Raw genomic sequence first — 144,179 nt, forward strand, 5'->3', positions numbered from 1 at the left:
AGCTGCGTACAGACCAGGACTGGATTCACTGTCTTCTGTTCTTTTCAGCAGTTTCTGCAGAGCTTTTACATAAATCTTTCCTCCCCTTTTCTCATCCCCAAATAATTCTGAATTTTTCCACTCCACAAATACTCCTTTCCACCTCCACTTTCCTCCCCTCCCCAACTCCCACTGCTGTGGATGGAGCTGAAATTATCTTTGCTATTTTTATTTGATAACTGGAGTCTGCAGTACATAGCACCTTATTTGACAAAACATCGCATTTGTGCACAAGCATCCAGAGTGATAACATCAGAGATCTGTAAATAGTGCGTGCTTGCTAACATTTCTATTAATTGTTAAAATCTCTTCCCATTACTCTCTCCCACCACCCATAGTATTTATTAAGAAAAAATCCTCTGAAGTCTGAAACTCAGAAGTAATCCCTTAATAATTTCACTGCTGGCTTCTTGTGCCAGTTTTAAATGGAGGGCAAAGAAAAAATAGAAAAGAACACTCTATTGCAGGTCAAGGTAGCAGCCTCTCTAACTTTGGACCTCAGTCTCTTACTTAATTTTCCTCTCACTAGTTAGATGTAGAAAGCTCTGAGTTCTGGCTCATGCAGTTTGATGGTTCCTTTTTAATTGTGCAGCCTTGCAATTCAGAAGGTCTTGTAACCCCTCCTCCTTGCAGCTTTAGCTTTGGTACTGCTGAATTAAACCAGCAGCCCAGGAAGAGGTTGCATGGATGCCATCACTGTTCTGTCCCTGGCTTAGGGGAGGAGGAGTAAGAGAGGGAAGTTTTGGAAAGTTGTTCCAAATCTCCAATCTCAAGGCCAGCCCTGGCTCCCAGAGGAGTCAGAGCTGCTTCTAGGCTGTATTAACTCATGCTCTAGGGACATAGTTCCACTTGATCTTGGTGCTGCCGCAGATGTGGGGAATTCCTCTGCACCCTTAAGCCTGACACAGGCTCCAGTGGGAAGAGGAGAGGGAAGCTCTGACATGGCTTCCCTGTATTCTAGAGTTTTCCTCTTCAGCTGTTTCTATAACGCTTGCAGACCTCTTCCAAAACTGTATCCTACCTCAGCTTCATGCTTTGAATCCAGGATGAAAACTGGAAAATATTTTGCAGTTTGATTGAAGGATAAGGAATCGAGAACTAGGGTCCAACTGGCCCTGTTTTATTTAGGGGCTTGTTTACAGATGCTGGGTCATTTGCAATGGCTTTAATGGTAACACTCTTCACTTTCCAGACTACTCTGTAGCCAGTCCATCAATTCATGGGGAAAGAAATTTAAGTGAAAACACAATAAGCCTAATTTTTTTTAAAGTATCCAAATGAGAAAGCCACAGCATCCAAAGTCGTGTGCTAGGCATTCCAGCAATACATTTCCTGATTCACAGTGACAAAACTCAACCCTAATAAAGTACTGCCACGCAATTAGAGCCATCTCATGAAGATTAAACTGTTCTGTCCTCTGAGAAACACTGCATTTATCTCATTAAGGATTCTTGCCACTTTACAATTAATAAAAGGCAAAAGCTTCACCTCTGTTGTGGATGGAAAATAACTTGAGAGGAACATACGCAGTCACATTGCCAGACAATGGCTCACCTGCATCCAGAGGGATGTTCATAGCCTGGAGCTGCCAGCACCTGCACTGGATGCAAGGAATTATGTGACTGTGGCTTTCACCAGAGAATTTTAAATGTTTTGGCAGGACTGAAATGATAGCAACTATAAAAAAAAGACATTGTTTTTCCCTATCAGGAGTTTTAAATCAGAAATGTGTTTTGTGACTATTTTATCTAGAGTATTCCCTGCCTCCTTTTTACAACACTTTTACTTCTTCTTTGAAGAAGGCATTTAAAAAAAAGTGCAATATGCTAACTAAAACGCTCTGATAGCGTGAAGTGGTGAGCATGGACTTTGATACTAGGTCCCTCCACTGAGCAAACTGCTAATACTCCTCTATTTCTTCCTTTGCCATTGTAACCAAAGCAGTGGCTTGGGTAATTTCACCACAGTTTTACACCACTCGGCTACTACATTGCAGCAGAGGACTGGACTTGATCTCTGCTACTGACTCTACTGATGCTTGGAGCAAGTCACTACATCTTGTCTTCAGCCTGTTTGTTTATGAAAGGAAGTAAATCAACACAAGTATAGTTCAGAGTGGCAAAGAACTCGCTTTTCACTTGGTAACACCTATTGCAAAGCATGAATTGTTCGTGCTAGATGCAAGAAGATGCTGCCTCTGCTTATAACATGCTGCGGTGCAGTATGTGATGTGCAGTAACCACTGGGAAGTAAGGTGGAAAATAAGGTCTAGGTTTGAAAATCCATGTAGTCTACATAGACTGCTCTGATCTATAACTGGTTAATGGCAATGGACATCTTTCCAGTGATTTGTATGAGATCTAGATGAGAATTCAGCTATCTACCATGAGGCTTTTAAATCACTTAAATGGAAAAGGTAACCTTAAAATTAACGTTAGTGTACCTGTGTCTCATAGTACTGGATTTTTATGAACTTCTTATCCTATTGTTCAAATAATCTTAAAAATTTGGTAAAAAGTACATGCATAAGACAGCATATAGTATAGTACTACGATTCTTGATAATGGTGATAATTTGATTCTTTGAACCTACACATTGAACAATGGTCAGTCAAGTGTTTGAATATTTGTCCATCTTCCTTACTGGGAGAAAGGATTAAGAGCATATAGATGGATAAAATTTCTTCATTTTGATGATTTCAAGAAAGTATATACCATTTCCTCTTTGTTCCATTTGATCCAGCATGATGGTGCTTTGTTTGTTTGTTGCTAAAACATGAATTAGACCATAGAGACAATTACTTGAAGTTTTCAAAATGCAAATGGATAGTGCAAACAGAGCAATGCTGTCCTTAAACATCCTGGTAGATATGCTGCCTCTTTCTGGAGGTGAGATGTGAAATGTTGCATGAAACCTTGTGTGTGTGTGAGCTGCAGGGGGGGAATTATCATCCATCTTCCATGAGGAAATTGGAAGTGTTTTAACAGGCTTTTGTTACAATGATTGCAACAAGAAAAACAAAAAAAAATCCCCACTAAATTGGTGATTTGCTGTGGTTCTTAATCTTGATCTTTTTCTTTTCATAAATCCAAGGAATTTTGCAGAAAGAGGCTGGAATATCCCCTGCGGAAGACATTAATTAGGATAATGAATGACGTGCAAATACTTGACAAGCAAAATACTTATGTCTACTGCCATTCATTCACTGTCTGCCAATTCAAATCACATCCTGTCTTTACATCATTTCATTTCTTGCTGGTACTCAATGTATACAAACAATTAGCACGTTGCAATGCCTTTTAGGCCTTTTTGTTACATACTGAGTTAATTGCTAGTTTGTTTTGATGGCCACCATGCTGCTATCTTTAGATGAAGAAACATGGTTATTTTTAAGTCAGAAGTGGGACCCTTCAAGGAAACTTGTCCAATATTTTTTTTTACCATATGTATAGTCAGAACATGCTGCAGCCTTTGATTTTGAAGCTATAGCAATGCTTATTCTCAAGTACCGGTATAGTAGAAGAGCCATAGCTGATACTCAAGTTGGTCTTTGCATAGTGCCTAGGGAGTACAAGACCAGCTTTCTGGAAACTTTCAAAGGCACATATTACCTTGGGTATTTCTCCGGGCTGAGCTACTCTGAAATGTCTTTCCCGCAATTCCATTCCAGGTGTGAGAAAGAGGTGGTTCTTTCTCTTACATCTCATCCTCTCTGGCCTTTCTGCATGTTTGGATCCTTCCCGCAGGACACTGCTGCTCCAGAAACCTTCATGAGAAAAATCTTAATGTAGCTGTGGTGAAAGCATAAGCCTTTTACTGTTGTTATACTTCTCTGTGAAGATGGATATCAGTAAAAATCTGGCCCTTTAATTGCTCCTATGCTCCCCTTAACTTATGGGAGTAATACAGATAATGAGTAAAGGATTTGGACAGTTTTGCTTCCAATTGCCTCTCCATAGAAGCAGAAATTTTTTAGAAGTCCCTATTCATGGGTTCATCATTTCAGTGCATTCTTACAGCACCTTTAAGGAGACTTTCCAGCTCATAGAAACAGAGTTTTATCATTTCAAAGTTACTTTGCACCTCTTCCCCCCCCCCCCCCCCCCCAGCTACTTTTGCTAATTGCTGGAAATACTTATTTAAAAGGAAACTTATGCTTCTCTATTTCACTGTCTTGTGCTTCATCCCTTAACAATGTTGTAATAATGTTGTAGCATAATTGTGGATAGCAACAACCATTTAGAAAGAACAGCTTTTATGTCTTGCCTGTGTACTTGGTGCTTTTTCACTGTTCTGCTGGTATTATCCTCATTCTGTATCTAAAGAAGCATAAGTCTAGGTTAGTTGAAGTAGCACAGTACCAGATGCTCAGGTTTTGAGAACTTGCCAATGGGCCCATCTTAAATGAACACTGTTTTAAAGTGTCCACAGCAAGCTTTTCAAAAGAACAAAGCTTTTATTTAGGTCTGAAAATAAGGGCCGTATTTTGAGATTAATTCGGTATCTACCATGATGAGCTCTTGTGAAATGCTTGCCATCTTTTCTGGCAATTAAATGAATGCTAAACCCTTGAAGAAATTCATCTCCAGTTATATCTGCTAAAATCTTTCAGATTTAGATGTTCAATTTAGCAAAGTATTATAAATAGTTAATCAAATATACATGTGTTTCACTTCAATATTGAAGTGAAAACAGGAAATCTCGAACTGAGAGAAGATGCATGGCTGTCTTTTATTCACAAACAGCATCTCCAAAAGATGTCAACAAATCAGTGTGGGAGTTAGCCAAAAAAGTTAACAGGAAGTTGCCATCAATAGCTGTCTATTAGTATAATCTCACACTTCTCTTTAACAGTTTCTATGACAGGTGTACTTATTCAGTTTTCTCTACCATTTTTTCATTATATGGGATGCTGCTGAATAGCTGAGAAATACATGGAAAGCCCAGATTTCAAATGCCTTAAGCACTGTGTAAAAAAGGTGGTTGTAGTTGTTGTTGGTATTTTAAGTGTAGGAAGAGATTTCATGATTAAAGGATATTATATATAATTCATGTGGCTAGGATCTCAAGGTATTGTTTAGGCTCACCTTATACTATATGCTATATAAATAGTTAGAAGTATCTTTCCCCCCAAAGTTTAGGATAGAAATGCAAGATAGATGAAGACAAGTTTGAAGAAATGCTTGGATGATAATGAATTACCACATCTGTGGTCGATATTCATGTTTAGTTGTGAATATATAGGAGACAGGAGAGGAATGGGCACTAATTTGTGCCTTTTTGTAACCATTGAAGTGAGAGTTTTAGGGAAGCCAGTGGAGGTGGATAAGAATGTAATACTGCAGTTATTTATAGGTTGCTCTTTCCAACCTTCAGATGTAGAATAGGGGAAAGCACACAGCAAGATTATTTTCTTATTTACCAGGGGAGCAGTTAAAAACCAGCAACCCAGGCTGAGAAGTTAAATCCCTCCTTGCTTTGTATGAAATTGGAGATGAAAGGTTGGGCAGGCATAAGTTGGGAAGGAGCTGACTGAAAACAAGAGGAGTAAGTTTTCCAGTTGTTACAAGACTAAACCATAAAATGTGGAGTATCACAAAGATAGGGAAGGTGACATGCTAAAATAAATAGGCTAGAAAAAATGTCTTTCTTTTGATATTCTCACTAGGAACACATTAAGACTGTGCTTCTCTGGGCAATGGATATGGACATTTGAATTGCAGACTTAACTGATTGTGAATTTGGGGCTTTATTCTGGCAGCAGGACTTTCATATCCTAACAGTCTGTTACTCCAGGTATGCTTAATTAGAAGTAGAATAAAAGTGTAGTTGTACCCTGTAATAAAACTTTGGTTTCAATTTAATTTGTTAGTTTCTAAAAACGGAGTGTGTTGCTTGCATACAAAATTTTCAGTTCAGCCTGCTTATAAAAATGGCATGGAAATTAGGTAGCTGGTAGGTCATCTTGATAATAAGTCTCTCATATCTCAGTAGACTTGAAACTCCAGCAAATTTTCATTAGCATGCAAAATGTCATTCATGTTCCATATTTCCACAGAAAGCATAATGACTTCCAGTATACAGATACACATTCAGAGCTCATTCGCTGTAGTTTCTCCAGTGCATATAATGTGTTAACATGCAAGAACAAACTGCAGTTTTGAAAAGTGGCACTTACTGTGAGCAGTAAGAGTTTGAAAGGCAATTAAAGTAGTTACATGAAGCACTATGTGTGACCCTAGGGATCAAGAGTATCTCAGGACCAGGTTTGGGAATGTATCAGCTACATTAGGATAATTACCTCAAAAAATGATGATTTAGAGTGTTCTCATTGACTGCTATGGCTTGTTCTAGATTGATGGATGACCCTGAAATATATTTGTTTTTCTATTATTGTACACCATTATTTAAGTAACCTCTGCAGTCTGACTTGTGTTTCACTGTGACAGCTTAAGTATCTGATGCATAATAGATATTTAAATCTATAGACATGTTTAAATATTAAAATCCAGATACATTTTTTCCCTTTTTCTTTAGTTTCTCACCAACACTCCCCCTCCCCCCTGTTTGTTTTTGGTTTGTTTTTTAATTATTTGAGCCAGTTTCTCTGGCATGACCCAAATCCCCCCTGTCAACAAATATGAAAGCAACAGGAATTGCTGACAGCTCTATGATTTTCTACTTGGCTGGAGACTGACCTTGCCACAGAATAGGCCAACTTCAAGACTTCCCTAAAACTGTTTGTCCAAAATTTGCATTAAAAACATTTGACAGGGGCAGGTCCAGTCTTCCCACCACACCCATCTGTTCATGTTCAACATATTCCAAGTCCAGACATACAGTAAATCAATCCTAAAGGACCTATACAGTCCAGCCCTGGGAGTACCAGGATGACTATTCTGATAATGCCTTGTTCAGTCACTGCTCTAGGAATATTTTACTTTTTTTTTTTTTTTAACATTTCTGGCCACATTTCTTTTTTTCAGCCTCAAACTCTAAGGTACATTTTAAATGACTAGCCACAATTGCTGTGTTTGGGTCATGTATTGGTTTAGTCATTAAGAGAAATTACATTTCTTAATAATTTATTCAATAATGTTAATTAAAGTATATCTTCTTGCAAGTGCTAGAGTCCATGGCCTTAACCCTCTTCCATTAAATATGTCAGTTTCTGCTAGCTTTCTAAGTCACTTTTTCATTGAGATATCACAACCTGATGACAAGCATTGCATGCTGTTCTTTCCTGTATTAAGGCCATCAGAAGAGGCAGTCCCATGGCTGAAGGCATAGTCTAGAAATCAGACACAAACTCTACTTCCCAGAAACTTTCTTTGAGATTTTGGACAAGTCATCTGATGTCTTCTCACCTTTTTCTCACCCACAGGTTAAAAAAAAAAAAAAAAAAAAAAAAAAAAAACCAGTGAGGGATTTAATTCCCTGCTTCTTTCATTTATCTGAAGTGCAATTTTAATGCATGGGTATTTATAAAGAGCGAGATTTCTGATGACTTGGGTGCCCAGCTGGAAACCGTTGAGGGGAGTTGGTTTTGGAAAAGCTGAATGTCAAGCTTTTCATAAAGTGTTGCAGATTAAGTGTGTAAAACGGCTCATTTCTGATTTTTTTTCCAAGATATACTGAGGTAGTTCTGTGGAGGCTGTTAAAGAGTAATTGCAAAGTATTGTTGTTTACATACTTAGGCTGGCTTTGTACAGACTATTTGTATTATATCCATACTCATGTCTGGCTTATATTACCTTTAATAAAAGGACACAGGTCCTCAGGATGTAGAAATTGAAACCCATATATTATGCTTAATATACATATTTTAGAGTCATTGTGTTATATAATGAAATTGCATAGCATGTAAGACCACATGCAGGGAAATGATTTCTCAAGAGTATTGTTGCAAAACAGCATTGGTTTAATGTGGGCTATAGAGGAGATATGATGCTACACACTAGAAACTCTGTGTTCAGTGTTTTACAGTCCCCTAGCAATTCTAGCTTTGGGATGCTGCCCCGTAAATGTCCTGTCTTAATTAGGTTGTACTTCTGGTAATTAGTTTTCCTAATGCAATATAGTCAGTCCTCTCTGAAATTTTCTTTTGATGCCTAGGGACACATCATGTCAAAACCTGATGAGTGCTATAAGCTTATGTATGCAAAAGATGATTTATAGTCAAGCTCACTCCTCTGTATCAACATAGCAAAGAAAGGAAGGAGTAGAAAAACAATCTTTTTTACATCCCCAGCAGGAAATCCAACTTGTTCTTCTTCCATTATAAGTTTAATGTCTTGCAATACTATGAACCATAGACATTTACCCACAGCCACTGACACTGGCAAGTGTTTTCTATTTCCATCTTTCATTTATTCTGGTGGAATATCAACATCCATGCTCAGAAGCGGATGTATCAGACATGTGCACTGATCACCAATTAGCAGCTGGAGTAGAAAAGGGCAATGATTTTTTTAGATACTTTTTTTTTACACCTAAAAATTGTAGCTTTGACTTGATCAAATTTATTTTTCAAATTTGTTTATTTTGCTGAACCTCTTAGAAACCAAAAGGGGATTAGAATATTTTGTTTGATGCTTCTTTCAGTGACATTTTCCAAACTAATAACACCTTATACATCTAAGTATATTTTGCGTGAATAGCATGTTGAAAACCATCAACTTTCTTTGACGAAACCTGGGGTTTGGAGTTTTTCTAAATTTCTTTGCACACTAGGGAACTTCCCGTACCCCATAAAATGTTGGAAAAGTCTAATTACCCAAAACAGAGCTGAAGTGCTAAGTCTGCCCCTTGAATATGTTAAATTGCTTTGTTAAATTATTTCAGTTACAACTTATTTTATTATAATCCTTGAGTATTTATCTAACTTGAAAGCATTACACAAAGGTTAATAAGATATTTCTATACATGATTTCTAATGACACTGAAATAAAAACCCAAAAGATTTCTATCTCATAGAATACTGTAGGATATTTTGTCAGTTGGTGAAAGTGGAGAAAATGGAATAGCTGTGAGGTAAAAATTCTCAAAAGTCATCCAATTTAGAAATGTTTCAGCAGTTCCAATGAAAATTCTCGAAGATTGATTCCTTTGAAATTATGCAATACTTTGAGGTAACTTATTACCATACATTTTCTCATGAGCATGAATTTTAAAAAAAGGAAAAAAGTTTAGAAACACAGGTCCTTCTGGATCTCAATCCAGACAGAGCATCCATCCCATGGGATGCATCTCCCATAATAGTGCCATCCCTTGGGTATAGTGAATCAATAGAGTTAGATGGATGGCTGCAGGGAGCATTACACAGGGACAGTCTGAGGTTATGCTGCACTTGGGGCTAAAGCCAGACAGAACTGCTCTCGTCCCCAGCTGCTCTTTCCACTCCCCTGTGCTGATGCAGTTTTTTAGGGCCGCAATTTGACTTCCAGTATGGTTCTTGTCGTAGTCTGGATCAGCCCAGTGACCCAGGTTAGAGCACAATCTCCTGGCAGATAGCACAGGAGGCGGAGGACAGGAACAGGCAGATGCTGGAATGTCTTATATCATTTTTGCTCTAGAAGGAAGAGTACTGGATAACCTTACCTTGAAAGAATTGCACTTCTAGGGATGGCAGCATGTGGGGAAAAAATCAGACCCTGAACTTATTTTTCTCAAGTCTATGCTGTGATATTAGGGACATTTCAGTATAATATTTTATCAAACTGATATGTGGTTAATGCTTTTGAATGAACTGGATAAACTGAAATATTCTAGGTTGAAAAGGCACAATCCACAATACTTCCTTTTATTCATGTAAAATCAGTTTTTTCTTATTTAAAAACTTTTTATCCTCCCCCCCCCCCCGCCCCGCCAAATCTATACTTTCTGTCAAGAAGTTGTTCCAACACAAAATTCCCCTCTGGTTCTAATTAAGTAATCTAAATATAAAATATAATGGACACATTAAACTAAGTTTTTAATGTTTGTGGAGCCTTTGCCAGATCCAGAAAGTGTGCTCCATTTTAAGTGCAGAGATAGTGCTACAACTCATAATACCCCTAAAATGGGAATGAACTAAAATGAACTCATTACAACATTGTTTATGGCAGGCAGAAAATAACAAACCACAAGTATGTCAGTCAAAATGTTGTTTTGTTAATTTTTTTCTGTCATGTTAAGGAAAATGAGAAGAAGAAAAGACTAGTCGTTTTCTCACTTGTGGACACAATCTAATATTGTGCCTCAAAGAACAAAAAGCAAAGCAGCACTTTTCCTGAAACTGAGAGAATGAGACCTCAATATTTAAAAGAGCCCATGAAAAGGGAATATTAAAGCAATTTCTCATTTCATTCGCATACCACATTTCTGCACCTGTAGCTCAGCTATGTGAAGGCAGCCATTTGTGGTGAATGTGATACAGAAAAGGAAGGGTTAGTGGTTAGGCTGTGGTGTGGATATTTGACTAGTGAGGGGCTGGTGCTCTGCAGCCTGGCTGTGACCCACATGCCCAGCTCCCCTTTCCACTGAAAGCACACCAAAGGGATGGCAGACAGAAAATGGTCATCTTCTAACCTAGAGTTAAAATGCCACCAGGCTGAGCTCTCAGCTCTGGGAAGTGACTCCCACAGTTTATCTGCAAGTTTCTAGCATCTATTTGTCTCTTACGCAAAACCAGGACAAACACTTCCCTTGGCATCCTTTCCATGCTGTATGTGGATGTATGCTGAAGATTTCAAGGTAGTCTTCCTCATCTTCATAACATGCAACACAGTTGCTCAAGGCAGTAAACACCATGTGGGTATTTTAAGGCATTTTTATCATGGGTGATGTTCTTCCATGTATATTTCATTCAGTGACTTTCCTGTTTAGGGACATTTTCTCTTACAGATTTCAAAGGCAAGGAAGCCTGGGAATGGGACTTTTAGTCTGTGAAGCTGATGAGAGGATTAGTCTAACTTACTGCATTCAACTAGCAAATACCATTATTGAGCACCATTTTACTGTGTTTAAAGATTGTTACACAACATGCAAGAAACCCCCTGCTATACTTTTCACCTTCATTCTGTAGGAAAAAATAGGGGGTTGGCACAGCTCCATTGCAATGTGGGTCTAGCTGATCCTTTTTGCCCTTTGTACTGTTAAAGAAGGGATGACCATTTTGCACTGCAATAATCTGTCTTTAACCAAGACCAAACTTCAGTTTAGAAGCTCTCTACCTGAGCACAAAAATGGGGAGATTTCCTTAGGCAACCTTTCAATCCCTTAAGCAACAAATAAGTTTCCAAATTTTGGACAGTGCTAAAAGAACCAAAATTGAGCTCCATACCAAAGATAAAGCACACAAAGGGATGGGGACTAGTTTCACTCAAACCCTTGACTGGAAATATTGATGGTTAACAGAACTAATACTGATTGTTAACAGAACTAATCAAATCTTTGGCATTTACACCATTTTAGGCATAGGGGGAAGAAAGAGCCTTTATCTTATTTCCTAGCACTTTCAGATTTGCTCAGAAACTTGGAAAAAATTATGATTGGCTTAGCCTCTTAAATGAAGAGAGGCTCTGAGAGGAACACTTTAATGTAAATCCATTCAGCTTGCTCTCTACAAAAACTGTGATCTCTTTAATTACAGCCACAGTATGTTTTATAAATATTTGTTTACAGCTTCCTGCAAGAAAGCACAGGGAAAATATGGAAAGAAATGTATATAACTACAGTTTAATGATCTGCATTCTGATTGAGATTTTCTTAAATAATTTTGTAGGAAGTCAGGAATGCTTCAATAACGGTTGGGGTTGATGTATGGTTAGGCACTTGGGATTTGAATTCTCCTACTTTGTTATATTGGCACCTACAAGGGCATGAAGACAGGGGCATTAAAATATTTTAAATGTAGGATTTTTTTTTTCCTCACTCCTATTTGTGGTATTCTAGAAAAAGGTGTTTTTCATTACATCTGGCTGCTCCTGATCAAAGTGCATTACACAGTGTTTTGAAGAAATACTTTAATTAAAGTCAATAGTGCAGTCTGATACATACTTGCAAAACACTTAGCTGTGCTGCTGTTACTCTCTGAGATGCCCTCTCCCTAATTCTTCTTCTCTCAAGACAAACCCGTGTTTTCTTTGTTTTGCATTTGCCTGGTCCTCCAGTTTCTGCCCTGTTTTCCCAACTAATGCTTACTTGACATACACTGTCACTTACAGAATAGAGTTAAGAATGAGATAGTAGAGGATGCTGCCAGAACTGCTCCTAAGACATCTTTTTGCATAATTTATGATAGTGTGACAGTTACCATGTTGGCTAAGTGAGGAGGAATTGAACCAAGGTCTTTAATGGCCTGCGATACTACTATTTCATCCTTATTTGGAGCTGGAACAGACTCGTCTCCCCTATCACTTTGGTCCAGAGGACAAACATAACCTCAGTAATGCTAAAGTTAATGCTTCCCCCATTAAATGGTGACAGAGACCAATTTTCCAGAACATTTTGCTGCATTTTGTATGACAACAAAGTGTTGATGATCACAAAGTCTGGCTACCAATCTCTTCTCTTTCACTTATCCCTGGTAGCTTTGATACCATTAGCAAATCTTAACCAAACTTGCCAGAAGCATGGAACTTCTTTTTGTGACAACAAGCTGGGTGGGAGAGGGAGACCCAAGCTTGTGTCACTCTGGGAGAGGTGGTGATTTTGCTCTGTTAGCTGCATCTATGCAGGTTCCCACACTTCAGATCCAGATCTGCTGGAAATCGGGACTTGTTAGGTGAGGTATTGACAAAGTAATTACCAGTCCACATTTTGCTGATTTTATTATAACTCTTTTTTGTGTGCATGTCCATATTTCAGATCAAACACTAAGAAAAATACCACGTGAATGCAGCTCACTGTTTTCAAAGTGGTCCTCTGTAGTAATTCTTGTTTCCCTACTGCTATATTCATGGTGCCAGTGTTGTCAACTTAAACGTACTTCTTTTCTTTGTGATTTTATTTTGCTGCCAACTGCTAAGGCCCACTTAACAATTGTTAAAAACACATGTTTTGTGATTTCTCAATTACTACAGGTGGTGGGTTTTTTAATTTTTTTTTTTTTATTATAATAGCAACAAATCAGAATGTTCTTGGCAAGTGCACTGAATAAAAACACAGCTCTTCCCACCTTCAAGGATAAAACTATTTGAATATATCTCTCTGGATATGGTCTTTTTCCAGATGTGCAGAAGGATTGTTACCCTTTTGGATTTAAAAGATCACACTGGGCACAAGACCCACCAGAAATGAATTGAAAATTGTGTTTGAATTTGGTCCTTGTAGAGATAAGGTTGTACCATTGTAACTTTTTATGTGCCACTTTTAGTTTTCCCAGAAACCTTTTCCTCTTCAGCATCTCAAGTCCCCTGTCCAGCCTTGCCTTTTCTCTTGTGAGCTCTCATGCATTTAAAATAGTAATTGTAGTCTATGGAGCCATAAACAGGAAATTAGAGTATCGTCCCTTCTTGGCATCAAGATTGACAATGGGTGATTATTCACTGAGCTCTACCATACCTCTCCCAAGTCGTAGAAGACTCTTTATTTGAGTGCAGATTTGAGTTGCTAGCATGTATTATTCCCATTAAATATTAGACTTGGAAGAACCACCTGTGTCACATGAAGTACATGATGATTAGAAAGCTTATGCTCATTTCTCTGTAGGTACTTTTCTAGCTGTGTGCATGTGTAAAAATAGGTTATGTACTTAATTTATGCACAGAAGTCATCTATAAATAACCTTCTCTTATTTGGTTAAGAAAGATCCTTCATGCAATACACATATCTCTCTCTTTTACATACAGCTTTTGTAACCCATGACTTGGATAATATTGTATACCTGATTTTACTGAGTATCATTCAGGTTAAATATCTTTTTTGCTTCATTATCTTTATCTGTGCTTTACCTTTTTTTGTAAGACAAGTTTTCTCTCCTAGGCACAATGGATAGCTATCTCTAGGTAGATTGTAGCTGGGAGTCTCTGACTTTCATTTCTTGTGATCACCTTTTTTTCCTGTCATCAGATAATGTATTCTGTACTTTGTCATATGCTGAGCAGCCAGCCTGATGAAAAACATACAATCACCAAACAAACTGGTACTTAAAAACAGGAAAATCAATGTTGCACCTAATTATCTGTACTCTCATTTAACCCTATCTGATATTCTATTAGGTTTTGATCCAAGCTTCCAGCAAGTGTGTATGCACCCCAGGAAGCAATTAGTAGAGAGTAATACTGCATTCTTTTCCACAATAAAAATATAAGCTCATCACTGCAAAATAGTATTGCTTACTATTGGTATTTCATCTCGGCTGATAAAAAGAATGCTCAGCTGCATTACACGAAATTTAATAGGTCATGAAGGGTCTAAGGTTCAGTACCTTAGAAAGATATTTTGCAAAGGACAGGCTAGTCCATAATATATAATTTTTGCCTTTCTTTATGTCAACCTACTGATCAGTGGTGGAAGAAAGGTAATGGAGTAGAGGGAATATTGCTGTCGTATCCTAAAGATAATTCATATGAGATCAAATTTAGATGTAACAAGTTGAACTGTTCTTCCTGTACTGAAAGCAGCAGCAGCAGCAAAGTTTCCGATGGGATCAGGGGCAAAGCAGCTGAGTCATTTACTGCAAGCTGTAATTCTTAGGGAAAAAAAGAGAGCTCAGACTATGACATTGTCCCATGACTAAATATAGGGCAAAACTAAGCCCTTCTGTCTTGTTTGTACCATTGCAGAGTTGTGAAATCCTCAGAGGATGAAAGGACAAATCTGAGTGTGAAAGCGCATGATATTTTCTGAGCGAAGGATGTTAGTTTTATGAATCTAAATATAGAGGGTGGATAGACTGCATAAGTCACAAACTCCTAAACTCAGTGTGAGAGAATTATAATTACCAGGAGTGTAAAATTACTGTTTGTGTAATGTTAAAAGAGTCCTGACCCATGCAAGAAAGAAAGGAATCAGCATTTTCAGGAAATCTTGTTATTCATTGATGGGAGCTCCTAACATGGGCAGAAGGATGTGTCCTGTCTTGTGAGAATGGATTTCCTACATAGAAGGTAGATATGTATAGAAAAGGAGATGGTGAGAATGTGTAACTTCTTTGAGGACTCAGGATTCAAAGGCTTATCTGCAGAAACTGAATGTAAACAGACACCACTGCACTCCAAAACTGTCTTTATACAGAAAAACAGGTTGTATTCCAGAGCTTTTTAAGACTTTTTCTTTGACTTTTCTCCTTGACACACATTTGCTGATACCAGGAAGCATAGAGCAAATTCATTTTCTCTTCCTCTTCCTCAGAGCAAGAATTAGTCTTCATGAAGTTTTGTTCTTTTATGCTGCCTCCTTCATCTCCTTGGATGTTATTGCTTTCACACTGAATGTTATAGTAAAGCTCAGGTAGGTTGCTTGATGGAGTTTGGGGGGTGAGCATTGGCCTTTTGATTGAGAAGATTGCACAGCTGCCAGTAAAGAAGGTAGATGTACTGTACCTTCGCACAACTTCTTACCCAGGGAAAACTATACAGATGGCCATAAAATCAGAAGTGATGAGTGTGAGAAACTCCCTTTCAGTCTAGGGGAAGGGTGGTTACTTCACACACTAGTTGCCTTCCTTTTCATGCTGCCAACAGCTATTTCTCTTCTACTGACAAGAGAGAGAAGCCAGGACTGCTCCTACACTTATTGCTGTCCCTATTCATTTGTTCGTACTGTGGGGAATCAGGCAAGGAGCTCTTGTTCCTCCCATTAAACACAGAATTTGTCTGCCTGGGGCTGAGTAGGGTGATGTTGCATTAAACATACCCCACTGCACTGATCCATTGCACTCAGGGAGGGCTGTTGAATCATATGCCTTTGAAATAAGAGGTTTGTTCCCTTTCTACTGCTAGGGGTTTTTTTCCAACTCTAACAGCACAGATCGCTAGTGGGTTTGGTGCGAGTTGCTAGTTAGGGAACAGTTAGAGAGAATTATTTACCTAGAGGGAAACTTGTTTAAAAATCCTTTCAAACCAAAAAGCTGTGTCTGTTCTCTAGCCCTCTATTTTTCTTTTTTGTTTTGTTTTGTTTTAACTTTGGTCATAAAATACAAAAATGATGATGAAAAGCTAAAGGGGAAATGTTGAGATGGTGAAGAAAATAATTTGATGGCCCTAATGAGTCATAGCACTGCTTTGCTTACCAACTTTTCCAGTTTCTTATTAGCAGCCAAATGGACATATTCACAGGAACATTTCTTCACACTGGCTTACAGCAGAGCTGCTTATGATCCCTCAGCCAGTCATCTTCTCTGCCTTTGTATAAGTGACTCCTCAGGATGCTATTGCAATGGTTGGACGTTTGGCCATTTCCAAAAAACAATCCCTTGTGAATGTCCCTGAGTTTTTAAATGAATCATTTCAGACTCTGAATCACTGACATGTGCTACCACGGGAAAACAATAGCCCCAATCAACAATAGTTAAATTTACAACTAAAAAGCTATAAACCCAAGGCTTGTAGAAACAGGATTCTAATTTGGTGAAATACCCCAAACCCAAGATAGAGAGCGAGGACAACAGCTGCCTCTGAGCAGCTTCTTGTCAAGCTGCATAAGCTGTTGTCTGTGGTTCAGGGTGTTGAACTGCAAAGCTGTCCTGTGCTGCTCTTAGGAGATGCAAGTCTTGAGCCTCCTCTCCCACCCGGTGTTTAGCAGAGCAAAGATGGGACACTTCTGGAAAGCATTCAGATCTTGTTTAATTGCCAGCAGATGCAACCAGTAATGATGCTGATAGTCGTGACTTGGATGTGTATTTCAGGCACGGTCTAACGTGGTATCACCTGCTAGCATTGTCTGGCACAGCTGCAGTATGTAATTTGCCCTAATTAAGGCAAATGACAAATTGCATCTCCAAAAGAAGATTCTTTTGCACTAGCCCCGTGAGTTGGTAATATCAGCCACAACCTAGTAGTGTCAGTTTTAATGAGTTTGTTGACAACTTCAAATGGACAAGTACAATAAAATAGCGCTCTCGGCTACAGAAATTGCTATGATTTATGCCAAAGAAGCTCAATAGCCCCTAAGGCCATGGCAGACCGTTTGAAATTTTGCTACATCCTACTGTTCTTCAGCTTCATTGGTAAAGGCAGGGAAATGTCATCCTTATTAACTATCAGTTTATATGTGTATGTATTTTTCTCAGGAGGAACACATTATGGTGTATTCGCCATAGAGCACAGGGCCAGGATATAAAGGGTTTTATAATTCTTTTTGTCCCCTCTTCTTTAGATCACAAAAAATATCCTTACCCATTAATTTTCCATTTTATCTTCCTAATGTCTTTTTATCTCCTCCTAGCCATAGTGGGACTATCTACCCTGTTCCTAACTCAACTTTTATTAACCAGCTACGTTTTTGTACATTGTTACATACTGGTTGTTTTGGGGTCTTTTCCAGCATTGTAATTCTGTAGGAGTGGATTTTCTTCTGTCCTGGTATTCTGTAGACCTTCTTAAAATGCATGTCAGATGTGCCCCTAAATGGCACGTCCACATTTTTTAAAATGCACAGAAAGTTAAGTGTGGGCATTTGTCTGTAAGCATATTTTACAAATACATCACTGTTCATGGAAAATGTTTTTTTCTTCCATGATTATATGTTTTTCATATATGATATGATATTCCATTTAGAGGAGCTGAGGGCCATTGTGTTAATGCCTGTTAGTGGGTGCTAGTAAACCCTGGGGAATGTGCAATTAGAAGAGACCAAAGCTTTTAATACACTTCATATAAATGTGCAGTTACTGAAATACATACAATTTAGTTGAATGTGCAATTACTACTTGGTTGAATGAAATATTTGATGGTAGTCATTAGGTAAACGTTAAGAAATCTGGAAAGTATCCTATGAAGTGAAGTTAGGATAGCTGAACTTGTTTTGACAAAGTTCTTAGATTTAGGCAAAAGTTTTCAGCCGCATTGTTTGCTAGCTGAAAAATCAATTTCTGCATGACCTAAACAATCTTCCAGTGGGGAACTAAGTTCAGAAGAAAATTTCCTTTGGGAAAATTGAGGACCTTATCATAATAATCCTTTTCATATTTCATGCAGCATTTTCAAAGTGAAAACATTTTCTCTTTTCAAATCCACATTTTAGATTACAATAAACAAAATTAAAATTTAGGAAAGAGATTACCACTGCCAACAGAAAAGTGAAGCTTTAAATTCTAAAAAATGTTTTTGCTTTTTTTAATTTAGTGAGAAGTTGGAGGAGGAAATATTACAGTTCAGAGCACCTCATCCAAATTAGGTTTTGTTTGCTGCTGGCTGGTTTATGGTTTCAGTCACTAACCCCAAATAATCAATTATTTCTGTAGTTCCATCTTTCCAAGTGTTATGCTGAAAATTAGCTTAAAAGTTTGGGGGCTTTCATTAATTATTCCTACAGCTATGGACTTTTGCCTTCAAACAGAACTTGTAAAATAGCAGAAGGAAAGCTGACTGTCTTGCTTTTATGTCTGGGACTAGAAGGATGAGTCTGAAAAACTCATGAGATGACCTATTTTACTAGACATAGAGAATTTATCAAAGCTGGCCCAAAAAAAAAAAAAAAAAAGCTGCAAGACCTTCAGAGAAGTATTCACATGGCCTCATCCTGCTATAAGTGATTCCTGAGCTTCCCACCTTTTAAGATTCTGCCAACCATTGATGCACTTGTTTCATTTAAGCAAAAATAACCTCCTCCGCTCCACTCCTCCCAAAAGGAATCAACACTAGGGAAGAATATAAATTGTTATAACTTATTTTTTTGGCTGGGAGTTCAGATTAGTTCTTCCATGTGTCTTATCGTATTCTTCTGGAAAAGAAATGCCATTTTAGAAAAGTTTTCTGGAAGTAATATAAAATTTGCTATAATAGTAAGTCTGTTTTTTTAATCTTCTTTTTGTGTTTTTGTCGTAGTAAATACACTGGTTTGGCCACCTTAATAAAGAGGGAGAAAAAAATTGATAACAGGAATTCATCATACAATTTCCTTGTCAATCTAGTTATAAATTAGCTGTCAGCTTAAAAAAGGGGGGGGGGGGGGTGTGTATAAAAAAAACCAACATGCATGCATGCTAGCACAAAATACTACAAAAACACTAGAAGAGCTTATCTGAGACCTTGCTGTTTATCTTTCTGGCTGTGAATCTGTAGAATTGAAAAGCATTTTGACATTTCATGGTAGTCACGGTGTCTACATAGTCCTGTAAAGACATCCCCAGCAGCAAGTTCAAGGCCAAACGCCTCAACTGTCTGCCTGCTGTGAAATTCTGGGAACTGTCATGCAAGCACATCATCTGACATGCTGGGAGTCCACAGAAGATGTCTTAAGTGCTCCTTGCCCCTGTTATGCTGACAATAGGAGCCGATATGAACAGCGTGGTTGAAGCTTACTCAGAAAGTCCACTACTCCTCCCTCCCGGGGCTGTGCACCCCTGGAGCACTGTGCTGACCATGCCCCTTGAGTAACCTTGGGCCTTACCACCCTTTGCCTTACTGGGCAGCCCCCAGGGCTGTGGCAAGACCAGGCTTTCTGCCAGAGCCATGCCTTTTGCAGGCACCGTTCCTAATGCCCTCACAACCGGAGAAACATGTCCCATCCACATGTGTCACCTGAACTTGCTTTGCAGCTACCACCCATGGGCGACAAACTACCCTAAATAACTCACCACTTGCAAAGGCAACTGGCACACCTCTGAAGGTGTTTTTTTTGCTACACAGGTTGCCTTTGCACACAGCTCAGGTTTGCTTGGGGATCAAAATCCCAGTGTGTGATCCTAGGGTGGCATTGGCCATCCACCTGTGCCTTTTTGCAGATGTGCTCATGCACGTTATATTACCTTGGGCCTATTCAGCTTCTTTGCATGGCTGTGACTGTCGCCATCTCAGCCTTGCCTTTCTCTCTTCTCATCCTCACCAGCAAAGCCCAATCCAAACAGTCTTAATAGTTTCAAATAGGTATCAGTTTTGCTTCTGCCAAAGAGCTATAGAAAATTTTAACCATTATGGTCTTCCCTGACATGCACTAGTCCCTCTTTGCCTAAACTGGGCCATGCTCATCTGCTCCACTTCTCTGAGCTGCTACTGCTGGCAAACTTACAGCTCTGTCACCTTCCTCATAAACACAGTTTCAGGAAAATCTCCTTCTGCCTAATGGGGGTGGAAGTCAAATGAGAGGATTAGGTCATACCTATAGATGCCCTCAAGAAGCAGGGAAACAGTCATTTGTTAGAAGGCCAGTTTTCTACCCCAACTTTTTTTGGTTTTCCTTTTTTTGGTTTAATGAAATATTAAATAGTTTTAAAAGTGCTTGTATCTCTTGTCTGTTTTAGTCAGTTGTTCTTAGACCCTTTGTCTTTGGGAATCTAGTCTGAACAAGTTAGGTGGTCCTTGCATTCTGAGCCAGATTTTGCAAACTGATTTAACTCTCAGTAAATATTTAGGCACCAGGCTAAGAGGCTGGATTTTCAAAAGAGCTCAAGAAGTTGGATGGTGTAGATGCTTAAAATTTTACTACAGATGCTACAGCAGGAAGATGTTGAGAGTTCTCTAGTTTTCAAAACAAACATACAAACAAAAAATAAGTTCTTTGTCTTAGTAAGGGAAGAGATAATTTGAAAAGTCCTCTTATATTTGCAGACACCAATTCCTGGAAATGATACTGCAAATACTCTTGGATTGATTGTCCAATATACTTGGTGAAAACGCAGTTCTTCCTATCACTAATAGAGAATTGAAAGTCTTGTGTATTCTGATAGCAGAGAAAGTTTATATGCCTTTGTTGCCTATATAAATTTTCTATATTTTATTTCTCAGAATTTAAATCAAACTTGTTTTGCAATCCAAAAAAAACATTCAGGTCAGTGCATTTTCACTTCTAGTTTAATTGGAGGGCAGTGTGTCTGGCTGGCTTTGTTTGTTTGGTGGGGTTTTCAATTCCTTGAGGTTACAGCAGTTTGTGATGTCTTTTACTTGTAAGTACTTAAAGGCATAGTCGGTATACAAACTTTTTTTCATTCCTTGTTATTCTAGTATAAAGCTACCAAGTTCATAAAGGAGTCAGTGCCTATTGATAATGAGCAACAATCAATACTGTCGTGTAGCAAAGTCACCCTCTTCCTGTCTTTTTATTTTGTCTTCAAAGTTCTCTTCTCTTTCCAAGTATTCTGCTTGGGCTGAACAGTTGCTGGTGCTCAGTGAACACAAAAATACTGAGGTTGGCCTACAAGGTAGGATGGATCTCTTAATTCGTCCCTGGGAGGGCAAGGCTTTAGAATAAGCCATGCCTAAGGTACAGGACTTGGACTTGATTTGCACTTGGGATCACAGGCCAGAAGGGTGCTGGCAGTGGGCTAAAAGGTTAAGGAAAAGCTGTGCAAGTGTTGATGCTGGCTGGAAATGACGACTCACTTCTTTCCAAGCAACAGTCTAATGTTGTTGTGGAAGATTTCGTGAGAGTCCGCTTAATCGCAGATTTTCTTTATAGACTCAACTCATCTACTGCTTATGCATCATTACATGGGTATGATGCCAAACCTAAAATAAAAATTAAGAGTGGCTCCTCAACTCCACTTGTAGAAGGGAAAGGTTTCAGTTTTGTATTGAGGAAATGTATTGTTTCCACAAAGTGGTAGCATTAAGCAAAAGTCTCTATCAAGCCACAAAACTGTCCTGTATGCAGCTGGGAAGGAATGAAGTCTGGGGAAATGGGAAGGAAGTGCAGAAAATTGAATCAGAACACTATAAAACCAGAATCAAGTGCCATTTTAGTCCCTTTTTGGTAATTTAAAGAGAGAATTTTGAGATCACTCAGTCCTTTCCCCCTTTCCACCTTTTCCCCTTTCCCCTTAACAACAATCAGTTCTTCTCACGTGCCCTGTTAGAGACTTTGTTCTGTTTCTTTGTAGTCTCTGGCACATTCAGGGTCCTTGCCTTTACTTCTTATAGCTGGTATTAACAGCCATTTTTCAGGACACTTTCTGTAGAGACATCCTCACAGAAATGTTCTAAGAAGTCTGCTACTCATGAGAGAATTATCAAGCAGGGAGAACAGCACAGCAGGCAAGCATTTCAAAATGGAGTCAAAGCTGTAGCGAAACATTTGCCTCAAGCTAAAATAAGCCAGGTAGACTAGAACTAAAGCAATCGCATGGGGCAGACACATGCTGCGGAGATGTAGCATTGCTATTTTATCATAAAAACTTCCACACTTCATTGTGTAATGTAAAAAGGCATCAGCTACTCAGCACTATCATTCTCTACTCTCTCATGGCAGATTAGCACCATGTACTGGCTCAGGGCTCCCAAGGTATCATCCAGGTACACACACATACAAAGTCATGCAGAGTGAACCCATTGCATGCTGGATTTATCAGACATACTGTTCTTACAGAAGTTGATTCTACAGGGAATGCATCTGTGTTTCCATCTGGACCTGTAATCTAGTCTATTAGATGGATTTAGGTTATATGTCGTTCTCCTGGGGCAAGTCTGTCCCGCCCAGAGCATCCAGGCTATGTACATGTGTGACATACCTGTGGCTGACACCTGTAAAAGAGCTGTCCAGACCTCTGGATTTTGGGTAGTCCACTCAGACTTAGTGTTCCAAGTGGAAGCCTGCTTATGTTGAAATCCCAGGGGAGTAGCTAAATGCCTTATCTCTTCCTGAACAAAATGTATGAGAGACAAGATGTCATGCCAGGAAAATTCAGACTCATCATAAGTTTATCCTGGGAGAAACAGGTTAATCATTTAATTTACCCATGTTCTGTATATTCACTATCTTTCTGATTTCAGACAAATTTTCAGTTTTTTTTATTTTTAAGTTCTGCTGCCTTCTTTCTCTCCCCTATTTGTTTTTAACCAAAACTATTGCTATAGGAGTTTTGGCCAGAGTGCCCATCAGGGCAGCACAGGTGAAACATGCTGAGCTTCAGCTGAAATTAATGAGGGCTTTCCACAGCAGCAGGAATCCTGGCATGCTTGTGTGGCTCCACTTAGGAGCTGAATGGTGGCTTTTAAGCCAGAGCCCTGGTGTCCAGCTCCTCTCAGGCAGTAGGAGTGCAATCTTTTTCTCTCCATTAAAAGTGTTCTCCTCATCCTGTTGTTGCATGGTGGAAAGGGAAGAAAGCCCTGTATGCTTCTCCAGACTTCCTTAAGCATCCTGCTTCCCTGTCGTGAGAGTAAGAGTGAAGAAATAGTTTCTGAATGACCTAAAATACAGGGATTGCTGCTGACCCCCTCAACTGGCTGCTTGCAGGGAGGAAAAGTCTACAGCTGAGAGATGTCAGAAGGGTAGCTGAGGTTGTTTTTCTCCTTTTAGTTGGCAGTATAGAGGCATAATAGCACTTGAGCATATATCTTTCTGGACAATATTTAAAAACATCATCACCAGTTAGCCCTGGAGAGAAAGACTTGTACCGTTTTACTGTAATGTATACATACATTCTTTCTTCCCGGCAGATGAAAACAATTGTTTGTTTTAATTGTGCAGCAAAGGAGGAAGAAGTATGTATAAATACTTACTTTTACCACCTTTAACCATCCTGACCATATATAAGGAGATGCTGGCATCTGAGAGCAATTGAACTTGTTCTGGTCGTACTCTAAATAGATGATGAGAGTAGTAGTCGTTTCTAAGATTCCCATTCTTAAATGTTACAACAGTACTTGAAAGGACTCAAAGTTCAGTGTAAATGTTATGTGCTGGCTGCTCTGTGTTGATATTACTGTGGCATATTTTCCAGTAGCAAAGCAAATAATTACCCCATGGGAAGAGGTTATTTTGTTAATAAAGAGCATACAGTGCCAGTTCATCCAATGTAAACCTATTGCATCTGTCTGTCTAGACAGCACATATACTCCATAGGGCCATGGCCTCATAAATTCTAATAATCTGGCCAGGGTAAGGGTGGTTGTTAAGTGGCTGGAAACCTGGAACGATGCAGGAAGAGATGATTCAATAGTTGTGCTTCTTCCTCAAATTCACCAGTGATCCAAAGTAGCTGTAGGGGATAGTCTGCCTCTGGACATGCTGCCAGATGAATAACATTTAAAACAAAAGCCCTGATGAACAACAGACATAACATAGTCTCATAGGCCTTGCCATGAGAGTGGAGTTTCCTATCCATCCTAGTGAGGATAATTGTATTAATGCCCGTCTCAAGTTCTCCTTCCAGTCAAACTGAACATGATGCAGTATAATTCTGTGAGAAGAGGTGAGGATGTCACTGAGAGGAGGAGGGGGAGACTGGAGCCCAGGTGCCTGGCAGACCACCAGGCCAGTTCACTCTGAGTGCAAGGAGGGAGACCTGATTATCAAGAGTAGAGTGATGAGCCCTTTTAAACCAATTCACAGTGATCCAGACAACATTAACAGAGATGTTTGAGCCCCTGAACTTCTCGCTACTTAATGATGAAAGGAACAAAAGTGCCAGCAAATTTGGAGAGCATCCAAAGCCCAGAGACACACAAGTTTTGATTTGGCATTTGCCCAAATGTGAGACATGAGGAGGGAGGGAGGGAGGATGTAATGGGATAGCAGTAAGGTTCAAAAGAAATCCATAAATTAAGATGGTTCCTTTCCTAATAGGACCAATGGGGATGAGTTTCGTTTTTCTAGAAGACGCAGCTTTGCAAAATCTGTGACGCTCTCTTGGGCTGTGGCTTCTTAGGGCTGCTTCTTCTTCCTTCCATCTGTCATTCAGTCATCAGATGAAAGCGTAGCTGCCACAAGCTTGGAAGTGAAGCTTCTCTTACCTTAAAAGTACTATTTCTCACTCCCCTTTGTCATGTTTTGAATCACTGTGACAAGCAAAACTGCTAACCTTAGCTCTCCTCCTCCTAATTAGGCAACAGCATTAAAACTCTTTATTAATGCCATCTCTTGGGGGGGGGGGGCAGATATATATACTTTCACAGAGTAATTGCTTTCTGGCTCTCATTTTAATTGGAGTCAGTGGGGAGCCTGTGGAATTCCACTGCCTTCATCTCCCACTGGCTCATTTGGCCTGTGACACAAATTTAGAAACAGGGAACTACTTTCCAGATCTGCATCTGGAGATGTAAGTGAGGGGAAAAAGCCCAACAACATCTCTGAGATGTAAGAGGAATTAGACTGGGAGAAAACAAAGTCTTTCACTTTGGTTCCTTCTTTCACTGAGAGGGAAAAAAAAAAAAAGGAACAAATTGGTGGAAAAGCTTTCCAGCATTTCTGTTTTCTGGCTTTTGTCTAATGTGGTGCAGCTTGTAACTAGGTTAACCAGATTCTGAAGGAGGTTAAAGACCATTTGAGGCTAAGCTTAAATGTTAGTTAAGGTTACACCTATTTTGCAGAAATTACTCTTAGTTTTCTGGGTCCTCGGAGTCTCAGACAAAGTGTGTAGAGAGAGATAACATCATGGCACAAGGGAAACGCAATACACAATGTTACAAACCCAAATATGAAAGGAACTGCTTCTTCCAATTCAGATTGTGGCAACCTTAGCTTCAGAAAAATGTTTTAGTTTTATTGAACATTCACATTTCAGTGGAAATGGACCCTTTCTGAGGAGCAGAAAGAAACCATTTGCCAGAAGAAAACATTTCTGTCAATGAAACTCCAACACACCAACAGGTTGGAAGAATATCTGTTCATGCTTGATTACACAAAATATAATTGGGGGGGATTATGCTTAGAGACAATATGTTTTTCAGATACATGCTTTAGCTAGATATTTCAAATGAAAAGAATAATCATGAAATGGTAACAGTATTGTTATTATCAGTCTTCAGAGTTAATATATGCTAAGGTGGATGAAATAATTCGTATCCATCCAAGTTATTGTTTCAGACAGTGACTGCAGACACTTCTACTCTGTATAGTGTTCCAATTAATGTTTTCTAAATTATAGTCATAATCATAAGGACTAGAAACTATAATTATTGAAAAAAGTGTGCAGATACGACAGCATGAAAAGATATTCTGTCTCATTTCAACACTTTAAGATAAGAAGTATTGTTCAATTCTTTTTGTATTAAAGCAGACATAACTTCATAAAACTGCAGGAATATAATTGCCTTTTTTGAAGCTTTTTTTTTTTTCAACATCTCACAGTTTTGACAGTTTTCAGTTAATTCCACTAGAACTTACATCCATTCTTCTTTTTCTCCTTTCTCCGTAAGCCTAGCTACTGGAACAGTTTCACAACAACCTATAAATTCCCCAGTGCCACACACACAGATACATGAGCCTCTACACCTGAGTGTCATTCGCTGGTAATTGTGGTGCTAATATTTTGCTTCTTGTCTCTGATAAAAAGCTGATTACTGTTGCCACCTCTATGCATAGTTGGGTGTTTCTAGAGAGGACAGCAGCTCCTCAGGACATCTCTCTAATTAGGCTGATTGGTTCACAGTGCCAAGCCAACCTGATTGAGGTGTGCTTGGCTCTGTGTCCTTATTTCTAACTGCTTTCACCCTGTGTTAAATGAACCTTTGCTGAGGGTCTTTGTGAACCACTCTTCCAGCTAGAAGCAAAGACACATGACCAATGTAATGTGAAGAAGTAAAATCTGCCCTGCTGACACGCTTACCCACGCTGTGGGTAAGTATGCCACAAACACACTGAGGTCTTAGTCTTAAGTTGTGGCCAAATTGAGAGAAAAAATGGCTGGGGGGTTTGTAGATTAAGGACTTGGAAAGACCTTTACATAACAGTGATCTGTACATGGAGATTAGTGCAGGTTGATTAATCTGGTTTTCCATTTAAAGGTGGTTTGGCCATCCCAGATTGCTTTAAATCTGCATTGTAAAAGGTATAAGCAAAAGACCTGAGAGGACTGTGCTTGTTTCAGAGGCTGTGAGGCCATAGCAGATGTAGTTTTGGGCCCCAGCCCTTTCATAATTCAGTGATCCCATTCAGTTCTCTTCCAGGAACTGAGACATTTGCTTAGGACCATTGACCTCAGAAGTGCAGCTTCCAGTGTTGCATAAGAAATAGATTTTGTAGTAGCAGCAGAATGAAAACACAAGGAGAGTACTCTTGATAAGTTACACTGGAGCAATGAGAAGGATGGGGTAGGGTTGTGCCTGGAATGAGCTGTCTAACTTCTGGGCTGCAAAATCAAGAGGGAAGCAGGAGAAAGGAGGAGGCTACGTGATGTGTAGCAGAATTCAGATGTTGGTTTGTCTTTTAAATCCCAAACTTTGAGATGTTTAGATTTGTGAGATTTATTCACTCCATAGTAGTGGCCCAGGAGCTAATTCTCTGCTGGCTGTAATTCTTGTAATCAAAACAATTAGTACAACATGCCATGCCCAGAAAAGCATTTGCAGCAATCATATATATATATATATGTGTGTGTGTGTAAAAAATAAGATTTTGAACTCTCCTAAATGTGGGATTGTCCTACTCACAAAGAAAAGGTAGCTCTCACATTACAGCCTTTAAATTATCCATTGACTTTGACAAGCAGTCACAGGAATGCTGTGATAACATTGAATTTAATATGGGCAAATGTTCTTTTTTGTTGACCCTTGTAAGGAAAATGGCTCTAAGCATCTGGAAACCTAAAACTACCAGGTGCTTTACTGAGTTCAAGTTCTGTTATGGTTAAGTCACAGTTAACGTCAAGTGCATAAAAATTTTCAGAAATCATGTTCCTCTAAACCAGATGAAGCACCTGACAGATTTACATCAAAATCACAGACACATTTTGCAGTTTCATTTGATTGCATGTGAGACTGTTTCATAATCCAATACTCTGCTGTGCAAATTTAGAATGCTGCCATTAGCTTTGAAAGCACTGCAGTGAATTCCACCATCCATGTATCTGACCCAGCAAAACTAAACCCAAACCCCACATTCCTTGTCAAGATCCATGTTCTTAATATTCTGCTCTTTTAGTTTCATTTAGTCTTAAGGGATTAAAAAAATATATCAAATTGTTCCATTTTGGAAGACAAGGAAGCTGATACAGCTGCAGCACCGCAACATTTGATCCATTTTCCATTTCAAATATGCATCGGTATGTACAGCTGACATCCAAGAAGAATTTTACATTCAGAATTAAAAGCTCATTTGAACACAATATACCCAGTGCGTTCCCTCCTTTTATAGCAAGACCATTGCTTGTGAGCAGTGGCCTAGAAAAAGGCTTACTTCAGACACACAACAGATAAGAAAGGAAAGCACTTCCACAAGTACAATCCTTCCTCCTTTCATGAGCTCACATGGCTTGATCAAGCTCTAATGACTCACAGGTTTGAAAGGCTTTGTCCACATCATAAATGATAAGCACTGGAGAGATTTGTCTGAAGAGATGAAATAAACTATGCACAACCATTCCAAAGACCATGGTGGAGGGTGGGTGGGAGAGAGTAGTTTGTGCTGGTCTAAGAGTCAGGGAATTAGGAGATATGTTTGATGGTTCAATAAGTAGATATAGGTATTAGCCTTCAGAGTCTAATGTCTTCATGCCAACATGACTAAGGCATTACAGCTGAAAAACTGGGCTGAGGAAAGGCTCAACAGTCATTGATAGGATAATTTACATTGTTGATTTAGAATTTCAAGGAGTAAAAAAACACCTATTCCTCTTCAGTTTGAATGGCAGACCTTCATGTAGCATCAAGCCAAAATGGCCAATGAGTCTATGGTGGGTATGTGTTCATTTCTAATAAACAGGAAGCAGTTATTCTTCTCACCTCCACCTAGGTAGGCAGCTAATCAGTGACCAAACCCTAGCTTTCTCCTAAACATGTTCTGAAACCTGCCTGCAGTCCATTCCTGAGTCCACATGGTGTGTACACAGGCACACAGGTTTTGTGTAGACAAGTCACTCTATAACTCCATGCTCTTTCCTTCCCCATCTAGGGAAGAAGGGAAGATCTTCTGGCCACAGCGCAAAAGGGCATGCTCACATACATTCACAACCTGTCCCCCAAGAGCCCTTACTGTTGATGGCTCTCTACCGCATTTGCAATGAGTCTTTGATAAAGGCCAAAACACCAGCAGTGACCTCAATGATCAGCAATTTGCCTCCTGCATGTTGGGAAAACGTACCCAGCTGGTTACAACGCTGCCTAAGCTGACTACCATGCTTCTCTACATCTGCCACTAAATCCCAATAGAGATTGTAGTATAGTGGTACTCTCTGAGTAAAAAAATAGTAGATTAAATTTGTTGGAGAGTCTTGACAAACTATTTGATAGATAAGGCCCCCAATATCAAAGCTAGCCTTATGAGAAATACATAAATCGTTTACATGTCCAGGACTGACAGTGGAATATGAGTTGATAACTAAGGTGACTAATTAAAGCAGAAAATCCTCATTTCCTGACTAATGTGTAACATTTGAAGGGAATTAATAGGAACTCCTGAGGCTGAAATAGGGACATAGCTTTTAAACTGTGCTAAAATGCATTGGAATAGTTACACTTTGTGAGACAGGCTATACAGAAAAATACAGAAAATAGGAACATGTTGCTAAACACAGGGATTGTCCTTTCTGAGTAGGAATGTCTGACAGCTAAGATGAATTGGTTCTTCTTTGTCGTTTAAAATAGTAACTGATATTTTGTCAAGTTGCTCCCTCATGGGAAGACTGTTACAAAATGAGAGCGATGATTCCATTAATTTGTGTCTCTTCTGTGGTCTCAGGTGATGTAGTTAATAGAGTTTCTGTAATGTCAGGTTAATACTTATTCCTCCTCTCGGTGCATTCTTCTATATATTTACCCTCAGCTCATATTATACCCTCTGGTAGTAGAGAAGTTGAAAGCTGAGAATGGAGACTTTAGGCTTGATCTAAAAAAAAAAATTATAAGAGCTATCAAAATGAAACTTCCACATGTGTCTTCAGATGCAACTTGGGTTCTGGCTAACGTGCTTTCCAATGCTACTTCATGCTTCTAAACCCATTTGTGTAAATTAACACAGCTCTCTAAATTCAGTTGAACTATGGCTGTGTAACCCAGCTGAATACTAGCCAATATTGGGCCAACCCAACACCTGGACATGTCACAGAATTTTCCCTCTTGCATTCTCCATTGTCTCCCCTTTCCTTTTTTTTTTTTTTTTTTTTTTTTTTGAGTGCTGAATTTTTAAAGGAAAAAAGTGTGAAGAGCACAGTCCCATAGCATCTTGACTTGTGAGAATGACAAGGTATTTCAGCAGGAAACCTTGGGACAAAGTTGCCCAATGCAAACCTGCTCTTGACTTGGATAATGCTTCCCAAGAGGCCTGAAGAAATAGCTGGTCCTCAGTCCAGGGAGCCTCTAGGTGGAACACAGAGAGGAGCCTAGTAATACTGGCCATCAGAAGATCTCCTAACTCAGCCATTTCTTTTCTTGAATTAGGTGAAACAAGCCAAATACCTATGCAGGGAAAACATAGGTTTTCACGAAGGCATTTCACCTAAACTCTAATTTCTGCTTTATATATCAATCACAATTGATGAACTTAAATAGTTAACAGAGCAGTTTTTAATATTCTTCATGGCTCTAGGAATTTGTGAGTGGTCTTCTCAGAGGTAAACTGAATACTGGTGTAAAACTGTATTTCACAAGGTACTTTTGTATGTTTCCAGGGATGCTTCTCTCACAGTGACTGAAAGAAAAAAATAACCAGGATAATTTGGTACAGTCAGATGGTACAAGAGGTGCTAGAAAGAGGTAAGCATTTGAAAGTAATGTCCACCAGGATTATTTTTTCCTTTTTTCATACCTCTCCGAAAAAAATGCCACAGTTAAAACACAGTCAAGATTGATGCTGATCTCTCAGGCTAACATTGTCGTGAGTGAAAACTTCAAGGAAGTTTGGCTGTATTCCCTTTTTCAGTTCTGCGCTCTTTTAGGAATTTTAATTTTTTCTTGGATAATTAGATCTCTGACATTAGATGCATATAATTAACAGGGAAAACGGTTTGCATTGCTGACTGTAATAGCACTGTCTGATTTGTTTGCCAGATAACTGTTATGGCCTGGTTTTTCAGAATCATTTTATTCCCACAGATAGCAGCAGACATGCCTAACTGGAACCACCCAGATTTGTTTGCAGGGATGAAATCCTGGGACCTTTTATTGATTTCAGTGGTCCCAGGATTTTGCATGCATCCTCAAAATTTCCCTTTAAGATAATCCTCTTTCAAAATATTTATTGTTTTGATAGTTGAACGTGAATGACTCCCCCTTCCCAATAGACTAATAGGACTGAAATTTAATGTGCAAAGCTGTATTGCTCAGGGAAGATGTTTTTTAGAATTGGCAGAGAAGTTTTTACTGTCATTTTCAAAATGTGCCTCTCTGGGTGGGAGGGAGATGTTTTCTCTTTAAACTAAAAATTAGCTTTATCTGTCTTCTGTTAACTAAAATTCAGGACTCTGGTGTCTTTTCACTCATGTCTTTTGGAAAATTGTCCCCAAGTCTTCTTTAATAGCCTATTTACCAGCTGCTAACCAAACAACACCTAGTAATAAAGGACTGGGAAAAAAATGGTTGCTGCTGCTTGTTATCTTGTCTTTTATGCTACTTACAGCTTTTTGCATTTAGATCAGATAGAGTTTTGGTTCAGTAGAATAAAGCTTTCAATTCTGACTTTTTAAGGAGCAAAAAAATGGACATGAGGTGCCTGAAGCCAGTACCAGATTACTTACATTTTTTTTCCTGAGCATAGGGTCCAGCAATAATTTTTACATGCCTAATAATGAAAAAATAATAATAACAAGGAAAATAGTCCTAACCTGTTTTGGACCAAAGTGGTGTTAGGATTTTCAGTTAAGTGCTCTATTATAGTCCAACTTTTCTGTCCAGGTCAAAGGAAGGCAGCTTTCACATCTGTGGGAGATAAGTCTATGAAGCATTTTTGAAAAATCCCATGATGATCTGAGCACAGTGTCTTTCAGTTCATGGAGAAATGGCTTTTAAGACATATTGCAAGCATCCTTATAACTCCACTGGGTGCAATGGGATTAAAAAAAACCCGAACAACAAAAGTCAAAACCTTTACCAACTATCTGCAGTTAAAGCATATCATTCACAGCTCTTCACATTCTTTGCTTTTCTATGTGGAAGATAAAAATAGATTTCCTACACAAAGCTCTCATTAGGGGGTCACACAAATACACAGCAGACATTTTTTTCTAAATCAGATCATTCTCTACACTACTTCTTTTGATGTATGGAGTCCTTACTGCAGTGATCTTTCCCCTATCTTTCCTGAGCATTACTGCCTATTGTCTGTCATTCAACATGACTACAATATATGAAGCCATTATTGTGCTACATATGCAGCAAATGAACATGTATATATGTGTATATATATATTTAAAAGTACTGTTTAGCTTCTACTTTTTTACTTCACTGTCTCTGTTTAAGCTTTCAGTCTTGAAAATACCATTGTGGGTTGGGGTTTTTTTTTAGTTTTTAAAAATGTTTTTATACTTCTTCCTCCGGTTTCTAATAGTCAGTGCAGAAAAGCAGAACTTTGTTTATCATAACAGAATGGGCGGTGGAGGGGAGCTGAGGGGAAAGCAAAGGGAAAATTTTGGTGATAAAATCTTTGAACACAGCCAAATATTGCACAAGTTAGATTTACAGTGCCGCTGGGATTGAGTAGACACATATCCGCTTATTTTAAAATTATTATTCGTTTCACTGTAATACCTAAGACCAGACAGAAAACAAAACTAGCTGCTAGATGCTGTACAAACTCAAAATAGAAGGACAATACCTAGCCTGAAAAGCTCACAATTTAGACACAAACTTTCTGTGTTTGCAGGAGTTCATATCCAAGGGCTGGTCACGTCCCCTTGGAAAGACAATCTCATCTTTTGTATTCCAGATTGATTACTAGTACTTTCCTTCTCATATTTTCTTGTGAATCAAAGAAAGATTTTTTCTCACTGAAGTTGTATCTTCCTAATGTCTGCATCTCTTGAATGTTCTGATTGTGTGGACTACCAAGTCTGCGGATTTCGTTGTATCTGGGATCCCAGAAGAATGCCCCAGTTGTTTGAAACAATCCCTGACATTATGAGACAATGGCTATCCCTTCTGCCATAAACTGCTGCTTTCTTTAATTGTTGGTCTGCTGAATTTACATATGTCCAACCACCTGTGCTCAGGTGGTTCTGTTAGTTCTGCTTTGGCTAAATTAAAGAACTCTAAATATTAGCCCTCCCTAGGAATTTGTAGTAACTTGTTTTTCCTCCAGATTTCAGCCATCCTGGTGCTCATTGCTCAGAAGTCTTTTCTTTCCTCATGGTCTAGTAAAAGAGACTAAGACACAGAAGTATCATGGACTACAAAATGAAAATAGAATTTTAAGATCATATGGATATATATTAGCTAAATCACCATTCATGTAACTTTAAGTGTCTCAGTTACCAAAATGAATTTGACCAATTATATGGATAAATCTGCAACATATTTCAGTATCCTGCTTACACGAAGTCTGAAACCACAGAGCTCAGTTATTATGTATTTGAATTTGAGATAACCCATTCCATGGAAACAGCAGGAGAGGTCCAGCTCTTACGGGGTCTGGTGTGCAATCCCTTTCTCCCTGAACACTTCAGACACTCTGAAGCACCAGAATGACAATTATAGAGTGTTATTACTGCAGGTGGTATGACTAACAAACATAAGGAAACCTTAAGTGATTTTTTTTTCTTAAATCCAATGAAGAATAGAAATAGTAATGAATATGGAAGGTAAAGGCACTCATTTTCCCCTCACTTCTCTTTTATTTCTCTTCTGATATCTGTTCTTCTAAAAATCTTGACTACCTTTGCTAGTGAAATCATTTGCTCTTGCAGCTGAGCTTGACCGCTTTGAATAATAAGAAGCAGTGACTCTAGAATGCTATGTGTTGAGATTTCAAGGGGAAGTAAGTGATCATATTCTTCCCTATTGCTTTAAGCAACAATATACAACAGTGGTATGCACTGGAGCACTTAAAAAAAATGGATGTTATTTCTATGAAGAAATCTGGTTGGAAAGGTTCTTGACCGCAATGCTTACTGGTTTTATCACTGCTTGTAGACTTAATAGTGAGATCTGGTTTTTTTCTATCTAAATTGACCTGAAACCTTTTAAATAGGTATTGATTATATTTGATAGGCTCATAGGATAGTGATAGTCTTGACTTTACCAAGAAGACAAACTTATCCTCCTATTATCATTTTGCACTGGACTCTAAGACTTTTTATTGCTTTAAAGAAAATAATAAAAATCATTATAGTGTTTTACTCTTGCAGTGTTTTTAAGGTTTACCCTTATTTTTCGCTCAATTCAAATTTTACTTCCCATTTTTATTTTGAACTGGTAACTATGTAGAGAGATAACAACCCAGCTACCATCAATATCTTTCAAATTTTGCATCTTAAAAAGATTCAAGTAACAAACCCAATATATTTGGGCTTTAAGGTATTCACTTTCCCATCAGATTTATAACAGGCTGGGCATTTATTTTGTTTATTCTTGTTTGAGAGCTGTAATAGAACATTATAATAAGTTACATAATTGTGGGCAACCCTCCTCATACACACTTCTATTCCAGTTGACACATGCACTAATCTGATAGCGTGGAACAGTACTCTTGATAATGATAATTTCTGATATTTCTACAAAGCTTTTCATCCTGTAGAGTCCAAAGGCATTTAAAAGATTTGCTGTGCATAACTGAGTTCTACCACACACTGTAGAAAAAAACCGCTTTCCTGACAAAGGTCATTGGTGCACTGAGAAATCCTGTTTTCTTCCAAAGCAAAATATGATAGCACAACTGTTGCAGGTTTGCAGTTGACATGAGATTTATTTTGCATTCAGCATGCATGTTGTGCTTAAATATTACAGTGACAGGCACGCTTAACTACCTAAGATGGGAAACACTGTGCATGCACAGCCTTTTAAAAATTGGTGCATAGCCATAAGATATCTGTATGAAAAAAATTGCATATACATATCCTTGTGTTCACCACCAGCTATGCTGGGAATGTTTGCCAGTTCTTATTTTGGATTCTATTTACAGTCTAAGCAAAATGTTGCTCTCAATGCATTTTCCCTGACATTAGTTAAGAAATAGCTCATGATGACGGTATTCAATACCAGAGTGAATGGAGAAAATGGGAACCTGAGGCAAATCCAGTAAAGCCCTGTGAGCTGTAATACCCAGCTCATGCCTGGAAAGGCTAACAACCACACAAAGGAATTTAAGGGGCAATTCAGGTCAAGGAAGATCTAGGAAAGAAAGAGGCGATTGAAAGGTCTGTCCTATCAAAAGCCTTTCAGAAAAAAAAAAAAAAGCCCAAGATCCAGTGTGGTGACCCTGGGGGGGATTCCTCCCACCCCAGAAAAGGCTGAGGAAAAGAGGTAGATTTTGTTGGCTGAGATGGTATGATTATACGACACCCTTCTGGCTGATATTGAGAGCCATCAGGAAGACTCTTAATGACTATCCAAGGAAAGAGAAGTGAGATTAAAGCAAAGTCCAGAAAGACTGGAGGAGACGATGTTAATTATTGTATCTTTGTTATCTCTTTAAATATTTGGAGCATGGATACCCTGAAAGGATTTAATGCATGGCTAAATCCCCACTGCAGCAACCCATTGAACTGGTTCAGGGCATTCCTGCTGCAGTCATATTGAACCGAGTCAGTAAATGGCAGGAATTTCTAGGAGCATCTGTGAGTTGCAGGAAATGGTGCTACTGAATCCACAGGCCTCTTCTTTTTATATCGCATTCCTATAAAAAGTGAGAAGGCATCATATTGCCAGCGGAGATGTAAAATCAGGTCAGGACTGTCGCTGGTTATTTAAAGGTATTGCAATGCTTTTTGTAAGACTGAACATATTACATGCTGTATCTTGGCTAAATTCCATCTTTTATAGTTACATCCTCTCTCCCCTTCTCAAACATTCTTGCTGTCACAAGAGGAGGCAGCATTCTTCTTTCTCCTGGTCTAGATATCTGGGTAGCAGTGTTTCAATCTCATCGTGATGTCTCTGAAAGACAGATTCAAGTTGCCCAAGATGCAGTGTGATCTCTGCATCACTCCCTGTAGCATTGCTGTAGATGGAGAGAAAGAGGGTTTTGAAATTAATACTTAGGCAGAGGTTCCAATTTTCACCCTGCTTAAGTACAAGCACAAATCTGTTGGTTTGGCTTCCTCCACCATTACTGTTTGCTACAGTATAATCACTCCCCGGAGCAGTGCAAGGCTTAATACTTTAAAAAGTACTTTGAGATCATTTTAGTCAAAATGCAAACCACCAGTATCCCATTAGTACTGGGAATGCTTTCACATTAGTACTGGGAATGCTTTCAGAGCATTGACCAGCTTGTGCTTCTAGCTTGACGAGCTGGTGATTGTAGCCCTTAGATGGCATTTTGACAAGCAGAATCCGGGGGGGTTGTTACTATGTTAGCTGCTCGATGAACTGCCAAGATTGTACTGAAAGCAAGCAAGGGGAGTGTGACTATAAACAAAAAGCCCCAGCCTCCTCACACAATTTTAATATTGTTTTCTCTGTGGGTACAATATTTGCTGGCGAGAAGTGCCCACAAGTCTGTTACTTGGAACCACAGGCAGATACTCCACTAGAGCAATGGTCTGGTCTTTGCAGTCTAGTAGCCAGCTGGGAGTGACAGCAGATACTGGAGAGGAGAGCCTAGGGAAGACTTCCACCAGTACATCTGGCCAAATGCACCATGCCAAAAGTAAAATGCCCAACACAAATGGCACTAGAAGGGTATCCTGTTGCCAGTTTCCACAAAGACAAAATTGAAGTGACTAAGAAATGAAGTTACGATTTCTCACCTGGAACACTCACAAATTGGGCTGAGGGACTTGGGGAGAGGCTGATCAAGTTTCACTGTAGGTGCCAGAACTACAACCTTTTTTCTGTGTCTAATAGTTTTCTGTGGTGCTCAGTCTGCATCCTCTCGGAAGTTGGACTCTCAGTAGGCTTAATTCTTTTTTCCTTCAAGGACTCTGCTTTGGTGGCAACCAGCCTGATTCCTCACTGCTTTGTACATTTCGAGAGAGAGGTACGTCATGATTTAAACCAGTGCCATTTATCAGTAGTATTGTCTCTATATGCTCCCTTATACCCTCTTTGCCGAGGAGTATGGGATGGTTTATGCACCAGACAGTGAATGATGACACCTATGGCTCCCTCCCTCCTTTTTACTTCTTCTTTTTCTCTAGTAAATACATGGGGGTCTAAACAGGAATAACATCTTTTGATAAGTACTGATTTCATATCTTTCCTTTGGTAAAATCCAGCTCTACTCATGTACCTCTTTTGCAGAAAGGTGCTCAAATATTTCAGAGGAATGCCTGTACCAGAGAAAGAAGGCAAAAGAACATGGCATGGGCCAAAACCCCTACATCAGCTTAATCTTGCCACCGTGGATCTCTACAGCACATAGGACTTGGCAGTACAGCAGTGTGTATATATACCTGGTGTCAGGAGCCTCTAGGACACTCTTGTCATGCTGGCTGCAGCCAGAGCTTAGAAAGAACTGCTGGACCCCCGGTGCAGAGGACTGCTCTGCATCACACCCTGTCACCTTTGTGTGCAGGGCCAGGGACTGGGAGGGAGGGAGGACGGACAAGGCGTAGGACCCGTGCGATTAGCCTTGGACCACCGCGCAGGGGAATGCTTGATGGTGCCTCCAGGCAACATTCAAGCACCTTTATGTGATGCAACAACTTCAGCTGGGGGCTGAGCATCGGCTCTCATGTTTTATTCATCCAAATTGCCTTTCTCCACTCCAGAAATCTACACTCATCTCTTCACTAGAGAATCTGCTCAATTTCCTCTTGTTTAGCCCTGTGCTGCAGTGCTCACATTTCCGCCGAGTACCCTCACTTAGAGACTGATAGGCAGTAATCACAAGTCCAGCTTCTCAGGAGTGAAGCATGGGAGAGAGAGGGAGATGCAAGTTCATCTAATTCAATCAGTCTGTTTTGTTATACCAAATATTTGATTTTTAATAGCCAGCTCCTGTGGAAGGAAATAAAAATGTAAGAAATCCAGCTTTTCCTTTTTGCTTTTTTGGTAAGATTTTAGGTTTGACTCATCTTTCCCAGGCTAATTGTCAAGAAACTGACAGATCAGTCGTGGTTGACAAGTGAGTAATTGGGAGAAGAGAGGGAGTGCAGCAGGTGTCAGTACTAATTTGGTAAAACAACAACAACAAAAAAAAAGAGTAGAGAGTGGTATGATAGTCACTTACACAGTCATGACGTTACAAGCTTTTCATACAAAATCTGTGCAGGATTTTACAACACTTAGAGCATTAACTATTAACCAGCCACTCCAGGTCCATTTCAAAGGTGACCTGCAATTTCACCAGAAGAAGAGGTTTTTGAGCCTCTTAACAGGAAAGTTAAGAGGTTCACAACACTGCTGGGGAACTGAACAAAAATTAGTTTGATGACTCTCACCTGTCACACTGCTGGGCACACAGAACAGTCCTTGCAGGGGGTAGACGCCATGCCCTGGCCCTGACTTGGCTGTGCTAGGCTGGACCATCAGGGAAGGATACCACTGCCAGAGTTGGAGCATTCAATCGCTGTCGCCCTGCCAAGATCTCTGTTGCCCACAGCTGCCCTAATTCTCCCAAACTGTGACTCCGCCCAGTCCCTGCTCATTGCTAAGAGGCTGATTTTACAGCAAAGCCCACATCTCGTTTGCTGACTGGAAGAAATGAGCTTTGCACCTGGAGAATTCCTCCAGCTCTGAAGAAAACAGTCTAAGACACTGCTGTATTTTGGAAATCTAACCCTTGGAAATAAATCCTTTTACTTACCTGCCAAATCGGCCCCTCTGAGCTCTGTATTTATTTTCTTCAACCTCAGTTGTCACTGACACTGCCTCAACAGCAACCAGTGCTCTTGTTTTGATCTCTGTAATAGTGTTAGCGACTACAGGCCAAATAAGGTTCTACTGGCAGACTCCTAAGACACACGTTTGCTCTGAAGTAGCTGTACAAATAGCATTGCAGCATTTCATGTTTATTGTCTGCTAAATATTTCAGTATCTTATGTGCTCTATTTCAAAGAAATAAAGCTTTTTTCCCCATCTAACTGCCAGTCCTGAAAATTCAGCAGGGATTCAAAGAAAGCTTTTTTTTTTCCTGGCTTCTGTATAGTTATTAAGAATACGGAGGCTGCAGGAAAATTTCTTCTCTGGCTTTCATCCCTATAACCCCTACTATCTTGAAAACTTGCCTTCACTTTCATGCATGGATTATCTGAGGTGGAGTGGGCCTGCAAGGCAGCTCCAGGTAGTAGTTGTGTTTCAAAGGGATGGGACTGGAAGGGAAGCTGGTACCCTCTCCCAGAACTACAAGGTACTGAAGCTCCTCTCTGACTCAGACCTCAGCAAATCACCTCCAAACACCTGTACCTCCAGTATAGATCAACTAAGGGACAATTTCTTTCTTCTTGCTTTCCAGGATCTAAGTATTGCTTATTGGAAACATGTTTGGGTTGCTTTTTTCTGTTTTCTTTAAATGAAAGAGGCGTCTCCACCAGCCATATGGAGCGGCTCCCGCTCCGCAAAGCATGTATCTGGTGGGGAGTGCATCCATTCAACCTTTCACAGTACGGACCTTAATGCAGCAAGGAAGAGAGCTGACAGGCACCTTTGCAGATTTAAATCAGAGGCAAAACCTCGAGCAACATAAAGTGATCTGAGCCAGCCAGCAAAGTCGTGCTGACCTTCTGCTGGTATTACCGCAGCCCCAAGTGTGACTTCAGGTGCTGCATCCTCGGGAATGACAGCACTGGGGGAAGCCAGCAGGCCCTTCCCGATGGCTGCCTCTGCTCTGCTGCTGCCCGATGGAGTGTTATCACTATGACAACGTACAGGTATAGGATGCACACAGTAGTGGGAGCTCCTGCTGACCCTGATTGCGTGTGCATGGCTCAGCGCTGGGCTTCCCTGCCTGGGAGGGGAGCAAAGAACACGTGGATCCACAGGTGACTCTCCCCTGACTCTGTCCTGTCACTTGCTAGCAAGTTCGGGATTTAAGGCAAGGTGGGAGCTTTAGAGACACTGGGTAGCTAGGATTTTAAATAATCTTCTCTGGGACAAGGTAAGGGAAGACTCATTTTTCTTCTCTGTTTCTGGAGTCCTTCTTCAGGAAAAGACTTATAAGAATATAAAGTTGCCCTTCAAAATCTGCCTTCTCTAGCCCGTTAAAAGGTAAAATGCTTCCAAACCTCACATACACTGCCTGCCTCTCTGTGTGCATGTGTGTGTGTGCATGCATGCGTTACCTTCTTTCACTACTATCGCACATGCTCCTCCAAAGCTATTCACAGCATTAGAAATACAACTCCTCCCTCCAGTGCCCCGTGTGTGTGTGTGTGTGTGTGTGTGTTTGGCTCAGGCTTTCTGCTTCAGCTCACTCCCCTCTGATCGCGGGGCTGACGGTCACGACTCTGCTCCACACCTCCGGGCTTTACACGGAGGGGAGGAGAATCGGGGAAAACACAAGAGCAGGCACGCAACCGACCTACAGAACCATCGATAACTTATCCCCCTCGCATCAGAACATAGGGGAGGGGAGGGAGGAAGGAGGGAGAGGAGAAAGAGGGGGAGGAGGAGGAGAAGGGGAAAAAAAGAAAATCCAGAGAATTCTAGTCTTGCAAATGTAGTGAAACCAAGCGGTTGGAGTTCATTTGCTCTAGAAGAGCAGAGAAGAAAGAGGACATTAAATGAAAAAAAAGCAAGAAAGGTCTGTAGCTTTTTTCCTGATAGTAGCAGTGTTTTAGAGGTAAAATGATTCCTCCGAGCAGCACGACTGAAGTCAGCGTGGATGGTGTGGAGAAAGAGAATGAAGTGGAGCAGCCCCCCTCTCCAGCATCAACTACCAGCCAGGAATCAAAGGTAGGTACTCAGAGACTGAGGTTTTTTTGTTTTGTTTTTTTTATACTCTTTCTTTGTTTTGAAAAGAGGTGTGTTGCTTTGATTTTTATTTGGAGCCCTGTGCCAGGATCAGTGGTAGAGTGCTATGAGCTACCTCTGATTGCCATGCCTGCTGTGACACTCCTACTCCTGAATTCTCCCTGTCACCTGGGCAGCTCAGGAGTCTGAACTGGGGAAATACCTGCCTTTTGAGATGTTTGGTTTGGGCGATTTTTGCTCGTGTTTTCTTCTCCTTATTGAAGTAAGGTCCTGGGGGAGTGGTGGGGCTCAGGGAGGGGATCGATGCTAATAGATGTTGTTAGCTATTTTCACACCAAGCATCAGATCACTTAAAGGGTTTTGTTCATGGTTGGAAAGATTGGGTTTTCTCACAGGTTCAGAGAAGGTAATTTTGTCTGGGGGCTTGGGGTGTTTCACCTGCCTCACCTTCTCTGGCAGACCCATCAGTGAACTTTCACTGTTTAATGAGCCAGCAGTTGAAACAGAATTTAAGTGACAGTTTTGGCACAGTAATCCTTGCGTACATCACCCAGGAAAGGATTATTTTTTTTTCCCAGCCTTTTATTTATTTATTAATTTTTAAATGTGGTTCAATTCACCTTACTGAAAACCAATGTCCAGCTCAAATGGCATGACCTCTGGATTTTTAATTGACTTGCATATGAAAAGTTTTTCTGCCTGCCAGTATGTTACTTGGAAGACAGAGAGGTAAACAGACAAAAGTAGTAACCTTACATAATGAATGTTTTTTGCAGCCTATGTGGATAATGTGCTTTTACTGATCCTCTATTACTTACTTATGATTGGTATCATGATAGCACCTGACAGATCTTCCTGTGAACTTCATAGTGATGCTATGTGCTGTGTAAACATGTGAAAATAGGGAGGTCCTCATCACTAGGAGCTTACAGCTGGGTAGAGCCTTAGAAGGTGTTTTGTATGAGCAAAACAGCTACTTGACAGGGAAGGTTTGTGCTGGCCCAAGTTTAAAGGCAGTGGCTGCCTGGGTCTAACGTGGGAAGACTGCTACATTATTCCACAGTTATAGCTAGGTTTCTGGAAAGTGAGTTGAAATTATCTGTCTGCGTGGGTAGAGTTCTGACGTGGGCTTTGGATTTTTTTTTTTTTTTTTTTTTATTAGATGCTATACTCCAAGGAGGACAGCTAAGGTATTCCCTATGTAAAACAGCCTCTTTAAAAGAAAAGAGCTCTCCCAGCAGCAATAGCATACACTGTTCACTGTACACATTCAGCACTACTGGGACACTGCTGCAGTCTTCCTGTTTAATGGGAAATGAAAAGTAAACCGGTTATTGGTTTAACCCCAGGCTCTAAAAGGATCCGGCTGATCGGTACCTAGATTCGCCCCCCGAGACCACTTCTCTGGAACTGCTGAATTGTTATTTGGCCAGTGGGAAGCTCAGCCCGCCCCAGTGAGGTCCCAAAAGTAACTGGAGCCTTCACTGCACTGCTAGCACCAGCTCCTCACGTGTGCTAGGCTGTGCATAGGGCCTGGTGGGCTCTGTGCTCCCAGCTATGGTCCTCACTCAGTGCTGGGCAAGTGGTTATGGAGCTCGAGGTGCCGCTGACATGGTCAGGCACTTCATGACGATGGTACTTGAGGGACTTTCCCACTGGGTCACAAAGCACTGGGCCCAGGACAAACTGACCAGCATGAATCCTAAACTGAGAGAAAGCGAAGTGCTACGTGTAGGGTTTCTTCTTGCTGTTTGTGCATCCATGCACTTGCAAGGATGACAGCAGGAATTAGGCACATCTGGCCAGAGAACAAATAGGCTACAAACTGGTTTATAATCAAATATTATTATAATCCATTTTTCCAGTCTTGTGAGCATTTGAAGCGATATGCTGGAATAAGCAAAAGCTATGACTCTGCAGTTGATGCCATTACTTGCATACAGATATTTTTAGTAAATGTATAATCTGTGTATATACATTTTAGAATGGCAAATACCATCAGAAAGCACACTGTATTTCCATTTCACTAGATGGAGTCAAAAGAACCTTCTGATCTCTGGGGTAATGAGATAAGCTTTCTTTTTTTGGTGCTAGTAAACAGCAGGATGGAAAAATTCTCAGTGATTTCATAAAGATGTTGTTTGTGCTGGGTTTTTTTTTTTCTAAGAGAATTGATGTACTTCGGAAGCTAAAGACTGACAAAGGCATAAGTCAGTGTGTGCCAAGGGCCTGTGTGCAAGCTTTTATCCCGCAGTGTCCCCTGCTGAGGGAGCTATCCTGTCATTCACAGAGAGCTAAGCTTTCTTCAGGTACTCTCTGTTGCATAGGTTAACAAGTTCGTGTCTGCTGCAGTTACTGCAGAACAGTGTGTGCAGTATCTAATTACCCCACAATGACTTGTTTCTGTGGCAAAACACTATTATGACTCCAAATATAGGAACAGAAACAACATGGATAATAGCAGCCTTCAAAATGCATTTGAAAACATTTCCGTGGAAAAACAGTTTTGAAAAACTAATGTAGAACTAATGTAGCAAGCTTGCTTCCAGTCCTGTGTAATCGTAGACAACTGTGGCACATAGTGCCTTGTAGTACCAAAGTCCAGAAAAAGAGTTTTATCCAGCACACTCCAGCCGGTACTCAGAAGATGACAAGGAGGAGATATTGCAATTCCCGACTAGCGTGAGTTTGAGAGGCAGAAATTCAGGCTGCTACGAAGTTGCTGAAATTTGGAAGAATGACTTTCGTGTTAGTCACACACCCCTGTCACAGGGAAGCAGCTCACTCTTTAATAAATGCTAAAGCCTCCCACCACCTTTTCCTGTGGATTAGGAGCATATTTACAGGTGAGTGCACCCGGATGCTGAAAGCTGAAAGGCTAGACTCGTGCATGTCCTCCTCATCATGAGCACCTTAACACCTGGACTTCAGTACTACTGCTCAGAATGAGGAAATTGAAATACATTTTCAATTCACCACATTTCCTGGGCCCTAAGAGCAAATCCATTTGTGTGTTCCAAGTACATGTTTGCCTTATGGCATAGTATATATATTGCTATATAACGTGACTGTGTCTTTTGGATTATGTGTCCTCAAGTACTTTACACATAGTACCTCCAGTGTACTGTCTCATTAATACAATTTCAAATAGGTGTCTGAAGGGTAGCAAATATGCTATAACTAAGCCTGTAGCACTATGTATACTGCTACTGTGCTAAAAACCCTAGAGCTTGAATGGTTAAGAATGTTGCAAACCTAATAATTCATTTATTAAATTAATTTATTGGCTCTTGAAAGCATTTACTTCACACCTAAGTATGACTTGAGTGGATACTTAAAGTTTACTAGGAGAATAACTTTATGAGGGTACCATACAAATATATGTAATTGCTAATTTTATTACATTCATATGCTTGTAGTTACGGCTCCCACCTGTTTGGGTCCTTCACATCTGGCTTCCAAGAAGGCAAATTACCAGTTTGCCAAAGACTTTTGTAGATTTACAGCTCAGCGAGGGAGGAAGTCATTAGCTAATGAATCCTAAGGGAAAATTTCCTCCTGGTGGTAGCAATTAAGGACACACTGCACACTCGTACAATCACTAACTTAGCAATATAAGCAGAAATCTAGTGCCAGCAATCAAAGATCATATTTCTGATGTCTCTTATGTAAAGATACCTTGGAATTTAGTAAAAAACCCTAAAATTTGAAGGAATATGTGGCTAAAGAAAAGATTGCTACACCTGGCAATATTTCTTTATGTTTTGGTATAGTTGGCATGTAAGTCTGTTAGCTTTTATCCTTCTTAGATTTAACTGACATTTCTATATGAAGAGGAAAGAGCCCATCTGCTGATTTCTTTAGGTGTGAGTCAAGTCATTATTGCTGTATTGTGAATAATGGCTGGGAGTATTCATAGACAATTGGGTATATCTTAGAAAATTCCCTTACCATTTTTAAGTTTGGGGGGGCGCGCTGAGCATCTGTGATATTTTGAGCTAGTACCAGCAGGGCTGGTCAGCACTGCTGATCTTCAAGCTATTAGTGTTTCATTTCAAGTATGTTAAACATCTTCCAGGCTCTGCCATACGTCCCGGAAGGGGTATGTCCCTGCCCCTGCCATTGCAGGCAATCTGTCATGCAAAAGTTACTTATTTGTAGATATCAGTGGATATCTGTGAAGACCAAAGGTTTTTTTCACAGCTTTGCCCATTTCCATCTACTTTTTATAAAGTCCAGCTGTAATTGTGATGTACTGCAGTCACGCATCTTTGGCGTGATAGCTTCAAAATTTTCCTTTGAACCAGTTTCATGGACCTAACAAATTGCTTACACTTGGGTCAGTTAGGTAAGTTGAATAGCTGAAAAATGGTAAAAAAAAAAGCTAAACCTCCAAATAAATATGGCGTCTGGACTATGTATTTCACAAAATAAATGAGTCTGTCTCAGTCTGACACTTCCATACACTGACTATCCAGTGGCCAGTATACAGGGAATTGCAGACCATTATATTCAAATTCAGGTATAGCAATTCAGGAGATGTAGCACAACCGTTTAAACACTAGCTAACCTGATATGTAGGACATGAAATGGAAGTTGATGAAAAGTAGCAAGCCAAGAAAAGCATTAAACTTTGAAGTTCAAGATGTAGACTTCATTTATGTATATCCCCACATTGGTCAAGAAGATTGAACTTACTTTCCCCTGTTCTGCTAGTCCAATAGAGCAATATTGCTTACGTGAGGTTTCAAAACCAGGTGTTAATACTAGATACTGAACTGACATAAACAGCTTGAAACTCTCTGGATTTAAATAGGATTGCGTGGGATTTAAATCATGTAGGATTTGTGCTATGCTGGTAAGCTGAGATCTTCCCCACTTAAAGAGTTAATACTTTATGAGGCTCCATAAATGGTTACTCATCAATTAATATTTTAAAAGGGCAGGGAGTATGGTGTACAGTTAGTGTTTCACCCCCCACACTAGTGATAAATATCCAGTATATAAACTACTGCTGTAGTCTTCAAAGGAATACCAAACAGCTTAAAAAAATCCCGTGAAAGGGGAAAAAAAGACCCGTTCTCCATCTTAATCTTACCTCCATGCCTCTGCGTAGAATGGTGAGTACATACTGTGAAGGTAAGACGAAGGGAAAGAAATGAGCTTAAGTATTTTTATGTGTTTTGATGAAGTGTTAGAACAAATTATGTGCAGGAAGATTTCATTAATTGCAGAAAAGTAATACTCTACCCTATCAATAATTTCCTGAGCAGACTTATTCTTGTATTTACATTTATTTTGACTTCTCTCTCTTTCTTACTCTTCTTCTCACTAAAACACTCTGGTATTGTTTTCTCTTTGATATATATGTTAGATCAGTTCCTAGGCACATTGAGATATCTAAGGCAAAATAGAAATGCGATCAGTTCATTCTCTTCTATCCACACATTTAACAGTGCCAAAACGAAGAAAATGTCTATTACCTTTCAACAACTAAAGATGACTTGACTGAAACCTGGTGTGGTAAAAAAATGGATTTACTAAAAAGTTCAAATTTTCACTGAAACAAAACAAAACCATTTTCAAAGCTGGAAGATAGTCCAGTCCTACCGTCTCAGTCTCTTATGCTGCATTCTTTTTCATAATGTAATCCTGTTGAATTCAGGTTTTACCACTACTTTTAAAAGGCTCTCCCAACACCTGGATGGTCTAATGGCTAAGGGATGCCCTCTGCCCCTCGCCCCCTTCTAGTTCCAGTCTAAGTTTATTTCTGGCTAGCTTGTAATATTGATAATGTTGTTTTAGCTTAAACATCTCTTTTGCATTCTTGGTGCAGGTTTCCATCATGTAAGTATAGACTTTCATATCTCGTCCCAGCCTTTTATTTTCTAGACTAAACAAGCCAGACTGACATAAGATAAACTCTCCATTCTTCATCTTATTCTAGTAGCAGATTCACGAACCTGTTTCAGTTTTGAATAATCTTTCTTGAAAAAGGGTGACTGAATTTGTGCATGCTATTCTACATGAGGTCTTGTACAGTATCACTAATGCCTCACTAACTTTCCCAGAAACTGTGCTTCTGATGTTTGTGTCTTCTAGTCACCCCTTGGTCAACCAGAGGTCACCATTCTATTTCTCTGTAATTTCCAGTGGATACAGGATATGTTTGTCTGTCCTCATCTAGAGTGGTTTGGATAAGATCTCAGGTGCACAAGCTTGCATTTCCACAGCTGAACTTCATCACATTTCCATGACTCCATCCCTTAAGCCCCAGGCCGCCTCAGTTTTGACAATGCCTCCAAATTCATGTCAGAGGAAAATGGCCTTATGACATGCCTAATCTTTGCATCAAATTCAGTAATAAAAATACAGAGAACAAGATTGACCCTAAGACTAGGCCAGTGGTGTTCTTTGAAGAACTCCATCAATGACCTTCCTTCAGCTTAGTCCTTCTCCCTTCAACAGTAACCAACTCCCATTGAACTTTCCTTAAAATGTCTTCACTACTTCCCTTTTCAGTCTCAGCTAATAGATTCCCTTTTGGTAGCACACTCAATAATTTTAATGAAATCCAAATAGACAGAAACTACCTTTGACCTAAAACATTTTCTTTGTCTAGAAAATTGTTCATCTTCTCCAAGACAACTGGTCTAGGAGGATCTACTTTTTTTTTTTTTTTTTTCATTTTTGTCGAACACTATTGAGGTCAGATCTACAAATCTGTATTTGCTGGGGTCACTTTTCCTGCTTCTTGGAACAGACTTCTACTTTACTTTGTATCATTTCTGGCTTCATAAAGCTTATTAAGAAAACTTGTTCCTAGACCTCCAAAGTAAAATTTTGTAATGGAGATTAACTAGTTTCTTTCTCTCTTTCACCTCAGCAAACACATTGAACTGCTTTTTTAATGTCATACTATCCATTCCTGCAACCTGTTTCCTATTATTCCTATTATTTTGCCCCAGGATCATTGTTCTGGGAAGAAAGTAAGATTAAGTGTTTGCTGAAGTTCTAAGCCAGCCTTTTATCCCATCCTTACCGTACTGCAGCCCATTTCCTCTTTTTTTTGCCTAGCCTGAATCAATCCATTGACATTTCCTTAAATACCTTTTGCAAGGACTCACTCAGCTTTTCTTGACGATTAATGTGCTTAGACCTAAGGAACTCTGCTTGAAAGCTCCAGTTTTATTTGCACACCAGTTTATTTTCTCTTTTTCTTTCTCTTGTTCCCCTCCCCAGCATTATTTGTGGACTTTTTGCTTATTCTAAAGTTCCTTTTTGAGGTAACTATTTTCATGCAATTTTCCAGGGGCACACAGTCACAGGATCTTTTTATTTCTTTTCATTTCATCTTCCAGGTAGTATTAACAGATATTGAAGAAATTCTATGCCTCTTATACATCCCAGTTTCTAACCATTTCTGATCAGTCTTGTTTATTAGTGAAGCATGTCTCTAACCTAATAGCTCAAGGCTAGCAAAGGCCAAGGCTGTTCCACAACCCATGGTCATCTGGGTTCATCAGCGCTCAGTACCTGCTGAGAGCCAGCACTTGTTAGCAGATGCGATGACCTGCTTACATAGCTGAGCTGCTTTCCAGACCACTGCTAAGACCTTCATACCTTCAGATGGACACTAGCTTGGGTCCTTCTGTGTCACACTCCAAAGTGTGATGTGGTCTAAAATATATCCCTAGGGAGCTGAGAGTGCTGAAGGCTTGGAATTTCTTCAAGGGAATGTAGCACGTCAAAGGCTACCCTCTTGAAATCCAAAACATGGCTTAGAGGTTCATTTTTCCCTTACACTTTGTTTAATTTAAATGAAAGTAAATCATAATCACCTGATAGAAAACTATAATTCCTTGTATGATGAGCATTTCTCCTATTGCCTGCCTGAGCCATTGCTGTATACTCTTGATAGGCAGAAGATTGCATATTTGATAAATTTGTGCTCATGTTTGTCAGGTAGAGGACTAATCTTTCAGATGTGAGCACGAGTTGAATATTCTTAGCACAGTCTTCAGTCCTGTACAACTTCCAGTTGCAGAGGCAAATGGTCATTCAGTGTTAAATGAGCACTGCCTTCTCCAGGCAAGTGAATGTCTATATTCTAGCTGAAGCATAAGCAAACTTTGCATGTTCATTAGCAAAGAGAACCAGCTGTGAAAATGAGAAATCTATGTGTGAAGGACTGAAATAACTTGACCTTGTTTTCTTTCAACATTGCCTCTGCTCGAGGAAACTCCCTTGATTCAGTAGACCAACTGATATAATATATGATCCTTGTCAGGGAATTCAACTCAGGAACCCTGCAAAACATATTTACAATGGATGTCTGAAAAGCAGACTTCTTGTGTCTTTGACATCAGCAGTTGAATATGACAAATGGCTTGCACATCTTCTTATTTGTTAAAAAAAAAAATGAGTCTCATGCCTGTAGTCTCACAAAAATGTGCTAGACACTCTTCGAAGTTTTCCCATTGCAGGTCAGTGTTTCTTAGCTGACCTGTTTTTCACTGATAAGAGTAGTTTGCTAAGCACTGTCAAATGGAAGTGTTAGAGTTTGGGGGCTTTATTAAAATGCCACATGTGCACTGCTTTATTAATAAAGATCATTTTAGCAGTCTAGTGTCCTGAATAGAAAAGCAAAATGCAGCTGACCTATAGTAACTGATGATTAGGTTTAGTTGAGAAAGGAGCAAAATACTATAAACTGGTATTCACAAAGCTATTAAAATCAGCATTTAGAATATTTTTTTTTCGTAGATTATTCATCAGAGTAAGACAAAGAAATGTACACTATGGAGGCACAGCACAGGTGAGAGAGCAAAGTTGACCTGACAGATTGTTATAGCAAATACTGTTGAATATTATCTTAGAGACAGACTTGCATCTCCATTACCCCAATATTTAACTTAATTTGGTTTTTACAAAAATTGCTCATGCATAGTGAAGGGAGGCATCAGCTTTTGTTGGCCAAGAGTCAGATTTCTGGTATGACGCATACATGTCACCTCCTCAAACATCACTTATATAGGTGTACTATTCATTACAGATTTGCCAGCATTTTCACTGTCAGTTTAAATGGTGTAGTAGCAATTCTCAAAACCAAAATGTCTTGGGATTGAAGTGAAAGGCTGAAAACCTTGACCCAGCCTCACTTGCTTTTGTGCGTACACAGGGTGAGAAGCGGCCTTGGACTGAGCATCTCTGTCCTCACAAGTAAACTAAATATAGTAGGCAACATGCAACATGGTAAACTTGGCAGAGTGCCACTGACTTCTGTGCAGTTAAATTGAGGATCCAGTTGTTAAGACATTCAGGTCCATATGCATTTTTAAAATGCACCTACTGTTAAGTTATCAACCAATATCAATCCTCTCACAGATCCAGCATATACAATTTTTGTTGTACCTCTTAGTGTACTTATTTATATTACTTACAAGTGTGTGTAGCTCATTTTTCACTTATGGTCACACATCCTCTTTCAATTCAAATTATCTAATTAAGGAATTATTTACAAATAAACATAAGGTGACTTGTAATGATTTGCCAGACATTTCTGGTAAAGAACATCCCAGTGAAATGTGTGCTTGTCGAGTGTTTGGGGTTTTTTTTCCTTTTTTTTTAAGTCAAAACTTCTGGTTTTGAGGAAATGTTCCTTTTTCTTGAATGTGTAAACTTTTGTCAGGAAGCTTTCCCTGGTTGCAGGTGAAATTTCAGTCAAAAGAGGAGAAAAATGCATCCTAGGTTAAATCATACAGCCTCACCTGTAATTAGAGACCAACTTTGGGTGGTTAAGTTAGTAGTTCAGTCTCCCTATGTTATAAATGGAACACAGACTGAAATTGTTTTATCAAAGGTGATTTAGAGAAAAAGCCTGCCTTATGTGCTCTAAATTAGCCTCTCTAAGGGGAAATCTTTTTCCAGTGACCATAGTAGGTGGCTACAGCTGAGTTAAAAGCTTGAATTTAAGTAGGGTGAACACCACTGTGAATTTGTCAGGGTGAGGTCTTGAACCTTGCCTACAAAAGCTGGCCAGTTGTCTGTTCCCCTGGCAGGTTGGTCTCTCTGACTTTCCCCTCTTCTGCCCACAGGTGTCTCAAAGACATTTTGAAAGGCTGCAGTTGTTTTTTATGTCAATGTGGAACAAAATAATTCAAACTTTGAAAATTTTTGCTAAGTGGAACTGCTGTTTTCCAGCCAGCCCTATAATGGAAAGTTATGCACCTATGACAAAAAGAGAGAGAAATGTGAGCCTATCCAGGCTTCAAAATGTGAAGTGCTGCTATTAAACTGTAGCCACAGATGAATCATGTATCAGTTTCATGAAGTATGGGCACACGGGAGTCTTTGGCAAGTTCACAGCAGTTAGATCTATCTTATGTATTTAGTTGTAATGACAAATGGACTTCATCCTCCTGGCTGTTAAAGATCCAGGCGAACAGTTAACTTGTTTGCTAGCTCACCCACTCGCTCTCTACCTTTCAGTGTTTCTCTCTTTCTTTCCTCTCTGTTCTTATTCTCACCCAAATGCTTTAATCCAGGACCAGGCTCTCTGATACAATGAGCCAATGCAAGGTCTGTCTTTACAGGAAAAACTTACAGGTTTCCAAGTTTAGCCAAGTTTAAAAATTCCTGTTAAGAAAATGGATGGTGGTTCTTCTGTTAGGGGGAGGAACCTTTTATAAACACTGTCTGGATGCTGGCGCTCATGCCATAAGTACACTTGGAAAAAAGCAAGCCCTACAGTTTGCACTTTCCCTTTCACCTATACTCAAGCAGTGCTTACTTTATTCACAAAGAAATGCCTTAAGTTGTGTTTTATTTTCTTCACATTGTCTGGTATTACGTGGTCTCTTCCTTGTGCGTGGATGCCTATTGATCTCTTGATGTAACCTCATGTTTTCTTTATATGTCTATGTAGGAAACTATACATCAATTTAAAACCCAGGCAATGAACTAATAGAAAACATTCCTTATGCAGAAGAAATGAAGCCCTCCTCTTAGTCTCCCCTGTCTTAGTGTCCTCCTTTCTGGGTAGGTAGCTGAGGACCAATGCAACTCAGGAGATCCCTTTTCAACTGCGCTGCCAGTGAAGGGCTTTTGAGCTCCTGCCTCCCCAGCAGCTTAGGCTTCCACAGACTTCCCTGAGCTGCAATTCTGCACTTTGACAGCACTGGCTTTTTTAGCAGTTCCTGTCTGGTGTCCAAGAGAAATACTCTGGACAAATGATTCCTTAGAGATTATCAAAGTTAAAATGAATGCAAACAGCTGTAAGAGACCTACTTGAATCCTGCTAGAATGTAAATAAATGAAAAGCATTTCACAAAGGTTCAAAAAATGACAGCCAAGCCTTAAAACAAAAATCTTAATGGCGTGATTTGCCTCTGAGGAGCACTCAGCTGTGACTAGAAGTTGGCCATAAGAAGTAGCCACTCAGTCTGGTCAAAAAAAGTCAGACCTTTTTTAAACAAGATGAGAAAGGTAACCTATTTTTTCTGGCACTGTAGGGATACACTGCAATAAATACAATATTCCTGAAGTAGCAATAAAGGTAATGTCATTTGATCTTTACTACCAGCTTCTGAGTTCCAGAAAAAAAAATATCTTTTTTCTATGAGTTATCATCCCTCCAGTACAGTTGTACTCATAGCCACTACTGCAAATAAAAAAGCACCAACTGACAGGAGAAAATGGATATAAATCTCAGATGTTAGCACTGCACTTGCTCTTCAGTTCAGCGGTGGTCAGTAGCTCTGATTTCTGCTGTAATATGTGACTCCCCTTATAAGTCAGTGCTACTCTGGTGACACCAAGAATGGTACCTACTCTGCAACTAGAATAGACTAGACAAAGTGAGGCACTTCATGGAAATTCCCCCTCTTACACAGCATTCATATTCATATTCTTTAAAACTTAAAACTCTCTCTGTCCTAACTTGACTTTCCTTTCTTCTTCCTTCCTCTATTCCCCTGCTCTCCTGCCTGCCTGAATCCCTCATGCAGCCCTGTGCAATATGCTGTTCCTGTTGAAGTCACTGGTATTATTTTTGTCAGACGAGGCTTCGCAGTTTTACTGGTTCAAGATCCCTCACTTTCCTATCAAATAAGTAACTCCTATTAAACCTGTTGGTATCTTATGTCAATACCAACAGGTCTTTTCTCTCTCAACACCAAAAATACGAAGTTTGGATATGCTTCATTTAGTATGTGAGCACAACCTCATAACAGTGTTACAAGCTTTTTTTTTTTTTTTTTTTAATTATTATTATTATTAGCTGTCTGCAGGCTTTCATTAGCAACATTTTAACTCTAGAGGATTCTGAGAGACTTAAAAAAATCTCTTCTAACATTCAGAAAAAAAATTGTAGATCTTCAGAAAGAGTTATAGTGTTAAATTCTCTACCTTTCTATTTGTGATATTCTGTATGTAACTATCTTTTTACATGAAGCTAGCTATCTCAGTATAAAAACACATTTTTGCATTTCAGACAGTCATTTTAATCTTGAAACTTTGATAGAGGTAATTTGAGGAGGAAAGTTGTGCAGCTGGTGAGGATAAAAATAAAATGTTTTTGTTTTGCAGGGTTGATCTTGAAACAATAGCTGGCTAAAGATGTTCAGCAGCTTGGAGGTTTAGGAAAAAATATAAAAGAAATGGATTAGCCTGAGGCAAAAGGAGTCAAAGATGTATGATAAATCTCATATATAACAACTCTTGCCAATTAACATTTCCAAATATATGTATTTACATTGTCAATTTCTTGAAGCAGTGTTTAGGCCTTCAAACATCTCCATAAATTGCCAAGTAACTGTATGTCATATATATGACAATATCTTCATCAAGTTAAACAGATTCTTCATGTGGAGAGTGGACCTTTTCTTTATGTAGTACACTGAATGCAGTTTTTGCTGGGCATGACTAACGTGTAATAGCAAGAAGACAAAAGACAGACTGAGATGGAAACTTTCTGTACTAGTAACAGGTTCCTTGGAAACTGGTACTACAGGCATAATTTTCCCCAAAATGATTTGGAAGTACTTTTTGAAAATTAGAAAATGACAAGAATAGATGTGTTGAAAGGGATAAATGCATGCCATAAGTTGCAATTTGAGAAGTGCTTTAACGAAAAATGTGCCAGATCTGACTGGATCTGGAAATAAACAAATCTCTGACATGGTGGACAGTAAGATAACTGGATGGAGAATGAATAACAAGGAGGATGCTGCCGAGGTAGGAAAAAATGTTAATTGGCACAGCATTTGTTATGTAGCTGGTAGCTGCTGTAGGACTTTAGAATTGGAAATATGAGATGAAGGAAACTCGGTGGGTACCCAAGTGAAGCATGGAGAAGCCCAGAGTAATTAACTAGCTTTGCTCAACCTGCGCTGTCAGCTTTTCCCCCAGATCCAGGGCTTCAGGCCAGAGTGGTGCCAGGGCAGCAAAGTGGCTCCGCACCAGGACCTTGCGGGTCCTGTTGGACTTGTGGTGTCAGACCAGGCAGCACCAGGGTGGCTGCACACCCTGGCCTCCAGAATGGCTGGCAAGAAGCAGCGTTCACAGGATGGGGCAGTGTCAGTCTTCAGGAGGGATAAAAAGAAGATGGAAGGCAGCAAGTTTGCTACCAGATTGCAAAAATATGTACAAGGGGAAGGGAACTGTGAAAACGAAAAATCAAAGTAAACCAACAAACACTGCTAATATTCTGTCAGGCATAAGTTCCTACCCCATCTCCCACTGAGAAGAGTTTGAAATGGAAAGATGGAAACAAGTTGTAAAATTCGGATCTGAATCTCTGTCTGTGAACAGGCAGCAAAGAAGGGAGTGCAGAAACCTGTGGGATCAAATAAGTCAAAATATCTATGATTGGGGGCTTATAGCCATATAGCGCCCAAATTCTGGCACTGTGTTTCTGGTTCTTTCTTTGTTCGGAAAATGAGGTATCATCATCTCAGAGTTAAAGCACAGTAGCTAAGCAAGAAGTTTGGGCAGAATTAATTCACACGAAGTATGAATTTGAAACAACTGTCTAGGAAAGACAAAAGAAGCAACAAGCATAGGTGTTCCGCTGGATCTATCTATATTTGGTTGTGGAGGAGCAAAGATTGACAGAGATGGTTTAAAAAAAGAGGAGGGCATTGAGAAAGGTCAAATAAAGTCAGCCAGATAATAGGATGCCAAATTTGGCCAGGTGTTTTTTCATGCTGCATGCAGAAAACCTTTGGTTTTAATGTACAGTGTAAAACAGTAAAAATAAAGTTTCATTTCAAAACCAAAAAACTAACAACCCAGTCAAACCCCAAGCCTTTACTCGGGAAACATGCTTGCTGAAGTCAGCGGGAGTTAGCAGTAAGCAAAGACCTTAGGATTTGGCCCAGTGACAATAACTTTGTTGTAGAGCTGAGGACTTAAGCATTTTCATTGCGAAGCAATTTTAACAGCATAAGTTTGGAACCCCAGAAGCAGGACTGGAAACACTGACAGAATATTAACTATAACAACTCCCAGTAGATCTCAGTCTTCCTTTTTGTTTTAAGATGGTACAAATGTGATTATACAGTATGTGGGATCTGGTGCTGATGTTAATTTGCCCTCAGTTAGTATCAGCCTCCCTGCCAGATGTATTTCCATATTTGCTTCAAGAGACATATTACCATCTAAAGTATTATAAAACAGCTCTGCTAAAAAAAAAAAATAAAGAGGAAAAACAAATGAGTAAAAATAAATTAGTGGAAACTATTGCTATAGGTAGACCAGCACTTTTTAGCAGAACACTGGTTTGGTTTTTTTAAAGGTCCAAAGGGGTCATATTGAGCTTTAATTTCTCATAAGATCAATAGTGGAAAATAATGATGCACACTTCATAGGTGGACAGACATGAGATACAGTCAAGGATGATTAATTTTACATTCGCAATCACATTCACTGCAGATTATTCATGAGAAGGAAAAGAAGCAAAACTCAGGCCCTATTATTATTATTATTATTATTATTATTATTATTATTGAAGAATCTCAGCAGGTAGATAGCAGTGTAGCTTCCTTCACCTCAGCAGGGCTGCCTGGATTTACATTACTCTGAAATCCAGCCTTTTAATCTTCAAATTTCATTGTGCCACTTCCACCGCAGCAAAGATTAGTAAATGACTAAATCGGGAGTTACCAAAGGGAAATCACTGTTCCATTTAGAAGCTGAAATGGAAAAGAGATATCCAAACAGGGCAGCAAAATGTGGGATTCCCAGAAGGGACTTCAGAAAGAACAATCCAAATTCCTTCTACTTCAAGAGACAAAAGATAACCACGTGTGCCTCATCCTAATGGGGACAAAGTATGGAGATGACCAGCTGCTTAGCAACCAGATGCCTGAGGTGAAACCCAAAGCACAAAACAAGATGTTGTAAACACATACATGTCTTGAAACTGCAAGTACAGGGGGGGTTAAAAAAAAATTGGTAGGTCTGTTCCTAACCATCTCTTGCTTTGTTAGCTTTCCTGTTGGTTTCAGGAGGAAAGACCAGAGACAATTCAATTGCCAGACCATGAGAGAGAGAGAGGAGCCACACAGAGGTTTGCAGCTAGTTATTCCACCAGCCACCTTTCATAGCCTGAATTATAAAAGATTTCCTGCAGCTGGTGCCACCCGTGTTGTAACAGCTGTTTAGCAGCAGGGAGAATATAATCCTGGATATAAATATGGGATTTCTAGTTTTTCCCTCTGCTTGTGAGAGGAGCAGCTCTTCTTTTGCTAGGTGAGGCAGGAGAGGAGATCAAAGGGACAAAACATTTTCCAACCCTGATATAAAACAAGCAACAGGCTTTGGTCATGGCTGAAGTGTTGCTTAGTTTGATTTCTAATGTGTTCTGATTTATGAACATGTTCACAAAGGAGGAAGAATTGACAATCATTGAGCTCAACACAATGAATCCAGCAAATCATACTTTGGGACTGTTAATCTGATCTTCCTGAATCAGATGATAAACTTTGGAAAGATACAGTAAAGCTTCTCTGAAAGTTCTTGTGAGTTGTTAGCTTGAAATGCTGCAAATTTGAGAAAGTTTCACTGTTTTTCCTCTCTGCTAGAAGCATGCTGAACACAAACCATGGTTGAGTGATATTGCAAACATTTTCCCCAAACTAAACTTTAATCAAACCTGTTAGAAAGTTTGAAGAAATACTAATAGAGATTAGATCTCTCAGGAAGAGAAATGTAATATGCACTCTTTTCTTTCTAGATTACTTTTTCTAATATTGCTTGATTAAAAGAAAGCAAAGAATACACGAACATAGGGCTGTTCAAAAACACAACAGCAAAAATGCTGTTAGATATAAAATTTGAGAGTTTTGGCTAAATGAATAAACTTATTAAATGGGGGGGGGATTTTACTTAGTTTTTTATAAAAAAGCCTTAAAATTTTCTGGATTTGACATGCATAGAAGTATCGTTATATTTATTTTGCATATGTTTCCTCCTTTTTACAACATGTTTTAAACTCTTTAAATGACTGTGAGTCTTTTGAAGTTAATATGAAAATATATTTGGCAGGGAAGGTAATACAAGCTCAGGGTAAGTCACAATTGCAGAATTTCTAATGCAGAGTTTACTCTTTTTATGACTTAAGACAGATATGAACATAACAGAGACAAAAAAGGATTTCCCTGAGGTTTGATGGCAATTGTTATAGTTAATAAATTGTTTCTGTTTCCTCAAATCTATTGCTCCCTGAACTGCATTACTTTGTCCTGTCACACCTTATGCTGAATTTTGAAGATATATAAAGGAATTTGGAGCACAAGGGAGGCTTTTTCATATTTTCAGGCCTTAAAATGTTCAGCACTTTATTTCCTGTTTGTCTCACATATTTGCTAATCCTGGTTCTCTGAAATATTAGAAGAAGACATACGCAAAACTGTAGGATAATTTCCAACCAACTGCAGGAGCAATTGTTTGAGAACTAGATGAATTTTTCAGCTTGGTTTAAACCAAACCAGAGTCTCGTACAGAATGAACAGGTCTGCTGAGCAAACACACTGTTTGGCTACACGTGCAGACTGTACCTCTTGATAATTTAGAGGTCTGCCAATTAGAGATGCAAATGCACAGCCGCCAAGGATGTAGTACATCAGGAGAGGGCTGAGAATGTGTGATTCGTGGTGACATTTGTGGGAGCAGTGACAACTGAGCATCCCTTTAGATTTCATGCTCTCAAACCCTGAGGCTCTTCAGGGATTTTTGCTGTTATGCTCTGGCATGCCAATCAGAGCATTTCATTGTAGTTAGGGCGCTACGTGCAAAAAAAAATCACAGAAAGAGCCCTGCCTGAAAAGGTTGATATCCTAAATAGGTTTGAGGATCAGTGAGTGGTTTCAAAACCAGTGTAGGGTGGGGAGGAGAATCTGAGGATGACAATCAGAGCAGCAAGAGCCAACCAGAGTAGTTGGAGGTACCCAATAAATCACTATAATGTTATTGTTAGGTATTATGGAAAATGTCTCCCCTTTGACTAGTCCAATGCAGCATTCAAGCAGACAGTTTGATATATTTATTTTTAACAATAATAACAAACATATTTGTTCTAATGCCAGCTATGCAATCTGCTTGGGAAAATACACAAATATAATACGTAGCAGATTCTGCAATAACGAACACTCCCTCTTTGTCTGTAGTGGATTAAAAGGATACAGCTTCCAAGAAAGCTGGCTGGGGCAGACACAAATACATGATAGGGCCAGATTCTCAGACTGCGTAAATCAGCTACAGCTGAAGTCAGTTTAGCTAATTCAATTTGTACTAGTAGAGTATTTGTACTATTTGTTATTTAGAAAGAAGAAGGTAGAAAAGGAATCAGCTTTGCTCACAAATTTTATCAAGGATGGTTTGCCAATAAACAATACCAACCCCTTAAGTGTTTGAAATATCCTTTTATCTTGTTAAAGCTGTAGGACATGGTGCTTCTCTCATCAGCAGGCAAACACACATATTATTTATGAAATTGCATACTGGCTTTGGGCGTGTCATAATCTTGGTTTTGCTCATTAAAATGCCAAGGCAGTGCATTTTCAAACCAAATCCAGAAAAAAAAGCCACCCTTGACTGTGCTCAAAAATCACTGACTTTTGTATCCCTCAATTTTAAGAAGAAAATTATTAGCCTTCACGCTCACAAAAAGTAAGCACTTCTGTTGGGGCTGGTTCCTTGTTTGCTCTTAATCAGCATAGCCAGCTGAAGCCCAGCAATGCCACAAGGCTAGTTTATACCCAGGTAACATCCAACCTGTCAACAAACCTAGTTAACATCTGATGTCTGAGGGTTGCTAATACAAATTGGATGCTCCTTGACCCAGAAAATGGACTGTACTCAGTAGAATAGTTGCCATTCATTAAGACTTTTGCTCTTTCCCTTATTTGAAAGGCTTTTGGTCTGAGTCCCTTTTGGTCATATCCCATGTACTTGACATGCTCTCTAGTGAATCTACACGTCATCTGGGCCCTATGCATTTAAGTCCTTCTTTTATAACAATGTGAGAGTCAAATAGTTTGGAAACTTGCTCTAAGAAGCTGAAAGGAAGAAGAAATGGTTCGTTACAGAAGGTGGATGTGAAAGCAAAATCTGCTGACAGAGCATTTTTAGTCTGCGTGGCTAAACAAAATAACAACATTTTATAAGAATTGCAGGAATCAAACTGGCTTGATGGCTCATTCCAACTCTGTTAATACCCTGCATTACTTGTAATCCATCTAATGGTATTGTTAACACTAGTGCAAAGAAAGGGATAGAGAAGAGCAAGCAATATCTTTTTTTTTTTTTTTTTTCATTTCCAGCACAGTAGCAATACAGCAGACAGCTGATGTCTGAAAATGAGGGCTTGGTTATATGGTCTGTCAGTAAAGTACAGTTTATAAGCCTGGTTCATTTGTTCATTTCTCCTGGAAGATAGTTAAGAGTGGAAATGTGAAAAAACAATCTCCCTGTTGGCCCCACACTGCACAGGAGTCTCTGCTGCTGGCAAGGCTGGTTAGCAGTGGCTGAGAAGGGAACAAGACCGAGCATGTTGGGAAATAAGGTGATGTGGGCAGACTGCATAAGGGTTGCTCTGAATGCCAAAGCTGATGGCCCAAGCAAACTAATATGTATTATAAAAAATATAATATAATATAATAATATACAGTTTGTCCTCCTAGTAACCACCATTCACTCTGAGATCACTAAGGAAGGAGCTTCAGGAAGGGGAATGAAGCATCTGTGTGTAGGAGGTGGAAGGAGTGAGGCTTTCCCTGAGCTTTAAATGGTGAGAAGGTGTGATGAAGTTGTGCTGGAGAAATGGTGATGGCATAGGGTATTTCAGTTTGATTTGGGATTGTGGTTTCAAAGCACATCTCCCAGTTGTTGCTGCTCATCCCACTTTGGTCCTTGTTGTGGCACATAGAGCACAAGCTGCATCTCTTGGGGGTTTGCCTGGGCTCCAGGTGTGCACCTAATGCACACCGGGACTGACAGGGTGGTCTGGTTCAGAGTACTCTGTGCCCTGAAATGCATACGGTGTGTATGCTGGGTCCTCAACAGCCTCTGTTTCATTCTCCAGCTCCTCTCCTACTGAGCCATGCCGACTGTTTATGTAGACAAGCTGGAGAGGCAAGGGAAAAAGAGTTTCTAGATAGCAGGGAGCAGTTAGGAGCCTGAATAAATTACTGTTTGCAGGGTGGACAATTACCTTTTGTAATTGCAAAGCTAGAGATTATAAAACTGCTCAAATCACTAATATCTTCCCAACTTCCATGGGAAGTTCTTAAACCAATATTGTAGAAAAGAGTTGTGTGCTTCCAATGCTTAAGTCAAATAAAGTCTTAGTGAGGGCAGGTGTAATTCCCATTCACATCAAAAGCAGTGGCACCTGGTTAACACTAGGAATAAATTTCAATAGCTGTCCTTTTGCTGCCTCCTGTTTTCTAGTTATAGCAGCTCAAGAGTTGTGGAATAGGGCAATTAGGAACAGAGGAGGTGCTGATAAGCTGTGCTTCATCAGAGCTTCCAGTTCCCTTGAAGCTTGAACATTCAGTAACTCAGAGGAAGATGGAGATTGTGCTGGAAGATACTGAAAAAAAAGGTTAATCAAGCTTTAAGGTTGAGCTATTGCACTTATCTCTACCTTGCCTGCGGGGTTAGTATGTGCGGTCACTGAGAGTCTGTGTGACTGATAAAATGCTTTTAACTAGAGACAAACTTTTCTTCCCCAACTCTAATTTCAAGCCACAGGAACATCCTGGATTTGATATCAAGGGTTCATGTTTATGAAGTGTCAATGTTGTGAAGTCTTGTGATGCTATCATGGGTCTAGAAAAACTCTTGTGCTTGTGGGAATTTTATTTTTATTCAAATTAAATCTAATTTGTAGCCTTCCTTGCAGAGGAGAAAATGTCAAAGGCTTAGGAGATTTATCTCAAATATGTTTCTTAAAGCCTTTTTGTGCTCGGTTTAGGGTTTTTTTCAGTCCCAATTCATGATGTTTCATTGAAGTGTTGAAGTAAGTATTGAGTGCAGAGCAACCCTAGTTGCAGGTTTTTCCAAAGTTTGGTAGTGTTTCTTCCTAAGATTTAGCTTTGGACTCATTCACTCTGCAGAAAGAAATTATAAATAGTAAAATCTGCATACTTTCTATTGAAAGAGCTGATTCCTGCCTCAGGTGAATGCTATAGCAGCTCTCTTAGGAGCCAATGGCATCACAAGTGCATTAAATCAGCTTATGGCAGATCAAAATTAGGTACATATTACATGCCTGTAATACATGTAGATATGTGTTTAATTACATTTGAAATCTCCCAATAAAAGAACAGGGCTAGGCCACAGCAAACTTCAAAATGAGGAGATGGTGATATTTAAGTAAGGGAAGTGATGCTCACTTGACTGTAGCATAACAATCACTTAAGCTTTTATGGGTTTATAATTTATACTACCTGTACAACAACCTGTCCTTGCTTGGGCCAACTTTTTCTGAGTAAATAATCACATACCAGTACTGTATTTCAAATTCTCTCATGGGCCTAGTATGAGAAAGGAAAGTTGGATCAAATCTTAAAACCTGGTGCCAATCTTCTATTGCCCTGTATACTCTCACTTATGCAAGAAGGGAGTAAAACACTGTTCTGAGAGGTACTTTTCAACAGTACTGAGCAAAGTGTATACTTCTATGTTCTGCATTTTTTGCATAGTCACTTCTGTACTCATGTAACCTATTTGGGATATAATAGCTGCAGGCTTTTATTGGTGGTTTAGGTATGCAATGCAAGCCAAACAAGTAGGTGTCTTCCAGTCTGAATGGAAATGAGTATGAAAACTGCATTTGGGTATTGACAAGGATGCCCACCTTGTCTGGAAATTATTTAACTACATTGACATAGGACAGTGCTCAGGGAATCTCAGAGACGACTATTAGCTTGTGCAGAGGTGCCTGCCAAATCTGTGAATGTAACTTGGTCAACTCATTCTTGAATATGTGTCCTGCTCTGAACATTGTGGTTGGAGATGGATGGAGTATGCACAGTTGGATGCTCACCTTCGGGTGTATGCATATGTTTGGACATGCATAGCCTGAATGCTGGACCGCCGTTCTTTGGAAAACTGTTGACTTTTCTGCCTGGGGAAGGAAAGGCTGCTGGTACATCCCTTGACTGGCAAATGACTGTGCACAAGAGAACGGGATAAGGGTAGTGAATGCAGAGCTCCTTAAAATATACTGCATACATTGTCCAAACTAGCAGGACAGTTGTTTCATGGTTAAAAAAATACTGTATTGCACAGCTTAGTCTTCTTTCTGTGGCAGAAGCAGCGTTTTGAAATATAATTTACTTCATGTGGCACTGTAGAAATGGATGGCAAATCAATAATGAATGCCATTTCAGTCACCTTGTGGTGTTGTAATTCTCTGTGTTTTGCTACACTAATTAGGTCTGACTTCAGTGAGAAGCATTTCAGGAGCAAGGGGGTGAATTATTGCCGAGTTCCTGGCTGTCACCAGGGAGATGAAGTAATCTCAGTACTGAGTAACCTCAGTGATTTCAGGAGCTGGTGACTTAACATCGAAGCAGAAGAGGGAGGATCTCACATTTTGTTGGTGCAGTTGTACAGCGAGTTTTGGTCTCAGCTAGTCCATGGCTTAGGCTTCAGCTGAAAGAGCTTCAGAAACCAGAAACTGCTCTTACCTTGTAGTTGGCATTTAATGACTTAATTGCTCTTATTTCCACATTCCCCCAGAGACTGAATGTTTCTTGCAAACAGGTATTTCTTTCATTTGCATCCAGGGCTCCTCCCATGAGCCCAGAGAGAGTCATGGGTGAGAGTGGTGCATGTGGGATGGGCCCCTGTCTCCAGTCCCTCCCTGCTCCCAAAGTCACTGTGGAGAAACAGCTCAGGGAGCAGAATGCAGTTTACTTCCATGTAGCAAACCCAAACACTCTTAACCAGAGGCAACGGCAGCTCTTTGCCTGTTCATTGGACTTGGGGAGTTTGTTGTGAAACATGTGGAAGAGAGCTGGAGCATCTCCCTTTTCCAGGGACAAGCTGCTCATGTCTGAAGGTGGAGAAGAGGCTTCCCCCCGGGATGCCTTGAGGCTCCTCTCCGACAGCATGCTTTTGGCTGCATCGTAAAGAAAATGGATGGATCAGGAATAGAATCTAGTGAGAGAAGCGCTCCGAGGCCACTAAGTCAGTGTGACAGATTAGTGCCATGCTTCTTTGGGAAAGTATGTGAACTCCTTCCCTTTATATTAGTGTGATTTATGATTCCTGATCTTCATTGCTTCTAACATAAACAGTTTCTAATATAAACCATTCCTGCTGGTTACCACAGACAGCCTGAGTGGCATGGAAAATTTTAGTTGTTACATCACATTCGCCCAGAGAATTGCAGCAGTGATTGAAATGATTTTGCAGTGGTTGGAATAATGCTGAGAGAAAGGTGATATGGAGGAATTACACTTCAGAGACAGCAAATATGAAGTGGACGCAGAGCTGGCTTTCCTTTAACCTGGGTTCTACTTGTGGGCCATTGGGAGTTGACAAACCCCGCAGATTTGTGTAGCTGGTATCCCGATAGCTTCTGTGCCTCACCTAGCACCCTTCCCAGCCTTATATAAAATGGGGGGGGAAGGCACAAGACAGTTTACAGGTAAAGAGTCTGAGTTAATAATTTAAGTTAATAATGCCTTATTTTGGTGCTTAATAGTCTGACAATCAATACACAATACAATATACAAGATGATATGTGAATGTGTGTTAACAAGTATTAATTAATGCATTAACTATCAATTGGCTAGTTAATTATACTGTTACTGCTCCTTAGCTTACTTTCCTTTAAAAAAAATGAAAGAAAACAAGGCTTTCTCAGCCAAAACTGCATATATTCTCTGTTTCTGCCAAATTCAAGAAATTTAAGTATATCAAATATATTTACTGAATTCACTCCTCTTGTACTGCTGTTTAACAGCTGTTCCTGAAATGGCTTTACAGGCTGCTTAAGGACCACGTAAGGACGAATAATACTCTAAGTTCTCCCATGCTTGAATACAAAGGATATATTCTCCAACACATACAACTATTTGCAGTACCTCTTTGCTGTCATACCTGAAAGAAAAGACCAATAGAAGGATTCATCAGGGCTATCAATTTTATTGTCTATCACTCAGAAAGCATATGTAAAGTAGTTTATTTTCTGACTGGGATACGTTTTCTTTGCTCTGAAATTGCTGGTTAAATTCTAAAGTCAATTTTATTGTTCAGGTGGTTCAAGGTCTACCTGTGGCTCACAGGTTCACTTGTCAACAGCACGCCCCAAAACCAGGAGCTTTGCCTTGCTGTGGAAGAGGAAGAGGCAGTAATTGTAACTGACTTTTTTGTTGCAGCTGCAGAAACTGAAACGATCACTCTCCTTCAAGACCAAAAGCTTGCGGAGTAAAAGCGCCGACAATTTCTTCCAGAGGACTAATAGCGATGTGAAACTGCAGGTAGACTTGATGCCTGAGGTGAGCACAAGCACTGGGCAGCTCCCCAGCTCAGAGAGCCAGGCGTCCTCCCCCACCAGAGCCCAGCAGCTGCCAGAAAACAGCAAGGCTCACATCTTCCAGGAGCACATCTTCAAAAAACCCACCTTCTGCGATGTCTGCAACCACATGATTGTTGGTAAGAAAAGATTTTTTAAATCTGTGTGGGTGTCTGTGCTAGAACTTGCAGGATGACCTTTCCATAACTTATGTGAGCCCAGATGTCTGAGAATACCCATAAAAAGGAACTGGACTTATGTCATGTCTGCCGCAGGCTAATACAAGTTCTAGGTTTGTTGACAGTTCTCATGCCTTGTAGACACGTACTGTTATTACAAATTACAGGTGAGGGTTTCAGCTAGAGTCAAATTCCTCTCTCATTCAGGTTATACTGAGCACCAAGCACAAATTCTGTTACACTAAAACCAGCCGAAATCCACCTTGCAGACTTGCGCCTGCTATTCTTACCCTTTTCCACAGCAGTAATTCTAACTCTCTCGCTCCTCGTGTCTGCCCCCACACCCTGCAGTACACCCGGTTCCCATTTGCTGTGGCAACCATGCCTACCTCCTCCAGCTGCCTCGCATCTCTCCTAAGTGTCAATTGGGCAAGAAGTACACTCAGCTGGGTGGTAGGCTCCAAGCTGTGTGTGTGTGTGCATGTTGGCTGTCTAGGACATGTGTTTTGAGAGACCAGGTCAACAGAACAAGTGACAGCTGAATTCATGCTGCAGACTTTCTTGGGTTTCTTCTACCTGATCCCTGCTACTCACAAAACCTCACACAAACTTTATACCTTTGAAAGATTGCCCTGCCTTCTCTCTGAAACTGTCCATGGGTATGTAGGTTACTGCCAGGGACTGACTGACAGACGGAGCTAATAATTTATTATTCTCTTCAGTGTGCAGAGAAAACTCCATAGTAAGCCCTGCTTGTAAGTTGATTTTCAGAGCAGTGTGAAGGCCTAAAAATCCAGCCTTCATGCAGCCTTCAGGCTGCAGATTATCTATGGTGCTGTGCAAGGAGAAGTCAGGAAAGAAGTGGTGGCAGGTGGCTGGAGGTGTAGACCATGCATGGTCACCACTGTGGGAAGCTGCAGGAGTTGCTATTCAGAAGTCTGGTCCTAGAAATCCACATCACTGTGGCTAGCTTGTTATGCACATGATTTGGTCTTCTTGCTACTTATCATCTAGTTGTCCCAGCACAGCAGATCAGGAATAAATTCAGTGGCAGTGTACCAGTGTGAAAGTGAGTGACACCATTTACAGGTTTTTAGGCAGGACAAGGAGTAAAACGCTGGTTTAGCTTCATGTAGAAGTAGTGCTGATACCTGAAAAGCCAGCTGAAGAAACTCTCTAAGACTCAGTTTTGGAGTTTTAGAAAGCAGGCATTCTTTATTGCAGCGCTGGTTGCACGGGGGATTGCTCCACCTATCGTGCACACCATCAGGGCTAACTGTGCAGGTTAAGTACATGTTCTACATACATGTTCACTAGATTTCCGAGAAATGTTATACATATTCATTAGTTTTCTGGGAAATTATTAGCATATGCAAATGTCCTTTACATAGGCGCATTGAAGGTCTCTGGTGGTCTTCAGGAGTCCTCTGGTGGTCTTCCATAGTCTTCCTCACTTGTCCGCTACTTGACCCTTCTCAGATGATTCTGCGCGGTGTGATCTTCTGCATGTTTGATACATCTTATCCTAAAGAATGCTCATTAGTGCTTCTATTATCTATGCTTACATTTTGATGTAATTCACATGGATACTTCTAAACTAAGTTACCTAAAAGGGCTAAAGTCCTTATCTTCTTCAGTGGGGGCTTGTCTGGGATGGCCCAGAAACTGCAAGGCCATCCAAAAGCAATTTCTCACACACTTTGCAACATATAGAACTCCCCATCCACCACTGAGCAGCAAACAATTGGGCAAAGAAACAGCAATGCCATTGTACTCAAAAACATCCTGCATCAGTGCACATCTCTGAGTACAAACTGTTGTCTGTAATTTGTTGAGCTTCCTGTAATAAACTCATGTCCCTTGGCATGGAAGTCACTGCCTTTCAGATAACAATATGGTAAGTTCTTGAAAGATGCTGATAGGATTGCTCAACCCTTTTCAGAGAATGCTACCTCCTTTTCCACATGCGGGTGCTTAGCGTCCCCCATTTGCATGGGGAACCTGTGCTCTTTGGAAAAGGCAGCTGTCTGCAGAACATTAAATCTGATGCAAGACAATCCTGCTTGCATAAATTAGAGAATTGAATGTATGAGGCCTGATTTCATCCTCTCTGCACCACAGCTCTACTGAATCCATGGAAACACAGGAGTTTTGATCCCAGATTTTTTGATGTTATTTTCCAGTCTTTTAAGGGTTTTTTTCTCCTTTAAGTGGTAGAACGGGTCAAAGGGAGAAGGCATAAAGCATCAATATCAGGGAAGTTCATAGTCCAGAGATTGAAAGGAAGTCTGGAAGGTAGGCAGTTAGTTGAAATAACTTTATGTATGGAGGCAGGCCCAGAACTTGTCTCCTTCTGTAATGCAGATGGACGTTCTATCAAAGCTTAGTTTCACAAATATATACTGCAAATATAAGTCCTTTGCATTTCTGACAGCTTCTCATGAAGTTGCATGGAGATTAGTATCATCACAAATCTGCACAACTCAGCAATACTGTTTCAAAACACTGCTGCTCAAGACATTATTACTGGCAGCAAACTTTGCAGGAAGTAACTCCAATTCCTAAACACCCGTGCCCTTTTGCTTTGCTGTGCAATCTGTGTCCCACCTGGGATAGGAAAGTCCTGAAGCATAGCTATAAGCTTCAAAATATCAGCTTTAACTCCACCTGCCTTCTGAACTTTTTTTGTTCTTTTCTATCCTCTGGGGCTTCCTTTTTCTCTTCTGTATCTTAGCCATTTCATTAGAGAAAGAAGCCTTTGATAATTGCTGAAGAAGCTAATGCAACCTATTGTCTGGTGGCAGGCTGAGTCAGGTGAATTGCTCTGACCTCCTCCAGCTCATCTTTGCTTGGACGTATGGCAGAAAAGATGTTACGAGTTTTACCTTATAATGCCTTAGAGTCTAAATGCCCTGATTCTCATAGACAGACGTCTAGTCTATTCTTGTAATCCTCTCTCTTTGATCCTTACTGCAGTCATGGCTGGTTTCACTGTATTGTGTTTTAAGCAGCATGGGAGATCTGGATGTTAGTGTTTGCAGCTCAATTAATCCACATAAGTTATGCAACTGTTGGTTATGGGGATGGTGAAGTAAAATAGGCAGCTTTTCAGGAAATCGTGTCAAGCCTGCTCCCCAAAGTAGACTCAGAAAAATTCACTTCTGTGCAGAGACTCTGAATTTACATGTAACATGGAGCCTATTTGTTCTCTCTGTTTGCATTTTTCACAGGCAGTGACATTTGAGAGTAACAAGTCTATGGCTTTAAATTCCTTATTGATGAGAATAAAGGCAAAGACAGATACATGTTTTGAAGACTGGGGGAAAGAGTCCAGGAAAATCCTGGCTTGACTTTAGATGGTTTCAGTTTTGCCACCAAGAATGATTCTAGGTTCACCTTAAATGACTCTCTGTTCTATGAACTAAGCAGCTCTGTTTGGTACAGGGCAGCATGAGGAACTGTGCATAGCATGTACACGCTTCAGTCTGACTAGCATGGCAGAATCTGTCTGTAGCTTCAGAGTGAACAGGACACTCGGAGCAGAGGCAGCAGGCTCCCTGTGCTGCTCTTTTCACAGCAAAATTAAAGTGAAGGAACATGAAACATTGTCTTCCTACAAAAAATATGCGCATCATCTCTCCTTGATTGTTAGGCCCTATAAGCCAAATGTTGCCATTGGGATATAGCACGTGTGCCTGTTTGTTCATTTGACAAGTCATAAGATGAAAGCCAAATACATGTTATTGATTTCAGCATTCAGAGGAAGGTATTTGCTAGGATCAGTATAATGCAAACTTACTCATTCAAATGCTTTTCATGCATCCCAGAGTGCAATGCAACATATTCAAAAGAAACTCCGTTTATTGGTTCAATTTCAAAAAAGAAAAAGCAGTATTAATAGTGTGCTTCATACCTCAAATTAAAGACAGGAGTCAAAGTGTTCCTACTAACTGTACTAGACTGGGGCTAAAGTTCCACCTCGGTAAGCAGAAGGAAAATTTTATATAGAAGCAGTAGTTTTCTGCCAAATGAAAAAAGGGAGAAAATTTCAGATTCAAAGGAGCTCTGAGGAGAGCATGGAGGATGCATTTTACATTGATAGGGCCTTCTTGCAGCATCAAGTACTCCAATACAATCATCAGTTCTTATACAGAAGTCAACAGTAATAATTCACGTAATTTCAGAGCAAATCAATAGTATGCTGGAGCAGACTCTGCACTCCTTTCTGCTGCTCACTGTTCTGCTGCTGTGACCTCCAAGTGTTGGTTAGTATAGGAGTGAAGTTTCCGCTCCATGGTGGGTTACATATTTTCCTAAATATATCCACCCATGAACATCTTCTCACAGTATGATTCCTGGAAACACTTTCATTTGCTGTACTTACTAGTAGTATTTTGAAAATGGAAGTATCTTGTGGAAGGTATCACTAGGTGATTATTTAGAAGACACTGGTTTGTTTATTTTAAATCACTGTGAAAAGAAAATCAAGTCAGAACATCTCTGAGTTTGCTTTGTGTTATCTACCGTTTTCTGCATTTAGCAAGGATGTGGTAAGCTTTGGCAATTTCCAATAAGGGGAGGCAAAACTGCGTGGCACCAGCAAAGACAGAAACTATTAAATTAATGTTGCATCAGGTTAGAGTCTTAAACTATGCTGATCAGAAGCAAGTTCTTGCTCTTCATCAGTCTCTGGTGTATCATCAGTCATCTCTGTGATACTTTACTCTTGAAGAAAAAATGATGTCAGTACTCTTGAAAAACATTGTGTATTTTAAAAAAACCTCCATCCGTAGAATTCTCAACATTTTACTCATTTGCAGTTCGTTTCCTGTGCTGACTCACATGGAAAAAATGTTTTTTTCCACACATTCCAAGCATATTACATGCAATTAATGTATTCCCATCTAAGTCAAATATAAGTAGTGTAGCAAAGTGTAAGCCGCTTTGCTTTTAAAAATAGCTGACTTTAAAGTCAGACCTTTAAAGCTGTGTTTTAAAGAAATAGCTGCTCATTTATAACAACATTGTTGTACGTTTCTTTGTGTTTCAGAAGTGTACTTAGCAGTTTCATTCCATACTTAACCCGAATTCTGACACAGAATTTTGACAAACCACCTGTTTTATTGACATACCTGTTGGGGTTTCTTTGCCTGGAAAGACACACTAGAGGGCTACAAACTTTCAGAAAGGCCAGACAAAATTGTGGTCTGCAATGTCCAATAATCGTCAAAAACAGGTCCTTCTGGATCATGCCATCACTGGCTTAGGTACCTGAGATATATGCATTTATAGCTGGTCTCAGGGCAATTGAGTTTCTGGTTTGGATGCAGATTCTCCAGACCTTTGCAGCTCTGGAGGTAAATAACTCAGTACCTGCCTTCTCAGGGAGCTAACTAGGTTGCAGTCAGAGAAACCTGTAGAAAACAAACAAGCAAGCAAAAAGATAAAACCTAAAATAAACCCCTAGCACAGTTTACTTCCAGTCCTCTAATCAGCAGTGCTTAAGCAGTGAAATTGTGCTATCCTTTCAGTATTGACTCACTCCTATCACCGCCTATTCTGGTTTAGCCAGTCATTCTGGAGTTTCAAACAAACAACAAAGTGCCATGAATAATTCTTTCTGGCCACATATTTTAAAAACAGCCTGTATTTCTTTATTTCACTGTGCTACTGTGGCTACTAGAACTTTCAACCTCTTTTATCCCCAAAGCTGTAATGCAACATCCTCCATAAAGCTAGGCTCAAAGTTGTTAAACTGGCCCAGCTTTTCAAATGCAGAGGAATGAAGGAAAGAATGGATCTGGATTGGAGCTATGGCCCCCCTTTTTGTTAGTCGCTACATCAGAACATCTTCTCTTAGACTATCGGTAACTGCGAGTAATAAGTAAAGGAAAAACTCCATAGTTTGAAAAAGGGTTTATGTAACTGTAATTTATGTGGATGTTTATTAAATATAGCAAAATTTCACAGGAACTATGACACAGTGCTTTCTGCCTCCAGTCTAATCAGCTCCCTCATAAAGATTATTCTTGACTTTTTTTAAGCTTGCTGCCTCACTTCATTAGGTAGGCATTCTGGTTTGATCCAAGCCTGCCTTTATTTGGCATTATCCAGGTAGACAAGGGTGCGATAAACAGTCACAGGTTGATGACCTCTGCTTGGCAGCTAGACAAAGTAGAAGTACTCCTGGGAAGCGTGACTGTAACTGAAGCTGTGTTTCCAAGGCTATGGTAGTTTGGAGCACTCCTCCAGAGTCTTAAAACAACAAAAAAACTAAAAAAGAAAAAGAAAGCATTTTTATTTACTAAGGATTTTCTTGCAGGATAAAAGAAAAAATGTTATTCATTCAGCGTTCACCCTGCCCTCCATTGCCCCAGATGACCTTGGGGGAAGAGATCCATGTTGCCACTGCATCAACATGGGAGTTGTCCCCTGTAGAGAAGGGTAAAGAGCTGCCAGTGAGGAGGAGATGCCTCTGGAGCAGCTTGTGGAGGTGATTCCATGTCCACCTCTCCAAAGGGCTTGTGCAGTCACAGCTGAGCCTTCCTAGGTCTATATTTCCAGATGATAGACTATTACAGTATAAAATAGTGTGTGTGTGTGTGAATGGTGTTTATTATTAATGCAAGAGGGCAAAGAGTTTCCTTATGGAAAGAGGTTTTCAAAAGCAGCTGAATTCAGCCTCCTTTGGTTTTAATTGTGAGGCAAAGGGGCAATTGTGTAACCTTGTCTGTGACTGGTACCAGGTGCCATCCCATATGTTATTAAATAGCCTAAAGTCCCTGTCTCTCCCTCCTTCTTCCCTCCAGTAAATCCACTCCTGGATTTAGGAGACTTAGGTTCTCGCTCCAATTGATGCTGAATGGCTCTGGGCACCTAAATCCTCTAGCACTTTTGAGAATCATTGTGAGTGAGAATTACTTTGGTCCCCTCTGACCTGCTGTGCTAGGGTTTAGGGCAAACAAAAACATTGTATTTTTTAACACACATCTGAAAAAAAATTGATGCAAAATAATAATTTTAACATATCTGTTAGCTTGAAATTGAACCTGGTTTCTCCTATGGTACCTTTCTTGAGTTAATAACTCTCCATAAGCATAGACCTTGCCACTTTTGAGAGGAGGCCTGTAAGAAGAGCTAAACAAAAGCCTTCTGGAAATATGAAGTTAAGCACCACATTAATAAAACTGTACAGTATGCAGTTAACTGTTAGTTACGGACTAGTCAGGTATAGATAATGTCATCTGGACTCTGCAAAATTTCTAGAAAGTGGATAGTTTGTCTATTAAAATACATAAAGTGGGGATGAACAGATGGAAAGAGGCTGAAACCCGTATGGTACACACAATTTAGGTGTGCTCCATTAGTATGTCTTCTATTTTTAATAAGCATGACAAAAAGTACCCAATTCATACAGCCCCATGTTTGTAAAGTAGCTACAGAGGGCCACACATTATCCCTGCATTAAATTAATATTTTTCATTGGTGACAAAGAGTTTAACATACTTTAAAGCAAATATTGAAAAGCAAATATTTAGTCTATTTATCCCCTGGGAGGGCTTCCTCCTCTGAGATTAAGCAAGAATGTTATCAGTAAATTGGATAATCAGGAACTGCTTAGCTGCGAAAAGAGGGTGGAAATATATTTTAAATTCTAATTTGTCCTTGAACAGCATCAAGCATGTTTCACATTTGTTACTAGATAATTTTCAAGCTCACTGTAATTTTGGGGAAATTGCTATTAATATGAAACTGCAGTTAATCCTCAGTGAAAAGAGACTTTAAAGATATTGACCAACATTTGCTGCCTAATTAGATGGAAAGCAATAAAAATTTCCAGCCCATTTACAATCAGTATTTTAATATGATGATAGCCAAGATGATTTTTGACCAAAAACTACTTCGAAAAACACCAAACACCCTAATCAGTAGCAGTCATTGCTCCTGATTTCAGCCCTGGTGAAGAACATAAGGGTAAGCTTAAGGTTTGTTAAAGACCTAGGGATGAAGCAGAATACATGATTTCTTTTTTTTATGTCCTGCTATCTTCTTTTCCTGAGCTTATATGAGACATTGGGTGTTTTCAGATAAGCAAACTAAAGGCATCTTCTTTGAAGCTGACCTTCCAGTAAAAACATTATTTTTCTACTTAGAGTCTTTGTCTACCAGAGTATCACTGTTACGTGGATAATTACATTGCCACATAGCTGACAAAAGCATCATCAAGAAGGGAAATTATTAGGAGCTTCACCTTACTATGAGTTGCAGAAGCCATAAAATGAGGCAATTAGCAGAAATGCTTTTGCAAGAAATAGAGCATTGCCATCATGTAGAGTAAAATGCCTACCCACAGTTGCTTGTTGCTGTCCTTAATATAGAAGGATGTCTCAGAGAGCAATGATCCTTGTGGCTCACATGGAGCATTGCATGATCTTTCTGCTTTGGTAATATGAATGCAAGTAAATGCAACTTTAGTAATTATCTTCTCTAAACTGCCTAAATTTTAGTTTTCCAGGTATACACAATCTATAACTTTTTTCCTCTTTGGCATAAGTTTATCTTACATGCTGGAGGATGCTGCACACACATGGATCCCCTCCCTGACTTCTAATTCTGAAGACATGCTCTGCAGTTGAAAATTGTAATTACATTGTAGTTTCCTTTATAACATGCAAGCAGCGATCTTGGAAAATCTTGAAACATTTTGTTTTGACCACTAGATTATTTCCTGCTTAATAGAAGGGTTGGAAGCAAGCAAACAAGAAAAAAAAAAAAAAGGTGGCTATGTCTTCTTCCCGCAACAATTCCACTTTCCCAGCCAAAAGAGGAAATGGCATATGGCTGGTATAATCCCTGAGCCAGTGTGAACTATAACATCACAGTCAGCATGTTCCTGATTGCCTTCCTCGGCAATCACAAAAGAAAGGCTGTAGATTTACTGCACAGGAAGATCCCTCCAAATGAGGATTGGGTGTATTGATGAGGGAACTTGTATTTGCAGTGCTTATATTGCCTGTTTTTCTAGCTGCACCTCTCAGAAGTGTAGCAATTTTTCATATCTGAAGATCTGTGGCACCTGAAACTCTCCAGACAGGCTTTGTGCTGCCCCAGGTCTTTTTTTGTAAGGCATGGGGATGAATTTTTAACATTGCTGGTTGCTTACAGAGCTCTGTCATCAATGCACTTGAACTGAGAGACTGCTATGTGCAGCTTCATTTTGTTCCACCACTTTGCCTTCCTCTGTAAGCCCAGGCACAGCGTATTGGCATCATCAAGGGTTCACCTGCACATCTGTTTACAGCTGCAAGGTGAGATGTTTTCTGTCTTGCAGTGTTTGTTACAGCTAGCAAATATGGAAAGGTTACACCAAGGTGCTTGGTCTGTTTTGCTAGATCTAGTCCCTCAACACAGCTGAGCATGGAAGTCCATTTTCCATTAATAACCTCTGGATAGGTGTCATGGTTTAACCCCAGCTGGCAACTAAGCACCACAGAGCCACTCGCTCACTCCCCAGCAGTGGGATGGGGAAGAGAATTGGAAGGGTAAAAGTGAGAAAACTTGTGGGTTGAGATAAAAACAGTTTAATAATTGAAATGAAATATAATAATAATAAATGTAATGCAAATGAAAATAACACAGAGAAATAAAACCCAAGAAAGGCAAATGATTCAAGTGAAAATAATTGCTCGCCACCAACAAACTGATGCCCAGCCAGTCCCCGAGCAGTGCCCCCCCCCCCCCGCCAAACTTCCCCTAGTTTTATTGCTGAGCATGACGTCATATGGTCTGGAGTATCCCTTTGGTCAGTTGGGGTTGGCTGTCCCAGCTGTGTCCCCTCCCAACTCCTTGTGCCCCCCCCAGCCTACTTGCTGTCAGGGTGGTGTGAGGAGCAGAAAAGGCCTTGACTCTGTGCAAGCACTGCTCAGCAATAGCTAAAACATCGCTGTGTTATCAACACTGTTTCCAGCACAAATCCAAAACATAGCCCCTTACCAGCTACTGTGAAGAAAATTAACTCTATCCCAGCCAAAACCAGAACAATGGGATAAACAGCCACTGAGTATGACAGGTCTCAAATGTCATCAGAAGGGAGGACACAGGATGTTTTCTCTTGGAGAGCAGCAGATAAGCAATAGCCTCTGATGAGCAGCTGTTTTCCGTAACAAGCTGATGACATGCTCTGGCAGACTTAACTGCTTAGTGGTGTTCTCCAAGGGCAACAAACTCTTTGTTAGCTGACACAGAGATTCTTCTGAAGAGCAACAGAAAATTCAACACTTAAGATATTGATGGGATTTGGGTATATCTCTCACAGATGCTCTTTCAAAATGCCCTATCTGGAAATTTAGGCTGTTTCTTAACCAAAGAATCAAAAATGAAGCTGAGCTTTTCTCAAGGGTGAGACAGCATAAATGCCAGTGTGGAGAGGATCTGGATAACAGGTTTTATTGAAGAATCAGTGACATTACAGCTTTTACCCTACTTATTCTTTCTCACACTCATTCACTCCCTCCCTCCCTCCCCGCCAGCATTTCATTCCCTAGGTCTCCCTTTCCCTGCAGGGAGATTCCTGCTTACCTGGGAAGGTTGGGCAGAAAGTCATGTCAGTTCCTGCTGTGATGCTGCTTGCAGTTACTGGTGCCAAGCACCACTGGCCAGGGTCCATGGGCATCCCCTGGCATTGATGCCCATGGCTTCCTCATCTCCAGGATCTTTCCCCCATTTCCCAGAATCTCCCGAGGTCAGGGTCTTCACCACCTTCCTTCTGGGCCCCCTTCTTTCTGAGACACTTCTTCCTTTCAGGAACCCATCTCTTGGCACCAGATCTTCTTTCTGGAAACCAAGATCCCAGTTCCTCCAGTCTAAATAGTGTATGTGCATAAGAACAGCGTGTGATCAGCCCCCTAACTAGTGGGTCGGTCTCCTGTCTCTTTATTAATTGGAAGATTTGGGATACATGCCTTTTGTTTAGTCAAAGTGTTATCAACATTTCCAAGCAGGCCATACCAGTTGTAGCTTAGAAATAGCAGGCTCCTGTCCGAGAGGTTCAGGGACGTTCACCCATGCATATACACACAGTTACCTGCTGCCTGTTTGTGTTCACAGTTTCAGCTCTTTTTGCCTATGTCAGCTCCTCAATCTGAATACATGTATTGACCCAGCTCTCTGTGAGATCCGGCTACATGCCAGTGCCTCTGACACACTGATCTTTTTTTTTTTTGCTCCCCTCCCTTCCAGATCTCCCCTCCCCTCCAAATCATGCCTTCCCACCAACAGCTCCAGTTGCACTGGAAATCATTTTGCTAAAACCAAGATTATGTGATGGATTTTGCTAGACTTTTGTTATAGGTTATATCATTGTACAGGCCAGACAGCTGTAGCTACCAAGCCTATTGCTACCCTATGGGTTTCCTTATTTCTAATAGCGTTAACACAATTATAGTCAACATTAATTAAGGTTTTTGGAAAACAAACCACATAGTCATGCTGGTGCAAACCACATGTGTAGATGAGAAAAGCTATGGCTTGAGTTGGCTTGTCTTGTTCCTACTTGAATCCAGGGTGAATTCAGATAATGCAAATACTTTATAACCATGGACAGTTTACGAGTGATGCGCTGAATTATTCCTGTTGATAGACAAAATCTTAGAGAGCAGATCTGGGGTATTTTTGATTTAATTATTTAAATATTTAGAAATAAAGTAAAATCTCAGCTTAACATCCATTTTTTTTTGCTCCTCAGATTGACTCCCAGGCAGGTAATAATATTTTTGCATTGCTAAGCTGCAGAAACTTCTGTACAATCATTTGAGAGAAGTTTTTTTTTCTTTTTTTTTAATTCATTTAAACAATAATTGATGCCACAGGGAAGTGTACTTGTAGGTGTGCTTTAGGCCAGCACTACTATGTGTCAGGTTGTAACAGTGAAGGCTGAGATTACCTCTTTGAGCAGATGACAGTAGTAAATGAAAGTGGTTTGCTGCTCAACTTGTGTGATTTCACTGAAATCAGTAACTATTTCTGGAAAAAAAGAAATTTTAAAACCTTGCACTTGGGTTGAAAGGTTTCATTTGAATGTTTTTCCACATTTACCATTTCATTTTTTGTTTTCAAAACTGCTGTCGAAAAGAAACTGAAACACTTTGGTATAAGATGTGATTGTAAAATTCTGTAAAGAAGCAACACGTTGTGACTAACTGTAAAAATAACTTCCCTGAAAACCAATGCCACCAAACTGGTATAACTGCGCAGTTACTTACGGTGGTGCCCTGAATCTTCTCTAGTTTGAGCAAATCATGAAGCCACTGTAGCTTCTGATGAAGTCCTCCTCAGCTACATGCGATCCAAGGGAAGAAATGGCTTTGGAGCAGAAGCCTCTGTGTGGCCAGATCATGTTCATGCACTAGATTTATGTGGAGACACATGTAGTTATCTTCTGTTGCTCCACTTTCCAGCTCCATCATTAGCTACTGTGAAATGGGCAAAAGAGGGCGGGAGAGGAATCGTGGCCATGGTAAGTCGCATGTCAGCATTTCGTGTGCGAGGCCTATCGCTGCAGGCACTGCCAGTCAGTCTGTGCTAATAAAGACCAGAAGCAACAAGAGGTTGCGCTGATGAGGGAGTGTTTTTGCTACAGGAGGAGAGAGGCAAAAACCTCAGTAAGTTTGAAACAGCAGAAGGCCAGAAAGCAACTGGCTATTTACATAGCAGGTTTTGGGTTTTTTTAACTGAACCTTTTATAGTCCTAATTGATTGTCCTAATCTTCTGGCACATAGCAGCCTCTCATTTCAAGCCCATTGACGATGGAGCTCTGTAAGCAACAGGCAATGTTAAAAATCCATTAGCAGACCAGAAATGATACTAAATCCCTTTGCTGAGGGTAGACTGTTCTTTTGTTCTGTAACTCTTTTCCCACATTTTAAGCAAGCCCAGAGCCCTGCTCTTCATTTTGCAGCATAGTTTCTGTTCAGATACTGTTTTTCTGTTTTCCAACTCCTCTATAATGGTACAAGGCCCTTGAAAGATCAAGGTTTTGGCACATATAAGCGGCCCTACAAAATTCAACTGCTTTTTCAGAGTGTCTCAAAACACACAAAAAAGGCTGTAACTGGATGCCTTTTCATTCCAATGCGTGTAAGAACACAGGTACAAATAACCTGAGCCTGCCAACATGGAGATCTTGTTTGAAATCTGACTTTCATCATCTTCATCTCAAGAAGAGTTACTGAACACACGGTGTTTACTAACATTACTGAGACCAAGATCAGCCATTGATCTCTGGTTATCCTCCTTTGGGACACCACACCAGATTTAATTTCTTCATGTTCCCTTGTCCTGTTCAGCTTTGGTACCATCATCATCTCTGGAGCCATTCAACATCACCTCCCATAGGCAAGTCTTTGCCTATCTTCTTTGAGCTATTTTCCTTCTCAGCAAAGCAACCTGGTGCAAAGATCTACAACCACAGGCTCAGCAGTCTAGAAAATTGTCTAGAAAAGTAGGTATCGAGATACCAGTGTCAGTTTGTTTGGAGCAAAGAAAGTTAAATATGATTTATCGTGTTTGGTTTTTAGAGGACTGGGACTTTTTCTTTCGATAATAGCTAGCTGTTAGTTTATTTATCATGGTGTTCCAGCATCTTAATTAACATTTAGATGATCAAAAACCTGAAATGATATTTTAAGAAGTATGGAGGTGGATATTTCCTTTTCGGGACAAACATTTATAGCAAAGCTGCTGAATATGTGAAAAGTGCATTGCAAAAAAACCTCTTGTGGCCAAATTTTTCAGCATACGGCAGTGAGTTTTGTCCTCTTCTGATCACCAGACATCAACAATGAGAATCACTTTTGCACCAACAGGCAGGAAAGGCCTATTTGCATTTTAAGTAAGTCTTATTGTTCCTGAACCACAGAATAAAATGTCTGGCAGCATTGGAAGTTCTTTGTCAAGGAGTTACAGAGTTGATTTGCAAGAGGAATAAAGGCATTTCCTCTTGCTGATATGTATGATTTAAAACCATGAAGTTAGAAAGGACTTTATTTTAGCAGGGATATTTTTCTTCTCTGTAACAGCCTTGAAGAAAAACCTGCCTATTACTGCCTCAGATTTTTGTCAGCATGTTGTTTCTAAAGAAAACTATGTCACTAGGAAGTCAGTTCTAATTTTATGTGCTGTTTTGTAGCCTGCCTACATACAAGGCAACTTTTCTTGCTATTTAAACATTGGATATTGTTAGGAAATCGGGTGGGGTAGGCACTCAAACAGACCCACACCTCAGTGACATATAATCTAAAATTTATTGATTTGGCAGAACAGGTAGCATGGTTGGATATCAAGTCCTATTCTACAAAACATAAATATACAAGTCCCAGCTTCTCCCCACACCCTGTTTGGTTTAGACCGACACAAGGTGAACTCAGGGGAATGGGACACTCCAACCAGTGAAGGTGTCAGCTCCAGACCTGGCAGCTTGGTCCTGAATAGAGGGTTCCTCCTCTAGCTCCCACATGTTGTTGGACATCCCTGTACCCCCATCCCAGGGAGCTACTGATCTAACCTACCCACAACTCTGCATATTTTGAACTGGCAGATTTAACTGTAAAAAAGAACCAACACAAAAAAAACCCTTACTAAAGACTAAAACCTTTGAAGTCAATCCCGTGCTGCCGTTATTCATGAAAAATTGCCTAAATAAGATTTTTGCCTATTTTTCTCTGTGTGTTTTGACCTTTTTCATCCTACACATCTGTTACTCATGCATAGAATGCCTTTGCCACGGTCTTCAAATGAGTGTAGACTACCTAGTCAGGTCAAAAGAGAAGGGTATCTATAAAGTGCAATTTCATCTCCTTAAAAAGGAAAATTGATCCTTTTGAATCATCAAAATGACAATGCCAAGAGCTGCCACAATACATTTATCTGTGGGCCAGTTAGGAGCAATATACAGCAGACCACAAAATTATTATGTCCTCTTTTTATTACTTTTTTGAACAATCCATTCAGTCTTGTATTTAGCAGTGGAGAGTGCAATTGGAGGATAGCTAATTGTGAGGTGAATATTAGTGTATCAGTCAACACACCTGGCAATCGTGCATCCATCAACTTGAATTATCAGTCAGGCATCAGACGGCAATGACTTCCAGCGGTCGGCCTTTTAGGGTGGCTGGGGAAATCTGGGTTCAGGCTTTGATCTATAGCTCGCCTGATGACCAGCTGAGGATCTGTGCCTCTGTCCTCTCCACAGTGTCAGCTGGGGTGGGTGATGGGATCCAAGCATCAGTTAAGAAAAAGCATCAGAGGGGTGCCAAGTATTAAGGCAGAGAAAGTGGGCAATTCCTGAAGTGGCAGGAGGCACTCGAGGATGCTGAAGGCCAAGGAAGGGCAAGCAAAGGGATGCCCAACTCATCCTTACAAACCTAATGATCTGGGGGGGATTGAGCTCAAGATTTTTAACTTTCAAGGTGTGGATGTCCTGCGTAGAAAATGTTGTTCTTATCTACCCACAGCTCTCAGCTGAGGAGGAGCAGGGGAAGGAGGAGGGTGAGTGTTTGTCCAGCAGCAGCCAGCCACAGGGGTGGGAAGTAGCCATAGGGGGATTTTTAAAAACAGTCTCCCTTTCAGCATCAGAGCTTTTACACAAAAACAATTAATTAAAAAAGAAGAAGGGGGTGGGAGAGCAGGTTGCGCAAAGGCTTAGGGACAACTGCAGGGGCACCAGTGCCATTTCAGGGACTTTTCTTTCTCCTTCTAAGGTGACAGCCTAAGCCCTTCACTGCTACAATACTGGCCTAGCTTGCTTAAAATTCTCATTTCCCATAAAAACTGGCACGGAGACAACTTTCTGGTGACAATTGCAAATGTGCTTGGGCAGAAAGGGGCAAGGCACTCATTATTTTTATCAGCCTCCCACAGCAAAAGTTGAAGTTCTATGGAAAATATGTAATTTAAAATGTATTTATTTATGAAATTTTAAAATTAAAACAATTTCTGACTGACATGTTCTTCTCAGCTGGAACAATAAAAAATTGTGGTTGGATCATAGCTGGATTAGCTGGAGGTGAGAATCTCTCTGTGTCTCCTTCCCTTCTTCTTTCTCTCTTTTATAGACCTGAATCTTTTTATCCTCTCTTTTTTTTTTAACTTTCGCATAAGTGCCTAGTATAGTTATCTTTATACAGTCAGCATAACGTCATGTTGTTACCAACATTTGCTGTTTTCTTTCAAATTTCTCCAGGCTGTAGGGCTCGTTCTCCCTTTCTAGCTATTAATGTTATGTTGAGTCTTGAAACAACAGGCAAAAAGCTTCAGCCAACAGTGCTGTGGCCATAGCTGTGCTGGCCAAGTGGATCATAAAGGTTCCCCTTGCATGTGTGTGATAAACATAATTCTCATTTGCTTTCCTTAGGATAAATGTCACTTTCCTGAAATGCAGAGTAGTTACGAAATTACTTTTGTAGGAGAGACAGACATAAAGACTTGGAATAAAATTCTGCCCTGTCTCCTCTGTCTCTGCCTCCAGATCTTTCCATACACCTATACTGAGGAGTTCAGTTTCCATTTATGCTTCCTCCAAAAAAGGCTTAGATTTACAAAAGTGATGCAATGTGTCCTTTTGGTAGTATTTAAGGTCAGATTATCAGAACAGTTTAAGATTTAATTTTCTGTAGCTGTTCTGGAAAACCTAGCCACTGGTTTAGATATTCAAGTGGGAGCTGACCCAGTCATAGACTATTTCTAGCAAGGTGTTATTAAACATGACCTGCTTCTCAAAACAATGCGTCCTTCCAGTGCTGAGTGTCTGGATGCATTAGCTGGTATCTGAAGAAAATGACTGTGGCAGAAACTCATTTGTAAATTTAAGAGCTACTCAGGTATCCTGACATGAAATTTCCTCATTTGCTTCCAGTGAAACACTGATTCTTTGTCAGTTTTGGCTTTTCATTTGCAGAAGGCATACTAGCCTTTACAGACTGTGAGATAATTAATAGATACATTAGTACATAGGACACAGAGGACGAATGTGCAAATGTATGTGTGAGTGGTTTTTTCCTATATGAATTTGACATACACATTGACAGTTATGTTTTGTTTATGGGCACTACAAGTCAGCTAAACATGTCCAATACTTTCCATTCTAAACACCCAGTTTTAGCAGCTTGCAATTTTTACAACTCAAATGCCAGCATCTGGGCCAAACAGTGCTGTATTAGTAACAGCTCTGACATACCCATTAGTCCCTCAAATGGGAGCCATCCCATCCAAGTTTTGGCAAACATACTCATATCACAGGGCATAAAGAGACAAAGATAGTGAGCCCATAGGAAAGCCCATGAGGCTATTAATCACCTTGTATTTGGAATTAGGCTACTATGGTACTCAAGAGATGATGCTTAAGGACACACACTGTCCAATGAAAGTAAAAAAGAAGTATTGAATAGAGCTGCCCATTTATTGAACACTGGCCACCCTGTTCAGTGAATGAAGTAGCATGCCTTGCATAAAAATAGTGATAATCACATCCCTAGATTGCAATCAAAAAGTGAATGAGCAGAACCTTTGTTCTGGCATGCTCAGCATTTAACGGATTAAGTAAGTAACCTTAGTAAGGGTCTTTGGAGAAGAGGGTGAGAGGGATGATTACTTTTTGAGGGTAATAACAAAGAGTCCACCAAAGCTGTTGGCCTACTCCCCCTTTGAACAAAAAAAAAACAGAGAAAAAAGTAGATAGGCTACTCCAACTTTAGCTTAGTTGCTAAGCGTTTAGTTCCTCTATTTCTGATCCACCACAAATTGAAATGATTCCAGGTGAGCTAAGAGTACTTTATACCAGTAGTTTCCAGCTGTGCTTTGAGGTTGGCATAGGGGAATATCTGCTACTGGGAATAAATGGTAGGCTGCAATCAGGCTGACAGCTATTTAGAGGAGCAGGAAGCAAACAAGACAGTGATGGTCAGGCTTGCAGGTCATCAGAGTATGTTCGGCAGAAGTCCCTGAGGAGAGTGTTTTATTATCCCAGACCTCACTGCTTCTGCAGGAACACTCCCCTCTCCAGACACTGCTGTGGCCATCTCAAATACGAACTATCTCCTTACTCTTCCCCTTCCCATGCTTCAGTCTACAGGAAGATTAACCCAGTCGGAATAAGCATACCACAGAGAGGCTTTCAACTTCAAACAAGCCCTGGTACCCTATGGCAGATAAGTGAAATGATACTAATTCCCCTCAAACAGTCTGCCCTATTTTGGTGGTGGTGTTATTACTACTATTACTATTATTGTTGTCATCATCATTTTTTACTTTTAGTCATTAATACCACTTATTTTCTACTATTTAATGTATGTTCAGACCAAATTCCTAGCTTTCTTATGCTCTCTGGGGGAATTTATTGGCAAATAATGTTTCAACACATTGCTATATCCTGTGCCACTACCTTAGGCATAATGAAATACCTCTCTTATACCCGCATGACTGTAGGACTCTGACCGTACTCACTCAGCTTTACATAACTTGTTTGCAAGATCCATGTTCTGCCTGCTTTTTCCCCATTTCAAACTACCAGGATGCCTTCCAAAACCAGCCCTATTCAGGCAACTTCAAAGTCAACGGGCTTGCTTACATGGGAGCCCAAAAACTGATGCAACGGGTCAAACCCTGGTCTCATTTACACCTGTACTGAATGTGGATCCGTTCTCCATAATGTGAGCTGTGGCTGTGCCTCAGTTCTGAATCTCGGGAACTTTTGGGTCAGATATGTTGCTAATATGTAGTTGTCTAATCTCTGGCACGCAGTTTTGAAATAGCTTAGCCGTGATTCTCTGCGGAGGTTTGATTTAGTGTGATGGAGATCAGAAACTGAAGAAGAAGAAATTATCCTGGGGAAAAAAGAAAACGTGGCTTGTAGAAATGCCTTTTTCAGAGCTTGAGATACAGTAGTTAAGTGTAAATACAGAATAAATGCTGCTTCTTTAAGCCCTTTAGTTATTCCTCAGTGAGAGGCAGGGAGATACATGCAAATTATTTCCAAGCTGCCTAGTCCCACAGTAAACCAAGTAGTTAGAAATGACAATGAATTAAAGATTGAAGCTTTTGGTAGTTACAGGGAATTTCATTTTGATTTACAAAGACTTCTTGTAGACTCAACTGCGTGACTGATACTTTTCCTCTCCTTGAAGCCACTACTTACCTACGCACAGGTAACAAATGGCATTCAGCAATAGAAATACAGTGTTGCTGTTTTGTAATTTATTGTCATATTCATTTTCACATGACCACAGATTTCTGTCTGAAGAAGCTGGGTTTTGATTTTTGAAAGTAGCACAGATACTTTGCATTCATTTTGCACATCATTTGGATGCACAGTTGTATTGACAATCGTGTATCTTCTGTGATCACGTGGTCATAACATGTAAGGACCAATATCCACCTTGTAATGTTAACACTAAAATGGCTGGAAGAGCGTAACACAGCCAGCAGAAAGGACTGTGAGACCAACTACCTTTTCAGCTGGATCTCAGGAGCAACTTGGTAAAGCAGATAAAAGTTATGCCAGTACAGACCAGCGTGAGAGGAGAATTAGAACCAGTGTAAGCACTGACTCTAAAATACATGTTGCATAGGCAAAGTATGATGTCATTTTCCTTTTTTTCATTCCATCCTCCTTCCTGTTTTCTCACAGTGTCAGTTGCTAACCATTGGGAAGGGTGATTTAGCATTTCATCATCAGTAATAAAAGTACAAAGCCACACAAGTCAATATTGGTTTGAGCATGTGTTATTGAAAAGAAACTATAACTGAAAAATTCCTCACAGCACAGTGATCCAAGTGCAACCATGCAGGAAAAAAAAAAAAAAAAGAAAACAGGGATATGTTCTTCTAGTAAATCCTGTGTTTACTCAGAAGGAAGACCCCAGGAATGAGACTAGACGTCTGCACGTACCCGAGCAGTGAGGCACTGTGCATCGACTCAGCTGAGAGGATGTAGGCAGGCAACAAGCAGGGAGCAGGCGCTGACCCCACTCCATGGGAGTCCCCGGGGTGCACCCCACACTCAATCCTATTCACTCCCCATCTCTCCAGCAGTCTCAGTAGGAAAGCAGGGAGGATGTCGGTTCCCTGTCCTACAGGAAGCGCACAAGTGAAAGGTCTGAGCCTGGCTCACTGCAACCACCCCCAGCTCCTCCAGCCTGCCTCTATCTGGCTTGAAAGTGGGCACTTCAGGGACCTCGTCCCCTGAAAGCAGTCCTGTCAAGGCTTGGGTTTTGTCACTGACTTGATAAGACCTTCCCTGAAGTGTTTTTTTCAGACGTAGCATTTCACTGAATGAAGTCAGCAGTATGTACATGGTGTTGACTACTCAAATAACCAAGAGCTACATGAGTACTTTCAGATGCAGGATCCTTCTGACTAATATTCCTATAATGTCTGACTAATGAGAGCCGGTTAAAATGTCAAGAGTTTTGGGGGTTTTCTTTACTACCTTGTTTCTTCCTCACTCTCACAGTAGATGATAATTAACTGACATGTTGTTTACTCATTCCATTTATAAAGTCCTGTGGGGATAAAAGAGTTGCTGCAGCTTAACTACTTCTGCATAGTTTAGGAAGTCTTATGGGCGTATGAGTAAGAGTGGCTGTTCCTGCCTCAAAGCAAACAGGCTTGGCTCTGTCATTTAAGAGTAGGTCCACATTGAAGATAATGCAGAACTACTGTTGCCCAAATGGGAGAAGTCTGCTTCTGTAAGGCATATTTTCTCCCAGAGCTCCCCTACCAGCAGCACTGAACTTTTCCACTGCCGGTGATGGAGAGCAAGGTCAGACCCATGGCATCCTCACTGCCCCGCTCAGGGATGTGCAAGGAGCCCTTTCTGCACCCTCTGAGCACCAGCTCAAGGAGGTGAGAGCAGCAGTCCCTCGGCACATGGGTGGGCAATGGTAAGGGAGCTGGCTTTGCCCCCTCACACACCCATGGAGCTACTCTCACTTGCAAAACCTGGCCCTCCGCTGATGGCCTGGCTCCCCAGGGCAGCTCCAGAGCCTGGGTGTTCCTTCAGTGGCTTCCTCAGCCGTGCATGGCTCCCATGCCAAGCCATTTCAAAGTAGCAAAGGGATTTTGCTTGATGTTGATGAGGCAGAGACATCACTGATAAGACTATCATATAACAGAGCATAATCCAACATATATCTAAAGGCAGCAATAGCCTAGGAAAGAGCCTCAGGGAGAAATGCCTAAAATGGAGAGGCTGTAAAGAAAGTGCATGTATAAATGTATACAAAAAAAGGTAGGCAAGGCGAAGAACACTGTCAATATTTACTCTGCTGCAACTGACCTCCCCATCAGTTCTTTCAGGTCATTCGTTAAATGCATGGAAACTATTGATTTTGTCTAATTAAATCATTTCCGTGCATTTCACAGGGACAAATGCTAAGCATGGCCTGCGCTGTAAGGCTTGTAAGATGAGCATCCACCACAAGTGTGCAGACAGTATTGGACAACAGCGTTGCATGGGCAAGCTGGTAAGTGAGCAGCTCAGGGCAGCAAGTGCAGTGGGAGGCACCAGCTTGTGCTGGAGCCACTTGCTTTGTGTGCCTGACTCGCTGGCTGGCATTTAGCTGGTGCATTAGCAGAACTGACACCAGGTCATTTTACTGAGGCGGGAAAAGTAAAGCCAGGTGGTACCATATTATCAATTTGGGCTACTGCCACCACACAAAAACCTGAACAAAAATGAAGCACAAATCTGGTCTGCGTTGTGGATGTGAAAATACAGTTACATAATCCAAATTTAGCTAAATAACAGAATTAATTCCCTTGATTTAAACTGTGCTTGCTGTAGTGTAAGTCTCTCAAGGAATGCTATAAATTAGTCAAAATATTTCAATGGAGTTTAACAAATGAAAAATCCTTCAAATTATGTTTTATTGGTTTTTTCCACTCTTAGGGCTTGAAGAAAAACCATAATTCATCTTAGAAAGAAAACCAAAGGATATTTCACAGTGAGACACTACAGAGTATGAAGCAATCTTTCAGTAGGAGAGGCTGGGAGGAGACTTGTCCCTGTATGGACAAAGCTCCTTAGTGCCTGCGTCATCTTCTGAGCAGCAAATTCTCATTATTGGCAAAGGCAGGACACTGTGTTTGAGACTATTCTAACCCACCTTGATGACTTTTATGGGAATATGGTTCTTTTGGTTTCTTTTGGAAAAAGAACTTGGAAAAATGACCACTTGGAATATGAAAACTGAATATGTATATTCATGTTTCAGACTTTCTTAGATTTGTTGCAACCTGAAGGCACCTGAGACAAATATGAGCTAAAACCAAACAGTTTCAGTGTGTTAAATGATGAAAAGATGCAAGCATTGACTTCAAAAGGGCTGGAAATCCCACCTTTCTCTGGAAAGATCTTTCCTCTCCAAGAGTATTCAGTGAAAGCTACTGAGGCAAATCTTTATGCATTTAATCCATAATCGTAGCCCTAGTGTGAGGCATTTGGGTGTAGGAAGTTGGTCTGTGCGGAGCTGTATGACCTCATTGCAAGCCCTGGACAAGCCAAATATTAAATCACGTGAATTGTTTCACATATTTCTTGATTCCAGCCTCAGCTCTTGTGGTCACTAGTTTACAAAAGCAGAAAAGTAGAGTCCAAATTAACAGAAGGAAGTCGTCCAGCAAATTCACAGGAGTTTTATGGGCTCATGTTATGCCTGAATCTAGTCTGGGGGCAAACCAAAGCTGGAGAATCTGGAATTTATTCCTCTAAGAAACCAAATTTATCAGTCTCCTCATTCCTTCTCAATCTATACTGCAGCTCATTAGCAAAAGAACTAGTTGTTGAACTATCATTTTTTGATGTATACAGAACATAAGATATGGAAAATATGTGCATCTCCATGAGGTTTTTCCACTTCTCACTGTGACTGGAAGTTCTCACAGCCTGTAAAGATTAGAAATCTGAAAGACCATTTGTGAATCTTTAATACCTTGAAGGGCATTTCCAAAGACTTCAATGTTAGCATTTTCATTTTGAGATACTTGCTAGCTGAGATAGTGAATAGAGAAGTAACAGAAAGTGTTTAACCTTCTAGGAATGGTTTTTAGAGTGGTATAAGGCACCATTATTGGCCATATTGTGGTATTCTTTAATGGTATAGCTTGAGTTGTTATAGTGCATTTCTCTACAAATGGACATTGAGGGGGCATCTGGTGATGGCTTGGGGAGTTTTCTGACCTCAGAAGACAAAAAAGCAGTGGAAGCTGCAGTCAGTCAGCAGCAAACCTTAGAAAAACCTATAGAAAGTCTCTAAATTCCTTGGATTTCGGAAGTGCATATATGGGAACATGAGGATTTGGAGTTAGGGTGGGGAAGGATAGTCGCGTGTTTATCAAATGCAAAACAATGCAAATTCACATAACATAAGAAGAAAGAGAGAGGAAAACTTCCCAGAACCTCTAATGATTCAGCACTTCTGCTGCAATTAATTAGTGCTGCTTTTGTGTAAAAGACAAAAGAAAAAGGGGAGCTGAAAATGAGCCCCTCCTTCCACATAAACATGGGAAATTGTTTTTTTCCAGGAGAAAAATCAAATAAATCCCTAATCTCTAAACCCCACAGTGACTCAACAACAGGAGGCAAATTTCCAGCCTCACCACACTGTTACGCCATTCGCCAAAGGGCTGAGGTTATTTCTACTACATCAATCGTGGCAGCAATGCACTTCACTTGTTTTTGCTTTCTCTCCCTCCAGCCAAAGGGATTTCGACGGTACTACAGCTCACCACTCCTCATTCATGAACAGTTTGGCTGCATCAAAGAAGTGATGCCTATTGGTAGGTTTTGATTGCTTTTCCCTTCAGTCTCCCTTTGGCAGTGCTCTGCAACAGCAGCGGCAGACTTCCAGCCGTGGTATTTACCCTCAGCAGCCTTCCAGCTCCTTTCGGTGACTGGATGTCCTTCTGCCATCTCAGGAAAGGACCACTTCAAAGATACAAAGCTGGAAGAGGAGAGGGTGTGTTTATTGTGCGTTTCACTCAAAACCCCATACATACAACCTCTTAGCAACTACTAGTAGGCAGTCAGTTTAAAATTACTTCTCTGAGGACATTTACATTGTTGTTTTCAGCAGTTAGGGGAAAAAAAAAGTTAATTACATGGATTTCATCTAAGTTTCTCTTTCTAAAAAACATCCATCATTTTTGTCAGAAGTAATAGAAATGTTTTGAACAAACTGGCTAAAAAATGAGGTGTGCTTTGCTCTCATCAAAATTCAAAATCCCATGTTTTTTCTCAGTACTTTGGCCAAAATTTCCCTCCTTCTACACAGTGCTACAAATGTACTGTATTCTATGTGTCTACCACCTTGTACTGCAAAGGAGGCTGAGGTCTAATAATGCAGTATGTAGAAGAGGATTTGAACTGAATTTGCTCATGCCAATTGAAGACATCCATTTCTCTGCCTTGGGAGATGACTTTTGGGGCCAGCTATGAGGGAGAGTGGGAGTGAGAATCGAATGGACATACATCAGTGGGGGTGGTGGCCTTTCTGGGTACCCCTACACTGATCTGAGCAACCTGGAGCACATTCCCAACAGGCAGGTACTTACTCACAGCTGCTTCCGGATACCATAAAGCCCCACAGTGGGGTTGTCAGTACCTTTCAAGGAAGATCCAGGCCATCCTGTTTATCCACGTCAGCCAAGTAGGAGCACTCTGAGGGTAGATGGATAAAGGTGATGGGCCACCCATACCACAAGGATGGTCAGGCACAATGCAGGTTTTTTTCCTTCAAGCATCTGCTGTTGAGAGCAATCCAAGAGGTCAGTGGTAGGAACAGGCAGCAAACATGGTTTAAAGCCTCCTGGTACTCTGTCTTCCTTACCTCAGTGTAGGCAGCATCAGTGGTGATTAGAGAAGGAGTACGGCAGATAAAGAGAGACGAGGCAATGGCAGGGACCCAAAGAGCCTGTATGAGGGGAGGATGATCTTTATGGAAGCAGAGAGGCAGCAGAAAATCGCCAGCAAAAGCCAGTTCCACTAAATTCATCAAACACTTTTTATCAGGATAGTCTCTCAACTTGTGTCTAAGCGTACACCCCACCATGCTGGTAGAGGCAGGTGTTTCTCCAAGTGGAGCAGGAACATGACCAGAAATATCTTCCAGGGACTGATGCATGTTTTGCTCCTTCTATTGCAGCCTGTGGAAATAAGGTTGACCCTGTGTATGAAACTCTCCGCTTTGGGACCTCCTTAGCCCAGAAAACCAAAAAGGGCAGTTCTGGAAGTGGGTCTGACTCTCCCAACAGAAACTCTGTGAGTATCCCACATCTATCTTCCATTTTCTTTCTGAGGGAGCAATAGATACTCATTCATAGGAGTTTGTATCAGAGTTCACAAAACTTGTATTTCAAACTGTAAAAAAAAAAAATAATCTCACTGTCAGCTTACAAAATGAGACCAGAAAACACATTATTTTTGCAAACTCAGGTTTTAAGTATCTTTTAGGTGACTCTTAAGAAAAAGAGAAAAATACAAATTAAATGGATAATATTCTTTTATTGGATTGGAAAAGGAAATTATGTTCTTTTGATTTTGCATATCTGTGTAAAAGCAGAACAGAGATATTTAAACTGTCATGCTGGAGTAGATGCATCCTGCCTGTTGTTGATGGTGGGCGTTTACCCTTCATACAAGTGATAGCAATGGGTTGGAGTCTTCAGAGCCTAGATTTAAAAGTACAAGCTCCACTGTACAAGCCCAGCCAAAATTAAGCCACTGCTACTGCAACAAGGCAATGGACTGGCACCTCCACCCCTGCCCAGGGTAGACTCAGGAGGGACGCATCGCAGATTTGGGCTCCTCTCTCCAAGCCCCAAATATAGGCAGGTGTGCTCAGCTTCTTGTATCCAGACAGGGAGATTTTCACCTTCATGTTAATCTTTGTCATTCACTCTCTTCTGTCATAAAAGTCACATTCTTCAGGACAATGGCAGAAGAGCTGGAGAAGGAGGACAAGGGAAACGATAGTTCCCTTAGCCCTGCCTTTGCTAAATCCATACCTAGTTCAACAGTAATAATTACCAATTTCTTCCTTACAGAAATGGTTATTTCAACAGTATTGGGACCCATAAAATCAGGAGCTCATTCATGGTGTTGAAAGAATGTTTCACCTCCTATAAACAGGCACTTAAGCTTATGCTAGAGGCTCTCTTTTTTTCAAAGAGATTCTCCCCACTCCCACCAAAAAAAAAAAATAAATCACACCTGAGTACACTGGAGGCTAAAGCTGATTGTCATGTCTAAAAATCAGACCCATGTTATCTGACAATCTGTTCTGCACTCACCTCAGTGTAAAATTCACCAGGCACAAAGACATAATGAGACTCGGTCTCCAGGCCTCAAAGCAGATACTTACATGTTTAATTTAAAGTTGTGCTAATATCTGTTTATACTAATATCTCTTTATGTTTGGTACAACATTTCCCTGGCACTTAAATGTATGCTTACTCATATGGCTGAACTGTAACCTCAGGTGGCATAGGTGGCCTCTAAACAGACATCCATTTGTGTCAGATGGGAAAGAAAACAGACAAATTTAAACAAGAACTAAGTGAAATCTGCAAGGGAGTTATTAAAGGATATGTCCTCTATCCACCCTTGTTTGTGCCTTAAAAGGAATTTGGTAATTTCCATTCTTTTTTAAAACCCAGAGTGACTCTACCACCTGTCGCATTGTGATTACAGTTCTTTCTTTCAATTATTTAATTTACTTTGAAACAGACGTTCTACAAATGTAATTATTGCTTTCTAAATCAATAAAGCATTCTTTTGAATTATGAATGGCAACTCAAGCACAGAAATCATGAATGCTGTGTCAGCTTGCCCTAGGGAGCTGATCATAACTAGGTGGGGGGTGGGTGTAGAATGAGGAATGCAAGTTCATTATGGGAATTTCTCCAGGGTATTGAGGCTGAGACAGCACATAGCACATGCCAGCATACAGAAAACAGAAAACGTTAGAGAACTGAATAAACAGACAAGTGAAACCATAACTTCTGCCAGTGCAAGCCTGTGGATTGAGACAAGGATAAAAATGAGGGGTGGACACAACCCTGATCCAAATGATGGGGCCATGGAGCTTTACAACTGTGATGTGTGACCCAGGAGCAGGCACTGACCAGTGATGTGACACAGAGCCCTTAGAGCCCAGGTAAAAATGCACAGGAGTGTGTGAGCTAGCAGCACGTGTGCCGTTAATAATGCACAGGGACTAAGATCTTTCCCCAGTGGTCCTCACTTCTGTGCTGCTCTGCTCCTCTCAAAGCAGAAGCAGCAATGCAGCTATGAGGCTTACAGCTGAAGCTGGGGAGCGCTTCAAGGTTCTGCCATGTCACCAAACCAGGGACACCATGGATGTGGTGACACCTGGGATGCTACTTCACCTCGCAAGTGGTGTCCAAGCTGCCAAAGGGCTAGCTCTGGATCAGAGCAGCATAGCTGCTCCTGCTGAAGGTAGTTAAAAGCAAAGGCAACTAGCCTAGGAGCCTGCCTTGCTTCTACAGCCGTGAAGCTTCCAGGGCTGCAGTTTGTGTCTCTGCACAGAGTAGAGATAACCGTCTTGCTCTGACCTAGCCAAGGTATTTTTAACATGACTGAGCAGTGTGGACACACCCACTGTGATTTTTCAGCCTGGATTCTGCATTTCCCATAAAAGAAAGTGGCCATATGCTCCAGATTTACTACCTACTGCTTCCTTCAAAAATGTGCTTCTGCAACCCACATTTATACAGAAAGTCACTTGAGGTGATGTAAATGCGATTGCAGTTCTTGTTAGTTATTAGTGGATTGCATCTTCTCAAAAGCAGCTTTGTACCTCTATCATTTCTATTAGACTATTTGTCATACAGCTCTTGACTGAAAAATCATTAAAGGTAACTGAGGTTACTTCAGGAGGTCTTGGATGACGTATATACTGAAAAGACAGTCACTGCACATCCCGTATGCAGTAGTACCCAACAAAATAGGAAGCTAATCAGCAATTATGAAGCTGATCTATGAAGACTAAGGAACTTGCTGTAGCAATGAGCTGAAAGATACCTGGGACTTATTATTTCAACAAAGCCAGTCTTTCCCTTCTCCACCCAGCAGCTAGAAATACCTAGATACACTCTACACTGACTCCATGTTAGCACTGCTATTGCAGTGCCTTCTCATCCAGGGGTGACCCATTTGTGAAAGCAGCAAGACAAGCATGACCTGCTGCAAAAGGCTCAGTCTAAAAACAAGGCATAACAGAGCAGTAAAGTAGAAGGCTCTTAAAATAACGAGGGAAACAAGATAACCACAAGATACCTGTGGCATTAATCTACTTTTAACCTCTTTGTTCATTAATATCCTTGGATGGAGAAGTAGCTAGGAAATTACTACACAGGGGAAGTAAAATTGTCAAAGTACTTTCTAAAACAAGCTTTGTTGTCAACACTAGTAAAAAGAAAAAAACTTATAAAAATCTATAAAGCAATTCAGATTTTGTGCTCCCTGAACAAAAGCAGAGAATGTTCCTCATTTGGCTTTTCTTCCAGTAATGCAGGCAATAGACAGAGCTATGTGTACAGTATAATTGTAAAGTGTCATGGAATAATGAAGTTAAATCCTTCCATGTGTCTTAAAATACTGTTAACAAGAAATAAACAAAGCTTAGGAGCCTATAAGGATTTACAGTTTTCCAGGTTAGAGAGAGCACCTTACTCGAGTTCAATGTTTGTGGTTTTTATGGTTATCAGAGATGTTTTACCCAAAAGAAGTCATGTGTGGAGAGTTAAGAAACTGAAGTTCCATAAGTTCAGATTTGGAGAGAGTTGTTTGGAGCAGCTCCTGGTTCCTGTCGGGCTATACATGGAGAAGCTGACTACCCAACCAAGGAATCTGGTGCCTTATGCAGAGATTACTTCTGAGGCTTGAGATTATGTCATCCCATGTTTTCCTACACCCTAGAACAATGGGTCCCTAATCATGATTGACATTAATATGGTACAAATAAGAAATCATAGTAATTCTAACAACAACATTTGGGTTTCATTTTTCCCTAACCATACCAGCCAGATGACTGTTTGAAAAGAAAGTGAGGGCAGATATTTAAAGTCTGACTTCACCAACTCTGTCACACTCCAGCTCTTTCTTTCACAGCATGTTAACAGAATTAAAATCACCTTTACATTACAGTTATTATACTGAATAATGTATTCAGGGTTAATAAATTGTCAATAGTTTCAATTAATGTTGTCTCCCTGGTTGATAGCTATTTAGTATACCTGCAGGATGTACAAATTCCCCCAAATCCCTTCTATTTTATACAGAGAACCACATTGTTTAACACAATCCTTTGTTCCTTAACTTTCACTTCACTTTATACTGAAGAAATCTTTTGTATTCCAGACTGTAAACTTGGTCTGGAGTTCTTTCTGGGCTTTCACTGCTCCCTGCGAAGTAGATATTTGTCATGCATCACCAGATACAGTGTCTTCTGCAATCCCATTAGCCTGACTTGCTCTGCTCTGATAGCACCCAAGTAATGCATTCCCCAAAGGCTCTTTTGTGGTCTTTTTTTCACCTCATCGCTCACTTTTTCTGGCTTATCCCATCTCATTTGCTCTTTCTGTCCCTGCAGACAGCTGACCTGGCAGAAGTTCCTGAGGAAGGCGATAGCTCTGCAGGCACCCTTGACATAAGCAGGAAACGCAGCAACAGCGGTGAGTGCTGCCAGGCCAGGATAGCATCTTCAGATGTATAGGCCTGTGTACAACCTATTTCAGATGGGGTTTTATGGCATGTCCATGTTTTAGCAGCATTCTAAGTTTTCAAAGTGGGGGGTGAGTGGAGCAGGTAGTTGGTGCAAGGATTCGGGGAATGGTTTTTGCCATTCAGATGAAATCCAAGCCACCAGTTTTCTTAATTTGTTGTGCCCAGACCTGACACTGGACAAGGTTCAGGTCCGTTCCCTATCTCTTACGCTTCAGGAACATGACTGTAGGCTAATAACTGAACATGCTTCAGTTCCACACTGGCAAAGTGGAAAAAAATAATTCTTTCTTTTCCATACATTTGACTTGTCTCCATGTCTCTATATACCATAACCTCTTTGGGACAGGAAATGAATCATATAATATCCATATGTCTGTAAAATATCCAACACAATGAATCCTGATTATAATTGCAGCTTGTCAGTACAACTATAGTATATGCCCAGTAATATTAATAGCCCAATTCCTTTGTCTGCTTTGCAGCACAAGAGTAATGTTTTTACAGCATTGGTATGATGGGATTTCAAGACCAATTGAGAGCTTAGTAATGAAATCTCAGCCACTGAGGGATGGTGTTTGTGACCCTGTTCTTGAACTCAGTCATGGTGAGGGAAGCAATAAGTACAAAGGGGTTTGCAACACTAAGCAAAACTTCAGGCCCAAACCATCAGACCAACTTCTCAAGCAGCACCTAAACCTGAAGGCTGCTTTGCTGAATCTCACATGAGAGTACAGTACAAAAATAAATCACAGTGAGCATAGCTTTCTTCCTAGCACCCCCAGTGCTCCTTACATGCTGCTAGCAATTCATGTAGGTGAAATGCCAGCTTCAGCTGTCCATTCCCATTTTGTGCTACCTCCTTATTCCTTTACTCCCCTCCTGGTCCTATCACTTCTCCTCACTGTGTTCAGCCATTTCCTCCGTCTCATTTTGTGAACATCCCATCTACGTTATCTGCTTTCTCCTGACAATTTGGGGGGGGGGGGGGGGTGTGTTCTGTCTTGTGAGTGCAAGTTGACCTGACCTGGTTAAAGAATTCAGTCTGTTTCACAGTGTTTAATCCTGCCCACCTGAGATTAATTTGGCCCTGTTTGAGTTTTCGGATAACTTTTTATTTCATTGTCAATCAGTAGTTTCATTTCTGAAACCCAGAGAAACTTTTTTCTCTGAGATCTGTATTCACTGAATGCACTGAGAGGCATTCAAGGAACTTACTCAAAGAGATTAGTTTAAAAACTCAGCATGTGTCACACCTCCAAATAACTTCTGCGGCACATTAACGATTCCTTTGATCGGCACTGGCTTTTTTACAATCCATCCTTCAGAGGCTCAGAGTATAAATTATGCATCAGTCACTTCAAAAATTTCCCCTTGGTAGATTTTTAATAAACTGCCCACACTGTTTGCACAAGCTATGGAAATGGTAAAATCCTTTTCAGACTGTAAAAATCCCTACTTTTTTTTTTTTTTTTTTTTTTTGTCTGCTGCTGCTAGGACAAACAAATATGAAAATAGATGGATTTCTGTTGTGTGCAGACGTGAACTACATACCTCTATGGCCTTCACATTCAAGGGCCTCCTAGTAAAATCCAGAGACCATGAGCTAAACAGAGATTAAAAATTTAACAAAGTAAATTCAAAATATTATTACAGGGTGATTCACCATTCTTTTTTCCTCAGTTGTCCACTGCCTCTTTAGCAGGCAGTTCCACATTAATGCCTTGATGAATCAGGTCCATTCCAGTTCTATCTTTTTTTTTTTTCATTACAAAACTGTCTCCTGCAAATAAGATTTTAGGAAAATGTACACTTGAGACTCTTTGCTTAAAGAGAAACAGCAGAAAAGCCACAGCCTCCAGAAGGGTGAAGGGACCCAGCACGTGTGTGGCCATGTAATTGCTCCTATAGACTTTTATGACAACAACTTCAAGGGAAGATTCAGGCCCTGGCATGCCTACTATGAAGCAAAGCTTCCTAGTTTACAACTGTAAGATGGCATACCTAATTTCCAGCCCTTCAGCCTCCTCTAAGCCAGTTATACTCTTTCACTGCTGTGAATTGCCATCTGTAACAGAAGTCCCGCAAGCCAAAATGTACTTTAAGTGACATGTATGAGCCTGTTATCAACACGGATTTGAACACTATCCCCCTGAGTCAAATATGGGATGTCCTCCCTGCAAACCCAGGTTTGGTGAGCACTTCTTGGAAAATACAAGGATAAAGTCCATCTCCCTCCCAGCCTGCTGGGTCAGCTCCACAGCTCACAAGGCTGTATGTTAGTGACTCGGCTTTATTTTCTGTCACCAAGCAGAAATTACTCCAAACATGATGCTAAAATACTTCCACTTCGTCTGGTGAACAAATTTCTGCAAGTCCAGAATGCTCCTGATTACCCACCTCATTATTCACCAGAACTTTCTCTATTTGCCTCCCTAACTCCTTTTCCTCTGGACACAAAAAACAAAGCATAGTAATTTGAGTAGGACTTAAATACTGCCAGATTGTAACAGCAGCATTTTACACCCCTTTATACAGATGCGAGATATACGTATACCCCTATACTAGAAGCTACATGAAATTAGTTTTATTTTTAAGGTTTTCCCTCTGGTGCTCGTGACAGTTTGCAGGGTCAGAGTCCCTCTACAACAGGACTTGGCGAGGAGCACAGTGTGGCCCCCAGGTCAGCTGCAGTCAGACCACCTGGACACAACTTGGGCATTTTCAGGTTAAACGCTGCAGGTATCAGCTCACATACTGTCTTCGCATTCACACATTGGGACTTTATGACAACAATATTTTCTTACATTTTGTCGGAGAGCACGTGCTTGTGTGTGCTTGTAGATGCATGTCACTTTGTACAAAATCTTTCTCATGCATACTGTGGCTGCCATTTTAGCTCTCTTTCCTCTGTTACAAGAACACTACATTTTTTTGATGTCTAAGTAAGTACAGTATCAAGGAACCTTACTATTTCACTCATAAAACATCTTCAAAGAATCTTTATGTGGTTGCCATGTACAGTGTAGAATAGCCACAGAGATAAGTGTTAATGGAAGAAAGGGTGAGCAAGTGAAAGAACAGAGGGGGAAAGAAATTCAGCAGTTTGGTGTTCCCTGGCACCTTCTTTCTCCTGAACACATGTAACTGTGTCACAGAGAAACAAAAAGAAAATGCACTCAATCAGCCTGCTACTTATTACCATTTTGGAGATTTCCAGATCATTAGAGACTACAAAATCCACCTTCTTCTCAAAACACCTGCAGAGGTAAATGGTGGGAGAACATGCTGGTGGTTCTATCCAGAAGCAAGAAACGGCAGGCAATTCTTAAAATGTGAAGGGCAATTTCAGCCCATGTAAGAAAGCCACTGTGGCTATTCTAGGGAGATAACTGAGGACAGGCATCAGTCACATCATGAAGCAACTACAGTAAACTACTGATTAGATATCAGGTATGTTAGGTGCTGTGATCATTGTCTAATTCTGTGAGTTTCTGATTTAGTAACTTGGAAGCAAATTTTCACACATACAGGCCTGTGTCTCAGATAACCATCCTGATTTGAAAGCAATTCAGGTACCTCCTATAAAATCAGAGAGAGAGGCAGCAATCCAGTGCCTCCCAGGCAGGGACTACTGGAGGGAGGGATTAAAGAAGACTATCAAACATCTAAAGAGAGAGGATCGAAGAGGGGAAAGAAGGGCTCTTAGATACAAAATTCCCTCAGTATTGCTCATGTATGGGCATTGGGTTTTGCAAGTGCTTTTAAACGGAAATATTGCTCATCCTAAACATGAAAATACAGCATTCAGTGTGAGGAAAAGGTTGCTGGACTTTAAATAGTAATGCAATTAGGGGACCTAGGTTCTATTCCCAGTGCTGTACTTGTGTATATTCATCCGATCAAGATGGTTTATTTGTTATGATTGTAAATTCTTCAGGACAGAGATTGTTTTGTGCCAGTGGTATACGTGGTTTTGTTGGGGGTGTAGAAGGGTTCAGAGGAGAGCACAGGTGATCAAAGAAAGTAAAGGGGAAAGGGAAGAGTTTAACAAAATAAAGGTGATCCTGTTGAGATGAAGAGTCTTAAACTACTCCTAAAATGTCATGTGTTTGCTTTATTTCAGTGTTTACATACTCCGAAAATGGCACAGAACACTTTGGAGAAGAACCAAAAAGTACACATTCCCCGGTATGGGCACAAAGTTTGTGAGAATGCAATGGGAATGGGAAGTCATATAAAAGTCTTGTTTTTATGGATAGCTAAGGACCTTGAGTAGGTCTGCTGGGGCACTATTCTGGAGAAGCATCGATATCTGACTGTCATGTTCTTACACCATTTCTTGGCCACTGGCCACCATTGGAAGCAATATACAGGACTGGATGGCTCTTTGGTTTACCCATTATGGTCCCTTTTATGTTATTCTGTTTATTACAAATTGATAATATTAACACAAAAGATCCAGCGTGGAGGCCATGTCATTGCAATAGAACTGCAGTAATGTAAAAATCATAGGTTTGATTTGGAAAATTCTTTGGGGTTTGTTTTAGGTGCTTTTTTTTCTTCAGATTACCAGTGGAGAAAGTGAGGAGAGAGGGTAGCCAGTCTTCTCTGTGGGAAGTCCAGCGCAAGCAGCTTTCTTTTTAAGAAAGTGATTTTCCCACACTCTGTTTTGGACCTGTGCACTCTACAACTTTAGGTCCATCTGTAATGAGGACTGTATAATAGACATCTTATACAATGCCAGTAATACACTACTGAGCTCATAAGAGTCATACATTAACACAGAGCAAAAGGCAGACTCATTTTTAAGATCTCACCAGAAAGACCAACTTGTGCAGATTTCTGCTTTTGTTCTTTGGAAGCCTGGAATTTGATATTGGAGTTCAAAGAATCTTATTTCTAAATGAAGGTAGTTACTGCCTTAGTAGCTCGTAATGTACCTGGGCCATAGTCCTCCAAGGTGTGAAAGCAATGAGATGATTCTGGCTCATTTCTTGGAAGATCAGGCCTCATTCCTCAGTCTCTAACAAAGTGAACCAAATTCCTATGCAGGACAGATATTTAAATTTTCTCTTTCTCTTTTTTCTTAAAGGGACCATTTTATAAAAGCATGTTACAAATGAACACCTATGTTGCCTTGTACAAATTTGTACCACAAGAAAATGAAGACCTGGAGATGAGGTAAAGCCCCAAAATATTTGTTAGTTGATTTGACCCATGGCATTTGACATCTTTTCTTTTAGTGCAATTAGTTCGACTCATGCTACTCACATTTTGCATGGTCTTGCTAGAGCTCTTGTAGTAAAATGTGTCAGCTCTGTTCAAGGTATCCCCTATACCAAAATAATCATGCACATGCCACAGAATTTAGGGAACTGCCAGAGTAATGCCCCTCTCATTAGCATCTCCTTCACTGAAAGCCTTTTTCCTGTTCCCAGCTGTGCCTTCCCATTGCTCTAGAACTAATGAGTGGGATGTAAGGCAGAAATTACAAGCTTCCCTATCGTTCTGCTTTGCTGGCATTTCCTGATCATTACTTTAGGAATGTCAGCTCTTCAGGAAATAACCCCAAGGTGTGGTGACCTTTAGTGCAACTTGTCAGCTATTCTGCCTGAGGGATTCCACTTTGCATCCTGCTCCTTTAGGGGTGTATTCCAGCTAGCACTTTTGTTCCATGAAGAGGAACACCGCTCAGACAAGCCTGCAGTGGACTATCATCCTCATCAAGACATAGCAATCCAGAAAACACATCATTCTTCAAAATTTTCCTTTCCCTCATATTAGGGGAAAAAGCAACTTGTGGTCTGCAACCTGGACTGTCATGCATAACAGGCTTTTTCCAGAGGCACCAGCCAGGTTTTAGACTAGTGTTGCTCAGCTACAGCAGCATTGTTTGTCCCATGGCCAGAAATTCAGTAATACATGGGTTAACACTGTCTCATACGGGATACCAAATAGCTAGTAATGTTGTTGGTCACTGCAGTTGCATGAATTTTCATTTAACATAGTTGAGTTGCTGGAGATGTGTTCAGCATAGCAATGTTGTCAAGGCTGACAAGCACTGTCCTGGGAAGTTAAGTCACGGACCAGCCAGACACTGATCAGCCCTAACATAATGAAGGCAAATAGCAGGGGAAGGACCTGAGCTGGGAAGAAGAGTTAGGGGAGATTTCAGGAGATCTCAGCTCACCTCTGAGGGTATGCAATGGGTGGCAGATTACTGCAGTGGAGAGGTGCCAGCCCTGATTTCAGCAGCAATTAGTACTTACCACAACCTTGATTTCTTCCTCAACAGCAGGAGCAGCCAGTCAGGTTTTCCAAGTAAAGTAGGACATTGCAGTAATATGCTTATTCTAAGAGATGGTCTTATATTACAATATAAGAGACAAGCAAACCCAGGTTTCGGACACTGCAATGAATAGAATGGAATAGAATAGAATAGAGTAGTTGGAAGGGACCTACAATGATCATCAGTGGTTGCCTGGCCACTTTAGGCTGATGAGCACCTATCTTGCCACCTACTGAAATCTAGAGCACTGACATAGAGCAGACAACTTATCCAGGGTTGTGATTTACAGAAGAAAAAGATGAGACCTGAGAATGTTTTCAGCCAGTAGTAAACACCAAGGAGGTTGCCCCCTTTCAGGGATTAGCAGCCTAAGTATAGGCAGCAAGAGTAACATAGGTCCATCTGGGACTTCTATTTTGAATCCTTTTAGGAGATTAGAGAGATCTATATTAGTCCTGTGCTAAAAAATATCATAAGCAAAATCTGCAGGTCTTACATCTAAAAATCTCAGTGCTCAGACCACTGACATGGAGAGACTTTAGGTTCAGTTGCCATCTTTCTCTGACAGCCAAATAAATTTATGTTTTCTAAGTTATTTTTTAATAACCAGGCTGAAGGGTATTTGGAGGATGGGGCTTTCCAAATCCTTCTTGTTGGAAGTGTTCTTCCTTGCAGTGTAAGGGTTCCAATGGTGTCACAGCCTATTCACTTTGAAATAGCAAGATGGGCTCCCTCAATACCGCTTTAAGTGTTTTATATTAAATTTTAACTGGAATAAGGTATTCAGATGTCCTTTCCCATGGAAGAAATCTTTTACCACCAGGATACTAAGTTGTCTTTTTTCTCTAGCCTCCTTTCTCACCTCAGCAACATTTAATTATTCCAAACACGTTGGAACAGCTTCCTGAGGAGGGCTTGAGGAAAATCTTACCCTGTTGCCCTATTGATAACACCTTTCTGTGAAAGCTGGAAAACTCTGGTTCAGATTGAGTAGTGTTAGAAGACCAGATGCCTGTTTCTCCAGTTGTCAGCAGTAATGATAACCACTTGGAAAGTGGACCAAAGAAGACCACCACCATCCCCACCTCTAGCTGCATCCTGGACAGGTCCACATCTTCTATGCGTGCTCTGAAAAAGCCCCAGATGCATTTGCAAGCTCTTGTGCTGATACCTCAACAATACAGTGAACCTAACAGGGAATGCAAGGAAAGCTGAATAATTAGGGGTCAACCATTAATTTTATTGAGATCAAAGAAATGCCTGTTATCAAGCAGACAGAGCTTTCTGAGGTTAATCCATTTGGAAATGGGCTGCCACTTACTTTCTACAATGCGGTGCTATTGTAATTACATAATAACGTTGATGAAGTGCCACCAATGGGGGGAAGGAGGTCAGATAACTGTTCAACTACCTGCACAAAATCAGCTTAGCACATTTTGTTATTAGCATTTCCAGCCAAATTATTCTCCTAGCTCTGCTTTGGAACTAGTCAGCTGGATGCTGATACTTAGCAATTACAACCTTGCACCACACATTATAAAGGTAAATATGTCCCATTCAAATCAAAAAGACATTCTTGGACAGAATTATATCCCTGCTGACTAATTGCCTTTGTCAGTTAAATAGAACTATTTTCCTGCTGCCTTCCTTCTGCAATCACAGCTTGAAAACACAGATGATAAAGTGGTGTGTCCCAACAATGTGAAATGTCTTGAAGTAACAAGATAATGCCTGTAACAAATAGGGAATGTATTTTAAACAGTTTCTTATTAAACAGGAAGCAAAAATTCCAGTTTGCAGATGTTGTCTCAAAATAAAGGTCTAGTCCCAATATACAGACTTTCTTTCCACATTACCATGTATGAGTGAAGAAAACCTTGCTGCCTCATTGAGTCTACCTGCAGCAAATGCTCAGATAAAATGACCAAGAAAAGACCACCTTACTGTTAGAAGGTAATTGTGGAATTGCTGTGGAATTGCTGATTCAGCATAACAATTAAAAGTCATCTTAACTACTATTCCTCTTCTAATTACAGGCCAGGGGATATGATCACTCTTCTGGAAGACTCCAATGAAGACTGGTGGAAGGTATGTGCTAATTATTTTATATCTGTTTTCTTTCCAAAGGGAAAAATATGTTGTTTTCAATACTAAACTTGTATTAAAGTTACTAGTGTTAACAATCTTCTTCTATCAATGTGTTTTCTCCACAGGGGAAAATTGATGATAGAACTGGATTTTTTCCTGCTAACTTTGTTCAAAGAGTGCAACACGATGAGAAGATTTACAGGTGCATCAGGACATTCATTGGCTGCAAGGAACAGGGACAGATAACTCTGAAAGAGAACCAGGTAAGTTCCCCTGGGCTGGATCCCCACTGGACTTGAGCACCCAGTGGTCTGACCAATGATTGGAGGGAAAGTTGTGCAAGATGAGCACAGGCAGATGCTGTTCACTGCAATTTTACTACAAGATTTATTATTTGTATGGTAATAGTGTCTAGTAGCCAGTTAAGAGCAGTGTTGGCCTTGTGCAAATGCATACTCCCTACCTAACATAGCCTAAATTTTCAGTCTCAGAGACATTCATAAATATACTTTACATAAAATGCACACTTCTACTGACTTCAGAGGGACAGCTTGAAGAACACACCATCTTAGAGGTAGACTTTGTGTGCCTGAAAAATGATCTGATTTTCTCCTCGTTATTAGAGCTAATGTAGTAAAAGACAGTGGCTCCCTCCCCACACCGTAACTTACCTAAAGATCTAAACAGAGCTCATTGTTTTGGCTTCAGGCGGAATAGAGTTAAGGTAGCACCAAACCAACCTGTAAATCTTAAATTTAACTCTTGTTCACAAGTTGCAAATTATCTTTAATCATTAGTTGCTTGTGTCACCACTTACACACCCTCTCTGCAGGCTGTAATTTATGCTAAACTAGAAGTGCTGCTGTAAGTTAAAGTACACCATGTACAGTGAGGACTCACAGGGTCCATTCACCTTGGTGTACTTTCAGCAGCTCCTTCTACTTTGTATCCTTCAGGTGGGTTCACTAGGCAAAAGCCATGGCCACCATTATGAGGTTTTTCTTTGATCTGATTTTAAGTGTGATTTTTAACACAATTCTTACCAGATGTTTAATACAGCCAAGTATCAAGTCTTGTGATGCTGCTATAAATGCTTGCTGGGGTGAAGTGAGAGAAGAATATGGTTTAAAACCTGCATTAAGGGACAGCCAGGTTTGGGCATAAGCTCATGTAAATAGGATGGCTGACTAAGGGTGGCGCACACCTCGAGTTCTCTGATGCCTGGATGAACTAGAAAGCTAGATTTTTCTCACTGTACCTTCCACCTCATTAGGTATTTCCTTTCCTTTGGCAATTGATGTCACATCACCAGGAACTGTTTGCCTTACAGTGCCTGGACAGCCATTGATTTTAATAAAGTAGAGCAGAAGTTAGCATCAGGGTGGACTTCAGGGCCATAGATTTTTCCACGCAGAACTTCTGTAACACTTCACTCCACAGGTGGGTAAGATTAACTTATACCTTTGCTGCTGCTGTCTTGTGGCACAGCAAAACATACAAGTGCTAACAATCCTTGGGTACACACAGCTTTCTAAGGAAGGCACAGCAATACACTGACCAGGATATATTTTAAATGCCCCTGTGCACGTTGTACATTGGGCACCCCTGAAGTTGCTAGAAAGAGAGAAAGTGCTTAAATTTTTTTCTACCCAGCACCTCTTTTGATTGTTTCTATATGTTCACACAGAGGGGAAAAAATATTACCAAAGCAGAATGAGAGGTTTTGCACCTCTTGTGCTCTAGAATAAGCAATACACAAGGGCAAAGCTTGGGGAAATGGTGGTGTGGGAATATGGCATGCCAGCATGAGGGAATGGTCAAGGTCTGAGTGCCTTCCCGCCAGTGGGCACACCAGATCCTCTCTGTTAGTGTGGCTGCTGCTGCGAACAGTGAGGGCCTAGTTTCTTGTCTCATTTCTCGCAAACCCAGTGTCCAAACAACTTCATCTAAACACAATGACTTCCTATTGTCCCTGTTTCATAACAGGCTCACAAAGGAGTTCACAGTCAGGGGCGCATCATCGTCTCTGGTAGGGCAGGAGGTAAAGAAAGGGATGAATCCATCCCATCTGTCTACTACTTCCTCTTTTTTTAGCAAACTTATTCAGCTCTATCTCAAACCCATGCAAATGCTGAGGTTGAATGTGGATGCTGTTGGGTCCTCACTGCACGTGGGAGAGGCTTCAGAGGAAGAAAGAAAGAAATATTTGGTGTAAAACAGGGGCCAGAGATCAGACTGAACAAACACATGGATGCAGAGACATGAGAGGAAAGGAGCAGACCCAACAGATCCCACTCCACCCTCCCACAAATTATGCAAAAAAGGAGACATTCAAGTAGCTTCAAAGCCATTTTGAGTAATTTCCAGGCAGGACAGTCACAGCAAGGCCATGGACGCTCATCTGCTTCCTGTTGTCCCTCCATACAGGGTTTGAGCCCCCCCATAATAGCCCCCAGGGAGAGCTGGCAGCATGTACAGGGCCAATGTGTAGTGGCAGCATGGGGACAGGAGCACAAGTTCTCCCAAACATAGCCTGTGGGACATGTGCCTGCCATGGAAACCTCTATCTGAATGACACAATTCTTTGTCTTTTTTTTAACAGAACAACTTTGCCTTCACTGTGGAAAAACTCTTATCATGAAAAACATTTTCATTGTTATTGGGAATTTTTTATTTTATATTTCCAAAGGCAAATTTTATTTCTTCTTTATTCAGCCTTTTCTCTTATTTTCTGTCTTTTATTTCCCCTTTGTTTTCTATGTGAAGCAGAGAGGGCAGTGCAATAGGGAAGGCATAAAAAGGAAAAAAGTAATCTGAATAGGACTTCAGGGAAAAGTTTGGCAGAATTCTTTTTTTTCTTTTTTTTTTTTTTTTTTTTCTCTATTTGGGGATTTCTGTGGGATGTAAACAGCCATTTTACCTGTCTCTGGGCACAGTGTCCGGAGTGCTGTGAGTGCAATATATGTACGATGTGCAAAGCACTGGCTTGTTCCAGATTAGGAAGAAAGGGAGATTATTCATTGCTACCAATTCCTGTCAAGTCTCACTTTAGCTAGATAAACTCATTAACTGGTCTAATAAATTCTTGTGACTATAGTATAGCAAATTGTCTCAATTTTATACTGTTAATTCACTGGCTCAAATTCAACGGGGTCTAACAAGAGTCCAGAGCCATTATGACAACAAAGGCAAGGATGATATGCCATCAGAAAAACTTATCCAATGACTTTAATATGAATTTTCATTATATTGCTTGATACCATCCATGGTTTATATTGCAGGTCTCTATCTCCTTTGTGCCTTATATGAATGTTCCCAGGTAGAGAGTCTATTCTTGTAAGGCAAAAGGCAATATATTCACATCAACAAAGCACCATGACTACCTTAAAAAAAGCCATTTCAGGCAAGCAGAGACATTTTCAAGGTTTGAAGCACAGTGGGTGAGGCTTTTTCTGGAATCGCTTGGCAGCTTCATGCCCTGGGAATAATATTTTGAGCTTCAGCTTCATGCAAACCTTTCTGGCAAAGCCGATACTCAAGGAGAGGACTGAGGGACAAACAACACAATTTGCTCACCCATCTTAAGCAATATGCACGAGCTAGTCTTCACAAAGGATCCCTTGAAAATTTCATTATGAAATATGAAACCCAGCCTGGAGGAGAAAAATTGTACTGCTTCAGAGACATCAGTATCTTGGAGTTTAGGGTTCACTGACAGATTTGTGGGTCCTGAATCCAATTCAGAAGATGACTGGGTACCACAGGGCTCAGTCAGGAATCTGTGAAAGGGAAGCAGACATAGACTCTGACATCAGTAAAGCAAGATTATTAAGAGAGAAGAAAAAAACCAGTCAATTTCTGGGGCTTTCCACTCTTTTAAGCTGTCTCACACACAATACTGGCTGCATAATTTCCAACTATGATTGATTGTACCATTACTTGGATAAATAAAGTTTTCTCCAGCCTGTAACTTCTGCTTTAGCCTACCTGAGTTCATTACCACAAATTCATTATACAAATGCTTCTTTGCATGACTACAGGCTCTGATTTGACCTCTTTTCACAAAACAAAAAGTCACCATATCTAATATATCATCAATGTTTGGAAAAGCATGTCTTAAAAAGCCTCTAACATTTTTGGTCATCCTTATTTTTAAAGAAGTCATAACAATCTATTGTTTGAATGTCTGTTTTTACTCCTCTTATAACATCCTACTTACTTAAATAAAGGAAATAACCTCTTTTAAAAAAAACCTACTCACACCCTTCACTGGCTGCCTCTCTGACGTCTACAGTCACACTAATTCAAACCACTTTAGAGTTGGGTTTTTTGTGATTAAATAACATAATTGATTTTAAATTGCACAAGTGATCTTGTGCAATAGAAATGACCCCAAGCCATGACATTGGTAACAAGACTGCCGATCAGAAATTCTCTGCCTGTTCCAGATGTGGACTGTGAGTTTACACAAAGGTCAGTGCAACAGATCCATTTTGCATTGGATGTTTTTTATAAATGTCACTGATATAAACTAGCCCTGTTACCAAAAGCATCTCCCAGCCAGCTTCTGCAGTGACTGCAAATAGCCCACTGTTGTTGTGATGGCCACAACTTCAGAACCAGAGCTGTCAGCCTTGCTGTCCCCTTGGCACCACAGCACAGGGGACAAACTTCTCTCCTACCCCAACACCCCAGTCACACAAATTTCAGAAAGAGTCACTTTTAGGCACATGTACATTAGCAGGTATGTGCAGATACGATCTAGCCGCTCCAGGAGAGTCTAGGAATGTGTTTAAACATATTCATGAGGCTAGGCTCAACAAGGCAGGATTGCAGTCCAGGTCTCCAGCCCTGGGGGATCCACCTCTCGTCGGTCTTCTTCTGATTAGTCTGGATGCTTTGTTGCTACCTGGCTTTTCACCTCACTGCCTAGGAATTACTTTTTGTCCCCACATCTTTCATCCTGGGATACTGAACTTCTAAGAGCATGACTCAGCTGCCTTTGAAAATCAATTGCATCACAATGACTTATGCATTCGGGCTGAATCGCTTAAAACACAAACCCAGCACAGAAAGTGATGTTGCAGTTCTTCATGTCCTCGCCAACTATAACCACTGCACTTCGCAGGCTTAAGGGAAAAAGGGTCTTTTTCCAGCTATCTCTGATTTTCATTGATGTCAGTCTTGCTGAACAGGGATGGGTGTCCACATTCATTCACTGAATGGCACACAGTCTTGAAAGAGTCTAAAACATGGGCACAGCCCATTATGCATCCAGTTTAGTCCAGGTCATCTTTAAAACCCTAAAGAAGTGCCATAGGTGAAACAAGCTGGTGTTTTTAGTCCAAAAGCTAATGAAACAGCTGATATAAAACATGTCATCATCATTTGCACCATGGCTGAATGGGTGTGAAAACTGAACTACTTACCACTTCCATATACAAAGCTCACATAGGCAAGAACTCCAGTGCACAGGCAGCAGCAGATGTGGAAACTCACAGTGTCCCTGTGCTGTCATTCTTACAGACAAACAGAAGACATGAGCTTTTAGACCTCTTGACCTGGCACTGTCTGCGGGCTCCAGGACAGCTCTTTAAACTGTACTGTCCTCATAACCAAATTCCTACTTCATCAGAGCCAGTTTGTGGCTGACAGATGGGTTAAATATATGGGAGAGAAAAGATAAGCAAAAGACAGCTGCAGAAAATTAGAGCAAGTCCAAAATTACTCCTGGACAAAGAGAATTTGCCACTTGAGCCCAGATTCAAAGCACAGGACTTAGAAGAACAGGAGAGTATTAATGACTGTGCAGCTTAAAGGATCATTTCCTAATTGCTCATCTCCCCCATCTGCTCAGGGCTAACTGATGGACAAAAAATCCTCAGGGCAGATGTTGACAAGTTCAGACAACAGCCGAACAGTTGTTTGTTTTGTTTCTAGTGTTTGGGGTTTTTTTAAAACAAAATGAGATGAAAGAATGGGGGAGTGACTTTATAATATTAGATCCTGCTTTCAGCTAGCTCTGAGATCACTTGATGACTGAGAAATAGCCTGAGATGTGGTTTCTTACCCTGTGGCTTACTCCACTACTAACCTTTTGAGCCAGGGTGCAGGTAAAAAAATAAACTAAGTGTTTGTTTCCATTTGTGTTGCTACCAGATTCACTGAGGAGTGGCTGCTCAGTGGCTCACTTACCTTGTCAGGCCAGCAGCCTTCCCCCCAAAACATGCCAGCCTGAGTAGCTGCCATTTTAAGCAGTTTCCAGCTTGATACAGAAAACCAAGATCGCCTGATAGTAGCTGTGGCACCTTGTGCCTTCACAACCATCATGTTTGCCATCTGTCACCAGGCTAAATCCATTCTGCTGCCCTCAGCAACAGCTGATTCGTCAGGTGGAGTCCAAAACTCTGGATACTACCATGTACTTATCTGGGGTTACTCCTGATTTACACTCACCTAAGAAAGTCAAGAGCCAAATCCCAAGGCTACAACTTGTGGGTGAAATCCTTGGCAGCACTCACAAAAGGGGATGAGGACAAAAGTGGCCAAAGATGATGTTGTGTTCCCTCTTTTCTGAAACTGCAGAATTTGGAGCAGCTCCAGGGCTTTGCAAAGCTCTGGCAGCTACTACAGCCCCAGGAGGCCTTCTGAGTTGCACAGGATTAGGAAAGTGTGGCATGTTGTGGCCAAGCTCACTCTGGCCCCGACACATTCCCTTCCTTGGGAAGGTGTGGGGAAAAAACTCTGCCATCCGGGGGCCAGCACGTGCAATAGTGTGAGAGAATTTCAGCTGGAGTTTGGGAGAATTCAGATCAATGTATTAGTATGTAGAGTGAGAGAAGTTCTTACAGAAAGGCCTTGTACTCCTCATGCCCAGTGAAGATCTAAAGTTATTGCTGTAGCAGAGCACTCCCACTGATATCAAGGAGCACTCAAACCAGCAGCAGAACCAAAAAAACCTCTAAAAAATGACCAAATCTGCCATCCTTTTTCACTCCAAAGATAAAGAAAATCAGTGTTCAGAAAGCTCAGTATTTTTCTTTTGTCCACAAATCATTCTGCTGACAGTACAAGACATCAGGGAAAAGCAACTCTGTTCTTGCAATATGTTCTGCACAGCATCAGAGGTTAAGCAAGAAATGCAGCATGGCTAGTGAGCAGTGCAGACCTGCTGGAGGTCACTTCTGGAGATTTGACTATTTTGGGGACTCTTTGGCCCATGCAAAAAGCTAGAGGTCTTGCAGACATCTCTAGTTAGGAGGAAAGCACAGTGATGGAGTCAGGCATTCCTTTTAACCAGCCAGGTCTAGTTATGGAGAAGCTGCAGAGGCTCATTTTCCCACACAACAGCAGGGATCAACCAAGAAGGGGCATCTCTCAACCAAGATGCTCTTTCCCACTCTTGGATACTCTGCCATGCTTGGCCATCCTTAGTCTCATGCTTCTCTGCAGGCTTTTGCCCTCATCATTGAAGTTTCCATAGTCTTTCTCAGAGCCACAGACCAACACTTAGCAGTAGTCAGAAACACCTTTCTGTGTACATGTGCTTTACACCTCTCTGCTTCGAATGGTAATGTGACTGCAGAGGGAGCAGCTGCTCTGCTACGGATTCAAGATACAAATGAGCTTGGCTGTTTTGCAACAGAACCTAAGCTAAATGGCATCAATTCCATACCTCTCCCATGCTTTCCATGTGATTTAGCCCAAACAACAATACTTTTTTTTTTTTTTCATTGTATGTCAGCTCTGTTGGTGTGCTCAGTCATTCTGCCCCAGGGATCCAATTCAGTTAGTGTTAAGAAGGTAGCTTAAGTAAGAAAATTAATGAGTCGATTTGCTTTCCAAACCTTTGTTTACAGATACAGAGATGCACCTGACCATTTCCAAATACTGGAGGTGGCAAATATGAAGCAGCTTCACCTCCTTCTTGTGACCTTTCATTTCTCCCTGGGAGCATCAGTGTTGCTAGTAATTTTATGTATGTAACAACAGGAGGACAAGCTGGCCCAGAATTCAGACATGGTATTTAGATGTCACCATACAATCCGTAACAGTCATACTGAAATGGATTTAGCCAGCAGCACTTTAGAGACATTTTTGTTCATTTCATACCTTCTGAATTATTGTAATTAAATGCTGTAAATACCTATCAGACAGAGCCTTTGTGAGTGTTAGTCCAGACAGAGGGCTTTAAAGACCTGGCACTGACATCATAAGAAATCACTGAGTTGGTCTCAACAGGACCATCAGTTTTCTGGCTATTTTTTAACCACGTTTGATTAGTAGGAACTATATTGTTCTTTGGCACAGATGTTTGAAAACAATTCTTTATTTTGGGTGGCTCTGTGCTTAAGTGCCCAGTCTGAAGTACTTGTGCCACTAGGCTTTCAAATGGGTCAGCCATTACCAGAAGTGTCTCAGGAAGGGCCCTAAAGTGGAAATACCTGAGATCACAAAGGTCTTCATGAAATGCAAACCTTTACTACAATGTAATATTTGTGCTATTGTAAAGACCATATGGTTTCACCACAACTGTCTCCATTTGGAGTAGATGTTATGCAAACACGCTTGCAGAGCTGGATTCGGATCACATACTTTGGTATCCAAAACAGGCACCTGTAGCTGCAGGGCTGAATAAATAACATAACCCACTGCCCATCTGAGAAGTACGTTGGCTCCTTCAACATGCAAAAGAGAATATGCTTGCACTCAGATCAGCTGCTACAAGTGACCCACCTTGGCGTCATGGTTCCTTTTCACCACTAGCCATTGAGGGAGCTAGCTAGCTCATGATCTGAAATACCCATTCCTCTCATACACAGACAACTAAATCACAATCATTACAGTAGGCTGAATTCATAATTCAAGTTTCAAAATCTTTGATCCACCACAAAGTTCTTAATGATTTTAATGTCGCTCATGTATATGTGGCACTTCAGGGAGGCACGGGAAAGGTAGTTCTCTGAATATATGGCTCTGAGTTCCTTATCAAAGCAGTCAGAGTCTAAAAGGGATTGTTCTAATTATAGAAGTAACTAGTGGGATGCCTAACTTACCTGATAAATAGCCTGGAATAATTTGTCGCTTTGATCATGGCAAAGAGTTTATTATTTTCATACCTTCTTTGCATTCAGATTTGTGTGACTTCTGAAAAGGAACACGATGGCTTTATCAAAGTATACAGCGGGAAGAAGAAAGGCTTTGTCCCCATAGACGTCTTAGAAAACATCTGATTCCAACAGCCCACTTGCTGCAGTAGGAGCCCTTTGTTGGCAATGCCTGTCTGCCTCATCTCACACTGTGTCAACCCAGATGGGCTGTCTTGCAGATGTTCAGGGAAATAGTGAGAAAACTGCAACTACAAGAAGAAAAAGACATTTTGACTGCTACAGCAACACTAAGAAATAAGAAAAGTGGAATGTTTGAAAGAAGATATAGTCAGAAACTGCTAGGGAAATGAGAGGTCCTTGGTTACTAACAGGAATAAGGTAAGGAAAAAAAAAAGTCTGGGCTGATTTCTGGTGCAAGATGGCTGTTACAACCCTGATGGAGACAGACAGCTTGTTCTGAAGGTCTAAACGCGTGTCCTGTTCTTGTGTCTTAGAAAACTGTTGGACTGCTTTCTTGCTTGAAGTGTGTATTTAGGGGGGAGGGGGGAGAATACCATTCAAACTGTCCTCATACTACAGTCCAATGCTTGTAGTAAAGTGTGGCTGTGGTTCTACAGTTTTGTCCCCAGTATCAACCGATCAGTTTAAGCGTTCAATCCTGGTGTTTAGTCTCATAACAAAGCAGTCTGGAGACACCACGTGAACATCAGTTTGAGAAATGCACTGTGCCCTGGAAGTTGGCAGCTTTCTCTTTCTGTGCAATCTTTCTATATGAAAGAGTAGCGAATTTGTCTGTCCTTTGTTTTCTCTATATATGAACAAAAGCTCTCAGCGTATGTTGGGTGTGATGGCTGCTCTTATAGCTCACAAAAATAGCTGGTCCTCTGATTCACAAGCCTGTTCGGAAGTGTCCCTCTGTATTTCCTACACCTTTCTCTGGTGATACAGAAAATGGACGAAATGCTGGGAGAGAGCCACAGGCTGGAAACATTTTATATTTTTCTGTGTTTATTGCACTTAAAAGATTTTATATATTAATCCTATTTATAAAAAAATAAAACAGTTAACTAACCCCCGGAAGACTGAAAATGCTAGGAAAGGACAGACTGCACACAGAAGTGAAGTCTGTGATTATCAAAATCCAGAACTTGTGACAGAAAGGCGCTGAGTGTCTTAGCATTGTGTTCACACACCAAAGGCGTCTTCTTCATTTACAAAATAGAAGTTTTGCAGATTCAGCAGTAAATACACTGACATGAATTCCTCCTTGACATAAACCACCATGTAGCATCCCGTAAACCTTCTCCATCCTAGTGAGACTGTGCAGATAGCTCTGTTTTGTCCATGTAAGCCTCCATCTTCAATCATGTTTTGGGCATATGAACTTTTTGGTACCTGGCGCACAGTCTGTGGGACCTGTGGATCTTGACTAAATTATACCAGTCAGCCAGTGCCAATCCTGTTGTAGAGCAGGGGCCTTATGATGTTTAAAGACAGGGAACCTAATTTCCAAGTATTTAATTGGATGTGATTGCACCAAATACACTTAGACAGCTTACCACGTATTATGACGTAGAGATTAAGTCCTATCCCAAAGCTCCCTGCTGAATTCATGCCTTATTTGACCAGCTTGAGACTGAATGCCAGTCTTTACTGCAGTTAACCCCAAATTGATGTCCTAAATCCTGATACTGCAAGAAGAAATTCACATGCTGCCAGGCTAGTATAGGCCTTTGCAAAGGTGACACTATTTCTAAAAAACAAGCTACCAGATCTGCTTTCATATACTGAGGCACTTTGAGTCTGTGTTGCACTGCCCAGGTCTCAACAGTTGGGTTGCCCTATTTGAATAGCTGACCCGACTCAAAGCCTTATGAAATCCAGTGCAACTCTACACATGACCAGAAGTTCACAGAGCAGCTCAGGCTTAACCTCTCAGAGACACATTTTGCAGCTCTTTTACATATCACTTAATTGCAGAGGAGGAAGTTGCAGGGGTGTCAACTGCTGAAACATGGTCCTTCATAACGTAAGTGGTCTATACCAATTATTAATGTCCTCCTGTCTGATCAAAAGTATCTGATTTCATATCTGCTGTGGGAATATCAGCAATTTATAAATGGGTTTTTTTTTCAGTTCAACGATGAATATCTGCTCAGCTCATTTTCCTACATAACCAATAAACTCAGTAGGACAACAGAGGATTCTGATAAGCCTTAAAGATCAAGAGGAAGAGCAGTAGAGGCATATTAATCCACTCCACTTTATAAGAATTTTTTTTTTTTATATTCACCCATTCAAAGGAAAAACTCAAGTGTTTGTTAGAATTAAAATATTTGCTACTTTTGATCAGGCCTGTCAAGTGGACAAAGGAAATCTGTATTAATCTCCACATATGTGCTGCTGTTTACATGATTGCATCATACTGTGATTCCCTCCTATTTTAGTCTTCTATGATTTCAATTTATCCCTACAATGTGCATCACACTATACAAAGAATTATATGAGTATTACCTACAACTCACAATGGCCTTTAATCAATGTCAGTTTTATTCCTTTTGATACTGAGCAATAAATAATAAAGTGACTGAGTAAAACAAAACAGACCTTATGTGGACTGTATTATATCTGAGAGCATTGCTTCTGAACCAAAGCTTTCATGGTTAACTTTTCTTTGTGGTTTTTTTGTTTTGTCTTTTTACTGGGCTTTTGTTGTTGTTTGATGTATAGATATAATTTATGCCTAATTTAGCAAGAAGCACATATATGAATCTTACTTTAAGCATGTGATTCATTGGCTATTTGCATGCTTAAAGCTGAAGCACTTTGCTGAATTAAGGTCTTTTTCCTCAATTTTATTTTGGATGCCTTACTCTGAATCCAGACAACTATCCCATTATCTTTTTCCTACCATATGCAGTTTGCAATAGATACTGCATTAGCAAGCAGTTAAAAGTCAGACAGAAGATGGAATGGACTTATCTGACGTATGCTCAGAAAAATTGAATTCTAGGAGATAAATGCTGTTCAGATTTAATTTAATATTCTGCTTAATAAAGACTATGCGATGGTTGGAAGGAGAATAGAAGTGTATATTTCTTGGCTTCTTTGCATCAGACTGTCTCATTTTCAGTTATCCACCTTCAAGAACATTCACTAAACCTATCAGCAACAGATGTTACTGAGCATTTCCATTTAAAATCTACAGCACTTGCATTTGCTACATTTAGTAAACCATTTCTAAAGTAGTTCTTCTGCAATGTATGTAGCATGTGTAAACTCGGAGTGAAGTTTTGTGGTGGGGCCATCCTGAACATTTGTTTCTGGCAGATCAGAATGTATTTTAAGCCATTCAGCATCTCATCACAGCATAAAACTGGCTACAGAATATTTTCATAAGTGCTAGGAACAGTTGATCAACATGAGCGGAGGATGAGCTGCCTGAATCATGATCTCCTCCCGTCCGTAAATAACACAGTATCTCAGTTTATTACCATATTTCTCTACACTTGGCCGTTTTGACTCAGTGACTTCCTTTGGAGACAGATGCTGCAGTGCACCATCAGCTGTAGACTCATTGCCCCAGGGAAAGAAGACACTCCTACAAACATTGTGTATCTGTAGCATTGCTTCCAGGCCTTTTTTTGTAATTATTTGTTGAGATTCAATTGACTAAATACAGCACTCAGTGCCATCAGAGGAACCTGCACAGGGCCAGCAGGCAGTGACATTGGAGATTTGGAAGAGCCGTGACCTTCTAAAGAGGCCGCCGGAGACCATGTATGTTGTCTAAAATGGCACTAGACAGATGTCTTTGGAAAAGGAACCCAACTCATTTATTTTAAATATGTGCAGACAATACTGATTTATTGAACACTCAAATTACGTCTTTCTTTTCCTAAAGGACACTGAATAAATGCAGCAAGACATATCAATCTTGTCCCATTTAAATCCACAGTAAAAAGAATCCTTGAATGCCACAGGGACTGGAGTTCAGCTATGATCTTGGAAAAGGCTAGTCAATGTTACCATTCTCCCAAAAATCTATGATGTAATTTGTCTGATCTAACTGCAAATGTCTACAACTAAGCTAGTAAATCAATCTGCTTTTGCCCTTCCCCAGAAAAGAGAGTAACATGCACTTCAGTACTATGGTTCGTCTGACTGACTGAAGACTTCTGCTTTTGCACAAGCTGGATTGTGCCTCACAAGTGCCTGTTTCTACCCATCGACAACCAAGGGAGCATTGGATAGCTGGGTCAGATGTAGACCTCCGCAGACGTACCATCTGTATTAGGGCAGCAAAATTCCTAGCCCTAATTTCTGGATGTATAGGTGTAACATATATAACTCTGTAACAGATACACCTGACTATCATGCATCTTGTTCTTTTTACAGTTCCTGTGAAGTTACTAGTCATGGTTATTGTTAGAAATGAGAAAAGAGGTACATTTTTCCCCCCTTTTTCTTTCTGTGGAATTTCCTTTACTGGCTGGTGGATAAGCGTGGCTTCCTAAATAGAACATTTTGCATTTAAATACAAACATAACTTTAATATCATATAGAACTGATCCTATTAAGGACATTTTAATTTCAAATACTGAACAGGAAGAATATTAGCACAGCCCTATCCCTTCCTGCCTGTCCATAAGTTCCAAGAGCAACAGTAGCATGTACTTACCATGTACCTAGGGAGGTAGATTTGTGTGTGGTTCATCTTCTACCAACATTTCACAGTGTTTCTGCTGGACAACATTCTGAGATGCTACAAAGCACCAGAATAAATAGCATTGGCCTCGGCAATTAGACCAGGGTGGGTGTTGCTGTGCTCATTCATACATAACAAAAAGCAAAATGCAGATATGTATTTTTTATTCACTGGTGATGCACTTACCAAATAGCTCATATAGCGATGAAAATAAGCATGAAAGAAAGTGAACAAGTACCCAGTATGTCAGGTTCAGCTTAAAAATATAAGGAGGGAGGAGTGTGAATGATATTCCCATGCATACTCCTTCTGTACTTTGCTCTACTACAAATAGGGTCAGACCAACACAAGTGTTTAATTTCATATTTGAGACATTTCATAAAAAATGTAGTCCCAAATTATCATCCAGATTGTGTGCACTACATTTTGTAAAGCAAGGAGAATATTTTCCCCAGTGGGAATATATGTCACCACAACGTTGAGTTTTCCATGGCTAAAAAGAAGACCTAAATCTAAGAGGTACATGAGAGTTATTTTTAAAACCATTCTTGATATAGAAAATTGTTATGTGCCTGGGGAATGAACACTTGGCAGGGTCTCCAAAAAAGAGACCCAGAAAAACTATAGCAGGACTGCTTCAGGTCAGCATGTATGTCCATCCCCTGAGTGGCTCAAGGAACTCTATGCAACACCTACCTAAATTAACATCATTTGTTCAATCAAATAAGCTTAAATTAATTTCATATTTTATTTATGTACATACAGGCAACACATAAACATATATAGATATATATGTGTATCTTACATTCATTAACATCAACCCAATGGCAAGAGCACATGCCCTTAAAAATCTGTCCTGATTGATTTTTTTCCTTATCTTAATGTGCTCAACACCTAGTTAGGATGGTAATTGGTGCCTGATAAGTACTGAGACAGATGGCTATATGGACAGGGTAGGCTAGGCTTGGCAAGTTTTATTGTGTTAGGCAAAGCATATAACATATAAACCCAGAGTTACAGGCAGTTGAACTGCAAATAGGCAATACATAGAGCACAGTCAAGATACTGCTCTGAAATGCATGTCATTCATCAGGCAAAGTTAGGATTGCATGCTGCATACAAATTGGCAGCCTGAAAACATTGTCAGAACAACGTGTAAATCATGCCTCTTTAACCTGGCTGCCTCACAATAATGAGATATTGAAAATAAAGAATAAATTCTTCTTGGAGGTCTGAAGGAGAGGAAGCCAGGAGGCATTCCTATGGGCTTGAAATGAAATTTTTTAAGCAGTGCTAGTCGGTCCCGCATACACACCATGAGAAGGGCACATAAATTTACCTTCATTAGAATGAAGTAAATCAACATCTGAATAATTACTGTGCTTCCAGCGGTTTGCCAGCTGATACGGTCAGAGGTTGACAACACAAAATTGAAAGACTGTGAGAGTTGTTTCAGCTTTGCATCACAAACAGGAAAAAAATGAGAGGTGGCTGTGGGCCAAATCCAATTTTTAAAAGAACCAGTGCAGTAGTGGTACCAAAGCAAACTCTTCTATGTGTCTTGTCTTTTCTGCGTAGCCCCCTCTCCCTGGCGGGGCCAGTCCGGGTGGCCGTGGCAGTGGCTCCCACCCCTTGCTCTCATCCAAGGGCAGCACCGCAGGTGCATGGGCACAATCACGGAGCAGACCTCTGGGCTGTTCCCGCCATGCCCAGCCCATGCCAGCAAAGCCTCTTTCCCACTGCTCTTCCTTCCAGGGATCATGCCAGTTTTGTTGCTGGCTGGCCACTGCTTGCCTTTGTGTCTGGCAGGAGAAAAATAACCAAAATTATCCCAAGCAAACAGAAGCCAAAAAAAGCAGCCAGCGTGGCAGCAGTCCCCAAAACCTTGGAGTCTGGCCTTCCTGCACATCCCCACGGCGCTGCAAACTGCACTGCAGAAAGTGGCCGTTCTTTGTGCCTCCCTGCAACGTGTTGCTCCCCTCCGCTGCTCCTGGTCCTCCTCTGGCTGGGCAGGCGGCAGTACCTTTCTCACCAACACACCAGCCATCCTCGTTTTACACCCACTGAGTCTCACTCTCTGTCTTGCCAGGAAAAACCTTTCAGGCCCATCCAGTGCATCCGCCCTATTAAATGCTTGCTGTCAAGCAAGTTGCACCAAAAAAGGCAAGGTCGGCATTGGCCCTGCCTCAGCAGCCTTCCCACATGGGCGTCTTCTACAAACTGGTTGGAAATCCTCATTCAAATGGATATGGGGCTGCTGTGAGCCACATCCCCACCAGCACTGGGTATGGAGAGAGTCCACTCCCATGTGATCAAGGAGGGAAGGGGAAAAACAGACGCTACCTTATTGTGACCCTTTGGAAGAAGTCTGGGTCTCTAAGGCCCAAGTATTAGGTGACTCATACTAAACATGGGAGAACAACTTCTGTTTTCAGCCCATTTACATTATTTATTACTCTCTCCACATTTTGCCTCAAGAAATGCAAAGTGAAAGCAATCTATCTCTCCTGCTCTCTCTTTCCCTCACTCTACATCCCAATCAGCTGCTGCCTTGTGTCTTTGTGCTCAGTCTTGCAAAGGTCTCCCCTCCCTGGCTTTTCTCCTCCTGCCAAAGGCGATGCTTCCTGTGGATATTATCCAAGGTACAGTGAGAAATTCCCTCCTGCAGGATGGTGGGGCCAGGCTTTTCTATGTTGATCGTGTCCCCTGGTAAATAACCGTTCCCTGCAGACACCCTTGTTCATGCTGTGGACACCAACACCTAAGCAGAAGGAAGGGAGGGAGGGCAATGATCTTCATAAGCGTTTTTATTTTGGGCAGGACCTGGAGTGACTTTAATGTAAAATGCCTGATCTCCAGCTGGACAGCATCCAGCCCCATTGCCGTACCTGTACCACAGCGGGGTCTGAAGACGGCCATCACAGCAGTCCGGTTTGCAATTCATTCCTGCTGCAAGGAACTATAGGGTCCTGTTTGTTTATTTAAAACCATAGTAGACACTTAACCAGAAGTCACAAGACCCCAGATGGGTACTAGGAAGGTGAATTATTTGATTAGTGGGATTGAGTGTGATCAGGCCCCTAATCACTCACAGCAGACTCGCTTGCCTCTTTCATGTTTGCAGGCAGGCCTGAAGTACATCATCCGACATTAGCAGTCACAGGGGAGATTAAGCTGACAGTACATGTGGTGTGTACTACCCAAGCACAGCTATCCATATTACTAAGTATTGGCTGAATTGACTACAACATTTGAAGTTCAGTCCTTCCAGGAATGAGGTATCAGCTGCACAGGGAAGAAGTAAGCCCAGGCTATTATAGTGTAAAGAGAAGGTTACCCCATAAAAATAGCACCTAGATCACATGTGTTCAGTTTCTTGCTTAACCGTTACCAAGGTAATTCATCTAGTGGTACTGGAGCTAAAATGAAAGGTAATACTGTGATGGGACACTCTAGAAAAGCACACTGGAGCAGAAATGTTTTTTCAGTATTTATATAGTTTGCAGCATTTTATCATGTAAATAAAATGGTAAATACGCAAAAATAGCCCAAGACAAAATTATTAGCTTACTCCTACCAATCATCTTACACGTGCACCTTTTAAACCATCTGCTGTAGTTTTTCTGTAGAGGTATGTACAGTCCTGTGGCCTCTAGAGGCTACTGTAATACGAATTATTAGTATAAATGGCAAGCAAATCTGCTTTATTGACATCCTGAAATTAACTCACAGGTGCTTTATGGAAGGAACTGAAAATCAGTTTAATTCCTGTACATAAATCTCCATTGGACAGTAAGACATTTCCTACAGTCTTCCTTAGAAGGGCAAAAGGTCCCACATACCTAACTGGAAGAGACAGATTTCTTCTTGAAGACTGCAGCTCCAAGACCATTGCTATCCTCCACATTGCGTGCAAGGCTCTGCTCTTTAAAGACCTCAGAGACACCACGAAGAACCTGTGCCAGCCTTCCATCCAAGTACCAGGACTGCAATGGGACATGCAAGCCTGCACACAATGTTAACTGGGACAGTCTTTGTACCCTGCACTTTTACATGCATTTTGTGCAAAAAAAAGGTGGCACGCTGGGCATATCTGTATCTACAACATGCTCCATGCAGACATAATGAAGCCTTGGTTGTAGGTTAGGTCTCAGCTGCTCCGAAGCACTGCTGCTGCAGAGAGTGAATGCTAGCTGTGCAGAAAGCACAACTTCCCAGTCTGTGTTCAGGCTGTGTCTACCTGGTGTTGATCATATTGTTTGCACAGGTCACGATGCTCTAGCTTGGTTTCTCCAAAATCCCAGTGCCCTTTATCTTGGCTTGTGTGACATTAGGAAGGGTTGTAAAAATACAGTTTACTTCTCTGCATAATGCCCCCCCCCTACACACAAACCCAATTAACATAATGCATCAGCTGAGAGATTAGATGCTGGAGCAGGCACACGGTTCTTCATCTGACAGCATTGTACTCACCCCTTAGACTTTGGTTACACAAAACCTACTAATTGAGAAGGAAGCTCCATAATTTCTTGAGTTTTAAGAGCTCCTTAAGAAATCTTCCTGTTTCAGTGCCCCAAATAAACCCCTAATAGATTTAGCACACTTGTCACATTTAATGCTTGCAATTAGTGAAACAATCTGCAGCAGGCCAGAAGCATCAAAGAAGCCTCTGTGACTGAACTCCTCTGCCCACCAGACCAGTGCAGCCGTGGGTGGTGGAGGTAATAGGAATGGCCATTTTTGCTCTCATTCCTGTAGGGTGGTTCCACCTCCAGATGAACCCAGGTCATCCTCAGCCCCAAAGAGTCATTTTTGCAGGCAGGCATCACCAGATAGCGGTCTTCACATGTTTTAACTTAAAAACCAGGGGGATACCCCTTGGCCCTTCAGAGTAATATCACTTTTACAGCCAGCTTTCAAAGATGTTGCCCTCTCGTAAGATTTCACCCTCTTTTAAGCAGCATCACTGTGGCTTTGGTCTCAGAGCAGTCAAGGAAAGACCTGACAAGTAGATGGAGCGGTGTCTAAGTAATGTTGTAGTGTCAGTCTCAGCACGGAAGATGAAGATTCAGTGCCTGCTTAGCGGAAATCCAAACACAGATGGGTTAAGTGCCTTCCCCCCACTGTCTTGGGAGCAAGGGAAGGAACAGCTGTCAGTGCTAATGAGATATAGAGCAGGTGATGTAATTATCATCTAAGAGCCTGAGCAGGATGAGACAGATGTTGCTTTCAGGGTTCATTGCTTTCCTAGTGACACCTGCTAACCAGCTTACATGATACCCCCCCTAGCCACACCAGATAAAGCCTAATATAAAATGAACTGTTTTGAGTAAGACCAAAACACTCTAGGTGATATCAAAGCCATACTTGAGGCTGCCCTTAAACAGTGGGAGTCCCCGCAGGAATTGAAAACGGGGCCATAAATTACTCTTAAATAAAGTGAATATGCCAATCCTGCTTCCTGAGAATCTGTCTCCAAGCTTGTACATCACCACAAGTCCCTTCTTCCCCAAATGGCATCAGCAGCTTTGCACAGAGCTGCGGAAGACTGGTGACTCTCCACTAATCTGCAGGCTGAGAAATAAGCTAGTTAACCATGGGTTTGGAGTTACTGTAGGAAGGAGGGCACAGCTGACATTGACCTGATCAGGTTCAAGTGGTGCTGAGGAATGGAGGCAGCTCGCAACATGGTGGGAATAGCACAGGGAGGCTTTGGGTATGTTAAAAACCACAGTTGCATGTCAAACTGCAGTCAGGCACTTGCAAAAAGGCCCAGTATCATCACTTAAACAGATCATCACTTAAATAGGCAGGGTGTGTTTGGGAACTTGGTTTTGCTGTAGGAAAGATGAAGGAAAGTGGGAAGACTTTGTGGATCAATTCAAACCCCTGTGGCCCAAGTGCAATGGCATAAGAATAACTGTATGCCATGTGATGCTTGGATCCATGTTCATCCATGCTACTGAGGGCTGAGAACAAGTGGACAAGGGTGATAAAAATCCATTAAACGTGGGACAAGGTAAGTGAGTTAAGACTGTAAAGTGCTCTAAAGAGAATCTTGTGCCACTGGAGCCCAAAGTGTTACCACAACACAGACATCTGGCAGCAACTGGTGCTCTGTAAATCACTGTAGACTGATTTAGATAAACTCCAAGGGAACACGTGGATAGGTCTAAAATCACCCCCACAAAATGCGTTGCCCTTGCTCTTAGGCCTGGCTGGATTGCAAGGAGCAATATAAGATCGTACTCAAAGGGAGAGGGTGTCAACAGGCTCAGAAGAAATCTGGTTTTGCCACCAGTCCAACTTGACAAGAGAAGAGGACTTTTTATTTTCAAGTTGTGTTTACTCATTTAAATACTTTTCAGGTAATTAACATTGGGCACCAACAGAGCTGATGTTCCCTGAAGAAGAGTGAAACATTTATTACCCTTCTCCTCTTCCTTCCTGAAATGATTGAGGTGAAAGAAAGGTTAGGAGAGTCTTTTCTGGGTTGTCTTATTTCTCTTTTTTCTTTCACAGTGGTTCCAGGAATGGAAAGTCATTAATCACCTATCATCAAGATGGCAGATAAGAGTTGCATTGGGGTTAGCGAGGATTGGAAAAGATCATTTAAGCCCAGCAATTAATTGAAATGAGTAAGATGGGGACAGACTCTTTATTCAAAAATAAGTAGCAGGTGATAGGCAACAGAGTTGGACTGGTATTAAGAAAAATTGAGTGAGGAACCTTAGCTGACAAAGACAAAAAGTAGAAAATGAGTTATAAAGTAAAAAGAAAACACTGTAAATGCATAGAGAAAAAGGTTCATAGTGATAATCCCTGTTTATTTTTTGTTTTAAATTATTCAGCTGGAAACTCTGACTCTACCTTTCCTCCTAATTGTTAGCCATGTCAGTACTACATAGACAAAGCAGTGGGAGCCAAATACCAGCAACATTCGCTGCTCTAGAAGAAGAATGCTTCAGACAGTTAGACTCCAGGTACACCACAGATATATATCCTGCAATGCTGCAGCTGCTGAGCTGCATGAGCTCTCATTGTATCTTTTGCTGGTTTTATGCATCCTGTGCTTTTGGCACAGCCGCCACCAATTCCACCATCCTCCTTCTCACACAAGCCTTCCTCTGTGTGAAGGACTCGCCGGGAAGCTCCTGCTGACCACTCACCTCTCCCAGATTTGCTGCAGACTCGCAGCGTTGTTTTACAGGGGCAGACAATATCACGAAAACTACCTCCCTCTTTTATCTGCTTGCTGAAGGAGGTGCCAAAAGCCAATGAAATAGCCTGCTTTGAAGAGCTAACACAACACAATAAAACCTGCCCACAACCTAAAAATACCTAAAAGATTCATGAGGCCTTTCCTTTGAAAAGTCTTACAGTCAGAACAACTGGGGATGAAACACTTTTTACCATGTTTGGCCATGAAGAGCCTGCATTCATAAAAGTCTCTTGGAGACATGATTTAACTGGCATACAATCTTTTAACAGCAATCAGTTTCCGTATGGGTTACTTCTACCTCTTTGTTAAGCTCAATACATTCTCTACTAAAGAAATCTGTTGTTCCATACCCATGCAAAAAATTTCCCGATGGCATATTCAGAGTTGGAATTTCATCAAGATAAGTAAAATCTTGAATCAAATGCTTCAATTTCCACAAATTGCAATTTCTATAAGAAAATGGCATTAGAAAAAAATTAACTCACTCAACAGACATAGCAACGAATGCTACTTCTTATATATTGTGGCATTGTAAAGATGCAGTAGGGTTACGGGGTGTTGTGGTGTCCATTGGCAGGTTCTGCCATGATTCCCTGTTGAGCCTATTTGGATTTTCAGCAGATATCTGGTGTGATGTGGTGAAATTACACCAGAGAGTAGGCAGAATCCCAGTTTGCCACTGGAACAGCTTCAAAAAAAAGCTTTGATCTCAGAGAAAACCTGAGGAAGGGAAAGGTTTCCAGGAGGAAAAATTAGTTAAATTCACTGATATTATCAGCTGGCTACAACTTGTTACTCTCTAGAAGAAAGGAGGAAACAGGACTGAAAATGCATTGCACAGTTGTATGTTCAGAAGTCAAAATTTCTCTCCTAACTGTTACTGAACAACTCATAGTCTTTAAATTGGGGCAGAGGCATCCAGGACTAAGCTTTCAGCTTCCCTGTGCCCAGAATGTCCATTACCTAGTGAATCCTGATGTCCAACCGCGAAAAGTCAGGGCCTCTTGGAAGTTACCTCTTGGAGCAGACTTTTGTCCTGGACTGGTGGCTTCCAGATAAATTAGCAGCCTCTCAGTCATCACTCTCCCTTTCACCTTCATTTAAAAAAAAAAAAAAAAAGGTTTCAAAATGCTATCCTTCCCATTGTGATAGCTAGCAAAATAAAAAAGTATTCACCTCCTGGAGCTGACAACTGATCTTCGTACCACGTGTGAAACATCCAGTTATGACTTTTTCATTCCTGCTGAATAAAAGGCCAATTTTAATAACTCTTTTATGCCTTCTAATCAAACTTCAATATTTGGTGCAATATTTTTTTTGCATAAATATCCTGTTCAGCTGCCAGCTGGAGCACACAGAGCCAGGTTGATCTAAAGCATCAATCTTGAGGAAATTGGAGAAGTTCATAATAAGCTCTCAGTCATATTTGCAATGCAAGATTAACACCATTTCTGCATGACTTGGCTCAGTCTAAGTCCTGAAAGACCAATAACACCCAGAGCAGCTGTGATTAAAGTTCACACACTGGGCTGTCATTTAGTGGACGTTACATTAATTACAGTCCTGCTGACTTCAGAGGAGAATTGTTCTGCTGTCTTTTAGCATACCAAGGCTGTTGTAATCACATGTATTCAAAACAAATCTCAAAAAATTGAGAATAAATCTCAAAAAAAAAAAAAAGTTCAGGTAGCAACTTAAGACTGGGAACTTGCAACTAGCTCTGCTGCAACAAGGCAGATTCAACTTTCTGTAAATGATGTTTTCTTCAGATATGCTGGCTGGCACAATTCTCTTTGCATGCACTATTACTGCTCAGTATATGGGGCATGACTCATGATACATCACAACACAGAGTGATAGCTAGAGAAAATTGAGCTTCTGAAAACTGAGATTAAAGGGGAAAAGCCACAGGAATAAATAATAGCATAGACAGATAGGGCTGGAGCATACAAATGAGATGTCTCAGAATAAGTTTTGGCCTGTCATCTAACCCCTGGTAGTGGGCTGTGGACACGCTTTATCTTCCTAGCATGCTAAGGGATGTGTGAGATAATTAAAAGAAGTCAAGTATGAGGTCTTCTGCTACCAAGTCCAGGTATGCTGGTACTTGAGGGTCAGAAGCTTGTGTATTTTCCAGCATCCCCTTGCTTTTAGTCATCTGATAAACAGCCCCAGGCCACCAGCCAGCTCTGCCCACCTGCAGCCTGCAAGGACAGACACTTGCAGCAGCTCTCCTGTGACTTAGGTCTCAGCACAGCAAACCATTCCCACCATTCCCATCCAGCAAACCTCCTGCTTGGTTTCTGCAGCTCTGCCCTGGGTGTGGTGGGTCCGAGCACAGCCACGCACCTTCCCAGGGGAGGAAAGCTGCAGTCTGGCTTTGCCCCCTCAGTAGAGACATTTGTGGTACAACTGTAAGGACGGACTCCATTCCTACCAATTTATTTTAAATTTTTTTTAACTTAAGAGTCTGACTTGAAAATTCGTCTTGCAGTTCTTCCTATGAACTTCATATTTGTCAGGTGGTGCCTTTTATGGTGCTATATGATCTCAAGCACTGCTTACAACTAATAAATCTCTTTGCAAACTTCGCTTTGGTTTAAGGAAAAGACTACAAGTTACTTCTAGTATATTATACTTCTCCATACCTACAAATGCACATGTAGAGCATAGCGCGTGAGCCGAGCAGAACATGCTTTACCACCTCTGCTGCTTCCTTTTGAGAACAGAAGAGATGGCAAGTTTGGCAACTGAAAGGAAAACAAAGAGGGGACGGAGAGATATCAGAGAGCAAAGAGAAAGAACAGCCCTCTAAAATCTCTTGCTGCTGTTCTGCCTCTGTAGATAAACACACATACATAAGTTGATTATTGGGCGTCTTTTTTTTCCAAAAATGACTATCTCTCAGCAGTAAGATGCAGAGACTGATGTTATAAAAGGGTGGACTGTTTTAAATTAAATTAAAAGAAGACAATAGCTTCAGAATGGCTTTTCCAGAACATAAGCATCCTTCCAGCAAAAAAATAATCTGATATTATTGTAAGAGCCAACAAGCTTTCACACCCAAATTGCTGCAATATTGCAAACTAATTCCATGCAACTCATGTATTGTTTCTTATTTTTAGCCTTACTAGCCTTGCACTGGCATGCCACCTGCCCTTTTGTTCTGCCTTGCTTTCCATAGTCAGAGGCGAGCTGCTGAAACACTTCTCAGAAATGCTGGGATATAAGTGCCCAGGAAAGTCGTCTTGTGTTGGCCCACCCACACACCCTCCCACTTGACAGACATCTTTTGTTAGATCAATACCACAGAAAAGCCAACAGAAAGATCATGTCTTTCTTTGTGCAAGTGCATATAGCACTTCAGTATCGATCACCCCTGAAACAACTGGGAGCAAAATAACACCAGCAACAGCCTCTATTTTCCTGAAGAAAACAGTGGAATCCCAGAGGAGTAAATGAAATATCTATGCTCCATCATTGCTTTTAAATGATGGCCTTCATCCTCAGTGAGGCGAGCCCCAGCGGTGCCGGAGGGGTTTTGTGTGGGCAAAAAGATTTAGCTGCCAAGCGCTTGCGGTGGGATGGGGGTCAGACTAAACAGGTCTTAATCCGGCTTCCATTGAAGTCAGCTGAAAGACTCCCATGGAGAATATGATCCAACCTCTCGCTGCCTGTGTTTTAGCATGGAAAAGAATTAAGGAGCAGGTTAAACAAGATGGATTAAGAACAACTTTTTTCAAAAAAAATGTGATGGAAGAGGGAGAGAAGGAAGGGACAGAGATTGATGCATTTGGGAGAAAACCTAAAATTTCAAGACAACAAGAAGAGATACATAAATGAAACGTAATCATTAGTAAGTAGAAGTTTTAAGTTTAATGCCTACGTATGTATTCCTTAAACAAAAACATACTGGATCCAGTGAAGGTCATATATGCCCACCTAAGGAGATGTTACAGCCAGGGTGACAGTGATGCTGTATAGACTGTCAGTAAAGAATGAGTTTCCAAGCCACTTCTGTGTGAGATGATACATCCTGGACAAAAGGATGCTAGCCCAGAGGCACCATCAAATCACTGTCCATGGAGCAACTCTAGTGCAATGATGTGAAAACAATCCTTTGTTAAACATTCTCCCTGGTTCTCTGATAAAGGATGTAATTGCTGATATTAAAAACACAAAAGAAAATTAGAAACCAATAGAAATTGATATGGAACAATTTGCAATGCATAAAATTGATTCTAGATTTTTCCTTAGTGTCTCTAATTTTCCTTTTTTATATGTTCTACACATTAAAACTTGGAGTTTATGCTGAAGATACCAGGGGAAGCTCTGCAACTGTCAGGACTAGGAGAGAGTTTTCAGAGTATGTTCGGTACAACAGAAGTTGTATTAAGAACTGCCAACATTGATGCTGGAGTTCAGGTTCAGCACTGGACAAGCACAGCTCCAATGTTTTCAGAAAGTCATGGCAAAAGGTATTCACAAGAAGGTGAGATGCTTGTAAGCTGAGCCATTCAAACACACTATGTGCTGGCACCCGCAGACCCAAGATCTCTCCCAGACGGATGAACAGAGACGCTTTTTCTCTGAGACAGAGAAATCACAGACCTTCAGATCAGGACAGTCGCATCCTGAAACTCACTGAAAAGGATACAAGCTCTACAGGTTTCCAACCCAGCACAAAAGAAGCTTCAGCAGGATATTGTAGGGATTTAAAAAACAGATCCCAGGATACATTAAAAAAAGAAATATGTGGCCTACTATAAGGGAGAGTGTGTTACCTGTGCAACCAACACAGATAAGATGAACACCAGCTACAGAACTAGTTCTAGTTTAGGTGCTGAAAAACTTGGTGCTGGAAAAGGCATCAAAAATTATGCCAGACACATGAAAAATGACTTCCAGCTAGGTAGTTATTCAGAAGCTCATCAAAAGGATGGTTTCTGAGTAATTCGTTCACCTGGTGTTATCACTTTCAGAGAGAGAGACCAAGGCCAGTGATAAGTTCTTCCATCCAAGACAGACATAAAAAAGCACCAAGGGCTCAGAGATGAATGAGACAAATTCAGACCAGAAATAAAACCCATGTTTTGAGGAGCAAGGGTAACTGACCAGTTGGACAAGACACCAGAAGAATGGTAGAGTTTCAGTCTGAGAAAGGGGTGACTTAGAAAATAATCTTCATCTTGCCCTGAAGCTACTAGCCTCAACACAGCAGTAACCCTGCAAGACCAGGAATAACCCAGGAAATGTGGGAGATGGTGTAAGGGTCACATCTGAACTTAACCTCTCTGAACCATTGTTGAAAATCATTGTTATTAACCTGAAACGTAAAATGGGAATGAATCACTGAAAGTCTTTGAGAGGCCTTTCATTATAAGTATCCTTACACTGAGTTATTGAGTGTGCTTTAAAGAAACTAAAAGGAGCAATTGTACTATCCAAGGACAAGGAGTGGAAATGATTTTAAGCCTTAAAAATGGCACTTACTTTTTTCAAGAAGTGTTGCCCAAGTGTTTGCAGCATTAGTCAGAGTTTTCAATTGTCTAAGCACAGTTAATCTCAACTTTGAAACTGGTTATTAGTCAGCCAGCCACTGGGAAGTGGAGGGGAGGAGGGGAAGGTTTTGGTGTCACACAGGTGTCAAAGCAACCCTAAAGAAGCCAGAGGAATCACAATAATGTAAAACACAAATACTCTGACTCTGGGGATTGCACCCATGCCAACGTGACTGGCACATGAGCAAACAGCACTGAGAAGCAGTCCTGAGTGCAGATAGATGCCTGCTCAGCCAGTCCTGTAATATGCAAAGAGCTTCCCCAAAACCTACGCTCCCAGATGGTGAGCGGCAGCAAGCACTTGCAAAGGTAGCGTTGGAAGTGAAGTACCAGAAAATAATCCAGTAGCCACTTGTGCTCTCCTGTAGCCTGAGGAACTGGTTTTATGGAGGAAAAGATGGTGGGCTTAAGCAGGTTCCCTTGGTGGCCAGCCCTGTGATCACACCTGGAGGTATAGCCACCATTTCAGAGATCCAGCTGCTGACCTGGGCAGATGTGGAGCTGCAGCAGCAGGGCACAAGGGGAATAGCAGTCACTATGGGTCAAGTGCATGCAGATGTTTCTGTCACTGCTACTATGCGTGCCCTGAATAACCCAAGCTTGAGTGAGACTAATGTTTGGATAGTACCAGTGCATTAACTTTGAAGCTGCGTTTTGTAACCCCAAATATCAATGACCACGCAGAAAAGCTGATCTATGCTAATGGAGCTACCACTGACTTAATCTTTTATCTTAAGGAGACAGGCACAAGGAAGTATGACCCTAATTCTTCCAGAGATAAATTTGCCATCTGGGGGGAGGGTTGGAAAAAAATAATTTTGAAGAACTACACCATCCATTTCTTAAGGGTGGACAGACTCTTAAAGAGTGCCATCCTTTTCTTATGGGTGGACAGACCTGGCAAGTAGTGGCCAGCCATATGAGTTTATATGTCCCTGGTGTGAGCAGAAGACATGCTGGTGTGTGTCTGCTGGCAATGGCACAGAACATTCCTGATCAGTGCTTTGAAAGCAGCTTTTCCCCTCCTCTACATAACTATGCAATCTTTTAACGTGATCCTGGGAATTATCCTTTTTCCAGTGCCCCATTTGACTTTGTTGTTGATGTCATGGAAAAAAAGCAGTCAGTTGTTTACCAGAGCATTTGATTTCTTATCAGCAGATCTGGCTATGAATAATTATACCACATATTAATACCATAGTAAGCCAGCTAATGGGCTACAGACGCCTAACAAACAGGATGAGAGAAGAAAGGGCAGATTGGCAGGATGCTGTTTGCCTTTGCGAGGGTTGAATTATAGAACTGGCCAGGCTTCAAAACTGTGAATCATTAAGAACATACACACAGCAGTTTTACATCAGTGAGCTCTATTGACTGTAGAGGAGCTAATATTGATCTACTAAACATATGGGAGTGGGAAAGCAGGTCCCACATAGTTAAAAACGTGTTTTAATGTCTGTCCTTTGAATTGTGTTGGTTCCCTGAAACACCCATGCATTTCTGACATCACGACCAGACCTTTATCCAAAGCCTTTGAAAAGATAGATGTTTCTGTTCAGGTTCACAGTGACAGAAACCTTTGATACATGACTGAAAATATATGATTGTGAGTTACCATGCTTATTGTAGCTCTCTTATCATGTTAACCCAATTTGCAATACCTACATTCATGTCTATATTCATGGAGATGGTTTTAATATAAAAAAAAATACAGAATTATCTTGCCTTTCCTTAGTAGTTGGGATTTATCTTCATTTGTGCAAATGGGGCAAAAATATTGCCTCACTCATCTGCAGTCATAACCGTTGTAAACTATGACATGAGCAGCAAGGAGCCACTGTACAGCACTTTGTTCTTCACTCCTGCAAGGAAGGCAGAATGAACATTGCAGACTGTGAAGCCATGCTGACGCCAGGGAAGGGAAGTCAGATTATGATTGCTTTTCTACCCATATATACACTTCGTTGTCCACTATAGGAGATATAGCACAAATTAGCCCACTGGCTATTAGAGGCTATTTCATGGGGCGAAACCAAAAAAACTTAAGGAGAAAATATACTTAGCCTGTTTTATTCACAGGACTTAGAGACCCTGGACTACCATCAGTCAGATCATGACCATATGGTCTTTCATTGATGTGTTCTATCACATGTTTGCATACAAATGACACACAAACATTTTGCATGCTGGCACATAGTAGGTAAACACTGAATTTAGGATCTTAACTATAACATATGATTTTTCTTTACACGCTCAGTTCATGCTGCTGGTCATACATGGACCTTTATTCAGTATTTGCATCTCTCATCGAATCTTAACATTTTCTTGAATTTGTTCATGAGACCTCTCAGCAGCACAGTCTCCCATCCCCAGTTACCTGTTGCTAACAGCCTCTGACTTTATTCTTCCAAATATCGCAGTCACATCCCTGTCACTGTGAGCCATAGCACAGGGCTAGAAAAAACAGAAGCTGAACAGTCCTCTTCTTTCATTCTGATAAGCAGGTGCATATCCACAAATGCTCAACTGTCTTGGCAGCCTCCAGTAATAATAGTCAGACCTGCAGTCTGCTGAAAAACAGAGAAGAATCTGTCTGCAGGGTAGAGTTACATGAAATACAAGACATTCTTCAATTCAAATGCTGATTTTCCATCTCTCCACTGTAAAGAAATAGTGAGTGTGTGATACGCATCTGTTTCAAGAAAAAGTCTGTTTGCAACATGACCTCCACACATTGTGGACTGTGTACCGGTAAACAAACTAGGCATAGTGGAAATCTATCATTCCAGGTTTGGCTATTGAAAACCAAGAATATATGTGATTTAATTTTCAGCTGTTTACGAAGAGGATGAACAAGGCACAGAGCTCTTTCATTTCTCCTGTTAATCCAACACGCCTCATGGAAAACCTGAGCTGTGGCCCTTTGTGACCCTTTTCCTTCGCTTTTATGTAAGAGAGAGGGAGATCAGAGGAAATTAAAAAAGCAAGGGAGATTAAAGTGATGTCTCAAATGACCAAGACATTGAAAAAAATTCAAAACCAGCAACTCACCTTGAAGTTTCCAAGTCTCCAGTTTCCCGGGCCCTTCTAGGGGACCAAATTTCATACCTTGCTGTGGGGCACAATATTATCGGCCTCTTCTTCTTCTTCAGAGAAAGCACATGTGGTTTAAAATTATGAGAGACAAATAAATATATACTCTAAGATTAATCTTGACATGCAAGATCTCAGGGAAGGACCAGTTTAGGGCTGATGGGCTGCCTCCCTTGCACAAACATTTGGTAATTTAAAAGTTGATCACTTTAAGTCATTCAGTCACAATCAAACTGTAGGTCAAATTGCATCTTTGTTTTCCCTAAAGTGCTTTTGGAAACAAATGAGATCACTGAAAATATAAATTTGTGCAGAATATATTAGATATTTACAATCTATGTGCAGTCAATAGATGATTTCACCATAGAGAAGAGAGTGTTAGCTAACGCAAACAGGCTGGGTATGGCAGAAGCTTTTATTTAATATCAAGTGTATTTAATACAACCATTTTATTACATACTTCTGAATGAAACACAGTCTTTCTGACTGCTGTTGACCTGCACCTGCACAAATGAGAAGAAAATCTGGCTTACAGAGCAAGGGATAAAAAGATAAATAGAAACCCTTATTTCCCTCAAATAAGCTGTGAATACTTGAATGTTAAGGAAACTTGGCAGCTTCCAATAACTGAAGGTTATTTACGGTACTTATACAATGACTAGATTGACACCTTTTTCTTTATGATACATTTTTGATCATTGTTATTCAAAACCAGTTTGATTTAAAAGCAATCTTTGGTGAGTTCATTTCTTTTGCATGGGGCTTCTAATAATTCTAATTATTATTGTAATAATCCTAATACCTATTAACTGTCCTCCCTTTCAATTTCACATTCTTCAGCTCAGACAAAATCCTGTTAAAGCTTTCACATTGACTCTTCTCGAGCATCGTGGCTGTTGGATTTAAACCACTGCACTGCATTGTACATCCTCAGGTTAACAGGTCTTGCACCTGCTGGACCTTGAGCAAATCTATAGAGGAAGCCAAGCAAGTCCAATAGGAATAGGAAACTTGCTCTGCCTGGGGCTGTGAGTTATCTTCTGCCACAGTGCAATCACTTGGCTTGCTGGAAGGGAAGAACTGACCTCCAGGAATGATGGGCAGAAACCAGAAGAGAGTAGACCTTCCCTGTTCTGCAGCACAAAGCAGTGCAGTCCTTTAATAATCACTGGGTTGGAGAAGACTCATTTTAAAAGGGATACCAGAATTTCACCTGAAGGAAGAAGCAAGCATTTGAGTGGTCATGAAGACATGAAACAAAACAAGGCAAGACACTTGCTCTGCCCCATCTGAGCTCTGGATACCATGAGGCTGCCCCATCTGAAGTTTTGTATTTCTCACCATCAGTCAATTTATTCAATGCTGTTTGAAGTAATAAAGTCCAGTGAAATAATATATCCCCACTGCTCCTTTATACACAGATCCTGCACTCTGCTTAGAGCTTGGATTTCAAAGTTTCATATGAGTTCCCTGCACATAGAGCTAATTGCCTTGGCTAGATGACAAACAACATTAGTCGAGACACTGGCAAACCCAGCAAATTAACTGAGGATCACATAACTTCACAATCCCCATTTCAATGAGATGTTAAAGTGAAAACTCTTTTCAGAGTTTTCATTCTCTGGTCCATCTCCACATCCCAAAAGAATTTTGCCCAAGGAGGGGGCTGCAGAACAGAGATTGCTATCAATAAAATCAAATTTGCAAGAGAAAGGTCTATACTGCTAGCTTCATAATGGGAAGCTTTGGTTACCTACACTGTTTTGGTTTTTTAATAGCAATAAATAGGTGGAATTGGAATAGACATCTGATTCTAGGAACGAAACTGAAAATAGGAGCCTGTACAGTAAGTATTCATGTGGCATTATCCATAATAGAAGCAGAGATACTGCTGCTATTTGAATTAATGGCCAAGAAAACCTGAAGCTGATCCCCCAAGGAAAAGGGTGTACAATGCTGTCTCTCCCTGCCCTCATTTTAAGACTCAAACTGGTTCAAACTGTTAATGGGATAAATATTCAGCAATTTTCTTTCCTCTACCATCGACCTCTCCTATTTTTACTTTGGTAGGCATCATTACCATAATATAGGCTCATTATGTTGTGCATTGGGCCCAATTTTGAATGCTCAATAAGAAATCCTCCCTTGTCCATGTACCACTGTTGAACCCAATGGGACAATTTGTGGGGTGATTATTTACATAATTAAGGGTTGTGCTACAAGATGTGGAGCTGACTTAGCAACTTGTTCTGTGTATTTAATAATTTCTATTAACATATTTATTAACCAAGTCAATATGTTGAGGCATATCATAATTGTTATTATTTCACTGTCTTACAACAAACAAGGAAGGCAGAAGGGAGGGGGAGAGAATCCCACACTTACAATAACCACAAGGCAGGTCTCAGAAAAATGGAAGGAAGGAAAGGAAGGAAGACACCAGGCAAATGGGACACTGAAGAGAGTAGATATGAGGGAATACAAAAAAACTGTATGGATGCTGGCAAGAGAGCAACTATGATATACAACGATTTTGCAGAGCTTCTAATATCATGTCACAAAATTCTACTGTCAAAGTTAGTTCAAATTCCTTTGGATGTGAATACTGTCACCTGGACAGAAACTTGATCAACCAGCTCTGAAGTCAGGATGATGAGAGCAAGCAGCAACATGAAGCTGAGAGATGAAGCGTATGGTCAGATTCTGCCCAGATCTGAGGTTTTGGGAGCTTGGATATTGTGGCAAGTACCACAGAACTGAATTCCAAAGATTCATTGAAAAAACTGAATGGCAATTGCTGATTTAGAAGAAGGGGCAAAAGGACAATGAGAAAACAGAGCAAATATTGCTTAATGGGAACTATACACGCTGGTCAGGATGAAAGCACGCAAATTGTTCACCACGCAGGATTACAGCGGGCACAAGGTGGGAATGGCCATTTTGGGGTCTGACATCCAGTGACACCAGTGACTTGTTTCCAGCATGGGTGAGGACCAATGAGAGCAGCGGTCGGCAGCCAGTCTTTGAGGAAAGTGGAAAGCTCAAGGCATGCAAAAAGTGGTCCTTGCCTTGACTTCAGCCCCACTGAATCAAACCTCTGACGCCCCCTTGGGCAGAGCAGTCCCGCTTCTTACAAGTTCCCAAGGAGGAGAGGGTTTGCAGCATGCCTCCACCCTGGGCTGCAGAGAAGAGTTTGGGTAACATTTTCCAGGATGCAAGGAGAACAAACATCTCTGGTGCCTCCTGGCCTCCCCCGCCCCCGAGCAGAGCTACCCCCTACCACAGTGATTCTGCCAAGAAGAAGGTTTCTCTGATCCTCCTGAATTTGTCCCATTGCCTGATTCAGGTCTTTGAAGAGGGTTTGGGTTTGCCCTCCCAGTTGTCGTTGTGCTTCTGGGGACCCAGGCCCCAATGTTCACAGCCCAGTTTGAATCTGACATGTCCCTGTTGAAATCAACTCAGATTTCTGTCTACTGCTGGGAGTCAAAGCAACCACAGGCCCACTGCGACCAGGCATTGAGACCGCACACACAGGTTGTACATGTACAAGCAGACCAGCTCTGGAGACCTGATCCACCCACATTTGCTCTGCGGTAGCTCTAATTAGGCTGAAACTCAAGAAACAACAACAGCTGTCTCTCCTGAAAGTCACAGCTCCTGGGCACAGTATACACTATTCACAAACATCTGGTGCAGGATTTAAACCTGTTGCAGTATGCTTACCAGTGGGTATTTTAGCTCTGCTACTATGACAGCATTACATCTTATTTAGTTCCGTAATTGGAAAAATCAGGATTCGTCTGCAATAAAATATTTTACTATACACTTTAGTAAAATAACCTTTGGAAAGGGTAAATGCTCTGACATTGGGAGTGGCGACAAAACAGGTTTCTTAGCCAAGTTGCCTAATTACATTTCCACAGACTCACAGGGAACCACCCCAGACCCGAAAGCCGCATGGACACACTCTGGTGTCAGGGGCTTGTGTCTACCTCCCGCCTTGGGTCAGCACTCACTGGGCCACCTCTCTGCTTTCCAGGTCAGCCTCACACCTTTCTGCCATGCCTCACCAACATGTTTCTTTCCACCTCTGCTGTGCTTTCCCTCTCCATCACCACAGGTCATCTGGATTGTGTCAGTGCAGGAAGGTTCGTCCTCCTCCTTGCCCCAGGAGATGCTGGCTGGGACAGGATGTCTTAACGAGAGCAGGTGTACAGGCATGTGCCCCTTTTCCAGCTTCAGTGACTTCCCATCACACTGCTAGAAATACTCCTGGCTGGCTCCTTCCACATGTCCCCACTGGAGGGGCAAGGAAAAGAAACAGAGAGAAAGCAGAAATTAATCCCAGCTTGACTTCAGTGCACTTGTTAAGAGTGCTCCCTGCCTGCCAAATAAAAGCACCATGGTAACAGCAACAAGCAAATTAATGAATTATAAAACACTGATCTTTGCAAATTGCAGCTGTAGCCATAAAGCCCCATACAAGGGAAAAAATCATACAAATTCAGAGGCACGCAACACAGATCTAATACAACTGCACAGCTCCCTTGCCCAGCCAGATAAGGGTGCCGAATCACAGCCATATGCAGGGATCTGAAGGACTGATTTCAGATAGGGGCTGGTGTTTTGTCCACTGTGATTTTGCTTTTGTTGCCATCAGACTTTTGCCATGGGAGTCCTTTGGGGAAAGAATTATATCTATTGTTATTCTAACAGTGGGTGATTTTACAGTGAAAATCATGCGACCGTTCTCTATTCCAAATCACACTGCTTTTACAAGTTCCAGCTTCTTGCTCAAATAGCAATACAAGCGAATTTCAGAAAGAATCTGAATCATCTAATCTAATAATTAGGAAAGCAAGCACAAGTAAAAAGTCTTGATATTTTTAGGTATTCATGAGGTGCTTGCTATTTTTTTTTTCTTTTTTGAGAGATTTTTTGGCCTCCCAGCAAAAGAGGGGTTTACTGGGGGATTCAACAAAAGACTGGAGATTGTTTTTCTGGGTGCTTAAGGAGTATCTCCTAAATGTGAAGAAGCAAAGGACAAGCAGAAGCCCCAACATGTCTGGAAAAATATAAGAAATGAGCAACCTACCAAACAGCAGAGCTGCCTCAAAAGAGGGAGAGATTGTTGATTAACAACTGAGAGTTGTGATGAAGGATGAAAAGCTGAGTTTTAGCTTTCTTGAACTGGAGCTGGGGATGACACATCAAGAGGAAATGCCAGACAAACAGGCTGAGATTTCATTTGGACACAAGCAGATGTGTCTGGAACAGAGACACTGATCTGAGGCTTGTCCACATAAAGACAGTAATTAACTTTGTACTTAGAGATGAGTCAAGTACACGAGAAAGGAGAAGGAAACCACAGGCAGACTGCTCTACTAGACTCAAAATGTGAGCTCATGCTTTCCTTCCCTGTTTCCATGCCCGTGTAATAATGTGTGCACTTTCACGTCACTTGTTTAAGTGATTTCTTATTTTAACACAGAAATCAGATTTTCCACAGCCCTGGGCCTTCAGAGGCGTCCTGCATTACAAGAATATGATACTGACAATAGCACACATTTTCAGACAAACAAGAAGTGTTTCAGTTTGGGGAATCTACAGGGTTACTGACATATGTACAAAGAGTGAGTTATGTATTGAATATTGCATACGAGTGAGAAACATTGTATATGACACTTTGAGAAGAGAAAAATGAAGTCTTACTGCTATACCTTACTGACAGACCTGGAGACTGAAGCTACTGACCTTCCTTTTTACTGACCAGATCTGAATATGACTTGAAAGTTGTCTCTAGAGCCTGCCAAAAGGGCATTAAGCTGATTTAGATGACAGAGGGTAATTTCTTTCCACACAGGACTTTGTACATGGGATGTAGAAGTTCTTTGGCTCCTGGGGCCACTCAGGAAATGCCATGTCCGGAGTGCTCTGTGGTCAGCTCATCTTCACAGAAATGCAGCTGCTTCAGTGTAGTTCCCAATAGGGCATGAAAGATGTGGGATGACCCTTCACACTAGCAGTAGGACACCTTGACTGCTATTTTAGCCAAGACTAATAACATATTCAGTGATGTTTCAACACCCCACACTTGCCACGCTCACTGGTCAAAATCAGTGCTGCAGAACACCTTCTTGGACAGCTCAGAGCTGAAGACTGTCTTTAGGTTGGTGTTTGGAAATGCAGTCCGCTTACAATACCTCTAAAAATCTGCCCTCTGTCAGAAAGATGCACATCCATGCCAACTCTCATCATTTCATTCTAAGCTTCTGACCACTTTGTGTTTTTGCCAAAGCCCCAATATCCACCAACATGTAGCAGCCCGCAGCTGATTTCGGCAGCTGCAGTCCTCAGTAGCCACCAGCTAGTCAACACCAACGAATATTCTCATTGCTGTTACCCTTCTGCCCATCCCCTTTGATGCCCCTTCCACTTGCAACATCTTCAGGTAAAGGCAACGCTGGTGCAACAGTTTGGTGCCCAGACCCCTGTGCAGACATGCACAGCACACATGCACTGCTTGTTATCCAGGCAGTACCGCAGCAGCCATAATGGCTAAGGGGACTGTAGGGTGTATAAGGTGTATAAGGATGTAGGTATACGGGTGCACCTGTATAGACAGCTTGAAAGGGAGATTCTGTTGCATGTGAATTTTTCAATGCAGGGTCGTATCTTCTGAATAAACATCAGTTTTACCAGATCCAAATTAAGCATATACTGCTAATTTAGTTTGCCATTAAGCACATTTTGCAGTAATCTTTATTAGGATATGAAACATTATTACAGCCCTGTTGGCTCAATGTAGCTATTTTTCACTCAAGTACCAGAATTTTCTTCGGCTTCTTCGTCTCCTCTTTTCTCTTCAGGTCATTTGATGATTGACAGCTCAATGTACTGCAAGAACATTGGAGGGTAAGAGATTACTGTGTGCTGCAGTCAGAAGGTCCATGCTGCTGCATAAAAATGTATTCTCTTCATTATTACCTATTTGACAAAGATTTAAGAGGGTTTTGCAGCTGAGGGCCACATGTAAAAAGACTACAGATCATTTCCAAAAAACAAATTGCAAAAAGCCTGGGTAAGTTACAGTGAGATATACTCACCTACATAAAGGAGCTGATGAAAGCACATCTTCAGGGTGCACACCGCATCATGGGAAGGAAATTGAAAATAGCAGGCAGCAGCACAGCTGGTTGAAAATTCTAGGGATTACATATTCTTCCACTGGAAAATGGGATTTTGTTGAACTGGGAAACAGTAAAAACTACAATGTTTGTTTCTCTGTTCATTTTACTGTTAGCAAACGGAAAAGCATACACTGTGTCTGCAGCTGTATGAAAAGGAAAATCTGCTGCTTTTGAGCTACTATAGAGCACTGCTGGAGTGATAGTTCATTTCCCCATTGCTCTCACTTTCCCTGTGGGTCCTGGTCCCCAGCAGGATCAGACATCCCTGGAGCTACATCAGCCTTCCCAGAGATGCCACTGATGCAGCAGCTGCTGCATCATTGCTCCCTTGGCTTGCTGGGGAGACAACATGGCATCGGAGGCACAGCACATCTGCCACCGGTGCCAGCAGTGAAATGCAACCTCCCTCCCTGCTCTCCTCTATCCTCACCTTCATACCCTGGTGCTGAGCCTGAACACTTGTAATTCATGGTAGACATGATCCTGCACAGCAGAGCCTGGGAACCAGCACTTGGCCAGAGAGCCAGGGAACGGTGGGGAGGAGGACCGGGGAGCTGCATGTCCCATGAGGGTAGTTCAGGCAGATGGAGAAACTAATGACAGCTCATAATGTGCAAAGCACTCAGAGAGAAAGCCAGCTTTACATTCTTGTGTGTTGATCCAGATTATGGGAATCTACATTAATCTCTTATTTAATGCATGACTGGTCTGCAGTACCAGCCATCAGGAGCCTTGTACTCTCCCTGGTTCATCTATGTAATCCAAAGGTGCTGGTAGTGATCTTTGATGACCTGAAAGGTCAAAGAGATATTAAACCGCAATGCAGTAAATCACCTAATACTTTACAGAAGAAGTAAAATTAGCTGGTTGGTGAATGGTCAGATAGCAGAGGCAAGAAGGTGCTTTCAACAAGCTTTTGAATTCAAGCCGATCCCAGTGATAGACGCATCTTAGTCTGTGGGCTCCTTTGGAGAGTGTTCCTGTGTTTAAATAAGAGACATCAAACACAACCTGAATGCTCCATTAAACCAAACTCGTATTTGCAGGGAGCTGTGCAAGGGCTGTATTACTTTAGCCCATGCTTGCTTTGCTTTTAGAGGTTGGTTTTGAACAGCACTGAAAATGTGTGCTTTCACCTTTGCCACTTTGCAACACCAAACCAAAAATAACTACTATAATCAATATTATAAATAAATGCAGAAGAAAATAAGCATGTCTTTACAAAATTCCTTCTCTTGCCTAAGTGGGAATGATTCCCCTCTGAAAGTAGTTCCCATGAACAGGGTTTCCACCATTTCTTTCCCTCTGATGTCTGTGTAGCACAAGCTTACTGTCTCTTCTCCGTGGACACACCACTTTCCTCCACTCAGACACTTACTTTCATAGACCTTGCAGGAAATTCTGATCTTTGAGACAGATACACCTCTGTCAGACACATGTATGGACAGAAGGACAGGTAGATTCACTGCCTGATCCCACACGCACAGCCCTCCCTGTGGTCCTGAGTGGCCAGACCCTGTACAAAAGAGGCACAGTGGAGACCTGTCAGAGATGACAACACTTCTCTCCCTCCCCGCTTTGCCGTGCCAGTGACCTTTCCCAACCCCAGCCAACAAACTGGGAAAGGAACATCTGCTGGGGGACTGGTGGTGAGAGCGCGAGCAGCACAGCCCAGCTGTGATGCCACTGAACAGCAGGGAGGACCAGCGTGACAAGCGAGACAGGCTGTCAGAGGACGGCTGAGCAGCTGGCACAGCCACCGGCTCTGGGGATGGCACAGGAGGCTCGCATGCAGGTACTGTCTTGCACGTAGATTTGTGCAAGGGTTTTGCTTGCCAGGGACCTCATGCTGTTCTTCTGTTCACCTCTGACTGAAAAAAGGGAAAGCACATGAAGAAAGAAAGAGACAGGGAAAGAAGAACATCCCTAGTGCAAAGCAGTCACTGAGTAACTTGGGCGTCCTCTTTGTAAGACAGAGGACCCAGTTCAACTCCCTCCCACATCACAGGAAAGGCTCTCATGCTCTGATCCCCTTCTCCCTTGCTTAGCAAGCTACAGCTCTACAGCCTGGTTCCAAGTATTTCCGTTCTGCAGTTTTTAGAAACTTCTCTATCATCTTGAAGTCAAGTCAGCAAGAGACAGATGTATTCAGAATTTCTAAAAGTGTTACCCCACAAATCTATGCCCTTAAAACAGGCAAACCTCTATAGGGTCCGCTAAGGACGTTTCTATCCTTCTCATGTTGACTCTGTATTTCTGCCTAAGAATGCAATCCTGTCCTGCCCTTTCCCCCTCCCAAAGAGGTGCAAGTAAACAAAAATGGAGTGGTTGTTTTCTTGGCAGGAGAGAAAGCACATGCTTTCTGTGAGCCACCAAAACAAATGAAGTTGTCTAAAAAAACCCTAACAACTCTAAATTTAGAAAGTGTCAGAACATTGTTTACGCAGTGCTCAGCTGATGGATGGGATGCTGAAAGCAGACCAAACCTCAGTGCCACTTTGAATACCACCTACTGAATAAACTACACAAGTCATCAGCATCAATAGGCAGCTACATTAATGACAGTGCCTTGCCTTGCTTAAATCAGGGCCAAGCTTTAATCAAGCAGGGGCAGGAAGACAGATTACAGCTTGAAGGTGCTACAGCTTGGAGCCAGAGCCCAAGGCAATGGCCTTACAATGCAATGAAGTAGTGTGGAGATAATCTCCTAGCTTCATTCCAGATTCAGTAAATCCATGCTCTAAATTCAAATTATATGTTCCTGAGCTAATCTCGACAGGACTATTTCATGCAGGCAAAGGACTACACTAATGTAGCTATATTTTCTCCATTATTGGAGCATATAATAAGTGCTATGTAGAAACAACCTCATCTTAAACAGGCTTGAGTACTCAGTCACTGCAACAGAAGGAAATTTGGAGTTTTCTCTGCACCCACATCACTGTTTCTTCTTTTGTCTTAACCCAGAATTCAGTAACAGAAAGTAGAAAGACATTAAGTTAGGTCCCGTGAAAGAAATATTGAGAATCATGAATCTTTTGTCGTTCCTTCTCCACCATCTTTGTTGGATTTGGGGTTCCATGGAGCGCTGTGGACACATTGGCCTAATGGTTCCTCTGGACAGCTCTAAGAAGTTCCTTGTTCAGTGTCCAAATTAGTCCCCCAAGTTGGTCTCCCAAGGGTTTCAGATGCTTTGCAAGAGAAAACTATATCTGACTTCGGGTCTCTGGTAGAAAAAAGTGAAACAGAAATGCTATGTAAGACCATGCAGAGAGGCTGGAAGGGTGAAACAGAGGCTCAGATGTTGGTAGAACAACAAGCCATGTCTTGTCTGCATTGTTGCACATTGTCACATACTCTTCTGGTTCTAGAGCCCAGTCATCCGAGCAGTTTTTGCCATCCTTACAAAAAAAAGGGAATCTTGTAAAACTTTAAACTTTGCCAGAGAATAAGAATAAAATCAACCAGTGTTAAAGAGGAGTTCTACGGATAACCTCAACAGAGGGTGGAGAATAGGAATTCAAGTCAGTCAAGCAGTGAATTAGAATGGATTGGTGGGAAAGCATAAGCGGCTCACATTACTGCTGACAGTGCCAAAATTGTCAGAGCATGTGCTTGACCCAAGCTCCATGTCTGGGGCTTTCCTGGACCACTCCATTCACATATCAAAAAAAGTGAAGAGCTGAAATAAGACAAGATGAGTACTAGAAGATTCACTTAGGAGAGGAATAAAGAATACAAACATTACTACAGCAGTGCTCTCCATTGCCTAGATGACAGAAAAAAGACAGTGAGAGAAGTGGAGAGTTTTAAAATTATGTCAGAGAGTGTGAATGTCATGTTCTGTTTGTTAGAAACCTTCAAGTCTCATCAGGAAAGAGTTCATTAGAAATTCCTCTGCAGCTGGTAC

General features: G+C 40.9%; 1 protein-coding gene across 2 annotated transcripts; it reads left to right on the plus strand.

The window, feature by feature from the left end:
- The first annotated feature begins 40,580 nt into the window (after nucleotides 1-40,580).
- Nucleotides 40,581-115,568, plus strand: STAC (SH3 and cysteine rich domain). 2 transcript variants are annotated; one of them, XM_075056526.1, is made up of 11 exons: nucleotides 40,581-40,979; nucleotides 64,895-65,171; nucleotides 86,626-86,726; nucleotides 88,959-89,040; nucleotides 90,405-90,520; nucleotides 94,875-94,956; nucleotides 99,132-99,196; nucleotides 100,101-100,189; nucleotides 103,334-103,385; nucleotides 103,511-103,648; nucleotides 112,520-115,568. In XM_075056526.1, the coding sequence occupies exons 1-11, from the start codon at nucleotides 40,872-40,874 to the stop codon at nucleotides 112,616-112,618; spliced, it is 1,209 nt and encodes a 402-aa protein (XP_074912627.1). In that variant the 5' UTR covers nucleotides 40,581-40,871; the 3' UTR covers nucleotides 112,619-115,568. The 2 variants fall into 2 exon arrangements, with proteins under 2 accessions (XP_074912627.1, XP_074912637.1); XM_075056536.1 differs by lacking the exon at nucleotides 112,520-115,568 and adding an exon at nucleotides 106,667-106,802.
- Nucleotides 115,569-144,179: the final 28,611 nt, after the last annotated feature.

The sequence above is a fragment of the Buteo buteo genome, chromosome 2, assembly GCF_964188355.1.
Source record: "Buteo buteo chromosome 2, bButBut1.hap1.1, whole genome shotgun sequence".
Taxonomy (NCBI): domain Eukaryota; kingdom Metazoa; phylum Chordata; class Aves; order Accipitriformes; family Accipitridae; genus Buteo; species Buteo buteo.

Bases quoted from the DNA above. Each gene is read 5' to 3' on its own strand.
- STAC (XM_075056526.1), top strand. From the start codon at position 40,872: ATGATTCCTCCGAGCAGCACGACTGAAGTCAGCGTGGATGGTGTGGAG. The intron at 89,041-90,404 runs GTAGGTTTTGAT...CTTCTATTGCAG, and splicing joins CAAAGAAGTGATGCCTATTG to CCTGTGGAAATAAGGTTGAC. The intron at 100,190-103,333 runs GTAAAGCCCCAA...TTCTAATTACAG, and splicing joins AATGAAGACCTGGAGATGAG to GCCAGGGGATATGATCACTC.